Source organism: Hyperolius riggenbachi, chromosome 4, assembly GCF_040937935.1.
Source record: "Hyperolius riggenbachi isolate aHypRig1 chromosome 4, aHypRig1.pri, whole genome shotgun sequence".
Classification (NCBI taxonomy): Eukaryota; Metazoa; Chordata; class Amphibia; order Anura; family Hyperoliidae; genus Hyperolius; species Hyperolius riggenbachi.
In genome coordinates this window covers 333,318,639-333,462,817 of record NC_090649.1, presented here as the reverse complement: position 1 = coordinate 333,462,817, position 144,179 = coordinate 333,318,639, and the positions used below count along the sequence as shown (strand labels likewise).

The 144,179-nt window shown below is 43.3% G+C and overlaps 2 protein-coding genes and 1 long non-coding RNA gene across 4 annotated transcripts in view; all 3 read left to right on the top strand.

The window, feature by feature from the left end:
- The window catches only part of NUP133 (nucleoporin 133), a 175,379-nt gene extending 135,246 nt beyond the window's left edge, over positions 1-40,133 (top strand). Inside the window, exons 18-27 of the mRNA XM_068231837.1 lie at positions 1,180-1,276; positions 1,356-1,607; positions 1,967-2,100; positions 3,154-3,312; positions 4,000-4,135; positions 8,888-9,006; positions 14,071-14,151; positions 16,831-16,895; positions 28,054-28,142; positions 39,928-40,133. Coding sequence (XP_068087938.1) covers positions 1,180-1,276; positions 1,356-1,607; positions 1,967-2,100; positions 3,154-3,312; positions 4,000-4,135; positions 8,888-9,006; positions 14,071-14,151; positions 16,831-16,895; positions 28,054-28,142; positions 39,928-40,064 — 1,269 coding nt within the window. The 3' untranslated portion in view covers positions 40,065-40,133. The remainder of the gene's footprint in view (positions 1-1,179; positions 1,277-1,355; positions 1,608-1,966; positions 2,101-3,153; positions 3,313-3,999; positions 4,136-8,887; positions 9,007-14,070; positions 14,152-16,830; positions 16,896-28,053; positions 28,143-39,927) is intronic.
- A 20,079-nt stretch (positions 40,134-60,212) lies between these two features.
- Positions 60,213-100,991, top strand: LOC137570824 (uncharacterized). 2 transcript variants are annotated; one of them, XR_011031201.1, is made up of 4 exons: positions 60,213-60,494; positions 81,679-81,841; positions 92,769-92,922; positions 100,873-100,991. It is a non-coding gene; the product is annotated as an uncharacterized lncRNA (long non-coding RNA). The 2 variants fall into 2 exon arrangements; XR_011031200.1 differs by lacking the exon at positions 60,213-60,494 and adding an exon at positions 70,684-70,904.
- A 22,037-nt stretch (positions 100,992-123,028) lies between these two features.
- On the top strand, positions 123,029-133,870 carry ACTA1 (actin alpha 1, skeletal muscle). The gene is made up of 7 exons (XM_068231834.1): positions 123,029-123,137; positions 127,812-127,952; positions 129,171-129,495; positions 129,813-129,974; positions 132,831-133,022; positions 133,112-133,293; positions 133,491-133,870. The coding sequence occupies exons 2-7, from the start codon at positions 127,824-127,826 to the stop codon at positions 133,632-133,634; spliced, it is 1,134 nt and encodes a 377-aa protein (XP_068087935.1). The 5' UTR covers positions 123,029-123,137; positions 127,812-127,823; the 3' UTR covers positions 133,635-133,870.
- The last annotated feature ends 10,309 nt before the right edge of the window (positions 133,871-144,179 follow it).

Sequence of the window (144,179 nt, the reverse complement as noted above, 5' to 3'; positions counted from 1 at the left end):
TGGATCCTTCTGTTCTGCCTCTCTGGGTTGCGCTGGTCACTTTCGCTGGTGCTGTGGATCTTATCTCCCGCCTGTTCCTGTTTTCGTGTGTCTGTCTTGTCTGCTACGAGCGCTTGCTGAAGGCTCGGTGAGGAAACCGTTGAGCAAGCGCTCGCGTCCTCTGTTTCATGTTTGTCTGTCGATGGTTAGTTAGGCGTGCTTGTCTCTATTGTGCTTATCACGTGGAGACCGCGCATAACCGCGTGCACTGTTGCGAATGAGTGCAGTGTTCGCGGTTAGCTAGCGTTTGTTATTTTCCGCATCTCCTCATTGTATGATTTGCTGTGCCTTTGCTATCCTCGTATTCTGTTCTGATCTGCCTTGTGTCACTTCTGGCAATCGCCTTTCTTGCGGTTGCGTTTCTGTTTCGTATCTGCTGTTGTGTGTGTGCGTTCGCGGGGTGGCGACTAGATTGGCGCACACACATACAACCTGTCCCTTTGCTCGTTCTCATTCGCAATCGCTTCTCTTGCGTTCTGCGCTTCGTACAATTCCTGTCTGGCATTTGTGGAGGTACAGAGGATTGGTTCCTCTGCACTCCCCAGCGCCATCTACCGACAGGAATTTCCCTCTACGGGTGCGTAGCACCTTTTGCTGGGTGCCTGCAATTATACGCTTGTGGAGGATTTCCGCCGTATCAGCGCACGCGTTGTGCGCTGATCACGGAGAAAGTTCCACAAACGTTACATCCACATTATTCATCTGTCCAACGACTCCCTGCAAACGTCTCCTCTTGTCTTGTCTCTCTGCTCTTACAGGCTTTACTGCCTTAACTTAACATCATCTCTTCTTTTACAGAATAATTATTTTTTTAACTTTTTTTTTTTTTGTCAAAAAAATAAAAAAAAATTAACCCTAAACAATCAATGTTTTTTAACAAGAAAAGATTGCTAGCAATAACCAAATACTAACAGGATAATAATTATGACTGTTGTACTGTAGGATAAATAATTGTATACAGTATTTAGAAATTTGCCTACAGTGTGCAATGCTGTAATGGGTAAATGTAAGGAGATGTATTTTGAATTTTTTTTAATTACTTGCAGAAAATAGTGGAAGTAGTACATGTTAAAAATCACTAGTCCCTATAGGAATACAGTATATTAAGTATCTAAATAAATAGTTGACTTGTGATTTTAGGATATGCTGCACGCTGCATGCCAGTACAGACAAAATAAGGCCACGCTTTATAAAGGTGAACACATGAAAAAAGAGCCGGAGTATGTTCCTTGGACTGGTATGTGCAATATTGTCCTGATAAATTTCTCAATTCAGCTTTGTAGAAAAAAACTTTTAACCGGTTTCCTCTTTGACAGCTTCCAGTGGTCCTTTTGGCATCCGTACAGTCATTGTACGTCAGCACGGAATAATTCTGAAAAAACTCTACCCTCAGGCTGATTCCAGACTACGCTGTGAACTCATTGAACAGTTGGTGGCTTTATTAAATTATCTTTTCGATGATTATGTCACTCAGTTGAAATCTGTTGACGGACCATCCGATAAAGAAAGATTCCGCATTCTGGAGACAGAATATACACAGAAGAGATCAGAACTCCTTACTCCTTTTTGTAAGTGAAATTCTTCTTTCAAGCAACATGAAACCAGCTTCAATGGGGGGAAAAGGATTTATTATTGCACAGCTGATTAAACCTTTTTTTTTGTATTTGTGCCTTTAACAATTCTAGACTAAGCTTGTCAGGGAAGACACCAAGGTTGCCATTGAACCGGGATTTTAGTTTTAAAAAGGTTTTATTTTATAGATAAAGCATGCATATAGAAATGTCATAAATGCATATGCATGTAAAATTTCCATGTTTAATATGCAGAATTCTGAACAGATGGCAGTAACAAGGTTACTGTTGACGATAACAAACGCTAGCATGATGAATGATAGGAGGTGAATCTTTTGTTTTTCCATGTTTTTCAGTGACTCTGGGGCAGTATCAATGGGCCTGTATGCTTGCTGAAAAGTTTTGTGATTTTGACATTCTGGTGCAAATATGTGAAATTACTGATAATCAGACAAAGCTTCAGCGTTATTTGACTCAGTTTGCAGATCAGGTACGTATTATCTTGAATTCTCTCATCTATAATTTCAAAACATAGGGTTTTTTTGTTTGTTTTTTAAATTGAGTACAGAAACACTAGTTGTATTTTTTGTGGTATTATAAGGCAATTAATGTACATGTAGCAGTTGAAGAACTTAAGAAAGATGGCTGTTGGCCTGTTCTTTCTTCTTTTCAATCCACCTTACTCCAGAAAAAAAAATTGTTTGAATTTGCAGAAGTCCTCTGCAGAAGTGAATTGTTTATTGAAGACAAAGCAATACCTTCCTTGGACAGACAAATGATGAGCAATACTAGAAATCACTTTTGTGTGAATAGGAAGTGTTACAGATGAAAGGATAAGGAGACTCTGCACAAGCTCTAGAACATGTTCAGTGCATAGAGCAGACATCACTAGTAAGATGGTAGCTTGCCTGCAGGAGAATAAAAAATAACCATAGAAATCAGCTATGAGAGACATGTAGTCGTAGAAATCTACTCTGCTATATAATCATAGTAAGTTTGGTTGAAAAAAGTCATTCGTCCATCAAGTTCAGCCAGAAAAAAAAAAAAACATCCTGAACCTGCACATATCCCAGTTGATCCAGGGGAAGGTGAAAAACCTTACAAGGTCTGGACCACTTAGCCTTAATAGGGAAGAATTCTTTCCCAATTCCAGATGGCAGATAAATCACTGGCACAACTCTCCCGGGAATTACCTAGCAGTTATAGCCATGGATGCCCTTCAATGCAAGGAAAGCATTTTTAAAAAGAATAGGGGGGTTACTGGTCTATACAAATATAATGAAATGTGCACATGGTATTTTATTCAGAAAACATAGCATTTCAAGAGAAAGAAAACTATATTCATTATTGACCAGTCACTTAATCCTGGCAGATAGCTTTCCTTGGTCCATGGTTCTTTCTAGTGAAGTTAGCAAAAGGTTTTCTTTAGGTCTGAAATGCTGTAACCTAGCTTTAAAGTATTTGTTATACATCAAATGAATGTTTGTTTAAGCACCAATATATAATTTCCAATGGAATTATTAATTTTCTGTTTTCAATGCAGAACTTTTCAGATTTCTTGTTCCGCTGGTATTTGGAGAAAGGGAAACGTGGAAAGCTTTTGTCTCAACCAGTTTCCCAGCATGGGCATCTAGCTTCATTTTTGCAGGCCCACGAACATCTTAGTTGGTTACATGAAGTAAACAGCCAGGACTTTGAAAAGGTAAACAGATTTTAGAAAAGCATTGCCAGACTCAATTTATTGCATTATTTAAAACAATCAAATTTTGTGCCAAACTGATGGTCCTCTGGATTTTCCAGAAGCCTGTTACAGAGAATGGGGTTAAAATTCAGACCTGTGTGTGTTCTTAGCTTATCTGCCTCGTGATTTTTATTTTACATTAGACCAGGGGTGTCAAACTCAAATACAAAGTGGGCTGATATTGTACACTGGGACCTAGTCGCAGGCCAACCTCAATGTGTACTGGCCACCTTCCTCCCTTATAAAGTTCACTGTTGTCTAATGGCCCCCCTCCAACCCCTATACAGTTCCCTGGAGTCTAGAGAACCCCACTCTCCCCTATACAGTTCCCCGGTATCTAGTGCTTCTTCCCCCCCCCCCCCCCATATGGCTTCCCTGGTGTTCTAGGGCTTCACCTCCAATATAGCTTCCCTGGTGGTGTAGAGTGGGCCAAAAATAATGCAAAGTAGGTAACCCACTTGAGGGACAGATTTGGCCCATGGGCCGGAGTTTGACATGTATGACTTAGACAAACTATTTCTACCTCAGTTTAAAAAAACATGTTAATCAATAGTGTTCCTTTAATGGATCTCCAACAAATGACTTCTGCATAGGGATTTGTGCATGCTTGTGTTAATTCTATTCATGTGCTCTTTTTCTGTATTGCAGGCATACAGGACACTGCATACCCTGGCAAATATGGAGACCCGGTACTTTAGTAAGAAAAAGACACTACTGGCACTAAGTAAATTGGCTGCCTTAGCATCTGATTTCCAAGAAGATATATTGCAAGATAAAATTGAAGGTACCTTCTATTTTAAGAAAGCAATTTTATATTTAGCATATGTTACTGCAGGAAAACTCCTCAGACCTACTTTAGTGTTATTTGCAGTTAGTATGTGCTTGTATTATTTTAATGATTCTTTTAGATATCTGAACATTCAGTAGCATTATTAGTCTTTGCTATATTTAAAGGGGCACTATGGCTAAATTATGTTTATCCACTTCACCACTGAGGGGGTTTACCCCCTGACCACCAGAGCAATTTTCACCTTTCAGCGCTCCTTCCATTCATTCGTCTATAACTTTATCATTACTTATCACAATTAAACGATCTATATCTTGTTTTTTTCCACCACTAATTAGGCTTTCTTTAGGTGGGACATTATGCCAAGAATTATTTTATTCTAAATGTGTTTTAATGGGAAAATAGGAAAAATCTGGGAAAAAATGAATTATTTTTCAGTTTTCGGCCATTATAGTTTTTAATTAATGCATGCTACTGTAATTAAAACCCATGAAATGTATTTGCCCTTTTGTCCCGGTTATAAAACTGTTATAAAATTGTCCCTATCACAATGTTTGGCGCCAATATTTTATTTGGAAATAAAGGTGCATTTTTTTCAGTTTTGCGTCCATCCCTAATTACAAGCCCATAGTTTATAAAGTAACAGTGTTGTACCCTCCTAACATAAATATTTAAAAAGTTCAGTCCCTAAGGTAACTATTTATGTATTTTTTTTTTATTGTACATTTTTTTATTTATTTTTTAATTACAAAAAAAAAATTGGGAGTGTGGGAGGTAATGAGTTAATTTTTTGTGTAAAAGTAATTTATTTGTATGTGAAAAATGTGTAGGGTGTAGTTTACTATTTGGCCACAAGATGGCCACAGTAACTTTTTGTTTTAATGCGACCTCCAAGCGTCCTTCCGGAAGCTTGGAGGAAGTACTTGGAGGCTGGGTAAGATCACAATGATCGCGCTGCCCATCGGAGAGCAGCGGATGATTGCGGGGCTTAGATCAACGAACGGGAATGGATTTTCCCGTTCATTGATCTCCGGGCGAGCGGGCGGCGGCGTGTTTACTAGCGGCGGGCGGCATGTTTACGAGCGGGAGCGCGGACAGCGGCGGGAGTGCGCAAAGTATGGATTTCTCCGTCCCTGGGGGTTAAAGGATGGAAAAAGGGACGGAGAAATTCGTACGGGCGGGGGGAAAGTGGTTAAATTCTCATTTAATATAAAATATGTGCAATTATAGCAATGTGTAAGACTTGTATTATGGTTGAATAAAACTCTGTTTCAATATTGCTTTACCCTAAATCAGTGCTGGAGTCCCGTCGCCAGAGAAAGCTAAGCGATGCTGAACCAGCACATTCCATTCTGCAGGACGAGGCTGCCTTATCAGTCGTTTCATCTGAAGTTGTAATCTCCCCCTTTGATGTATGGGAGAGGTTTCACCCAACGTCTAACTGCACATTAGTGCTGTTACAGCTCCTCTGATCTGCCGTACGTCTCAGGACAATGACGTATGGCTCTAATGAAAAAAATGCTCCCCGCTGAGGCCCCCCTTCAGAGACACACGCCGTGATTTTAACTGCTTGCCGACCGAGTCACGCCGTTGGGCGAGGCCGCGGTGGCAGCTCCAGGACTGCCTAATGCCGATCGGCATAAGGTCCTTGGGGCTCGCAGTGCAGGAGATCGCGTGCAGGCTGCGCGCGCATCTCCTGTTGGTAGGCGGAGCTCCGTCTTCAGTCTCCAAGCGGCGATCGCCGCTCGGGAGACTGTTAGACGGCGAAACTGCCGTCCACTTACATTGTACAGCGCTGCGATCTGCAGCTGCGCTGTACTGGGGACGGCCGTGTGATACGGCTGTCCCCCTGGGGCACTAAAGACCGATCAGCTCTCATAGGCTGAAGCCTATGACAGCCGATCGCCGTGATTTACCGGCTGGGGGGGTGGGAGGGGGAAAAAAGAAAGAAATGGGCAGAATTAATTAAAAAAAAAATTAAACATAAATATTTGCAAAAAAATAAACACGAGGGGGGGAGGGGCGCAATAAGACCCCTCCAACAGAGAGCCCTGTTGGTGGGGAGAAAGGGGGGGGGGGGAGATCATTTGTGTGCTGTGTTTTGCGGCCCTGCAGCTTGGCTTTAAAGCTGCAGTGACCTATTTTGACAAAAGTAGCCTGGTCTTTAGGGGGGTTTAAGCCCATGGTCCTCAAGAGGTTAAGACAAAGCCTGCATACAGCGTGTTAAAATAACACAATTGGTTACAACATAGTACAGTGAAATCACCATAGAATTGTATGGGCAGCAAGTTATCATGCATAATTACGTAGTGAAAAGGGAAAGATCCGCTGCACCATATTGAGGAATATGAAAGCTGGGCATGCACATAGCTCACGTGTGGATCAGAGCCTTACAATCGCTCATTAGTCATAGCAATCATGCAGAATTGTTCTGCAACACAACTGAGAACTGTGAACTTGCTCTGAAGGTAAAGAATGATGATGTAAGAATGGTGTGCTCAAAGCAAATGTCAACCTAAAATAAACTTGAGATAATGAATTGTAAGTGTAGTATGAATAATAAATAGAACATTTGTAGCAAAGAATTGAGTTATAGAGCTTTATTTATAACATTGCATCAGACTGTAACAGTTGCAGTTTAGAATCCTTACTCTTTTAAGCTGTAAAACAAAGCAGAAACAATGAACCTTTGAACTTTCCTGCAGTAAAACCTTAAATTAAGCTGTCTCTCACTGTTCCTTGGCTGTTAAGGTGAACCCGAGGCAACATGTGACATGAAATAAACGTGTAGGTACAATACAAAAAGTATTAATAACCGGCTGTTTTACTTGTTTTATTTTGCTGCCTAAAAGCATTAATTTCTAGTCATAGAATTGACTGCTTATGTCTTGTCGGTAATATAGTAAACATCACTGATAAGAAAATTACAGCCATAAAAGTTTTCCTGGCAGAATACAACTTTTGAGGGCAGATGGAGATAAAATACATGAACTATTGACCGTTTTCTAACTGAGGGCACTTATTGGGCTGGAACTGAGCAGAGGCAACAAAACATTCAGTTTAAATTGGCCGACTAGTTAAGCTCTTTTGCATAGATAGCTCGTTTTTCAACTCCTCCTATACTGGAAAACAGAAAGGGACTTCACATAATTTCTTTGTAGAACTAGTATCATATGTGATTATTTTTTTTATCATGTCGCTTCAGATTCACTTTAAACTTTTTTTTTTTTTAACCACTGCATGTACTACTGTGAAATGTTTAAAATGGCTTACTATTTATCCAGAATTCGCACAAAAAGTAGATGAAGGTGGAGTATAGAGACGTTTGCTTGCGTGTACAGTGATGGTAGTGGCTGCAGCTCTCCTCCTTATCTGCCTTGATTCCATTTTGCTGCCTACCATTGTTTACTTCAGCCTTTTCTGCATCCCATGTGCCATGCTTCTGTCCATAAGCTACCAACACCTTTGGAGCCATTTGTTACACTGAAGTATAGTACAGATCTGTACCATGATACTACTCTCCAAACCATCTAAAAGAGATTTTTGGAGTCCTATTACTTTTAATTATAGTACAGCTTCCCCCAGAAGAGCGGTTTGGAATGATATGTCACACTTTTAAATATAGTACCGCTAAGTGCCTCCTTCCAACCTATCTATTGGAGCTGTTTGGATTAATCCACTATAGTTCAGCCATAAACCGCTGATAGCAACAACACACACTGACTCTCTTAATTGCTGAGACACTAATATACATTTTCTCTCCAAGGAGGGAGGGGGTGGTGGCTGGGTTGTGCCTAAAGAAGCTGAATATTACCTTCTCATTGGAAAAGAGAATCTGTGTTGAGACAGCTGTACATTCTTGGGGCTGCACTCAGCTCTGTGTTCAACTATAGTATAGCTCAGTGGCAGCTGGTATGTTTGTGTTTTTTTTTGTTTCTTTGTTTTTACGGATTGGATGTTGGAGTCTTTATGTGCCCCAAAACTACTAGCACTATGTTCTCTGTCTTAATAAGCTTACTATTACCTCCTGATTGGCCAGGAAATGGACATTTTTCTACATCTGCTCATAAATTCGTGAAAATCCCCACAAATTAAATATCCGCATCGGCACATTAAATGTGAAGTGATCACATAACCATGACAAACACTCGTTTAGAGTAGTTATACAGGAAAACATGCTGTTTTGCTAAAGCACAGACCAAAGCTGAATAGCTACAAAGCTATATAGCTGCAGCAGCGTCAAGCAGTTAGCTAAATTGGGAAGTAGAGAGAGGAGGAATTGGGGCTGCATCAAAGTTAGATTAGCCTAAAAACATTACCATGTACATCAGTGCGTAGATTTCTAGTTTGTGCAGTGTGATTGTCATGGATTTTATCATGTGCAGAGCCATGATCGTTTTGCATATGATATGCACCCAGGGCTGTGGAGGCGGAGCAATTTTGGGTACCTGGAGTCTGAGTCTGTGTTTTCATAAACTGAGGAGTCGGATGATTTTTGTACCAACTCACTTTGTTAGCCCTGTGTGCAACTTCATTGATAATCATTGGTTTGTCTTTATCATGTTATAGATTTGCTCAGTGTTGTCATTGATAGTGGGTACACGGTTTTTCTTCATGCTTGACAGACCGTTTTGTACTAATGGAGAACAGAGCAGCCATTTGTACAACCTGGGACCTAACAGGTAACAATTTAAACTTTACTGTTGTGTATCTCTTTTTTTAAGTTTTTTTTTTTTTTTTTTTTCCAAGAAATTGCAGACCAGGAACATTTTCTTCTTCATCAAGAAACCTTACCTAAACAGATTTTAGAGGATAGAAAACTGGATTTAAGCACCATGCCGGTGTTAACCCCATTGCAACTAATCAAGGTAGGTGTGTGTGAAAAGTGTATCTCAGCACTGGTAACTGAGGAAGGCCTGGAAGTTGGATACCCCATGATGACCAGTGAAATATATTCTTCCAGGACAGACTGGACTCTCTATTTGTATTATATACAGTGTTAACTGAATATTATGAGCTTTAAATGTCAACCCCCCAAAACAGAAGATTTGTATTTAAATATACCATAACCCCCTCCTTTTTTGCTTAACAAGATTCAGTTAGCAACAAATTGACTGGAAATGGGTTTTAACTTTATCTAGCCATGATGTGCCCACATTTTAAAATATTTAGTTTCCTGTTTCAATTATGATTGTAATATTCATTGATCAATATGTGGAGATTTGTCTCAGGGAGCTTCTCCATGCCAGTCACAGCCAGACCTCCCAGGCATCTAACCATTTCTCTGTGTTTGCACATGTAGGGACACTGCATTATTAACATGCAAAATAAAAAAAAACACTGCTGAGTAGCGGTACAAGTATTATTCAGTTGGTACAGTTTTTTTTTAATACAAATAGTTTCTTAGTTTTAATTGCAAAAAAAAACAATAGTTTGGAGATCGGCTTCTTTGCTAAGGCAGAAGCGGCCCAAGCATGGGGCATGACAAAGCCGACAGTGGTCATGATGCAATCAATATTCGACAAAATGAATGCTGGCCCAGATTTGTAACTTGAGGGAACATGTTGCCTTATTGTTATTTGGAAAATGTGCAATATTCTGATCTAAGATTTTAGAAGTGGTTGTTGTAGATACCAGAATATGCACTGTGTATCTTATTACTTTTTTCTGACTGTATTGTAGTTGGCTCCTAATTTGCTCTTTGTGAGAGGAGGACTTAAAAGAATACTATTAAACTCTAGCAATTTATCTCAACATTATAAATGATTGTATTAACAGGTGTAAGGGTAAATATTATTGCTGCAGGTAGTCCTTTTATTTTTAATTCCCCTATAGGCAGTGTCCCCTTATCAAACTGACAGCGACGGAGAAGTGGATTAATTCATTATGAGAGGGGATTCTGCTTTCCTATTGACACACAGTTAGAACTACGGGCTTCCCCACATAACAGCGGAGAGCACGTGACTCGCTGCAGTAAATTACTCTGAGGAGCGAGAGACTACTGCTCTCTCTCCTATTCTGCCCCGCAATCAAGTTTCTTCTACCCAATCTTGAAATCGCCTGCCTGCAGCCTTCCGTGGAAAGCTTTCCACAGAGACTGCCAGTGGCTGCGCCCATCCCCACTTTCGGCTCCTGCTTCGGGCTTTTCCGCCTCCCTCGTTTGCTGTTGCATAGCAACAGTAAACATTCAGTGTCACAGTGGCTCTTCTATCCCGAAGCAGGAGCCTATAGGGTAATTAAAAATAAAATGACTACCCACATCAATAATATTTACCCTGCCCGTCCTTACACCTGTTAATACAATCATTTATACTGTTGCGACAAATTGCCATAGTTTGATAGTATTCCTTTAATCTAAAGTTGTGTTAGAGTGGGGGTTGCCACTGATTTCTAGTTACAATCTTGTTTGGTTCACATACATTATTTGGCCATATCCACATGCATTACAAATTCTAACATTTTCTTCACCTTTCATTATAGCTAAAAGAGAAGGAAATTCCCTGCAATAGCAGCTGGCCACAGGTTTAAAAGTAGAATAGCTTGCATTTTTGGGTGTCATCTGCTGCTTATGTAGTGTTTAGGTGATTAGGGCCGCTCTAAGGCCAGGGATTGCTAAGTACAAAGCCTCACTTTTATAATTCAGGACCAGAGTATAAACAGGTGAAGTTTGTTTCCCACAGCATCGCAACTGGCTAATCACAGTGGTCATGTGATCAGAGACCACACTGATCTATAGTATTCATCTGTGAGTCTCGCAGTAGAAAGCTGCACTGTGGCCCTGGAGGAATATGCTCACTCCAGAGGGTTCAAGCACATACCGGTACATGTTCATCCCTAGTTGGAGTTCTTCCAACTTGGGCTTTGAGAACATTAATTTCCATTGCAGTGGTGGGAAGGAGAGAAGCACGGTGGCATTGTGGTTAGCACTCTTGCCTTGCAGCAATGCATCTCCAGTCCGAAACCCAGCCAGGGCAACATCTGCAAGGAGTTTGTATGCTCTCCGCGGGTCTACATGGGTTTCCTCCAGACACTTTGGAACTCCCTGCCACACTCAATCAGGACATCTCCATTCCTGGAAGTATTTAAAGGGAAGGTCCAAGGTATAAAAAAAATACCGTCAAAAGGACTGTACTGCACAGGCACAGTAGTTGTGCGCATGCGCAGTACCGCCTTTTCAAAGTCATCGAGTCCATGGAACGCAGCAGCAGCCGACCCGGAACCCGACCTGGAGAGTTCAGCTTTGCCAGTGCAGGAGACCGGGAGCCACCGGAGCTGCAGCGAGGGCACAGGACGGCTGCAAGGGGCTGGAGGAAGCCCCAGGTAAGTGGATCTTTATTATTAGTTTTTTTTGTACCTTGGATTTTTCCTTTAAGTCCAAACTGAAAAGCCACTTGTTAACCACTTCAGCCCGCAGGTGTTTTCACCTCTAGAACAGAAGCAATTTTCCCCTGTCAGTGCTCCTTCCATTCATTCGCCAATAATTTTATCACTACTTATCACACCTAAATGATCTATATCTTGTTTTTTCCGCCACCAATTGGGCTTTCTTTGGGTGGTACATTTTGCTAAGAATTATTTTTTCCTGAATGCATTTCACCAGGAATAATAAGAAAAAAATGAAAAAGATTCATTATTTCTCAGTTTTCGGCCATTATAGTTTTAAAATAAAATGTTCTACTGTAGATAAAATCCACACATTTTATTCACCAATTTCTCCCAGTTATTGCGACGTTTAAAATATTTCCCTAGTACAATATATGGCACAAATATTTTATTTGGAAATAAAGGTGCATTCTTTTCAGTTTTGCGTCCATCACTAATTACAAGCACATAAAGGCTCAAAATAATAGTAATATACCTTCACAATATACATATTAAAAAGCATAATCCCTAAGGTAACTATTTTTTTTTTTAATTAAAACTTTTTTTTAGTTGATGGGCAGGGTGGGGGGTCAATCAGTTTTTATTCAGTGTGTATTGTGTTTTTTTTTCTATTTCTACTTTAATTTTACTTTTTGGCCACTAGGTGGCACTAAGCACTCTCCTGGAAGATACTAGGAAGTGCGAGCACTGCCAGAGCTCAGTTTTTTTACAATTTGTGATGTATCATACTTCTCAACTTTTTGAGATGGGAAAAAGGGACACTTAAGCAATGCCCCTGCCACACCCTTGGCCACGCCCTCACCACGCCTCTAGTCACGCATACCATAAAGATTTCATAAGAAAAATGTTGTTTTATAATTCAAACCACCTTGGTCCTTTCTATCCTTGTTCATTTTCCTTCATAGTAACATTTTAACATTAGTGATATATCAATTTAAAGGATTGGAATAAAGTTTAGAGTCAATCAAACACATTTTTAGTATAGAAATATATATATTTACATAGAAAGAGGGACACATTTCTGAAAGAGGGACAAAGTTGGGAGCTATGCTGTGGGGGTGGATTGGAGGGTGCAGGCAGTGGGCAGCAGAAGAGGAAAAAAAGATCAAGGCACCAGCTGCAAAACGGTACTATTAATTCGGCGGGGAGCAGAACCCGACATCACTCTTCTTCCTCCCTCCCTCCCTCTCCATCATGGCCCCCCTCGTGAGTCCCCATGAAATGCAGAGATCGTGCGCAGCGGGCGTTTAGTTTACATACCATTCCGGCAGCCAACTTCCTATTTCGCGTCATGGGAAACAGGAAGTAGGAAGCCGGTCACCAAACAGTAATGTAAACTACACCCGCTGCGCATAATCTCTCCATTGGGGACTCACGAGGGGGGCCATGATAGAAAGGGAGGGAGGAGGGAGTGATGTCGGCTCTGCTCCCCCCGCATTTGGACACTTCCGCGGCTGGTGCCTCGATCTTTTTTTTTTCTTCCTCAAGTCTGCCCCTGGACACAACAGGGGGTTTCCCGGGACAGCAGGACCCCTCCCCCAACCCGTGACCGTCCCGATGAATCCGGGACAGTTGGGGGCCCCTGACGTATGTTTTCATTAATCAAGATGCCTCCTGATTGGAGGCATCTTAAAGAGACACTGAAGCGGAAAAAAAAATCATATAATTAATTGGTTGTGTAGTACAGCTAAGAAATAAAGCATTAGGAGCAGAGACATAAGTCTAATATTTGTTTCCAATACAGGAACAGTTAAAAAAAACTCCAGTTATCTATGCAAATAGCCATTGAGCTCTGCCACTTTGAAAGTGGCAGAGAGCTCTGACTTCTAATTAGGTAATCTCAGCTGTATTGTGTTTTTTCTTTTGCAGAGAACAGTTCAGGACAGGTCAAAAGTTCACTGCCTGTTCTGCAAGAACTTTTAGAATGCGGAGCAATGTGTAAACTGCACATATTAGATAATGATGCAATGTTATAAAAAAAAAAAAAAAAAAAAGCTGTATAACTGGAAATAAAAATGAGTATTTTTTTTGTGCTACCAATGTTCTAGTAATTACCCCTACTACACAACCAATTCATGATATCATAATTTTTTTCCGCTTCAGTGTCTCTTTAATTCATTCACAGGGGATAGTTTTCCTCGGGGGAACAGTCGTTCCTCTTTTGCAATCGATCCCCTGTAACAGCGGTGGGGAACGAGCCGCCTGCACGCGGATCTGCGTGCGCAAACGCCGCAACACTGCTGGACAGATATATTCGTCCAGATTGCCTTTGAATGGCGATTTTTGGAAAAATATAGCCATCCAGATTGGTTTAAGTGTTTAAGCATGGCATTTATGAACACCTATTTCTTCTGTAACACAGTCCAGCCTATGCGCTTTGAGTCCTATGGGAGAAAAGCGCTTTACAATTGTTAATGTTATTGTATTGTGTTGTCAGTCACCCCAGTTATCATTGTTTGTAATCTTATTTATTGTCCAGCGCTGCTTAATTTGTTAGTGCTATATAAATCCAATAAATAAGAATAATGTGTGTATTTTTTACATTCTAGCTTTACATATGTGAAGAGAACACGAGGGCAAATGAAAATGATTTCAAGAAAGCACTTGATTTGCTAGAATATGTTACTGAGGTATGACTATGCCATCAAAGCCCGCACTCCAAGTACAAATGATTAGCACATTTTTGTCTGTCTAGATGATGTCGAATCACTTTTAAAGTGGTCCTGAACTCTTGCACAGTACAAAAGGAAAACGTGTAGAAATGCACCCTGTATGTATTTAGAGAGTTTTAGCCTGACTATTTCCCCCTTATCTTGTGACTAAGTTGTTGTTTGATCCCTCAGCTGTGTCAGCTCAGCTGACTGCCACGGCAGAGAGCTAATTGGTAAATGATGTTCCAATATGTCTGCTCCGTGAAAGCAGGAAATAGATACAATGTAGTTTTATTGCAGGATTTGTATCAACTTTAACAAAGAAATGTGTTTCTTTAACTTCCCTGACAGTATGATTATTTCCAGGTTTTAGGGTCTAAAAGCTATGCAATTTGTTAGCATGCTTTCAGACCCTAAAATGCAGAAATAATCATACCACAGAGAGATCTGCGGCAGCCTCTGCACTTGCCTCCTTTTAGAGCAGAGAGAAAGTTCTGAGTTCAAGTCCTCTTTAACATAAGTAAAACCGGTCAGGAACCCAGACAATGACTGCTTCCTGTACCACAGACAGCCATTGCTATAGGGTACAATCTGCTGAGAGTTTAAACATGTGCCATCCCACTTAAAGCAGCCCCACCCACACGGCCTGAAATCAACACCCTGTATCCTGCTGCTGATCATTTTTGTAATTAAAGTTTTGAAAGGATTTTTAGTTTAGCATAATTTCACACACAGGGTAACTTTGTAAAATCCTGGTCTATGTAATTGGCAATGCACAAACTTTTTTTTCTAAATTACACCTCAGTACTTTTTGCAATATATTGAAAGTATATTTTCAAAAGTCTCGCTATAGGCAGGCTTCATCCAGTAGTTGTTGCTAGTAGTGATGGGTCGTTCGCGAACGAGCCGGCTCTAAGAGCCGCCTCTTTGCTGCGAACGACAAGAGCCGGTTCTCAGTTTTGAAAGAGCCGATGCCTCAGCCGCCCCACAGAGCTCTGCTTTGCTCTGCAATAAAGGGCGCTGAGGCATGTTGGGAGATGTAGTCCTCCTCTTGCAGCTTGTAGGAGTGTATGGGGCAGGGCAGTAGCAGGAGGGATTGCCCTGGTCAGAGAAGCAGTCGGGAGTTGTCATGGGGGCGGGGCTTTTATTCCGATTCTGAGTGGTGTTTAGTGACATTTAATGAAGAGCCGATTCAGAGCCGTAAGAGTCGGCTCTTTAATGGGAGCTGATTCAGAAGAGCCGATTCTCTGAAAAGAGCCAGAATTCCCATCACTAGTTGCTAGGAGTGAGGTCCTTATTCTATTCACTTTTTTTTCCTAAGTTTGCTCCTAGGTGATATTTTGAAGTGAACCTTAAGTTTAAAAAAAAAAAATGAGTTTTACTCACCTGGGGCTTCCCTCAGCCCCCTGCAGCTGATCGGTGCCCTCGCCGTGTCTCTCCGATCCTCCCGTCCCCCGCCGGCGGCTACTTCCGGTTTCGCCGTCAGGACCCGACAGGCTGGGAACACGAGTGATTCTTCGCGTTCCCAGCCACAATCTCTCCCCCTATGCTGCTATTGCGGCCTTCCTTGCCGCAATAGCAATATAGGGGGCGATATTGTGGCTGGGAACGCGAAGAATCACTCGCTTTCCCAGCCTGTCTGGTCCTGACAGCGAAACCGGAAGTAGCCGCCGGCGGGGGACGGGAGGATCGGAGAGACACGGCGAGGGCACCGATCAGCTGCAGGGGGCTGAGGGAAGCCCCAGGTGAGTAAAACTCATTTTTTTTTCTTACTTAAGTGCCTCTTTAACACCTTCTCAATAAAATGCATTTGAAGCTACCAGCAAGCAAGAAAATGCTCAGTATAATTTTGACAGTAATTTTCCTCTACTTTTTAGTACTTTTTTCAGTTGCAGAGTGCTGAAAAGTTAACCTTTTAGCAGCCTTGGCCTCAGTACAGATAACTTTGGGTAGAGCAGAAGCCCTCGGCTAAACTGGGACTGCCTAATGCAGAATGGGCGTGGGAGCAGTTTCATATTTACCTGTCCTAGATGCTGGATCGGCTCTCCTCTTCCTCCACCTCCACCCACAGCACTTCAGTGCTGACAATCCTGTTCTGTGTCCCAATCACATGATATGACGTGATCAGGACCAGAGGATGGTGTCAGTGTTGCAGTGCAACTCGGTGGTGAAAGAGGGATGATGGAATAGACTCCTTTTCCATGTTGCCATGAAGTCCGGTTTCTTTTGAATACTATTAATCTCAAAATAGATCTTTTTGGTGCTTCATTTGCAGTGCTAACTTAGTAAGTGTAAGGTCTTGAATACTGTACTCCATAGGATGGAGCGTGCACTGTTCACTCAGAGATTGTGTTGTGGCTTTACATACTGTTAGGCTCCCTGCGCACTACAAATCCGTTTTCCGATTTCGATTTTCAATTCCGATTTTCCCTGAATACATTCAACAGAAAAACGGATCAAAAAATGCAGCTTGCAGTAAAGAATAAAAATCGGAATCGGATGTAAAAACCAATTAAAAATCGGAATCGGAAACGCATGCAGTGTGCAAGAGGCCTTAGTGAAACTATTTTTTGCCACTGAAAACTTGTAGAAAATAAGTACTTTCAGGCAAATGATTTTCAAAGAAAACAATTGAATCTATCCTGTTGTATTTTAAAGGAAGAACAGGTGGATGTAGAAGAACTGAAGTTAGAAATACTTTGCAGATCTGTAAAGAGGGACACGTAAGTAAAACATTTTTCAATCAGCATTTGTTATGTAGTTTCCTTTTTGGGTCACATGGTTAACGTGGATGAATATTGGGCCACTGTGGGGTTATGTCAGTTGACTTCTATACAATAATTTTGATAACTTAACCACTTCACCACTGAGGGGTTTTACCCCCTGAGCACCAGAGCAATTTTCACCTTTCAGCGCTCCTTCCATTCATTCGTCTATAACTTTATCATTACTTATCGCAATGAAATGAACTATATCTTGTTTTTTCCGCCACCAATTAGGCTTTCTTTAGGTGGGACATTATGCCAAGAATTATTTTTTTCTAAATGTGTTTTAATGGGAAAATAGGAAAAATGTGGGGAAAAAAATAATTATTTTTCAGTTTTCGGCCATTATAGTTTTTAAATAATGCATGCTACTGTAATTAAAACCCATGACATTTATTTGCCCTTTTGTCCCGGTTATAAAACCATTTAAATTATGTCCCTATCACAATGTTTGGCGCCAATATTTTATTTGGAAATAAAGGTGCATTTTTTTCAGTTTTACGTCCATCCCTAATTACAAGCCCATAGTTTATAAAGTAACAGTGTTATACCCTCTTGACATAAATATTTAAAAAGTTCAGTCCCTAAGGTAACTATTTATGTATTTTTTTTAATTGTAAATTTTTGAATTTTTTTTTAATTACAAAAAAAAAAAAATGGGGAGTGTGGGAGGTAATGAGTTAATTTTTTGTGTAAAAGTCATTTATTTGTATGTGAAAATGTGTAGGGTGTAGTTTACTATTTGGCCACAAGATGGCCACAGTAACTTTTTGTTTTAATGCGACCTCCAAGCGTCCTTCCGGAAGCTTGGAGGAAGTATAAGGAGGCTGGACACGTGAGTTTTTTCTCACAATGATCGCGCTGCCCATAGGAGAGCAGCGGATCATTGTAGGGCTTAGATCAACGAACGGGAATGGATTTTCCCGTTCATTGATCTCCGGGCGAGCGGGCGGCGGCGTGTTTACTAGCGGCGGGCGGCGTGTTTACAAGCGGGAGCGCGGACAGCGTCGGGAACGCGGAAAGTACGGATTTCTCCGTCCCTGGGGGTTAAAGGATGGAAAAAGGGACGGAGAAATTCGTACGGGCGGGGTTAAAGTGGTTAAAGTAGACCTAAACCCAGGACTTCCTCTCTGCTCTAAAAGATGAGCAACGGCATAATAACCTTTACAGAAAAACATTTCCTTGTTACAGCTTATAGAGCCCCTTCAGAGATGCTGCAGTGTAGTTACTTCCTGGTTTGCTGGGAGCACATACAGGGTTAAACGCCTGTGTTTACATTTAGCTTGTCTGAACAGTTCAGTGACAGTCCTGGCACAGTTCAGGTATTTGGTAGGATGGAGACGCCCTCTGTGTATTGTACTTTAGTGTTTCTTTCGAAAATGATTTATAAATAGGAGAGAGGTAATTGCTTAACCTGCCTGGTGGTAACTCCGACCTGAGCTCGGGGTAGTAAGCCCGAGCTCAGGTCGGGGCAGGGAATTACATTTATTTATTTTTTTTCTCTTTTGGAGTTCCACGCGCGATCGGCACTGCGCAGCATCCCTCCAGCCTCTGATCCAGGCTGTCTGCACCAACATCTGCCTGGATTTTGGCTACTCTCTGCCTTTCGCCCGCACCAGCGTCTGCCTGGAGTTTGACTACTCTCTGCCTGCCTTTTTGTATAGTTTCACAATTTTTTAAGTTTATTCATAAATTTAAGTAATTCAACAAGTTTGTGTTCTAGTCTTTTATTTATATGCAGAATGCCTGCCAGGCTTTTATTCTGGCATATTTTGGTGAGCTATGACTTAAGAATTGGAGGCCTACAATTCTTGAAAACTATTTACCGCTTTTGACTCATAATTCCAAACAGAAATGCACCGCCAGGGAGGTTAATTAGATTACAGGCGCCTACACTCTATCCGCTATTTTGTATTAAGCTAAGGAATCAGGCCATGACCCGTGAAACGCAATGTCAGATTGTTTTTTTTTTTTAATAAACATTTTTCCAGTTTAACTGGTGTCTATATCATCTGGAGCATGAATGATATAGAGGCTGCCATATTTGTTTCCCTTTAAAGGGAACCTCAACTGAACGGGGGGTAAAGAGTTTCACTTACCTGGGGCTATTACCAGCCCCCTGCAGCAGTCCTGTGCCCTCTGAGCCGCTCTGGAATCCTCCGGTCCCCAGCTGTCACTTAGTTTCGTTTTTGACGACTCACCAGTCGGCCGGCCGCCATGAGTATTATTGGACGCATTTCCTACTGCAGTTAGCGCTGTTGCGGACCGCAACGCGTACAAAAATACGCGTTGCCGCATTCCGCACGCGTAGAGATTTTGTACGCGTTGCTGTCCGCAACAGCGCTAATTGCAGTAGGGAATGCGTCCAATAATACGCATGGTGGCCGGCTGACTGGTGAGTCGTCAAAAATGAAACTAAGTGACAGCGGGGGACCAGAGGATTCCAGAGCGGCTTCGAGGGCACAGGACTGCTGCAGGGGGCCGGTAATAGCCCCAGGTAAGTGAAACTCTTTACCCCCCGTTCAGTTATGGTTCCCTTTAAGCAATGCTAGTTGCCTGGCTGTCATGCTGATCCTTTGCCTCTAATACTATTAGACATATACTGAACAAGCAAGCAGCAGATTAGGTGTCTCTGACATTAATGTCAGATCTGACAAAATTAGCAGCATGCTTGTTTCTGGTGTTATTTAGAAACTATTGCAGCCAAAGAGATCAACAGGATTGCCAGGTGACTGGTATTTAAAAGGAAATAAATATGGCAATTGCCATATTCTTCTTATTACAGTTGTCCTTTAAGTCGGAACACTGTGCCATCTCTGTCCCCTGTACCCCCTCTGTGCCTCCAGTGTCCCCCTGTGTCGCCTCTGCCCCCTGTACCTGCTTATACAAGTTTAAAGACCATTTTTTGTATTTGAATTGTTTAAAATTGATTTTCTCAAAAACAAGTCCAATTTGAAAAAAAAAAATGTACTTGTTCCCACAGAATCACACAATTCAATGCCATTTGAATTACGGGTGGTTTGTAAGTCGGGCGTTCATTAGTCGAAAACTACCTGTATACATATATATACTTTCATCCTTCTTATAGCAAATTATACTGCAGCATTGGGTTTGCCGTCTCTCTTTACTTCTCGCTTGGGTATTTTTGGTCCCTACAGGAATCATTGAAAACAAACCCTACTAGCACAGTTCAGACAGAGATGACTGCTCAGATTATAGAAACTCATTACTAGCAGATAAGAGAGAATAAGGCTGCTATCTCCAAATACAAATGTGGTGGATTTCTCAGTGTTGCTTCTCTCCTGTTGAAGAGTTTAGGTCCTCTTTAATTATAGTGTGATATTTATTTTTGAGCAAAGTAAACAGAGTAGCTCTTAGCAATTCACATTTTTAAAGATGGCCTTTTTGAATCAGAAGTATTTGTATATTCTGCTATGAAGGAGCATTATATACATACTTTTACAGTGCTCACTCCAGATTCTTTTTCAGTTTTGTGAGGTAAAGCAGTAGCCAGGTGGTAAAAAAGGGAATTGAGTGCATATGGCAAAGTGAGCCTGCTGTAGTGCCATGCCTCCATGGGCTGTGATTGATTTCCAGTGCTACCCTCCCAACATTAGTGATAGGTTGATTCTAGTTACTGACAGATAATGATAGGTAGACTTTAGTGACAGGCAGATAGCAACAGATTGCCACACACACTATTTTGCCTTGCTCAGTGCCATGCATCTCCTGAATACTTGTTGGTGGTTTGCACTCTCTGGTCAATGAATACCTGGGTGATGCACTGTAACAAGGAAGATTAGTTAACGTGGGAAACAGTCTTCATGTGGTTTGAGCAGGGGGTGTGTGGAAAACCAGAGAGGCTGTACGGTTAATCTGTAAACCAGGTACATAAAGTATCTCACAAAACGGAGTACACCTGTCACATTTTTGTAAATATTTTATGACCTCTTTTCATGGGACAACACTGAAGATATAAAACAATGTAAGGGAGTCAGTGTACAGTTTGTATATTAGTGTAAATTTGCTGTGAAGAATGTCAAAATTTTTCCCAAGGTGTCAATATATTGTGTACCCACCATTATTTTCTAGCACTGCCTTAACTCTCTCGGGCATGGAGTTCACTAGAGCGTCACACTTTGCCACTGGAATCCTCTTTCACTCCTCCATGACAACTTCACAAAACTGGAAAATGTTAGAGAACTTGCGCTGCTACACCTTCATTCTGAGGATGTCCTGTAGATGCTCATTAGGGTTTAGGTCTAGAGACATGGAATACGGTCTTGAGGCCCCGTTTGCGAAGGGATCATGTCTGATTCAGGCATAAGTGTCAGTACACTGCCGGTCAGCTTGGTGCAGGCTCACCCTGCTGCCGCTGACATTCCCGGTGGTGTTAAATACTATTCCCTCTCCGAGTTTTAGGAACTCAGAGGGAAAAGTAATTTTGGGGTCTGACTATCACCGGAACCCTGAATTACCTGTGTGCGGACCAGGGCAGTGGAGTCGGAGTCGTGGAGTCGGGCAATTTTGGGTGCCTGGAGTCGGAGTCGGGAAAAAATGCTCCGACTCCTAATGAATTTGTAACTGTAATTAAAATAGAAAATATGATAAAATGTTCTATTTCTCAGATAATAGTCATTAAAAATAATGTATATATACAGTATATATACAGTAATAGCTGTGCTTAGTCCACAAAAATGAAATAAACCAATCAAAATTAGTTACTTGTGCTGCTTCAATAAAGCAGTCCCCGTATTTTTAAGGTCAGGTATACATATCTGATTGTGACTGTATATATGATGTGTACACAGGAATCTCTTATATATACTAAATAACATCTATGCTGTAAGAATAAAGCCTGATGTGTAGCTGTGTTACTAATAGAGATGGTCAACGAGATGGAAATAATTCTGCATTGATGCTGATTTATGCAAATGTATGCACTCCCTTTGCTGATGAAATCAAATAATTTAATCTGTTGTTAAAATTTGGTTTGGTGACTACAAATTAAAGGGTACCTGAGACGGATGAAAAGTAAAGTTTCATACATACCTGGGGCTTCCTCCAGCCCCCTTCAGGCTAATCAGTCCCTCGCTGTCCTTCACCACCCGGATCTTCTGCTATGAGTCCTGGTAATTCAGCCAGTCAGCGCTGTCCGGCCGCATGCCGCTCCCACAGCCAGGAACATTCTGCACCTGCGCAATAGTGCTGCACAGGTGTAGTATGCTCCTGGCGGCGGAGTGTGTGCATGCGCCCTACGCCTGACTGGCTCAAGTACCTGGACTCATAGCAGAAGATCCAGGTGGCGGAGGAGGACAACGAGGGACTGATTATCCTGAAGGCGGCTGGAGGAAGCCCCAGGTATGCATAAAACTTTAATTTCATCTGTCTCAGGTTTACTTTGTTACACAGTAGTACTATACTCTACATATGCACTCCCCACAGAGCTGCAGGGAATCCACTGAGAATGCTGTGCACATTGAACACAGAGGTGTTGTCTGTTTACAAACTCCTCATTCCCCTGCAGAGTACCTGCACATCATTCTTACATGTACCCACACTTACATTGCCTAGGGCCTGATAGATGTTCTTTGTTCCGGTTTGTACCTTTTACAAGTACTCTTACCAAGGACTAGTTTTAGTCTAAAGGGAATAAATATAGTAGTCTACATATCCTTCTCACTTCAGTTGTCTTGTAAAGTTCCTAAGCGTTGGCAGTTAAGAGACGAATTTCATGTTACATACTTTTAATCAACAAAATTGTAATATGCAAATTAGAGGAGTCGGAGTCGGTGGAATCCTAAACTGAGGAGTCGGAGTCGGTGGATTTTTGGACCGACTCCACAGCCCTGGTGCGGACTATAGCATTGCTGCTATAGCGGCGCCTAACTCAGGTGCTACGTGGCCAGTGCTGTGCGCCAAGAAGAGACATTTCGCTGATTCAGGATGTCACAATACTTGTTGGCAATCATGATAAACTCAATGAACTGTAGGTCCCCAGTGCCGCTCCTACCCCCATGCTTGACTGTAGGCAAGACACACTTGTCTTTGTACTTCTCACCTGGTTGCCGCCAAACATGCTGTAAGTAAGTTTAACTTGGTCTCACCAGACCACAGGACATGGTTACAGTAATCAATGTCCTTAGCCTGCTTGTCTCCATCAAATGGTTTACGGACTTTCATGTGCATCATCTTTAGAAAAGGCTTCCTTGTGGGACAACAGCCATGCACACTAATTTGGCACATTAAATAGCCACATTAGAGATGGTGAGGCCTGTGCTGAGTGGAACCTGTCGTGTCAAATCACTGTCTTGCCCACCGTGCTGCAGCTCAGTTTCAGGGTGTTGGCAATCTTCACATGGCCTAGACCATCTTTTTGTAGAGCAACATACAGTCAGGTCCATAAATATTGGGACATTGACACAATTCTTGTGGGACAACAGCCATGTCACGATTAAAATAAGCAGATAAAAGTTCCATAGTTAATTTCAAGTGTGCTATTTGTATTTGGAATCTTTTGCTGTCAACTTTCAAGATGATATCCAAAAGAGCTGTCACTATCAGTGAAGCAAGCCATCATTAGGCTGAAAAAAAATCAAAACAAACCCATCAGAGAGATGGCAAAAACATTAGGCGTGGCCAAAACAACTGTTTGGAGCATTCTTAAAAAAGGAATGCAGAAAAGTGAGCTGAGCAACACGGAAGACCATGTAAAACAACTGTGGTGGATGACCGAAGAATTCTTTCCCTGTTGAAGAAAACACCCTTCGCAACAGTTGGCTAGATCAAGAACACTCTCCAGGAGGTAGGTGTATGTGTGTCACAATCGACAATCAAGAGAAGACTTCACCAAAGTGAATACAGAGGGTTCACCACAAGATGTCAACCTTTGGTGGGCCTCAAAAACAGGAAGGCCAGATTAGAGTTTGCCAAACATCTACAAAAGCCTTCATAGTTCTAGAAGAACATCCTATGGACAGATGAGACCAAGATGAACTTGAACCAGAGTGATGGGAAGACAAGAGTATGGAGAAGGAAAGAACTGCTCATGATCATAAGCATACCACCTCATCATTGAAGCATGGTAGTGGTGGTGTCATTGCGTGGGCACGTATGACTGCCAATGGAACTTTTTCTCTTGTATTTATTGATGATGTGACTGCTGACAAAGCAGCAGGATGAATTCAGAAGAGCTTCGCAAGATTATCTGCTTATATTCAGCTGAATGCTTTAGAACTCATTGGAAGACGCTTCATAGTGCAGATGGACAATGACCCAAAGCACACTGCAAAAGAACCAAAGAGTTTTTGAAGGGAAAGAAGTGGAATGTTATGCAGTGGCCAAGTCAATCACCTTACCTGAATCCGATTGAGCATGCATTTCACTTGCTGAAGACAAAACTGAAGGGAAAATGCCCCAAGAACAAGCATGAACTGAAGACAGTTGCAGTAGAGGTCTGGCAGAACATTACCAGGGATGAAACCCAGTGTCTGGTGATGTCTATGTGTTCCAGACTTCAAGCTGTAATTGACTGCAAAGGATTTGCAACCAAGTATTAAAAAGTGAAAGTTTCATTTGTTTTTATTCTGTCCCATCACATATGGTCCCTTAACAAGTGGGAGGCACATATGCAAACTGTTGTAATTCCTACACTGTTCACATGATTTGGATGTAAATACCCTCAAATTAAAGCTGTCAGTCTGCAGTTAAAGCACATCATGTTCATTCAATTTCAAATCCATTGTGGTTGTGTACAGAGCCAAAAAATGTAGAATTGTTGATGCCCCAATATTTATGGACCAGATAGATAGATGTATTTTTTTTTTTTTTTTTAAGACTTGTACATTTTTCTGCCAAGAGGTTCCATGTTGAACTTCCCATTAGGGGGGTCTGAAAGCGTTTATACCTACAAATAGGAAAACCTCTAATTCAGAGCGCCAGAGCAACAAAAGATCAGTTAAGGAATGAGTAAGGGCACCTGTATAACCAAAAAGTTCAATCCTAGCCAATATTGACATTAAAAACAAATGGGGTGGTGGCAGCATGGTAGGGCAGTAATACAATAATCATACATATGCATGTAGCACAATATTCATTCTTACAAATGAATAATAAAGTATCTAAGAAATGTAAAGAACTGGGGTAAATCAGTTTTGAAGCTTTCACAAAGTAAATTGCATGAATTTCTAGAAGAAGTGGTTCACCCTTTATGAAGTGCCCCAGGGTGATCCAGCCCGAAACATTGTGCAGGTGTCGCTACGTGTACTCTACTTGAAGTAAATGGAATTTACGGTACTTAGTGAAAGCTTCACGATTGGTTGAGCGCGGGTTCTTTGCAATCCTTGGATTTCGTTGGGGAGTGGTGGACTCCTTTCTATCCAGTGGCTCCAGAAAAACATTATAAGGGCCTGCAGGGATACCTCCAATTTGAATATTAAAGGGTACCTTAACTGAGAGGGATATGGATGTTTAATTTTAAACAGTACCAGTTGCTTGGCTGTCCTGCTGATCTCTTTGGCTGCAGTAGTGGCTGAATCACACACATGAAACAAGCATGCAGCTAATCCAGTCAGACTTCAGTCAGAGCACCTGATCTGCATGCTTGTTGAGGGGCTGTGGCTGAAAGTATTAGAAACACAGGATTAGCAGGAGAGTCAGGCAATTGGTATTATTTTAAAATGAAAAATCCATATCCTCCTCAGTTTAGGTTCCCTTTAAAGTATGACATGATAAATTCACAGGTTATTTATGTCATGAACAGGAGTTCTGCTACACACAGGCAACTTTACTTTTTGTTATATTCTGAGCAAGATTCTTCACTGATTGAAATGTCAAGTTGCTGTCCTTATTTTGCCTTCATCTTCCACACAGCTTGATGGCATTTGTAGTCAACCATGAACTGTAAATAAAAGGTAGGCTGGTACAAACTTTCCATCAAGCTGTGTGGAATTCAGCAGTAAAGCCATATAAACTAAAATAATATGGAACCTGGGATTGTATGACACAGTTTGCTCTTGCATTATTCTTTTTTCATGATTTTTTCACTTTATGATTTGTTTGTTTTTTTAAGATGCCATAACAACTTTGTTGAAATACTGTATGATGTATTTAACGGTGTGAAAATGGCCTGTGAAAGAAAAGTTCTGCTTTTCCCTATCAGTGTAGGAATCCTGGCTTTATCAGGTGAACTCCTGTATGACTCATATTTAAAGGGACTCCGAGCAGTGCAGAAACTATGGAAAGATGCATATCATTTTAAAGCTCTCTTTCTCCTCTTTCCAATGATATATAAACCGCCGCCCTACGCCTTTTAGTTTTCGCTATTTTCGCGATTGAAATTGCTGCGGCCGCGATTTCAATCGCGAAAATAAAGAAAACTAAAAGGCGTAGAGTTACGATTTAGGTGTCGCCAGAAAGAGGAGAAAGAGAGCTTTACAATGATATCCATCTTTCCATAGTTACTTGTATTACACAGGACGACACTTTCCCCAGTGTCAGCAGCTCCATTCAGCAGAAAAAGTCGGCCTGTGTAATACAATGTAACTATGGAAAGATGGGTATCATCTTAAAGCTCTCTTTCTCCTCTTTCTGGCGACACCTAAATCGTTGCCCTACGCCTTTTAGTTTTCTTTATTTTCGCGATTGAATTCGCGGCCACGGCAATTTCAATCGCGAAAATAGCGAAAACTAAAAGGCGTAGGGCAGTGGTTTATATATCATTGGAAAGAGGAGAAAGAGAGCTTTAAAATGATATGCATCTTTCCATAGTTTCTGCACTGCTCGGAGTCCCTTTAAGACAAAAGTGTGGGGAAATGAAAGTAGCCAGTCTGTTACTAGAAACTGAAAGTATTCTGGTGATGGACAAGGCTAAATGCATACGTATGTAATTAAGGGAGGTACAAGTCTACTGTATAGTATAACCGTGGGGGCTGCTAAATCAAGAAAATGAAATGCGAGACAGAGAGAAAGGATCGGAGGGACTGTTGATGTACTGGTTTATTGTTGCTAGTGTAATTTTGACAACCAATACTTTTCTAACGTATCTCAAAATTTTTATTGAAATGCTGATTACCCAGTTCTATGTAATTGTTTTATATTCTATGTATATAACTACAGGGATATATTTTTCATTAAAAAAAAAATTCTGGTTTAAGTGTTCTTTTTCAATGAAGGATAATTGTTACAAATCTATATTGTGGTCTTGTAATCCATATAACTAACTCTGGGAGAATTAACACTTTGAGTTATAGGACAACTGTAACGAGAGGGATGTGGAGGCTGTCAATATGTATTCCCTTTTATACAATACCAGTTACCTGGCAGCACTGCTGATCTATTTGGCTGCAGTACTGTATGAATCACACGAGCAGCAAGTATTCAGATAATCTTGTCAGATCTAAAAATGTCGGAAACACCGGATATGCTGCATGCTTGTTAAGGGTCTATGGCTAAAAGTATTAAAAGCAGAGGCTCAGCGGCAGGGCTGTGTAGTCAGTACAGGAATCATCAGACTCAAACTCCTCAGTTTATGAACCCCCGACTCCAGGTACTCAAAATTTGCTTTGACTCCTCGACTCCGACTCCAAAGCCCTGATCAGCGGGATAGCCAGGCAACTGGTATTGTTTAAAAGGAAATAAATATGGCAGCCCTCATATCCCTCTCCTTACATATTTGTCCTTTAAGCTCCCTAAACAAGTTAGTTATCCTATATTGTATAGGAGCCATCATGCCTGCAGTGTGGGGTTTGGGGAAATCGTTGAGTTCCAGCAAAACCTACATGGGGTAGTAACTGAATGTTTCTGTCTGCACACTGTAGTTTATAACTAACTGTACATTGTTATGTTATATGCATATGTTGCGGAGAGGTGTCAGTGCCCAAGAATGGCTAGGGCTGGGGTCCCCATCAAAATTTTGCTATGGGAACCTATGATTTCTTGTTGCCCCTATGCATTGCTGGACTAACAATATTTGGTAAATTGGCTATCAAAACATAGGTTAATACTTTTTTGCTAGGTCAGCATTAATGTTCCTTTCTATTTCTAATGACCTGTTGAAGTATTTTGATTGCATCAACTAAGAACTGTAAGTAAAAAACCTTGTGTGCTTATGTTACAGGTGGTCTGATTTAGATGGGAAAGATGACCCAATAGAAGCATCAAAGGATACCGTTTTTATTAAAGTGCTCCAAAAATTAATAAATGAAGGTATTTTGAATGATACTAATCCTTAAATATACTTAAAGAGAATCTGTATTGTTAAAATCGCACAAAAGTAAACATACTAGTGTGTTAGGGGACATCTTCTATTACCCTCTGTCACAATTTCGCCGCTCCTCGCCGCATTAAAAGTGGTTAAAAACAGTTTTAAAAAGTTTGTTTATAAACAAACAAAATGGCCACCAAAACAGGAAGTAGGTTGATGTACAGTATGTCCACACATAGAAAATACATCCATACACAAGCAGGCTGTATACAGCCTTCCTTTTGAATCTCAAGAGATCATTTGTGTGTTTCTTTCCCCCTGCAGCTATCTTCCACTGAAGTGTCAGGCTGTTTCTTCCTGCAGAGTGCAGACAGCTCTCCCCATATGTAATTCCTCAGTATGTGAAAGCCCAGCCAGCTCAGAGGAGGATTTATCCAGCTTGTAAAAGATAAGAGAGAATAGAGAAGCTGCCCTTATCTAAATAATGCACAGGCAGTGTGCAGAGGTGGGCCTGGAGGGGGGAGATGCATCACAGAACCACAACACTGAAGAACTTGGCAGCCTTCCAGACACAGGCTGACAAGTCTGACAAGAGAGAGATAAGTTGATTTATTACAGAGATGGTTATAGTAGAACGTGCTGCAGTAAGCCAGAACACATTAGAATAGCTTTTGGAACTTGTAGGATGATAAAAAACAGGATGCAATTTTTGTTACGGAGTCTCTTTAAAGTATTCCACTACTGTGACTGTCTTCCATCCATTGGTCCTGTGAATATCTAGAGGTGGACAGATGTGCAGGTACAATATACACCTAACCTAATACATACAGGATCCTGATCCAATTCATGTTTTCTACTAGGGGTGGATTTTTATTCTTCTGTTTAAAATAACTTTTCAGCACTCTGCAATTGGAAAAATACCAAAAAGTAAGTGAAAAAGTACCGTCAAAGGTATTCTAATATTTCCTTTCTTGCTGGTGGCAAATTTTTACTTAGTTACTGTTATTCAACCAGCAAGTAATTTTTTGACGGGAAATGACATAGGTGTCTCCCAAAAAAATAAGACTATGTACAAGAGACATTATTATGAGGAAAAAAAATTCTCAGCTTTTATTTACATTTGAGCAAAAAGTGTCCAGTCCAAAATTATTCATACCCTTCACAAACTGTCACAGTCTGTGGGAAAATCCAAAGATCTATACCATTCCAAATAGTCCAAGCTGTTCTAAAGCATCCTAATTACCCTGATTAATTGGGAACAGCTGTTTTAATCAACTCAACAGGTGAAAAACAGCAGCTCTCTGCAGTCTGTTTGTGGACGGTCATGGCTAAATTAAAGGAGCACAAGGGAGTACCTGCGGCTGCGCATTGTGGCTGCTCACAAGTCAGGAAAGGGCCACAAGGCCATTTCTAAATGTTTTCAAGTTCCAGTGGCTACAATGCAAAGTATTATTAAAAAATACAAGATGTTAACGCCCCACCATCCAACTACACGCACCAGTATAAAAAACAATGGGTCTGACCTTCATATTCAATTTGATGACTATGAATGGTCCCAGTGCATGGAGACCCTATCTAGGGGAAGCCTGCAAACCACAAACATAGAAGTTGTTATAAATCACCTTTAGATCCGGCACCAGCAACTTCTTATAGTTGCGTCTCACAGACTGTGAGATAACTTGACTCTCAACACAGCAAGCAGGAAATAGACTTTTCCCAGGCTTCTTCAATATTTAAGGAGTTTAGTCACTACACAAATATACAGATACAGTTCATCAAATCCTAGCAAAGCAGATCCGCATGTTTAAGGTCTTGGCATTACAGCTCTTGACTAACCTTCCTCCTGAGGGTTAGTCAGTTACCTTCTTTCTAGACTACATTAGATAAGATTACATAAAGAATGAAAATACTTAAGAGGTCCCAGTCAGCATCTAGATAGCATGAAGTAGGAAGCAGAGCAGGAATCAGAGTGCGCTCTGTCCGCCCGTCCCGGGTCTTTAATACCGACTAGGAAAGAGTTAAATGTGACCTCATCTTCGCCATCCCCCAGACCGGACTATTGGCTTAGACCCCTCGTGGTGTCACAATACCCACCTACTCGATTAATATTTAATGATGCTTTTGCCTTACTTACAAGAATTTGGTATTTAGAAAACATGGCCTATGTTTACTGTTCTTGTGGTGTACATGTTGAGGTCAGTGTAGGCCTGTGGCCTTCTTTCAGGAACATGTTCTCAGTATCTGCGTGTATCATCTGCTTCACGCAGACACTGAGATGCTTCTGCCTGCATCACAAGAAACTCTATTTATTTTAAAGGCATACTCTGCGGACAAGCCTTTTACATAAAACTCAGGCCAAATAACTGAGGCCTACTTAAATTATAACAATCCCCCCTAAAATGGCTTGATCCGCAGATCCCAACTTCTGAACCCAGCAGTACCTGGTTTCTTTATGTTTCACTTTTCGATGTTCGTGCTCACACAACTTCTATGCTCTAGGCGGTTATCCCTGGGAGAGAGGGCAAGACCTCTTGGTCTTCCTGTAACCAGACTCTCTGGGGATGCCCTACTTCTAAGTCCCTCTATACCACATGCTCAGCATTTGCGTCACTTGCGTATCACTCACAAACTTGCATGACCACAGAAAAGTGAAACTCGTTTGTCTGTTACACAACGGAGCAGTGCCAGGTGCCTTCTAAAAGAGCGCCTTTATACAATCAGCTCCATCACAGGTACTGCTACACCTATACCCGTAACCCTATATATCCCTTAAAGAGACTCTGAAGCGAGAATAAATCTCGCTTCAGAGCTCATAGTTAGCTTATCCGACTGACATCTCCATCTTTGCTGCCAGCACTGCAGCTGTCTCGAGTCCATATTGCCAAACTCCTGAAATCGAAATACAAACAAATCAATTCTTATTAATGATTTGGGATTCGCCCTGCAGCTTGTACTCTGTACACTTTAGATTGAGCAATATATACCGTAATTGATCTCGTTGCTTTATGGGTCTCATGAACTCTGTTTACTCTTTTTGGTAGATTGGAGTTAAACCTCTCTCCCCTACCTAAGTACTATCCTAAGTACTTACCTGTGTAAAATATGCTCCCGCGGACTTCACCTTTGGAAGCTCTCACCTCAATGCAAGCTCTCTCCACCCCCCCCCCCCCCCTGTACATACGCGGCCGTCGTATGCACAAATTACGGATGCCACACACCTGTTGCTGCTTTGCAGGTGAGCCTGCAATGCTCTTACTCATTTTCGCATTCACTTATCTAGAACCTCATTGCGATACCAGCTCTGCTAGAAGTTCTGTGTGTTGTACCCTCTGACCAATGTTTGCCATGCTACTACCCCCATACTACAAAAAAAATGGCTGCCTCCCTGTAGGAAGGAGCACTTTGCACTTAAACTACACAGGGTGCAGGGCTAAGCATTCCAGCGTCAAATGCCTGTATGTAGATCCCTGAATGCCCACTTGGTAGGTAGTCGTATGGCAAACCTGTACTGATACACTGTCACTCTGTAAATGGCAATTCTTTCACCTTTATAATTGCCCCATGAACTGCTGCCAGTTCTTGTTCTTTGTGCTACACTTGATAGGAGCTGGAAAAAACATATTTGACCAATCAGTGGACGAGAAAAACGCACAAACAGTCCCAGCCCAGCATTGACCTCTTAGTCAAGCTCTGGCCCTGTCCACGACAAAAAACAGAAAAAATGTTACCGCTCTGCAGCCGCAGCGACGGATCCCTGGATTGGTCAACTCCCTTTTATCCAACTCCGGCACCCCCTGATGCACTGTCCCCCCTTTATTGGGAACTCATGCTGCACCACCCGTTAACCCACTACAGATACTTTTCTGATCTGCACTGCGCTTGCAAATCCCACCCTGGGAAATATCTGACTTCTACGTGTCTCCCTGCACCTAGCTGGGAAACACTTCCTATCCGTGACCATGCTAGTCTCGCAGCAACTGCTTGGTGCACGTATTCTGGCATTCCTTTCCCTGGACCCAGGCTCTGGGGAAATACTCTGGGATACGAGATACTCAGTAGAATGTCTCATTATCTCTACCCCCCTTCCTTTCAGCTGCTCTGCCCTGAGCCGCGAGCACAGCCTGACGTGACGTGGATCCCCCAGCCCCTCCTCCCCCCTGCCATGATGTGTGGGGGCCATGACTCGTGGGGGCGGGCCCTCCCCAATGCCGCCATTTTGAGTCCTGGACTGCCAGCTAAGATGGCTGCTATACAATCTCCCATAGCAACCTCTTAATCCTATATACATTAGGAGAAAAAACAAAATCAACAGAACAAACATTTCATGCCTAGTTACATATAGCATCAATACATATTGCAGAAAATCAGCATTCCGCTACATACACTCTCGGATGGAAAAACATAACCACAAAAGAAATACCAGAAATTCCACCGTAGCTCGTGGAGTCCCTTATCTTCCCCCCCCCCCCCTCTCAGGGAAACCTAAGCAGATGTTCCCGATACACACATCTCTGAACTACAGGCTCTACCCTGCAGAGCATCTCACCAACACCCCTACGGACAGAAGGAAAAAACATGCTGACCGAAAAAAACCGGCCGAGTACCGTAGCACCTCGCCCACTATCTCAGCTGTGGCTATAAACTGTTTCATACCTTCAAAGCGACCCAGAGACGTGGGCTGTGCATTCCTGTCTACCCAGCTCACCGAAAAAAAAAAAAAAACATACCTCACACAGCTAATCAATGCTATTCACCCTACAACTGCTAAAGACGCACAGCTTGAAACTTGAACTGCGTCTCTCCCTTGCTTTCCTCTCTGTCAGTCTCTACCCGCCTCTCTCTCCACCATCCACTGTAAACTGCAGCCCCCCTTTTGCGGGGGACACTACGCAAACCTCTGAACTGAAACCCAGCTGGCATCACTCCCAGACTATCAGTACACTGGTCAGACCGTAACATACTATTGCTAACAAACCAAAGGGAAGAGAGAGAGAAAAAAAAATCACGTGTATACAACCTACTAACAGAACGCTAAAAGAAAGAAGAAAAAAAAACAGTTAACATCTGTCCAGCTAAAAAAAAATCCTGCCTGTGAACAGACAAACACATTATATACTCACTATGTCAGCCATAACATGCAACACAGGAACATTAAAGCCAGTACTATGTACGCTTTACACCGAAGCTGCACCCCACCTTACCCCCAACCCCCTCCCACCTCTCACGGGAGGGAGAAGACGTATGCAGCCTCCAGCAGCTGCACAGAACACTGAACACATTAAAATACAATAAAGATAATGCAATATAACAACCTCTAAATCATACTTGCCTGATCCTGGACTTTGTACGCCTGCCAATTCGACCAGCCTGTGCAACTTTTCCCGCGATACTTCTGTTTGGACCCCTGGAGCTTCTGAGTGGGCCCCCACTCCCCCTCAGTGGATCGGTATCTCCCGCGGCAGTTGCGAGCCGTAGCCTCGGAGCGTTCCTATCTCCCGATCCTGTTTAGGCTTTTAACTGCTGCATGTGCACCTGCAGCTTAAGTTTAACGTCCAAGAGTTTCGCCGCTGGTTTCCTCGAATTGCAGCTCGTGTGCTGGCTCACGCACACCACTTATCAGCTTGATAAGCTTTCCAGTCCGTGTCTACTCCGCTTGTGTCGCTGTGGAATATCTTGAAAACTTCGGACCCTGGCCCGTCTGCCTGTTTTGCTAGACAGTGAAGGGTTTCAGCACCACTGTTATAAATCACCTTTAGATCCGGCACCAGCAACTTCTTATAGTTGCGTCTCACAGACTGTGAGATAACTTGACTCTCAACACAGCAAGCAGGAGATAGACTTTTCTCGGGCTTCTTCAATATTTAAGGAGTTTATTCACTACACAAATATACAGATACAGTTCATCAAATCCTAGCAAAGCAGATCCGCATGTTTAAGGTCTTGGCGTTACAGCTCTTGACTAACCTTCCTCCTGAGGGTTAGTCAGTTACCTTCTTTCTATACTACGTTACTCTAGACTTCCTATGTACGGCATACATTAGATCAGATTACATAAAGAATGAAAATACTTAAGAGGTCCCAGTCAGCATCTAGATAGCATGAAGTAGGAAGCAGAGCAGGAATCAGAGTGCGCTCTGTCCGCCCGTCCCGGGTCTTTAATACCGACTAGGAAAGAGTTAAATGTGACCTCATCTTCGCCATCCCCCAGACCGGACTATTGGCTTAGACCCCTCGTGGTGTCACGATACCCACCTACTCGATTAATATTTAATGATGCTTTTGCCTTACTTACAAGAATTTGGTATTTAGAAAACATGACCTATGTTTACTGTTCTTGTGGTGTACATGTTGAGGTCAGTGTAGGCCTGTGGCCTTCTTTCAGGAACATGTTCTCAGTATCTGCGTGTATCATCTGCTTCACGCAGACACTGAGATGCTTCTGCCTGCATCACAAGAAACTCTATTTATTTTAAAGGCATACTCTGCGGACAAGCCTTTTACATAAAACTCAGGCCAAATAACTGAGGCCTACTTAAATTATAACAGAAGTGTCTCTACGATTGCTACACCGTATGTACCTAGTACCCCATAGATTACACCAAATCGACCCCACAAAAAGCCCTCTTTGTTTTAGAGGCTTTAAGGTTACAGGTACTATGTACCATATATGGTTCTCATGCCCAAGGGTCTCCCGCCTCTGGGGAAGGATCTGTCTTTTACTTAACAAACTAATTCCTAAACCCATCACACTCGATCCAAGAATCTTCCTCTTAGGCTATAAACCAAAAGCATTGTTGCACGCCCAGCACAAACTTGTCCAATTCATAATCTCTGCAACTAAGTCACATATAGCTGCTAACTGGAATTCACCCCACCTTGCATACCTACAAGTATTTGAGGGAATAAATATTATAATGTCCTGTGAGCGTATTAATGCTATTATTAACGATAGACTGCCACAGTTCCAGAAGGTGTGGGAACCTTGGGCATCCTGCAAGTTATCTAAAGGGACTCAAACACAATTAAGTCTCAACCCCTCTGCCTGATTGGGCTCTCACAATATATCCACAAACTGATTAACCCACTTCCACTATTCCTCCTCTGTAAACACCCCTAATACCTGAAAGTCATAACAATCTCATTAATACACCTTCAAATGCAAAATACAATCACTTGTAACTTCTCGGTGGAACCGGCTGTGACCCTCTTTATATCCATGCCTGTGTTTTTACCTTATAATGTCTTACATACCCGATCTGTCATCTCACTGAGAGCGTAATTGTAATTTGAATTCCATGTATTTTAAAATGCCTTTCAAAGGCCCATGTTGGGCAAACACAAACTTTTCTGTACTATGCTACTATGTTCTTTTGTGTATGCAACTCTGGCACTTCAGTGCCCAATAAAAGTTTGTTGAAACTAAAAAATACAAGATGTTCCGCACTGTGGAAAATCTTAGAGAATGTGGACGGAAGCCAAAAGTGACACCTGTGCTGGCCAGGAGGATAGTGAGAGAGGTGAAAAGGAATCCAAGGATCACCACCAAGGCCATCCTGGTAAATCTTGGCTCTGCTGGTGGCAATGTCTCAAGGCAGACAATCCAACAAACACTGCACACTGCTGGGTTCCACGGATGCAGACCAAGGAGGGCGCCACTTCTCCAGATAAGGCACACAAAAGCTCGCTTGGCCTTTGCAAATGCTCATCTGGACAAAGAAGTCGACTTCTGTTCTGGTCAGATGAAACAAAAATTGAATTGTTTGGTCACAATGATGTTTCCTTCATTTGGTGTAAAAAAGGAAAAGACTTCAACCCAAAGAATACAATCCCTACTGTTAAACGTGGTGGGAACGTAATCCTTTGGGGGTATTTTTCAGCCAGTGGACCAAGGAACCTAATCGCAGTAAATGGCACCATCGAAAAAGAGCAATACATGAGGATTTTCAACCACAACATCAGGCAGTCTGCAGAGAAATTTGGCCTTGGGCACCAGTGGACATTTCAGCATGACCCAAACACACAAAGCAAAAGTGGTGTAGAAATGGTTAGCAGACAACAGCATTAATGTTTTGGAGTGTCCTAGCCTTAGTCCTGACTTGAATCCAATTGAGAATCTGTGGAGGGAGCTAAAGATCGAGGTGGCTAGAAGACCCTCCAACCTGAAAGATTTGGAGCTCATTAAAGATGAATGGGCAAAAATACCTGTGGAGACATGCAAAAAGCTGTTCTGCAATTATAGGAAGCATTTAATTGCTGTAATAGCCAATAAAGGCTTTTCTATCGATTATTGAGAAGGGTATGAATAATTTTGGACTGGACACTTTTCACTCAAATGTAAATAAAAGCTGAGAAATGTTTTTTTCCACAGTAATGCCTCTTGTACATAGTCTTATTATCTTTTGGGAGACATCTATGCCCTTTCCCATCAAAAAATTACTTGCTGGCTGAATAAAAGTAACTTTAAGTAAAATTTTGCCAGGGGTATGAATTATGGGCAGATGTAGGAGAAAACTTGTGTGAAAAAGTGAATTGGATCGGGCGTACAGTATATCACAAAAAAAAAATGAAGTAGTCGATTAACCCAGATGTCTAATAATATACAGTAATTACTCAATTGAGAAAAGGCAAACAAACATGAACTTAGGAATTCAAGGCAATTGTAGAATATCCCTTTAAAACCAATGCCACAACGCAATGATAAAGAACTCTACCAATACAACTACATTCACTAACTGCAGATATTGTTGTTAATCAAGGTAAATCATCTCTTTCTAATGTGGCATGGTTATTTTGGTTCCCGAATTGGACAGGAAATCCATGCAGCTGTTCAGCAAAATTGAACCCTATTGTTCTATAACCACAAGGTCATGCATAGCAAAATGACTTGGTAGTTATTATTATTGACTTAAAGAGAATCTGAGAACGTGGCAAACATAAAACAAAGCTTTTGCAAAGTACGCTTTGTTTTATGTATGCCACATCCATCTCTATAAATCTCACCCCCTTTTCATACACATACATTTGGAATACACAGGTTTGTGAAGAGCTGCAGCTTCAGCTTGTCTCATGCTGAGAAGCTGCTGACAGAAGCTGCTGCTGTGAGACATCTCAGCCTCTGGAGCCAGCCTTGCAGGGCGGCATGAATTAGAAGGGGGCGGAGACTGACGTCCGTCTGCACTGAGAGAGGCAGTGCACCTGAGAACAGCTCTACTTCTTCCTGTTCTCTTCCTGGTAGCATATTCTGTGACCAGGAAAGTCGTCGAGAGATTAAGATGATTATCTGGAGAGGGGGCACTCGTTTTACAGCTGGAATACTGTAGGAGACCAGTTATTTATAGCCTTAACAGGATTTTTAGATAAAATAAGAAAAAAAGTCACTTCAGATTCTCTTTAAACAAGTACAGGTAACCCTTGAGGTGCTAGTATGGTTGTGGTGAGCCAGCATGAAAGTCCATAGGGAAATTCTGCATGATTGGGTGGACAGCACCCTTTCAAAGGTTGTAGTAATAAGACGCCCACACTATTCGGCCAATTAGAAAGCTTCAGGTTGTAGACACAGCTGTGGAGGACTGTTCCTTATGGTTTTCACACTGGTTCACCTCAACCCATACTAACTCCCTAATTGATAACATTGTTTGTTTAAGACAAACTATCAGATTGACTTAATTAGTGAGCAAAAACAAGGAAACTTTTCTTATAGGTGGTTGTATGTATCCTAAAACAGTGTACCGTATATACTCGCAAGCAAGCCGACCCGCATGTAAGCCGACCCCCCCACTTTTACCCCAAAAAAAGGGAAAAAATGATTGACCCTCATGTAAGCCGGGGGTAGGAAACGCTGGCCGCGTGATCCCCCCAGTATGTCCCAGTATAGCTAGTATAGTGCCCAGTATAGGTAGGTAGTGCTCAGTATAGCTAGTAAAATGCCCCAGTATAGCTAGTATAGTGCTCAGTATAGCTAGTATAGTGCTCAGTATAGCTAGTATAGTGCTCAGTATAGCTAGTATAGTGCTCAGTATAGCTAGTATAGTGCTCAGTATAGCTAGTATAGTGCTCAGTATAGCTAGTATAGTGCTCAGTATAGCTAGTATAGTGCTCAGTATAGCCAGTATAGTGCTCAGTATAGCTAGTATAGTGCTCAGTATAGCTAGTATAGTGCTCAGTATAGCCAGTATAGTGCTCAGTATAGCTAGTATAGTGCTCAGTATAGCTAGTATAGTGCTCAGTATAGCCAGTATAGTGCCCAGTATAGCCAGTATAGTGCTCAGTATAGCCAGTATAGTGCTCAGTATAGCCAGTATAGTGCACAGTATAGCTAGTATAGTGCTCAGTATAGCTAGTAAAGTGCCCCAGTTTAGCTAGTATAGTGCCCCAGTTTAGCTAGTATAGTGCCCCATTATAGCTAGTATAGTGCCCCATTATAGCTAGTATAGTGCCCCATTATAGCTAGTATAGTGCCCCATTATAGCTAGCATAGTGCCCCATTATAGCTAGCATAGTGCCCCATATAGCTAGCATAGTGCCCCATATAGCTAGCATAGTGCCCCATATAGCTAGCATAGTGCCCCATATAGCTAGCATAGTGCCCCAGTATGGGTGGGTGGGTAGGTGCTGTCCCTCCCCGCTCCCCCGCGGCTGCCGCTGCTATTACCTTAGGCGGCGCCGCTTCCTCTATCCCCGTCCTCCTCCGGTAACTCATTCACAGCAGCGCGCCTCTCGCTGCTGTGATGACGAGGAAACCATAGAGAGCGGCTTCCTGTAGCGGCGATGCCGTTACTATGGGAACCGCTCTCTATGGTTTCCTGCGTCATCACAGCAGCGGGGGGCGCGCTGCTGTGAATGAGTTACTTACCGGAGGAGGACGGGGATAGAGGAAGCGGCGCCGCTTAAGGTAATAGCAGCGGCAGCCGCGGGGGGAGCGGGGAGGGACAGCACCTATCCACCCATGACTCGCAAGCAAGCCGACCCCCCCAACTTTTGGCCCACTTTTGGGGGGTCAAAAATTCGGCTTGCTTGCGAGTATATACGGTAATCAAATTGATGCCCTTATCCCGCCATTCTCTTTCGGCCCTTCAGTTGATAGTTGATAATACATTACAACCTCAGGAGATCAATTTGGTTGATCTGTTGATTCTAAAGGTGGCCACACACAATACAATAAAATGATCCGATTTTACGGCAATTTTTCAGAAAAGTCGAAAGCTTTTTTTTTTATTTTTTATTTGAGCAAGAAATCTGAATGGATTTCTTGTTTTTGTTCAATAAAAGTTCATCGGGAGTGGTGGATTTGTTACAATCAGTCAGAAAAATTGCAATTGGAAAAATATTTAAAAAATGATATGGTGTGTGGCCACCTTTAATTTGATCAGGGAAGGCGGTCATTTTTATCACTAGTGTGAGGAGCAAAGATAGTTGTAGCAGCAATCCAATTAGTTTCAACTTGATTCCTGCTGAACTTTGGTCAAATTCAAGTGGTGCAAGGTGGTAAAATAATTACTCCCGGATTATTTTCCAGTCAGGTAGTAACTGTTAGTACCGGGTCAGGCCGCCATTGCATAAAGGATAACTGGCTTTAACAAATTAAGTGACGTACTCCGCTCATCTCATATAATTCAGTGTCAGGCAGTATTTGGCTGAGTATCCTGATTGCACCCTTTATATATTTGTAAAATATAATTTTAACACTAATCATTTAAGTTTATAATCTGAAAACGTTTTTGCCGCTAACATTACTAAGAAACTTTAAGTAGTGGTACATAATTTATTTTTTTCCTTGAAATTTTACAGGTAAAGACCTTAAAGGTTACTTACCAGATGTAAACACACTTCTTCAGCTGGATGATCTTGGAAGCTTAAAGTCAAATCGATATTTTGAGTTTATTCTGAAGGCAAACTATGAATATTATTTGGAGGAACATGCCTAGCTGCTACATAAGCTAACATTTTGTACACTGCATTTTATATTGTTAAATAAAACCATACCTTGTCTGTTAGGTGTCACTTGTCTTGATTTTTTTTTTTTCGGTTCGCATCTTCAACCCTTTGTACATCAGAACATGTTCAAGCACTAGATATCTGGTAGCTTGACTCACAATAACATTTTGTTTTGCAGTCAACCATTCCAATCTCTTGGAATTTACTTTAGTTTCAAATAGTTTTATTGGGTTAACAAAAACCAATTACACAACATAGCGTTTGTTCTTATGCCCTTTTCAGGGCTGTGCTAGATATAAACATAATGGTATAAAACAGGTAAACAGGTATTATACATGCACTCTATTTTGATGGAAAGTGTTGTACAGGAGAGCAAAGGAGACAGCAATGAGAAAATTGTGAACATGAGGTTATTACATAGATTCATAGCGTAAATACACAGGATCGCAATCCCAATAAGGTTGAAGCATTCAACCATGGCTGCCACGTTTTAATAAATACTTCGAATGTATCATTTATGATAGCTAGTATCCTTTCGGAGATCATAATATCAAGTATAATATTATCAGTTAGATTGATGGACAGTGTTGGCTGCATCCACTGTTTGGCTATATGGGATCTGGCAGCTTTTGCTACATGTTGTGCTAATCTATGATAGGGATGTTTCCATTTTGGGGGTTTATCGCCAAAGAGGAGCATACAAGGGTCCGGGGCCAGGGAAGTCCCCAACGCGGTGTTTATTAACGAAGTAACTTCCCCCCAGTATTTCTGCACCTTCGGGCAAAACCACCATATGTGCTTAATATCTCCTTCCCCACCGCAGTTTCTAAAGCATTGCTTTGATTTGGTTGGGTCCATGCCATGTAATTGGAATGGCGTGATGTATGCTCGGTGGAGGACCTTATAGTTGGTTTCAATGTGGGAGAAGTAATTACTACCCTTAGAGAGGGTGGTGCAACACCTGGACCATCTTTCCGGGGTAAGTTCAACTCCCAACTCCGTTTCCCATGCTAACATTGGTTTGAGTTTTTGGAGTGTAAGGGGCTGTGAGAGAGTGGAATACAATAATGATATAAGGCCTCCTTCCAGTGGTCTAAGGTCACACCAGGCTTCGTAAGGTGAGCGTTGTGGGATAGGAAAGTTGGTTGGGCCCATGGATTTAAGAAAGTGATAAATCTGCATTGCTGCCAGGTGTTCCGAGGGGGGAAATTCCAATTTGGCTTTAAATTGGTCCCAAGATGGAAGTTTGTCATTTATAAATAAATGTTTGATGTGGGTGATCCCCTTATCTTTCCACCATCTGAACGCCCGGAGGTCCAGTCCTGGTTTAAACATAGGATTATTATATAGCGGGAGGAGAGATGGGATTTTCGACTGCAATTGCTTTCTAAATCTAAGAGGTCGCCATATGGAAAGTGAGTGGGCCGATAGTGGTGATTGATATTTTATTGTAGGAGGTAAGGGGGACATAGACCACTGTAAGGCCGGGAGAGAATATGGACATAATAGATCGGATTCAATTTGTGTCCAGAGAGGTGGGTTAACTTTAGAGTGTATTTGTGCTAGTTGCGCTATTTGTGCTGCTCTGTAATATGTTAGAAGATTGGGTACCCCCATTCCTCCCCTGCTTCGATTTAGGAGCATAGTTGTTCGATTTATGCGACTCTTTTTGTTGTTGCTGATAAACTTGAAAATTGCATTTTGGAGATCTTTAAGGTTGCTCTGAGTTACTATAATAGGTAGAGTTCGGAATAAGTATAAAAGTCGGGGGAGGAGATTCATACGAACCGCCTGTACTCTGCCTGACCAAGAGATCATAGGGAGATTCCATTTCTGCAGATCGCTTAACAACCGTGATATCATGGGTTTATAATTTATGCCATATAGGTCTGCTGGGTCCGGGGAGATTTTTACTCCTAAGTAAGTGATATATTTATGTTGTAATGTAAGGTTTAAAGAAGATGTCAGATGTTCGGCTTGGGATTGAGGGACATTGGTAAAGAGAACATCTGTTTTACTGACGTTGAGGCATAAGCCCGAAGTTTTACCAAATGCTTTTACCAGCGTTAGTAGGTTCGGAATTGAGGCATGTGGAGAGGTGAGTGTTAGCAATAAATCATCTGCAAAAAGGTTAGCTTTGTATGTTTTCCCTGCTACGGATACGCCCTGTATGTCAGGTGATCTTCTAATTTCCTCTGCCAATGGCTCAATTACCAGAGCAAACAACGCCGGGGAAAGTGGACACCCTTGTCTTGTCCCTCTTCCAATCGGTATGTTAATGGGAGAAATAGTGGGTAGTTTTAACTGTGCCGTGGGAGATGAATATAGGCCACTGATCGCCTGCAGGAAGTTGCCTCCAATCCCAGCCCTACGTAAAGCGCTTACCATAAAGTCCCAATCAATAGTGTCAAAGGCCTTCTCCATGTCCAAAGCCACAAGTGCTAATGGTGTTTTGTTCCTCCTTGCCACATGGAGAAGGCCCACAACTTTCCGGACATTGTCTGGTGCTTGTCTCATAGGTATGAAACCCACCTGGTCCCTGTGGACCAGGGGGGATAGGAATTTATTTAGCCTTGTGACAAGAATAGAGGTGAAAAGTTTATAGTCTATATTAAGTAGTGAGATGGGGCGATAATTTTTAACATCTAAGGGGTCTCTATTAGGTTTTGGGATCACGGCAATCATAGATTGCAGGAATTCAGTAGGGGGGGTTTTTCCTTGTAAGATTGTATTATAAAATTTTAGTAGATAAGGAATGAGTTGTGTCTTAAATTTTTTGTAATAGATGGCTGAGAAGCCATCAGGTCCTGGGGACTTACCATTTTTGAGGCGTTTGATAGCTTCTTTTAATTCTTCACTAGTGATAGGTAAGTTTAGGGCAGTGGCTTTTTCAGGGTTAAGAGATGGTAGTGGGATTTGCTTCAGGTAAGTATATGGATGGAGAGTAGAAGGCGCGGATGGCTTAGGTGCGTATAGGTTAGTATAATAGTTAGCAAATTCCTGATGGATCATTAAGGGGTCTGAGGTGACACTTCCTGCCTTGGTGCGAATTTGTAGCACTTTATTCACATAGTGGGCTTCTCTTAGCTTCTTAGCCAGCCATGTGTTTGGTTTGTTGTACTGTGCATATAGTTTGGATCTCGTCCAACGCATAGCTTTTTCAGTTCGCGAGGACAATATGACTCCTAGTTGGGCTAGAGTGGCCTCAATTTGTCTGTGTAGATAAGGCGTGGGGTTCTGGGCATGCGCTATTTTTAGCTTACTTAGTTTAAATTCTAAGTTAGATTGTTGCTCTGTCTTGCTCCTTTTGTGTTGTGAAGCTATGCGAATTATCTGGCCTCTGATTGTTGCCTTATGTGCAAACCATAGGGTAGATGATTTAATGGAAGGGGAGTCGTTTATTCTAAAGTAGTTTATTAAATGTTCTTCTAAGTCAAGCACAGTTTCATTACTAGTGAGTAAGCTTTCGTTCAGTCTCCAGGGGGGCCTTGTCAGGGGTGTGGTGAGGGAGGAGCATGAGGTTAGAATAATGTCATGATCTGACCAGGAACTTATGTGGATTCTAGAGTAAATTAGGTTAGGTATAAGAGAGGTGGATAAATAAATAGCGTCAATTCGAGAATATGATTTATGGGCATGTGAGTAAAATGAGTAGGATCTCATTTGTGGGTTGTGCTCCCTCCAGGTATCTATTAGATGGTGTGTAGACATGCAGTTTTGGAGGGCTTTTGACTGCTGGATTTGTCTAGTTGTGGGGGTGGGGGATGATCTGTCCAGTTTAGGGTTGGGGGCAATGTTAAAGTCTCCAGCCCAAATGACTTGTGCCCTTGGGTAGTCTTCCAGATCTTTGAGGATCTTTTTGACAGTGGGGATGGGGGATTCGGGGGGGCAGTAAGAATTAATTAGGCATATTTCCTTGTTTTGGATAAACCCATAAAGTATCACATAGGTCCCTGAGTCATCTATAATGGTCTTATCTATGCGCAGTGGGAGAGAATTATGCAGCAGAGTAATAACACCTCTATGTTTACTGGTAGCAGAAGAAGCAAAATAACGCTGGAAGTTTTTATGGAAATAGCGTGGGGCCGATGTGGTAGAGAAGTGTGTCTCTTGAAGACAAATAATATCAGGGGCGCATTTTTGATAATCGATGAAGGCTTTCCTTCGTTTTGCAGGGGAATTAAGTCCCTTTACATTATGGGACAGGATATTAACGGAAGCCATTTAGGTAAGAGTATTTCGTTTTCCAGTTTTACGCTTTATCATTAATATAGCCACTGTGCTTCTTATGCTTTCAGCAACATCACATTTAGTAATAATTTTAAAAAGCCTCTGCAAACCTGTGTAGAAATTACGATTAGAATAATGCATGTAGTTATACCAAACATTTAAAACAAAACTGGTAGGTGAGATCAAAAGGATCTCATTAGTAGGCAAATAGCCTTTGGTAATGGAGAGCATAGGCAGAGATATTATAACTCTGAGTATGCAATCCATTTGTTGTGAGGCAGCACTTACAAAGCTACAGGCTGCCACTCTAGACTTGAAGGACAGTAAATTGAAATCACCAAACAGGTAAAATAACAGTAGTGGCGCAACAGCACCACATAGTGGGCAAATATAAACTATAAACCAATTGTTAGAACAGAAGGATAGAAAAAGTTCACACCGCGTGTAAGTTTCTGCATCAGCAGGACTATATGTAGTTCAACTGTTTAGTCTTGATGGTAGGTGTGCAATAAGATTGCTTCATGGGTATATAAGGGAGATACTTTACCCATAGAGATTCAAAAGATGATGAGTCATCTCGGGGAAGTACAGTGTGTGGATTTTGCCTGGGCATTACAGTGTTTGAAACAGACAATTTCTAGTTAGTATGCTATAGTCCCTTGCTAGGTTAAGATTTTTACAGCGTAGATATCTTTTCTCCGGCCATATTGACCTGTAAAAGGTTCTCACACTGCCAATGTAACTACCAGGAAGATATTTGCAGTGATGCAAGAGTCCTGCTTTAGATATATAACGAAGCAAATGGGGAGCAAAGTTCGAAAGCAAAGAAGTTATTATTAGTGAAGGTATACTTGTAGCTTAGTCACTGTAGAGTGGTGCAGCTTGTTATTCCTAGTATCAGTGTACTCACGGTGGCTGACGCCAAAGTTAGCGGTTCTCGGCCATGTTGGGAAATTAATCCTCTGAAGTGCGAGACTGCGAGGGACGAAGCCTTGATGGCCGTGCTGACCACACCCGGGATGGACGCGTGGCTCTTTGCAGTGGAGGGGCTGGTGTGATCTTCTCAAGCGGTATTCCCAATATCTCCAGGTGTCTGCGGCCTTCCTCTAGCGTGCGAGCAACGTAGATTCTCTCCCCTTTAGTAAAAGTGAGCGAAAAGGGAAAACCCCAGCGGTATTTGATTGAGGCTTTCTGGAGCGCCAGAGTGACCGGTCTAAGGGCCCTGCGACGCTGTATGGTTGTCGGGGCCAGGTCAGCATAAAGCTGGACCGAGTTGGGGACGTCCGGCAGCGTGGTGAGATTGCGGGCAGCCTCCAAAACAATATCACGTACCTCTTCAAATTGGAACTTCAGGATGACATCGCGGGGGAGATCGGTGTTGCGTGGCTTAGCCAGTGCTCTATGGATTCTTACCATCCGAAAGGAAGCTGGATCCATCTGTGGGAGGAGGGCACTGAAGAGATTCAGAGCTGTGGGCTTGAGGTCTTCATTAGATACGTTTTCAGGTAGGCCCCGGATTCTTATGTTGGCCCTTCTACTTCTGTTTTCCATGTCCTCTAGTTTTAGTTCGAGCACATCAATTTTGGTGGCTTGGTCATCAATAGCCATCTTGTCTTCTTCGAGAGCATCAGCCATTGAGTCTGCTTGTTTCTCAAGGTCCGCTATGCGGCCTCCAAGTTCTCTGATTTGAACAGTGATATCTCGAACTGCTTCTCTTAGTTCCGCTCTGAAGACCCTTGTAATATCAGCAAGAAGAGTGTCTGGTGAGGGACTTTGAGAGGCGATTAAGGAGTCTGTCTGGTTTGGAGAAGCCTGTGGTAGGTTTGCAGTTTTAGGAGAGGCCTGTTGCGGTAACGCTGGTGGGTCGTCGGCCATCTTGGAAGGTATGGCGCACGGGGCTGTTGTTTTTATCTTGGGTGTAGCTGCCGCTTTCTGAGCTTTTTCTCGGTTGTTTTTAGCTCTTCTCTTCGGCGGCATAACAGGGATGTCCACTGTCAAATTTAGCGCATAGATGTGCGGTTTGGTGGGTGCTGTTTAGAGAAGAGTGGCAGCCTGAGTGCGGAGCAGCGGGGTTTACATCACGTCCCTTCCGCGCCGCGCATGCGCCTCCTTGGAATTTACTTTGAGATCATATACTGTACATTCAAATCGGTTTATCCACTCGAGATTTCCTTCAGTTCCTCTCCCTGGAACCACCATAGAATTTTGTGCTTTTAATATAAAAATGTGTATTCCTGAGGACAGAGAACAAGGGACTGCAGCAGAGATTGATTGAAATTCCTTACAGATGGAGACTGCAATGCAAATCAAATAGATGTTCTAATCTTTTAAAACACAACACACTATACAAAAAAGTTAATTTCATAGATGCAAGGTGCTGTTTACAAATCATTTTTTCAAAAATGGGCTGCTGTGTAAAATGTAAATATAAACAGAATGCAATGATTTGCAAGCCACTAAACCTTATATTTAAATTAAACAAAGTACAAGGATAACATACCATTTGTTACAACTGAAAAATGTTATTGATTTATTAGAAGTATGTGTGCATTATTATTATTATTATTATTTATTTATAAATTGCCAACATATTCCGTGGCGCTGTACAATGTAAGGAAACAAACAAGGGATACATATTAACGACAATGATATACATCAAATATGAACACTGATACAAAATACAGAACTGCTGATTGCAATAGCAAATTTAACATGATGACTAAAATGTATAAATGTCTAACAGAGTGCAAGCAATTAAATTAATAACATTCCATGACACAAACGGGTGAAGAGCCCTGCCCTTGCGAGCTTACAATGTAAAGGAATGGGGTGGAAACAAGAGGTGGGGGAAGTATACAGTATATGTACAGGCAGTGCGTAATTGGGTTATTTAGTGGTTGCATGGCCTAAGCTAGAAAATATACTTGTCGGAAAAGGTGGGTTTTGAGGGAGCGTTTAAAGATTTCAAAGGTGGGAGAGTGGCGGATGTGCTGCGGAAGGGCATTCCAGAGGAGAACTTTAATGTCAACAAGTCATTAAAAAAAGTTTGGACAGGGTGTACAAACTACTGGACTATACTTAATCTAATTAGGTGTGATATGTTCAATCTTTTTTTTTTTTTTTAAACAGGAAACGTAACCTATAAGAACATACAAGGGGGTATCGCACAGCAATAACATTAGGTGTGTCATTGATCAACAATAAACTGAGATTATTAGAATAGTATATGACCTGTAAATTATACAATCAAATAAAATGTATTGTAAAAAGACTATAACTTTATTTCATTACAGTAAAACCACATCTAATCGAGCAATGGGTTAAAAAGTATTAGAAATTATGTGCTGTCATCACATTACTGCATAGGATGCAGCCAACCACATAGTGAAAATGTAGCATTGTGTCTGATATTGTCACAGTGCAGAAATGCTGCAGAGTAGGAGCAGGTAACTCCTCAATAGAGGTGGTCAAGGAGATGCTTATAAATGTAATGCAGAGTTTATGTAGCTTGGAATAGAGGCAGTCAAAATCATCAGGAAGTTTGATTGACCAATTCCAAACTCTGCATATAATGGGCCCAATCCAATTCACTTTTTCTCCTAAGATTTCTCCTAGTTGATATTTTCACATATTAATAAAATGGGCTTGATTCACTAAGACAAATAGCATGCCTTATCAAAGTTGGCACGCCTTATTAAAGTTAACAGGCCTTATCAGAGTAGCATAGTGAACATATGTCTGCTAATTGGCAATGACGAGAGCTTTGCTACTACTCTGATAAGGCGTGTTAACTTTGATAAGGTGTGCTAACTTTGATAAGGTGTGCCATCTGTCTTAGTGAATCAAGCCCAATATCTTTTAAAGTAAACCTGTCAGATTTAAAAGTGCCCCTATGGGGTATTCACCTCAGGAAGGGGAAGCCTCTGGATCCTAAAGAGGCCTCCCCCATTCCAGCACTGGGACCTCAGAAAAGTGGCCTCCATGCACATGTGCACAAGCTCCGTCCCACTTGGGGTCTAGCAGAAATTGCAGAGCCTGATGTTATTGCTCAGACATCTCTTGGCTGCATAGTAGCAAGGACACATTCCAGCTCAACTTGTCTCCAAAGAACACCAAGCGGGACGGTGCTAACAAGCTTATTTTCGGGGGTCCCAGCGCTGGAACGAGACTGTGAACAACGACTGGGAAAGCCTCTTTAGGATCCAGAAGCTTCCCCCTCACGAGGTATGTACCCCATAGGGACACTTAAATTATCTCCTAGGAGAAAAAATGAATTAGATTCTGTCCATTGAGTGTTAAATATGCATCAATATTAGCATCTATTTAACTATTTCTACTCAACAGCCTTTGAAATGTGGCATCACAAAGCCAGTGCAAAATATTTTCAAATTAACAATATTTTATGCTTCTCTACATACACCAATGCATTACATAAGCAAAAACGAAAACACCCTGCTGTATGTTTCTCAATGCATCTGCTTTCTTGCAGGGTCACAGATTACAGATTGACTACTTCATTTCACAAGTCACTGATTACTTGGGACTGCACGTGAAAATGGTATACGCAGGAAATGTCTCTAATAATATCAGGCCAAGGTGATAGTGGTGATGTGAATCCAATCTAGGCAGTATGTCTCATCCAAAAAGTAAATGAACCATTGGCAACAGCGTGGATGAATTAAACACCTGTGATGTTACAGGAATCCCCGACATTATTCTGTATCTACTCGGAAGGATCCAGCAGACATTGCTGTAGGGAAACCTTGTAACGTTGCAGGTGTTTTACACATTGGCCCACGTGGTTGCCAACATTTAAATTCCTTTTTTGCTGAGACTTACTGCCTAGATTCGATATCCACAACACCTCTGTCACTTTTGCCTGATATTGATACACATTTTCCCTGGATATACCATTTTATTTTCATGTGTAGCTTATCACTGCCTTGTGGTAAGAAATGACCATTCTGTAGCCAGTGACTGAGTAAACAGATGTGCTATAAGACGCAGATCAGGCACTAGCAGCTTTTATTTATGTTTTTGCATTTGCGTACTTTCACAACCACAAAATATTGCTAATTTATCTAATGCTTGAATTGGCTGTGTGTATATGTAGATATTGGTTTATTCACAGGCTGCAGCATTTCTGTACTATGATAATATCAGACACCTCCGCTACATATTCACTAAGTGGTTGTCCGCTTTCTATGCCGTAATATTTTTTATTTAGCATCCTATGTAATAAATCCTAAGTGTCCCTGCGTCATCCTGTCCTTGTCTGTGTCCATGCATGTGCAGCACGAAAAGCCGTTGGGACAGGTCCAGGGAGCCGCGCGATCGGCCGGGTATGCGCGCATGCGCACTGACATGCAGCGGAGTGACAGACACCTAGAGCCCGTTTTTAAACGGGCTTAGGTCAACTAGTTAATATATATTTTTAATACTTTTTAACCCATTGCTTCCATTAGTTTTTGCCTTTTATGATTGTTGATTCTTGTGTTATAATTTGGTCATATACTAATCTCTTGTTGTAGATAGCATATCCACACATCTACGGTCTACCTATTCTATTGGTGGCTAATTCTTTCCTCGTTCATATAAAAACCAGTATCCCTGAAAGACTGAGCCTTTAAAGGGGTATATTTGGAGAGGACTTATCGACTTTAACAAAATAGTGCAACTGTTTAAGAATACGTTTTCTCAAATGAAAAATGGCAACCCAAGCCCACTTCCTAAGGCCAGTAATTGTCAAGCCTCGGCGGGGGGCAGAGTTAAAGGCTCTGCACCCAATGGTCCCATAACTCTTGGCGGTGGAAAGAACACCCACACACACATTCTTTTGGTAGCAGTGTCGGACTGGGCTGTTTTAAGGCTGAGGAAATCCACTTTTTGAATAAGCAGTAATCATGTGGTGTTAAATTTGGTAGAGGTTTCTATGGGGAGCTATGACACATGGTTTCTGCTGCTTGGCTAGCAGGTAGATGTAACAACAAAAAATAAGTAACTTGGGTAGTTTGTAAGTAGGGGACTGCCTGTAGTAGCAGCAGCAGCACGAATGAGTATAGGTATTCTAAACAGTTGGTGGTAGAGTTAGTGGTAATTATTAAAGAAAACATTAGTGTTAAAAAAAATACAACCCCAATATTAATATTTCATTTATGTCTGACTCCAAGTACTTGAGAGCTGCAGTCAGTAGGCCACCCTGGAGCATTAAAGCGTTTTGCCCAATGACTACTTACCAAAGAGTTGGTGGATCCAATTGGGAGTCAAACTACGGCCTCATTTTTCAAGGGTGGTATCTTTAACAGTGCACTATCCAGCCAATGCTCCTGGTGCAACTCTTACTCAAAGTATAGAAACATTTTTGTTTGGTTAGTATAGACTAAGCATTTTTAAGATATGACATCATATGTGTGAGACTTGGAAACCCAAATGTCAGCCATGACCATTTGTGCATTGTGATTGGCTGCAATATGAGCATAGGCTTGAAGATAATGATTGGGTGAGAGTTTTTTGAGTGTGGCATATCCAAAATAAAGGCATGTGGCTTAGGTAATCATTGAAATCTGTGTGGAAGTTAGGGCGTGTTTGGGGGAAGCATCAAACTCCGTTTTGTCTTTTTTGTCTTAGAATTTTTTTTTCTTCTGTGTCATTGTAAAGGTAGCCATGTACAGCTCAATTATGAATCAATGTGCCTAGTTCAATTAATAGAATGAAGTAGGAGGCGCCCGTAGTATGTTTGTGTTGTATTTTTTGGTTATAGGGAAGTGAAAATAGCGAATAAAAAAATTATAATAAAAAATTATAATAAGTAAGATAACGGACGGTCCTACCTTAAAAAAGTAGTCACTCCGCTATATAGTATAGAAAGTAAAAAGCTTTATTGGGCCCTTTTGATTGACAACGCGTTTCGCGGAATAACCGCTTCCTCAGGTCGAGTACCGTGCCTTTAGAAAAAAACATATATGTACACACAGGACACTTAGAACAAACTCACTGTTGCATTCTCATATTAGAACATGATAAATAAGAACAAGCATAAAAAAGACCATAATAAAACATTATAAATATAAGAAAGAGCATACATATGTGGGTAGCCTATCGGCCTGCGGATAATAAGATAATCATCATTATTACAAAAATAAAAGACTAGATCACTATCCTAATATAAAGCAAAATGGCTAGTGTTATCATAAATAAAATTGTCAGCCCTATAAAATATCTATAATAAGACATGAATATAAATCGTAGCCAAATAAAAACAGACATAGCTGACATTGTTTAGAAAAGTATTGGGACTAGCTGAGAAGGACAGGGGAAAAAAATAATAGGGGAAAGAATAAATATAATATGGCTGGAAAGCCCGATTGTTAGGAAGGGTGCTATTATAGCAGGGGATGGGATGGATCTGGGTTGTATATTAAGAGTATATATGTAGCCTGGCGGGCATAGGAGGCTGCTGAGAGCAGAGGGGAGGGAAGTTGAGCAAGGGGAACTGGGAATGAAATACATACATGTAAGTATATATATTGGAAGTAAAGAGGCAGCCATTGGTGATGGCAGGCTGCTGGAGTAGGGGGAAGGGAGGTATACGCAATGGGGCTGAAATAGCCAGAAGTATAGATATAAAAAATATATATATATGTGTATATACATATGGTGCCCTAAGCTCCATAACCATATTAGTATTTGGCAGGTTGGACCGGAAGCTTACCTTGCAAAAGAAGGACGGATTTCCTAGGCGCCTGTGAGACCGGCGCTCGCGGCAGGAGTAGCTTAAGTAAACGCCTGAATTCTCCTGGCGGTGGGAGGGCACTGGGGTGGCTCCTTATGGTGCGCGTGACGTCATTGCGCCGGCCGTGGCGCGTGACGTCACTTGGGGGTCGGGTCGCATTCTGGTGAATGCCAATCAAGGCACTGAGGCGGTGCTGTATGGTGCGCATGGCGTCAATGCGTCAGACAGGGTGCGTGGCATCGTGGGGAGGGTCAAGTGCTGGGGAAGCCCTGGAGAGGAGGAAAGGGGGCGTCTCCATAGATGGCTGGCTGGTGACGTGGTCTGGCCTGCTAGTGGACAGCAGGGGGCCATGGGAGTAATTGCTAGATGTGCAAGGAAACTATCTCGCTCTAGAGAACTATCTCGCTCTATGTACGGCCTCCATTTTGTTGAAGCCTCTTAGTAGCTCCTGACATAGTAAATTTAGATGAAACACAGATAAAATACAGTAATAATGCAATTCCAATTAAAGGCATAGATACAAGAAGAATAAATTATATGGCCAAAACACTCACTTTCAGTGGGGTGGAATAATTTTGAACACAACTGTATATATATATATCAGAATTGATAGATATCACAAGAATAAAGCCGGAATGCAGCAAGTTGGCAAACAGAAAAGAAACCGGAAAATATTATGTATATATACAAAAATTGATAAAATTAGAACTAGAACAAACGTGGAAAAAACAGTTAGAATATACATGTATGTATGAATAGACATTTGAAGGAGGAAGGAATACAAGGCACCGTAGATGTCAACCAATTATTGCTGACCAGCCAATAAACCAGAGGTCAACTCACCAAGACCATCTGGGGACACAAATAGGCCAAAAGGGAGCATCCAGATACATGCAGGAATATGACCACGTGCAGACATGTGAACCACCTACACACCCAAGTGGTAAGGTGCACTACAAGCTCAATACAAACTGTGTCCCACCAGTGTACCATAAATAGCATCACAGCGGTCATACTCAGATAACCGTAGGGGCTCAAAGAATAAAATAACACCAAGAAGGAGTGAGCAGACCTGAACATCAATCAAGAATATATGAAGAATGACAGACACAGTAAGATGTAGAAAGTTAAGATACGCAAAAATAGAGCAACACCCTACTCACGAAGGGGGAGCCCAAACATGAAAATAAGGAAGAGCACCTACTTACTGAGTGCATCATCCACAAAGAAATGCAGAGTGAGAATAGTTAATGTAGAAAACCAAGGAATGAAAACTCCTCACTCAAACCTACCGGTGTCAAAGTTCCCAGATCATAAATCTAGCGCGTTTCCTGTCTCAGAAGCATCTGAGTTATATCTCCACCCCTGGAAGAAAGAGGCACACTTTAGACATCCACAAACCTTCCAGCCACGGGTACTCCCCCCAAGGACATGCAAGGCATGTTCTGCCACAGGAGTCAATTGCATCAGCATAATCACGTTCTGGCAGGCGTATGGTAGATAGATGTTTTTGAATTCTGCTTTTAAGGATATTTTTAGTTTGTCCCACATAACTCTTATTGCATGGACACCATAAAAGATAAACCACTCCTTCCGATTGACAGTTGATGTATACCTTCAATTTATGTATACGATGCGTCTTTTCACTGAGAATTTCTTTGGTTGGTATCATCAATTCACAGATGTTGCATTTCCCGCAAAGGGAAACTGCCACAGACCACAGGTTTCCGTCTATTTTTTCGTTGAAAATGACTTCTACAAGGTCGGTCCTTTAGATTAATATCTGCCTGAGGCAGATAAACGAGGCAATGTGGTATTGTGGCCCACAGATAGCTATATTTAGGAGGCAAAGAGACAATTAAGTGACAACAAATACTATAGGACCCTTGTCTCCAACCCATGTGATGTGTTTTAAGTTAGATCATTTACTGGATGAAGCGAAGACAGCTGGGGTAATCTCTCAAAGGGAATTTGCTTTTTTGACTATGGGCAAACCAGTAACCCCCATTTTTTATCTGTTGCCAAAAGTCCACAAAAATAAGGCACAACCACCAGGGAGACCAATTGTCTTGAGAATTGGGAGCTTGATTGAAAAAAAGCTATTCATTTATTGACTAGAGATGGTTCAAACCTCCGATTTTTGGTTCGCGAACCTCGAACGCGACTCTCCGCAAAAAGTTTGGTTCGCGCAAACTTTTCGAACCGCAATAGACTTCAATGGGGAGGCGAACTTTGAAAACTAGAAACATTTATGTTGGCCACAAAAGTGATGGAAAAAATGTTTCAAGGGTTCTAACATCTGAGTTTTTGCATGGCGGAGTGGGATACACGCCAAAAGTCCCAGGGAAAAATCTGGATTTGACACACAGCAGCGTTTTAAGGGCAGAAATCACATTGCATGCTAAATTGCAGGCCTAAAGTGCTTTAAAACATCTTGCATGTGTATACATCAATCAGGTAGTGTAATTAGTGTACTGCTTCACACTGACAGACCAAACTCACTGTGTAACGCACCGCACACAGCTGTTTGTGTAGTGACAGCCATGCTGGACTGGTGCACACCATGACGAGAGTGCAGGTGATGGCGGCTTTCCAGCCCATATGGTCGCCGGGCCGAGGTAGCTCAATGACAGAACAGTGACTGTCCAGCTGATCAAATTTGGTCTGTCCACAATGAAGCAACAACCATATTATCTTGGGTGTGCCCCCCCCCCCCCCCACCCCGAGACACTCATAGCCATCGGTCATTGCTTCATTGTGATACACAAACCCCTTCACCGCGGCAAGGTAACGATCACGAAGGGGAATTGACACCTGTACATGCCTTTTGTTTTGTTGCTGCAGTGCAGCCAGAAAAATTAGGCAGGCATGTACACGCACCAGAAAAATTATTCTAGCGGCTGCTGCTAGCAGCGGCCTTAAAAATTCAGGAATCCGCCTGGAGTCCTGGACCCTGTTGGTGGTGCAGAGATGCTGTGTGTGGGGACTGACTTAGTCTTCGGGCGGGCAGTAGCCCTCCGGGATCCATGCCTTATTCATTTTGATAAAGGTGAGGCGCTGAACACTTTTGTGACCTAGGCGACTTCTCTTCTCAGTGACAATGCCTCCAGCTGTTCTGAAGGTCCTTTCTGACAGGACGCTTGAGGCAGGGCAAGACTGAAGTTGGATGGCAAATTGTGACAGCTCTGGTCACAGGTCAAGCCTGCGCACCCAGTAGTCCAGGGGTTAATCGCTGCTCACAGTGTCTACATCCACACTTAAGGCCAGGTAGTCGGCTACCTGCCGGCCCAGGCGTTGGTGAAGGGTGGATCCGAAAGGGCTAAGGCGAGACATTGGACTAAAGAATGTCCGCATGTCCGACATCACCATGAGATCGCTAGAGCGTCCTGTCCTTGCCTGCGTGGACATGGGAGAAGGATTACTGTCAGTGGTACCTTTTTATTCCTTTGTGCTGTGACATCACCCTTAAATGCACTGTAAAGCATAGTTGCCAGCTTGTTCTGCAAGTGCTGCATCCTTTCTGCCTTCTGGTGATTTGGAAACATCTCCGCCACTTTGTACCTATACCGAGGGTCTAGTAGCGTGGCCACCCAGTACAGCTCATTCCCCTTGAGTTTTTTTTTATACGGGGGTCCCTCAACAGGCTGGACAGCATGAAAGCCGCCGTCTGCACAAATTTGGATGCAGACGTACTATCCATCTACTCTTGCTTTTCCTCAGTGATGTCAGGTAAGTTCTCCTCCTCCCCCAGCCACGAACAATACCACGGGAAAGTTGAGCAGCACAAGCCCCCTGCGACACCTGCTGCGGTTGTTCTTCTGCCTCCTCCTCCAAAAAAACACCTTCCTCATCATCTGACTCCTCTTCCCCACGCGACTCTCCTCCTCCTCCTCCCCCTCTGTGCTGCCGCAGGTGTTGAGGAATCATCTGCTTCTGCTGAGAATTGATCCCACAACTCTTCCTCCTGTTCCTGTTCACGCTCCTCCACAGCTTGATCCACCACTCTACGCACGGCACGCTCCAGGAAGAAAGCATATGGGATCAAGTTGCTGATGGCGCCTTCACTGCGACTCACCAGGCTTGTCACCTCCTCAAACGGCTGCATGAGCCTGCAGGCATTTCGCATGGGTGTCCAGTACTTCGGCCAGAACATCCCCATCTCCCCAGAGCATGTCCTTTGACTGTAGTTGTAGAGATACTGTTTGGTGGCTTTCTCCTGTTGTAGCAGGCGGTTGAACATCAGGAGCGTTGAATTCCAGCGAGTCGGGCTATCTCAAATCAAACGTCTCACCGGCAATTTGTTTCTCCGCTGAATATCGGCAAAGCATGCCATGGCCATGTAAGACCGCCTGAAATGCACACACACCTTCTTGGACTGCTTCAGGACGTCCTGTAAGCCTGGGTACTTAGACACAAATCTCTGAATTATGAGATTCAGCACGTGCCATGCAGGGTACATGTGTCAACTTTCCCAAATGATATTGCTGCCATCGTCACACACCACGTTGCCGATCTCCAGTTGGTGCGGGGTCAGCCACTGATCCACCTGTTTGTTCAGAGCAGCCAGGAGAGCTGCTCCAGTGTGACTCTCCGCTTTGAGGCAAGACAGGTCTAAGATGGCGTGACACCTTCGTACCTGGCATGCAGCATAGGCCCTGGGGAGCTGGGGCTTTGTAGCTGGAGAGATCATCACAGCACCAGTAGAGTTGAACTGACACTCAGCCAAGGAGAAGGAGGGCGACAGCGAAGAGGATGTAGCAGGAGGAGAGTAGGTGGCAGCAGGTCTGCCTGCAAGCCGTGGAGGTGTCACAACTAGGTCCGCTGCACAGCCACGTACTCCCTGTTTGCCAGCAGTCACCAGGTTGACCCAATGGGCTGTGTAAGTAATGTATCTGCCCTGACCGTGCTTAGCAGACCAGGCATCCGTGGTCAGATGGACCCTTGATCCAACGCTGTGTGCCAGACATGACACCACTTGCCTTTCAACTTCATGGTACAGTTTAGGTATCGCCTTTTTTGAGAAATAATTGCGGCCTGGTATCTTCCACTGCGTTGTCCCAATTTCCCAAATTTTCGGAAGGCCTCAGAGTCCACCAACTGATATGGTAACAGCTGGCGAACTAACAGTTCCGCCAAGCCAGCTGTCAGACGCCGGGCAAGTGGGTGACTGGCAGACATTGGCTTCTTCTGCTCAAAGATTTCCCTCACGGACACCTGGCTGCTGTTGTGTGCAGAGGAGCAGGAACCGCTCAAGGTGAGAGGCGGAGTGGAGGAGGGTTGCTGTCATTGCCTTCATCTTGTTGTAACAATAATGGCTGTGAATCGGTGAATTCCCCACCAAATAACTCCTGCGAAGTGTCAAATGCAGCATATGTAGTGCTTGTAGTAGGCTGCGGAAGATGAGGTGTTCTGTGTTAAATAGTCAACCACGTCCTGACAATCTTGAGTTGATGGGACGCGCCTTCTTCTGAGCACTGTACTTTGGTCTAGGGCCGCACGAAATAACGTCAGCTTGACTGCGAACAGACCTGCCCGGGTGGCCTGTCTCTGGGTCTGCCTCTGCCTGTTTTGTCCATATCAGGGGGGGGGGGGGAAGTGAAAGGTATACACTGACTTGACTAATACAATGTGCAGTCACACAGGTGCAGTGAAAGGTATGCAGTGACTGGTATTACAATACAATGTGCAGCTGTCACACAGGTGCAGTTAACAGGTATGCACGGACTGGTATATTACACAGCGTGCGGTCACACAGGTGCTGTGAACAATTATGCAATGACTAGTATTACAAATGTGCAGCTGTCACACACACATGTACCGTGAACAGGTGCAGCGACTGACTGGTATATAACCCTGCGTGCACTCACGAAGGTAGGTAGGTGCACTGAACAGGTGGGTATGCAGTGATTGGTATTACAAATGTGCAGCTGTCACACACACAGGTACCGTGAACAGGTGCAGAGACTGGTGGTATATAACACTGCGTGCGCTCACGTAGGTAGGTGGGTGCACTGAACAAATGGGTATGCAGTGATTGGTATTACAAATGTGCAGCTGTCACACACCGGTACCATGAACAGGTGCAGCGACTGGTGGTATAGAACACTGCGCGCGCTCACGTAGGTAGGTAGGTGCACTGAACAGGTGGGTATGCAGTGATTGGTATTACAAATGTGCAGCTGTCACACACACAGGTATCAGAATCAGAATCTTTATTTTCGCCAAGCACGACTGGGTCGTGCCCGGAATTAGGTTAGGCACGTACAGGGGTAATGATACATGAAATAGTTACAGGACAGGACATGCAGTAGGAACAGAACATTATATAGCATTTATACAGAGGGAGACAATGTGGCATAAGTATCACACACAAACCTAGCAAAATAACCAAAAAATACACTTAAGCTGGAGCATCGTCTATGTGCAGAGTGCCTCAGTGCGGGCATAATTGGGGTGGGGATGGGCATTTCCATGGAGAGCGTTCAGAAGGTTGACAGCCGAGGGAAAGAAACTGTTCTTATGTCTTGAGGTCCTGGTGAAGATGGATCGGAACCAGGGCCTTCACCTCGAGGGGAGCTGACTAAAGAAGCGATAGCCTGGGTGTGAGGGGTCGTTGGTGATCTTTAAAGCTCTGGAGTTCAGCCTAGAGTGGTAGAGGAGGTCTAGAGTGGGAAGGGATCTCCCGATGATCTTCTCCGCTGATCTAATGACCCTCTGCAGTTTGAGCCTGTCGCTGGCGGAGGAGCTGGCGTACCACACCAGGATGGACGAGCATAGGACAGATTCGATTGTGGCGGAGTAGAAGTTTGTCAAAAGCTTTTGGGCCATACCGAACTTTTTCAGTTGGCGGAGAAAGAAAAGCCTCTGTTGGGCTTTCCTCTGTGTTAAGGCAGTGTTGGCTTTCCACCTCAGGTCATTGGAGATAATTGTGCCCAGAAGGCGGACACTGGGGACTCTTACCATGAACAAGTGCAGCGACTGACTGGTATATAACACTGCGTGCGCTCACGTAGGTAGGTAGGTGCACTGAACAGGCGGGTATGCAGTGATTGGTATTACAAATGTGCAGCTGTCACACACAGGTAGTCACTGAATGTGCTGGGCCTGGCAGTGGCTCAGTAGAAATTAACAAGGGGCCAAGGTCCAGCAGCTGCGACTGACTGACTGGGCTGTATATGCAACACAAGTGTCTGTGGGACACACACAAAAAAAAAATGGATCACAAGAACAACATTAGCTCTCAAAAGAGCTGTTGAGGATGAGGAGTGCTTTTTAGTAATAAGTATTAGCAAGAAGGAGCAACCTAACACAAGAGCCTAACTAAGCGTTCCCTGTGTTAGCAGGTTCTTTCCCTTCTCTAATTACTGCAGCCACACGAGTGAGTGAAAAGGCTGACGCTGCCTGCCTTTTATAAGGGGACGGGGCTCCAGGAGGGAGTGTAGCCTGATTGGCTACCCTGTGTCTGCTGACTGTGATGTAGAGGGTCAAAGTTGACCCTAATGATGTAGTATAGGCGGCGGGTCGAACTCGCATATAGTTTGAGGTTCACCGCAAATGCGAACCACCAAAGTTTGCGGTCGAACCGTTCGGGCCATCTCTATTATTGACTTATTTCTCCAGGAGCATGTGTGCATGCTTCATTCTTATGTAAGGGACTCCCTGGATTTAATAACCAAATTAATCCACATTTATATTCCACCAGGTACACTGATGATCTCGTTGGATGTCGAATCCCTTTATACTATTATAGGATATTACCATGCAGTGGAGGCAGTTTGGTACTTCCTAGCCTCAACCACGATTGCCAGATCCGAGTTCAACAATTTTCTCTTAACATTCTTGGACCATGTGCTGAAACACAACTACTTCACTTTCAATGGTAGGTTTTTCCTACAAGTTCATGGTATCTCGATGGGGGCCAAGTGTGCCCCATCAGTGGCTAATTTATTTTTAGGCTTGTGGGAGCGTAAGGTTGTTTTGGGGGGCCCAGTTTTTAAAGATTCCATTCCCATATCCTGGGATGGTTTCATTTTTATTGATGACATCTTACTTTTATGGGATGGTCCTGAATTCATTGAAGAATTGGGCAAGAACAAACTCAATATTGTACTTACCTCACAAGTGTCATTTGAATCGTTTGACTTCCTTGATCTGCATCTTTCTTTTTCAGATGCTGGACACATTGAGACGACATTGTATCGAAAAGAAACGGCAGTGAACAGCCTACTGCATTATTACTCTTTTCCCACTAAAAGTCTGAGGAATAATATACCGGTGGCTCAATTCCTGAGGAGAAATTGTTCCAATGAGGTTGATTTTCAAACACAATCTGGTTTACTTAAGGAAAGATTCAAAAATCGCGGCTACCCAAAACGTGTGATTGAACAGGTTTACCAGCAAGCGACGCACACAAACAGAGAGAAATTGCTGTATTCCACACAAAAGAAACAGTGATCTGGTAAGGTTTTGCACACCCTACAACAGTTGCTAGAGTTTGTTAAAAAATATAATTACTAAACATTGGCCCCAGGGCCGGATTTGTACTTTTTACCGCCCAAGGCCAACTATACCGTCTGTATGGTTGTTATCTCTGTGTGCCCCAATGAGAATTCTACTTACTTTTCATCACTGGATGTCACAGACAATAACTATTTCAGTAATACGCGTATAGATTCTGTAAGAACTTTTATGTTGTTTTCTATCGCGTTAATGATGAACCCATTGTGTCACCATGAGAGTTAGGCAGATGTGTACCTGCAGGACAGAGCTTACAGGTATTGCAGTGACGACACAAGTACAGGACAGAGAGTTCAAAGGTTAAAGCTGTCCTTGTAGATAGGGATGGCTGCATAGAACAGCTTTACTGCCCCTTTTGAGCTGCCCCTAAGTTTCTGGTGCCCTAGGCCATGGCCTATGTGGCCTTGCCAGAAATCCGGCCCTGATTGGCCCATCTTACAAACCTGATTCCATTGTTAACAGGTATCTTCCTGTCAGACCATCGATTACAGCCAAAAAAGCAACCAAGCCTCTGTATTATTGTTGATGGTGCTTGTCCATTCCTTTGTGGTTTCCCATTTTTGTAAAGTAGGGAAGCATTAGAAACTACAACCAGTACTGATTGTTGTCCTTTATTTTCTGTCTGGGAATTACCAGTTTTCATATTAAACCCATAAAGTTCACTGGTGTTCCAGGGACAAGAATTACATGCCAGTGTCAGTGGGGACATAGACGGCAGTAAAAACCTTAAATCATTTTCAATCAATTTTAAAACTATTCAAAATTTAAAAAGGAACATTTTGGAATCTGGCTGGATCTGGAAGCCTGCTGTTGGTCGCCATGGTTTCAAGATATAAACAATTAGTATTCTATAATTTCCAACTGGAATTGTAAAGTGCCTATAGAGTCATACACTACGATTTTACACAGAAGAATATAAGCCCCTGTTTTTAAATATATGCTGCATCTCTTATTAAAGATTCCATGGACCTTTGTAGCAGTATTCTTAAAAATAGATCTGAATGGTCTCTGTAGTGTACTAAGCCCTTGAAGCTGGAAGGCCTCCAAGCTCCTGGTCAGAAGCGGTCATAAATCTCATCCGCAAGGCAGATGGGGACTCCAGGTTCTGTAAATCATACCAGCTAATTTCCCATTAATGTTGATGATGAGCTGTTTGCAAAAGTCCTGGGCAATCATCTCAAAGTGCAAGACAGTGATTCACTGGGGTTAAACAGGTTTTATGCCAGGTAAAGAAACTACCTGAATACACGATGCCTGTTTCAGAACCAGATGGCCCACAATGACAAAGCCGGTCTCCATGTATGCCAAGAAGGTGTTTGACTCTGTCAAATGTAATTGTGGAACTGTGGAAGTTTTTCAGACGGTTCAGGGTGAGCCCCAAGTTCATTGTATTGAGACCTGAAGGCTAGGATCATAACCAACATGACAGTTCCTTCACCAAGGCTGCCACTGCCCCTGTTACTATTTGTAATGACTATTGAACCACTTGACCCCCCCCCCCCCCCCCCAAAAAAAAAAAAACCCACAAGCAAAAAGGGCTATTTCTGGACAATAAAATTTTGAGGCATAGAACCTGAGCTCAATTTTAGAATGGTATACTACAACTAGATTAGGGCAATAGCACAAAGGCCAGACAAACCCTTATCAATGATCAAAAGTTTCCCATCCAGGGACCGAATCAATGCAGAAGACTGGGAATCGGCACTACCAACTTTCTACACTACTCTAATCTCAGCCAGGTCTAAACTGATCCTTTTTTTTAATTATTATTATTATACTTAGGGTATACTTTTACGGCAGCCCAACAATACAGGGTCAGTTCTTCCCCATCTTTAGACAAATGCGGGGCTACTTATTAGAATTTCCTGCATATGTTCTGGGCTGTGAGCTTTCTAGTCTGGTGTAGGTAAGGTCATTCATAAAGTCACCGAAGTCCCAAATTTCCTAAATTTTACCATGGTGTTTGTAGACAATATAGAACTGATACAATAAAGACAGAAAAAGAGCCCTTTCTGAAAAGCACCAAACTGGTCATATATAGTAAATGTCACAAAAGTCTTTATTTTGCAAAAAATCCACAATTCAAAATAAAAGCAATTAAAATATCACCATGAGAGGTGATAGGCAATGTCTCTCAAAATACCATAAATAATGGAATAAATAACAAATACATATATCAAAATAGGCAAAAAAGGAGGGGGGATCTCCCAAAAATGTAAGCCTCAAGAGGTATATTGTATAGTAGTATGGTAACATTAATGTGCCACAAACATCCACAAAGCATGTAAATAGTTCCCAAAAATTGTGAGTAATTAGTAGAAGTAGATATATATAGACATATATATAGTGCCAAGGTCAGACAGGTGATAAACCAATAATCCAGATCACATATAAAAAAGTGCATGCAAGAGTGCATAGAATGCACAGTGAAGGAATGAAACCTCTTAGAAATAGCCAGGAATAGGGATGCAGGGGAAGCCGTATAATGAAGGTGAAATAACATTGAGAATTGGGAACAAAAGTCCCCTAGTGCTGGAAAGGAACAACGCGTACGTGAGAGGCGGTGGGAGAGGTCCTAGATGCTGGGGAGAAACAAAGGCAGCCTTAGTGCACCATGCGGGCTCGACCCGCTTCAGAAGAGGCATTAAACTGCGGCAGTGAGCAGTTACCAGGCAGCAGTGAGCAGTTGTGAGAGTTTGAGAGGCATTTCACTGCCTATCAACTGTCCATGGAAAAGAGGCATTTAGGACACATCCGAGCTTGTTGTAAATAAAAAAAAATTCACTTACCCTGCCAGCCATCCTGTGCTCACGCCGCAGCTACGCTTACCGCTGGTGGCCCTGAGTCCCCTCTGGCACAGGATGTCCACTGCGCCTGCACAAGTGGCTCTGAGTTGCACTGACATTATCCGGACTGTACTGTGCCTGCGCATTTTCAGCCAAACTATGTTACTATCACCTCAAGTCAGTGGGGTTTTATTATGGCCTCATCCTGGAACTTGAAAGTTATTTGTCAATGTTGTTGGTTATGTACCATACTATATGTAATAAAAGGAAGTAAGGGTACTTAAAGTAATTTACATGAATGTGCCAGAGAAAAATAAACGTGCGAAATAGTTATAAAAATAGACCCTAAAGACTAGCACTGTAAATAATGCATGAAAAAAATCCTGACTGATAAGACTTATATGTTAAAATATAAACACATTGGAAAACACTCCTGATATACACTGGGGCCCCACATAATCCCGCTCTCCTTCCTTGAAAGGCACTTGGACAGCCAACATCACTCCTCTTTGAAGCTGGCTCCAAGGATCTTTTCTCTCATGCGCCCAGCTGTCTAGCTCCTCTTCCTCTGCAGAAAGCAGGAATGGCTAATCCTGCAGCAGTTTTTTCCACTATGTATTTAGTACACTTGAGAAGCTTCTCGGGTCCATTTCACTGCTGCTGGTATAGTTTTTTTTTTATTTCCTTACACCAAAATCTTTATTTTATACAAGTCTTAAATAGCTGTTTAATACTGCCTAGAATTACAGCCCTTTATGAAGGGACCAGTTTGTAACAGTTCATTATGGCTTTTCACTTTTTCAGTGTTGCACAACAAATAAAAACTTATGTAACTGTAAATCAAAGTGACATGACAAACAGTAATGTGATTCAGGTTTTTAAAAATAGTTGAAATCTGCTCTTTTTGTGGGAAATATTCCCACAACACTAGTCCTCATTTGCAAAATACACATGTATGCCTCGCCAGAGCAACCAGGTGCTCGGACTCTAATTTTTGGAAACTGGCATTGCTGTGCTGCCCTTTAAACTTCAACATTTTGTTATGCTTTGCTGTAATGTTTTGAGCAAATTTTACACTGTGCGTGTGCTTCTGCAATTGGTTCCGGATCAAAGGTCATGACTAAGATTAGTCAAGGGCTGAAAACAGACAGCACAGCACAGCCTGAGGAAGGAAGAAATTACTAACAAAAGCAGGTAATGCATTTTCCTTTGTTTTTCTAGTCTCCGGGTGTCCTTTAAGCAAACTAAAATATAGAAACCTTCAAAATCTACCAGAATCTGTTAAACCACTTGCAAAGTGCAGAAAACTTTCAAAAGTCTGTACACCGAAAAGAACACTTTCAATATATAAAGTATCTGCAAAACAGATTTTACTGCAAGAAAACAATTGTTTGTTTAGGTTTTCCAGTTTGCAATACAGTAAAATCTTGTTATAATAAACTCTGATATAGTAAACCTCTGGAAAAACTAAACTCAATCATTGGTTCCAGCAAATGTGTCTGTATAAATATACAATGTATGACCAATTCTGATATAGTAAACTACTTTTCCTGGTCCCTTTTGAGTTTACTATAAAGGGATTTGTCTGTGTTTACTAGAAAAAAAGGTTTTATCAATTGAATTAAGTTCATCACATAACAAAAAAAATGTTAGCTGACCTAGGATGTCACATCTATTTATACTTAACTAGCACTGCAACTTTTTTTTTTCTTTTTTGTTATCTTCATTTTGCTTGATGATATTTAAACAGTATATATCAGTACACACTTTTCTACAATAGTCAGGAAACTACCCTTTTGCATAAGAAGAGTCTTGGCACAGATGCACATTTTTGTGAGTTTTCATTGATACCCCATCAATCAAATGTAGACTTTTTTCACTTTGTGCTGGCTCAATGCCTGACAAAACAACTTGATCCAACAGCTGAGAAGGTCACAAGTTAAGAAACTTGACTTGAATCCAGGTCCTAGTTTAAAAAGTCCAAATATTCCTTGCGTAATCTTCTTCCCACTAGTCTCTTGGCAAACTGCTCCTCATGTTGAACATGTTTGGAAGAATAAATGTATCTTAACTTATTATGGAAATAGAGACTGCAAATTTAAATCCTACCAGCGCTGAATTATACTTAGGCTTTGACTAGACTGCAGCTGTTATGCTGGACTAATTCCTCAGTACAGTACTAGAAATCTACCTACACTAGACCTGTGAAGTTTTTAAAACTGTGTTTTATGTGGGCGAAATATATAATTGCTAAATACATAATCCCTAAAAAAACAATTTTTTTTTCAATGTCTAATGGAACTTTGAAAATTGAAGTAAAGATGGAAATACACTTTTCAGTCAGATGTCATTATTCCTTCGGTGAATGGTGCTTTCCAGATATGTCATTGCTCTGCTTTTGTAATTAGTTCACTGCCAGGACAGAGCATTGAGCTAGAGATCACATTACCAATAAAGAATACCCAGATAGCTCATGGTGACCCAGAACCAAGAGCGTATAAAGAGCTTAAAGAAACTGAGGAGCTCTCTTACAAAAAAAAAAACTATCCATAGTATAGCTTTGCCTCTTTAAAACAGAAGGCATAAATAATCTCTTTACACACCTAAAACCCAGGCTTACATTTAGGACCGTTAGTTTATAGCGAGCTTATGGCTTATACATTTTACAGAGTCATTCCAATTCACCATGCATACAGCCATTTACACTGTATGCATGTTGGATTGATGTGGCTCTGTAAAATGTATAAGCGGTGGGCTTGCTATACATCAGCGGTTCTGGATGTGAGCCTGGCTTTTGGGACATAAACAGATTATTTGCATATTCAGCAGTGATGCATGATGGAAGATGGGTCCTTTTTTTTAATTTATTCTTTTTGTAAATATGTTATGTATGCAAATATAACACATCAATACTTTTGTAATTTTCATACAGGCAAACAGGTCTTTCTAATTTTAATCTGAATTATTGCAAATGCCTTCTGTTTTAAAAAGGGCAATTTATATTTAGCAGTATAAATAAGTACAAACAAGATGATTGTAGCTGTGTAAGAGCATTCATAGAAGCAAAAAAGTATAGTCACTGTGTAATGTTACCTTGTACTCAGCACCATATTTAAAATGCAGCTATGTAGATTACATTTTTTAAATGCATATCATGCCCCAGTGCATGCAGCGACCTCTAGACAGCAAAGTGCAAAATGTGATTGTGTTGCCTAAACGCCTCTGTCCTACCAGATATAATCAGATAATCAGGATACAGAAAAGCAAGATTAGCTCTTTAAAGTGGATCCGAGGTAAACTTTTACTCATTGCATAATTGTGTTCCTTACATATAGTTTATAGGGCATTCCTCAAGCCAAATACTTGTTTTTTTGTTAAAATACTCTAATTCCCTATAAACTAAACAAGCCTCGCCCACAGCTTTTCCAGAGTGCTTTGGCACTTTGAGCCTTTGTAGCAAGAGCTTATGGGAGCTCAGTCTGGGCTTGAGGAGGAGGTGTTACTAGCCAGTGGTTTAACCACTTAACGACCGCCCACTGCACAGGAGCAGTCAAAGTGGATGCCGCAAGGACCAGCTCATGCCCAGAGGCGGCGGTCCTTGTAGGGGCATGGGCGGAGCGATCGAGTCATCCGTGACGCGATCCTCGTCTGGGGATCGGTAGCCGGCCATTTAGTCTCTGCTCGCCGGCCACTTAGCAGCGCCGGCGAGCGGAGGAATATACAAATCCGGCCAATCAGATGCGTATAAGGCACTTTGTTAGGTAAACAAAGTGCCTTATACATGCTTCCTCCTCGCCTCGTGGTCTCATTGTTCCAGAGACCACCAGCGAGGAGGAAGCACTTGTAAGTTATATTGCACACAGCTTTTTTTTGCCCACAGCCCCCCTGATCTCCCACCCCAGCCTTCATACCCCCCCTGATCACCCCAGCAGACCCCTGCCCAGCACCCTTGCACCCCTCTAAAACCCCCACCTATCACTAACTAGCGACACTATCCCCTGCATTAGGTCCCTAACTGCCTCCTAATCACCCCTGATCCCCCCCCCTATACCTTTAGATCACACCCCATCCCAGACTACCCCCCTGTATACAACTACCTGATCCCCCTCTGATCACCTGTCTATCACCTGTCCATCACCCCTCAGCACCCCCACCCATCAGAGCAGACCCTAACTGCCCCGTGGGGGCATCCGATCACCTGCCCAGACCCTCGATTGCCCTCATACCCCCCTCCTGATTACATCCCCTGCGCATTGTTTACATCTGTCCTCCCCAGCAATTACTAACTGATCTGCGATCAGTAACCCCCTGTGTCTGCCTCTCATCAGATCAGGGCTCAGTCTGCCCCATGCGGGCTCCTGATCAACCCCCCACCCCCTCAAATCGCCCTCAGACACCCCCCCCCAATCACCGTCCGAGTGCATTGTATTTGACTGTGCTGTGATTGTATTCGATTGTGCTGCGATTGTATTTGATTGTCCCGTGATCTGCTTAGATTGTCCCGTGATTGTTTGATTGCCTCTGAGACCCCACTTCCCAACAACCCCCACCCCCCATCACCTTCCGAGTGCATCAGATTTGCTTGTGCTGTGATTGGATTCGATTGTGCTGTAATTGTATTTGATTGTCCCGTGATCGGCTTCGATTGTCCCGTGATTGTTTGATTGCCTCTGAGACCTCACTTCCCGCCACACCCAAACCCCCCCCCCCCCCCACCCCCCCACCACCTCCAACCTCCACCTTTCCGAGTGCATCAGATTTGCTTGTGCTGTGATTGGATTCGATTGTGCTGTAATTGTATTTGATTGTCCCGTGATCGGCTTCGATTGTCCCGTGATTGTTTGATTGCCTCTGAGACCCCACTTCCCGCCACACCCACCCCCCACCACCACACCCTCCCCCCCCCCCACCCTACCCCACCCTCCCCCCCCCCACCACCTCCAACCACCACCTTCCGAGTGCATCAGATTTGCTTGTGCTGTGATTAGATTCGATAGTGCTGTAATTGTATTTGATTGTCCCGTGATTGTTTGATTGCCTCTGAGACCCCACTTCCCACCAACCCCAATACCTCTCAAATACTCCCTTTTGCTAGGTAGGTGCTCTTTTTTTCTGGGTAGTCTCGGAGGAAAACCCCATAAATTTAGCAATCCACAATGGCAAGAAGGGGGATTTCCGATGAGGAGGTATACAGGTACATGGACCAGTCGGATGAGAGCTTTTGGGAAGACTCATCCGACGAATCATCCGGGTCCGAATTTGAACCTGTGGAAAGCAGTGGTTCTCTGACCGAAAGTGATGACGAGGCTTTGGTCCCGGCTAGAGCCAGGCGTACCAGACCCCATGTCGCTAGACCGCAGGTGCCGCAGGATCCGCCTCAAGGGCAGCAGGGTGGTGCTAGCGCTGATGAGTTTTCTTGGTGAGGCAGGTACCAGCAGCGCAGTATCTCCTGGACTTAGTACCAGTACTTCCGTAGACCCTGGTGAAGTGGTGAGCGCCAGCATGGAAGTTGAAACTGGTACGGTGGCACGTGCAGTAGTACCCCCGACGCACCCACCAAGAAGAAGACGGGCCCGTAGTACCCATAGACTCCCAGAGGTGCTGGCACATCCAGATTGGCAATCCCCTGATTCCGCCGCACCCGTAGTGCCCCCTTTCACTGCCCAGTCTGGAGTCCAGGTGGCGACAGCTTATCTAGGAACGGCCCTAGACTTTTTGCAGCTGTTCATCACCCAGGTTCTCTTGGACTTAATTGTGGTTGAGACCAACGGTAAAGCCACACAATTCATCACCGCGCCCCCAGAGCAGCTATGCCCAGCCTTTCCGGTGGAAACCAGTCCAAGTTTCCGACATTAAAATGTTTTTGGCCCTTGTCCTTCACTTGGGACTAATGAAACAGAATGTATTGCGGTCGTATTGGTCTACGAACCCAGTACATCATGTTCCCTTGTACCCTGCTGCCATGTCCAGGACACGATTTGAGTCCATCCTGCGCTTCCTGCACTTCAACGACGACGAAACCTGTCATGAAAAGGGCCACCCTGCTTATGACCGGCTCCACAAAATTCGGCCCCTCATAGACCACCTGTCATCAACATTTGCAGATGCTTATATCCCTGAACAGAACATCTGCGTAGACGAGTCCCTCTTACGCTTTACCGGGCGCCTTTGCATCAAACAGTACATCCCAAGCAAGCGCGCCCGGTATGGGGTGAAACTGTATAAGCTCTGTGAAAGGGCCACAAGCTATACATGTCGTTTTAGGGTCTATTAGGGAAAAGACTCAAAATTGGAGCCGGTCGGATGCCCCGACTACCTGGGGAGCAGGTAGAAAGGTTGTGTGAGACCTGTGGAAAGGTTGTGTGGGACTTGGTGTCACCCTTGTTCCAGAAGGGGTACCATCTTTATGTGGACAACTATTACACAAGTGTGGCCCTCTATCAGCACTTAAAGTTAGAAGGAATCCGATGCTGTGGCACTGCGTGGCCTAGTCGCCAGGGCTTCCCCCAACGGCTCGTTACCACCAGACTTGAACGGGGGCAGAGGGCCGCCTTGCGTACTGAAGACCTGCTTGCGGAGAAATGGAGGGACAAGAGGGACGTCCACCATTCACACAGACACGACAGTCCAAATTCAACGGGCAACTGAGGTCATTGAAAAGCCCCTTGTCGTCCACGAATATAATGTCAACATGGGAGGGGTGGACTTCAATGACCAGAGGTTAGCGCCCTTTTTAGTTTCCCGGAAAACAAGTTGCTGGTATAAGAAAGTGTCTTTTTATCTGATTCAACTGGCAGTTTACAACAGCTTTGTTCTCTACAGTAAGGCTGGGAGAACTGGATCTTTCCTTTAATTTCAGGAACAGATCATTCTGGACATCCTGTATCCAGGAGGTGCCAGGCCCCCCCCAGATGCAACTAGCCTACTGCATGGAAGGCATTATGCCTATCAGCTTCCGAGTACCCCAGGTCAACGCATCCGAAGAAAACGTTGTCGTGTCTGCAGCAGTACTAGAAGAAGGACTGACACCAGTTTTTATTGTCCCAAATGTCCTGACCAGCTTGGCCTATGCGTAGGGTAGTGTTTTGAGAGGTACCACGAGCAGGTACACTATTAGAACCTAGGGAACTCCAGACACAGGAGTAGGCACACACTCAGTGGTCTTTCGCACATTGTCCCAGGGAGAGGAGAGGTAAGCTTGAAAACCAAACAAACAGGTAAGCATAAAAGTCGGAAGAAGGATCGGTTTCCATGCTTGATATTGCTGATTTGTCCTGGGTTGGCGATATAAGACGGCATGTTTGAATTTCCCTTGAGTGTGGACACCCCCGGTTTATATGTGATTTACTTTGGGCCTATGATGATACTTTAATGCCACACAGAGTCATCTCTATTGGCAGGCATATTGCTGTATACTACAGGCATAATGCTGTATACTAAAGTTCTGAGGCCCAGTCACATAAGTTGGTGGCTCACTCTGAGTGCAGGGTGGCACGGGGTGTCTCTCTCCTGAGGTTATCACTGCCATTGATGTGGAGGAAGATCTGCCATTGATGTGGAGCAAGGTATGTTTGCCGTTCATTTTTCCTTTCAGCCCAGAGTGCATTACCCGTATACCCAATATAAGGAGTATAGCAGAAACTCCTAATACTGGCCATACATGTAATGATTGCAGAGACCTTAAAATGCCAGGACAGACTCCACAAATGACCCCATTTTGGAAAGAGGACACCCTAAAGTATTCTGTGAGGTGCACAGTGAGTTCATAGAAGATTTTAGTTTTTGTCACAAGCAGAATTGTTTTTTTTGTTTTTCTTTTTACAAAGTGTCATTTTCCGTTAACTTGTGACAAAAAATAAAATTTTCAATGACCTCACCATTCCCCTCATGGAATACCTTGTTGTGTATTCTTTCCAAAATGGGGTCATTTGTGGGGTTTGTTAACTGTCCTGGCAAGTGGGCGGGGTGCTACATTTTGAGCACCCCTGTAAAGCCTAAAGGTACTCATTTGACTCTGGGCCCCTTAGCGCAGTTAGGGTGCAAAAAAAGTGCCACACATGTGGTATCGCTGTACTCAGGAGAAGTGGTATAATGTATTTTGAGGTGTATTTTTACATATACCCATGCTGAGTGGGAGAAATACCTCTGTAAATGACAATCTTTTTATTTTTTTTTACACACAATTGTCCATTTACAGAGATATTTCTCCCACCCAGCATGGGTATGTGTAAAAATACAACCCAAAACATATTGTACTACTTCTCCTGAGTACGCCGATACCACATGTGTGGCACTTTTTTTGCACCCTAACTGCGCTAAGGGGCCCAGAGTCCAATGAGTACTTTTAGGATTTCAAGGGTCATTTTGCGGCATTTGGTTTCCAGACTACTCTTCACGGTTTAGGGCCCCTAAAATGCCAGGGCAGTATAGGAACCCCACAAATGACCCCATTTTAGAAAGAAGACATACCAAGGTACTCTGTTAGGAGTATGGTGAGTTCATAGAAGATTTTATTTTTCGTCACAAGTTAGCGGAAATTGATTTGTATTGGTTTTTTTTTCACAAAGTGTCACTTTCCGCTATCTTGTGACAAAAAATAAAATCTTCTATGAACTCACCATACTCCTAACAGAATACCTTGGGGTGTCTTCTTTCTAAAATGGGGTCATTTGTGGGGTTCCTATACTGCCCTGGCATTTTAGGGGCCCTAAACCGTGAGGAGTAGTCTGGAAACCAAATGCCGCAAAATGACCTGTGAAATCCTAAAGGTACTCATTGGACTCTGGCACTTTTTTGCACCCTAACTGCGCTAAGGGGTCCAAAGTCCAGTGAGTACCTTTAGGATTTCAAGGGTCATTTTGCGGCATTTGGTTTCCAGACTACTCCTCACGGTTTAGGGCCCCTAAAATGCCAGGGCAGTATAGAAACCCCACAAATGACCCCATTTTAGAAAGAAGAAATACCAAGGTACTATGTTAGGAGTATGGCGAGTTCATAGAAGATTTTATTTTTTTTGTCACAAGTTAGCGGAAATTGATTTGTATTGGGGGTTTTTTCACAAAGTGTCACTTTCCTCTAACTTGTGACAAAAAATAAAATCTTCTATGAACTCACCGTACTCCTAACAGAGTACCTTGGTATGTCTTCTTTCTAAAATGGGGTCATTTGTGGGGTTCCTATACTGCCCTGGCATTTTAGGGGCCCTAAACCGTGAGGTTTAAAAAATACACCCCAAAACACATTGTACTACTTCTCCTGAGTACAGCGATACCACTTGTGGCACTTTTTTGCACCCTAACTGCGCTAAGGGGCCCAAAGTCCAATGAGTACCTTTAGGATTTACAGGGGTGCTATCACCACCTGTCACTGTTACCCATCAGATTAGACCCTAATCTGCCCCTAGGGCACCCAATCACCCGCCCAGAAGATTTTATTTTTTGTCACAAGTTAGCGGAAAATGACACTTTGTGAAAAAAAAAAATTAAAATCAATTTGCGCTAACTTGTGCCAAAAAAAAAAAAATCTTCTATGAACTCACCCTACTCCTAACGGAATACCTTGGGGTGTCTTCTTTCTAAAATGGGGTCATTTGTGGGGTTCCTATACCGTGAGGAGTAGTCTTGAAACCAAATGACGCAAAATGACCTGTGAAATCCTAAAGGTACTCATTGGACTTTTGGCCCCTTAGCGCACTTAGGGTGCAAAAAAGTGCCACACGTGGTATCGCCAGACTCAGGAGAAGTAGTATAATGTGTTTTGGGGTGTATTTTTACACATACCCATGCTGAGTGGGAGAAAGATCTCTGTAAATGGACAATTGTGTGTAAAAAAAATTAAAAAATTGTCATTTACAGAGATATTTCTCCCACCCAGCATGGGTATGTGTAAAAATACACCCCAAAACACATTGTACTACTTCTCCCGAGTACGACGATACCACGTGTGGCACGTTTTTGCAGCCTAACTGCGCTAAGGGGCCAAAGTCCAATGAGCACCTTTAGGCTTTACAGGGGTGCTTACAATTTAGCACCCCCCAAAATGCCAGGACAGTAAACACAACCCACAAATGACCCCATTTTGGAAAGTAGACACTTCAAGGTATTCAGAGAGGGGCATGGTGAGTCCGTGGCAGCATTAATTTTTTTTTTGTCGCAAGTTAGAAGAAATGGAAACTTTTTTTTTTTTGTCACAAAGTGTCATTTTCCGCTAACTTGTGACAAAAAATAATATCTTCTATGAACTCACTATGCCTCTCAGTGAATACTTTGGGATGTCTTCTTTCCAAAATGGGGTCATTTGGGGGGTATTTATACTATCCTGGAATTTTAGCCCCTCATAAAATATGACTGGGGGTCAGAAAAGTCATAGATGCTTGAAAATGGGAAAACACTTTTTGCACCATAGTTTGTAAACGCTATAACTTTTACCCAAACCAATAAATATAGGCTGAATGGGTTTTTTTATTTATCAAAAACATGTTTGTCCACATTTTTCGTGCTGCATGTATACAGAAATTTTACTTTATTTGAAAAATATCAGCACAAAAAGTTAAAAAAAATCATTTTTTTGCCAAAATTCATGTCTTTTTGATGAATATAATAAAAAGTAAAAATCGCAGCAGCAATCAAATAGCACCAAAAGAAAGCTTTATTAGTGACAAGAAAAGGAGCCAAAATTCATTTAGGTGGTATGTTGTATGAGCGAGCAATAAACCGTGAAAGCTGCAGTGGTCTGAATGGAAAAAAAGTGCCTGGTACTTAAGGGGGGTAAAGCCCACGGTCCTCAAGTGGTTAAGATGCAGAGGGGAGGATGAAGGAGGTGAGGGGAGTGAAGTTTTCACAGGCTGAGGGCTGGAGATGCTATCAGTTTGCATGTGTGTAATGTGACAAGCAGAATGTGGCTGCTCTCATTGTATCACAGGAATGTATAATCATAATCCTCTTTAGATAAGGTATATAGACAGGGTACTTGTTATAGTTTTTCATCTCGGATCCTCTTTAAATTACTTTTCCTCAAACAATGGAGATGACATCAACTCAATGTTGTTCTAGGAGGCACATAATCCCTCTCAGAGGAGAATTCACAAATGAGTGACTAAACAAAAAAAAATGTAAATAAATCAGAAGTCAGAATAAGCATGCAGTTGGACTAAATTTGGCAACTTGAGATAGTAGTCAGAAATGAATTGTTAGAATGAGACTTATTAACGGTAAGTCAACCAGTGCAGGGAGCCAAGGAGTTTCCTAAACAAAAGGCTAGAAGGACAATTGTCTACAGACCTAAACCCTATTGAGCATCTGTGGAGCATACTCAAAAAGAAGGTGGAGGATGGCAAGGTCTCTGACATCCACCAACTTCATTATGGAGGAGTAGAAGAGGATTCCAGTGGCAATTTTTGAAGCTCTAGTAAGCTCCATGCCTAAGTGAGTTAAAGCAGTGCTGGGAAATAATGGTGGGCACACAAAATATTTACACTTTGAGCAGTTTTTACATTCTTCACTTAGGGGTTTATGCACTTCTGTTGTCAGCAGTTTACACCGTAATGGCTGTGTGTTGAGTTATTTTGATGGGACAGCAAGTTTACACCATTATACAATCTATACACTGCTTACTTTACAAGTGTCATATCTTCAGTGTTGTCCCGTGAAAGTGTGAGGTGTACTCCATTTTGTGATATACTTTATCACTGGATGAATGTGAGCGTTTATTTTTTGGTTTATTATTATAAGTTACAGGTTAATATGCACATTTGAACAAAATTTTGTGTTACTAATACATCCCACTATTGACCAAAGTGTGGATCTAATGGTTTCATAGATCACTCTTTTTCACTTCCTCAAAGTCTACAATTATAAGACCACATTCCTCCCCACTATCACCTGCAAAAATGGCAGATAATTATGTAAACTCATTAATAGGGACAGCGCCGGCCCATTCCACATGCAGCCCCCTCTTCCATGTATTTCATCCATGCACCATAGCCCCTTTCTTTCATTAAAGAGAACCCGAGGTGTATTTTTTAAATCTTAATAGGACACAGAGGCATGTTCTGTGCACAATGACATGCCTCTGTGTCCTTCTATTGCCTCCTCCAGTCCCCCTGGGCTATGCTGTCCCCCCTTAAAAATAGAGCCAGGCTAGCAACAATCTGCTTGTCGCTAGCCTTGTGTTTACCTGTATATTGTCAATCAGCATCACTCCCCAGCCTCCTGTATTGCAGGGCTCCCCCGCCTGTGTCCCCTCGCTCTCCCCGCCTGTGTCCCTTCGCTCCCCGCCTCTGTAAGCTTCCTCCAATCAGAAGCTAAGCCGCAACCCTGCAATAGAGGAGGCTGGGGAGTGATGCTGATTGACAGTATGCAGGTAAACACAAGGCTAGCGACAAGCAGATTGTTGCTAGCCTGGCGCTATTTTTTAGGGGGGACAGCAGAGCCCAGGGGGGTTACTGGAGGTGGCACTAGAAGGACACAGTGGCATGTCATTGTGCACTGAACATGCCTCTGTGTCCTATTAAGATTTAAAATATTCAACTCTGGTTCTCTTTAACCTTTCCCTTGGGCATCAGTTTCCCTTTTTCATTTGTTGCTCCCTATTTACAGCCTCCTCTTTCATATGTAGCAACCACCCCTCTTTTTTTTTTGTTTTCACATGCCTGCTTGGGCTGCAGCCAGCCAAGGACTGGGCCTTTGTGGCCTATCCAGAAATTCGGCCCTGCTAATAACCCCATACTGTATATTTTTGGTTCAGTAGCCTAGACATGTGCCTAGAATCGGAAAAGCATGCCACTCAGGTGCATTCATGTCAAATGTTGGATGGCAAACTGCCAAAGGGGCTAATACATTCCCATTTGATTAGTAGATTACCCCCCTTGTCCAATGTTTGCAATCAGGCCCAGATTTAAATCAAAGCAGCCTATAGGCACAGATGTTCTGAAACCCTAGACTATGCTCTCAATGAACCTAAAAATTCCCGCCGCACTGCACTGTCACTTCTCCCTTACTTCCCTTGCCTGTCATAGCTACAGGTTTCCCTTAATACTGAGGGTACATCTGGCTACCTAATGCTAAGCAGCTAGTGGTGACCCTGACTGAAGGGAGATCACATCAGTGGCATGCCAAGAGCTGGGTGATTAACCCCTCATTTACAATCTGCTCGGGACTCTACATAGGGAAGGAGGGAGGGAGGCACTAGAGGAGCGAAGTGAGAGCCCCTTTTCCATCATCAAGTGCCTTTAGGCACACGCCTACAGTGCCTTATGGTAAATCTAGCCCTGTTTAAAGCGGGATTAAACTCTTGTTTTTCAAATAATAAAGATTAATTCTACAATCATTCCTCCCCCCCTCCCCTCAATAAATAATTATTAAACAGTCAGAAGAATGCACCTGTTTAAACCTGCCATCCCTTATGTTCTAAGGTGCGTGGGTACCTACCTCCACTCATTGGAGCATTCTTTTTAACCTCCCTAGTGTTCAATTTCTGCAGGATTTCTGTGGTTCAATTAATTTTCGTGAAATTTTTGCTTGCAACTTACTAAAATCCGTCAAGCAAGGGTCTAGTATTCAATTTTAGTATAATAAAAGTTTCAAAACAAAATAATGTCAAAAAATTAAATTAAAATTTCTAAAAATAAACTTTTTAATCACAAATAGAAAAATCCTCCTCAAATATGGATGAAGAAATAAATATGCAGATGCAGAAATAAATACTGTCCAGTGTTTACCTAAAACCTCTCTCTTGTGTGGTACCAAAACTAAGGGTTAGTTCACACGCACACTTGCACGTCATTTACCACCATTTATGCAAAAGCAGCATTTTGATCTTTATTTTTTCCATTGTCTGGAAGCAGCATGGGCTGGTCGTTCTGTGGTCCATTAGCGCCACACTCCTGTGTCCCCCTGCGGGGTGAAAAATGACAATCACTGGGAATCGCCGCTGAAAGTCGACAAATGCTTTTCTGCTTGCTTGCAGAAAAGCATGTGGACGTGACTCTGGACAGGTGATTGAGACATCCACATGAACCAGCCCTAAAGGTCCATACACACGCTGGTCTGAACTCTGAGTGGTGCACCATAACGACTGCCATGGCGAGGGAGGTCATTATGGTCAGACCAGCGTGACTATATCAGGATTGCGTTGCAGGAACAATTGCATGAAGATGGAACGATTGCATGAAGATCCGGCATGTTCGATTTTTAGCAATGTCCTGAGCACAACACAATAGCATTGTTCTTGCTGCTCCTACCACCAGAAACGTCTCCATTACACACGCTCATCATTTCTCCGCTCCCCCTGCATAGCAAAAGATGCATCGTGTGCAAAGGCTGATGACACTTCTGTACAGTGTTGTTAGTGCACTGTCGCCTATGGTTGATGACCCTCTGTTGCGATGCACAGGGGGGGCGAAGGGACAACAAACGCATTTGACTTATTGGCTTCCAGCGGGTGAGGAGGTGCAAAGAACAATACCGTTGTAAGGTCTGCAGTGTTTGTACAGCGGCGTAATGCCAAAACCCAAGCTGCAGCTCAGATTTCTGGGTCTCTGCGAGCCGCTGACGACAGTGCAACGCAGGGTGGTTCTCAGAGGCCATTGGATAAGCGGAGGACGCGTTCCCAGTACGCGCTCTGCAGATGTAAACAGTAGCTCACGTGTGCCCTGCGTGATTGGTTTGTTTTCAGTTCCGTTTATGTTGCTTGTAAATTTGGTTTTAAAGGAGCAGCGCACCACCATTGAACTGTCATCCCTACTAATATATCGGCGCAGTTTATTTTTGTATTGTTTGGTTAGCTCTTGTATTTAAACTCAGTGAGTGCCCCCAGTCATCACCCGTGATAGCATTAGCTTTGGCTTGTTGCTGGGTATGCGCTCACTACTTTGGATTCCTGTTGCCGACTATTACCTTGTATCCTGACCACATTTAACCTCTGCTTGATTTCCTGTTGCTGACTATTGCCTTGTATCCTGATCACGTTTATCTCTGATGGATTACCTGTTGCCAACCTTGCTCTTGTACCTGGACTACGCTTGCTTGCTGCCTGGTTTGACTTTCTGCTTGGACATGGATTTGCATGAACAATGCCTGGACCAAACTTGGATTGCTTGACTACGCTATCTCTGGAAAGTAATACCTGGACTGCCTTGCTACTCACCTGGAACGCCTGACTCTGCTGTCATCTGATTTCCTTGTCTAGATAGCTTCATCCTGCAAGCCTCAGGTGACTATTATATATCTTCTGTTTGGTGGATTGCTACCTATCAGACTGTATGCTACATCTACCTGCAGGGTTACTGTAGTATTTTGTTAGGTAGGAGTTTGCGCAGGTGTTACGGGCTGGGCTCTGGGTCAGTCATATGGGCATACGCTCTGAATTGTAGTCATTGACCAGACAGGCCTGACAGCCGTTGGATCATGCTTAGGCATCTTTAGGGATTGTCATTGGGCCACTGTATACTGTTGCACAGCTCTTAGCCATGGTGGTCGTTATAGTTCGTCATGGCCGAGTTCAGACCAGTGTGGCTATAAGTGTCATTCTCTGTACAAAATACAGTATGGTATTAGATTCCAGAAGTTTTTTGTTATGCTTCTGTAATGCTGTAATAAGGTCCTAAAACAGGAGGGGACCAAGTCTGCATTAAGCCATTATAAGGAGAGCAATAAAAGTTGTAAAAAGAAATTAGGCTGGCAAAGATTGAAGCTGAAAATCAAATCGCTAGGGATATCAAATCTAACCCAAAGAAGTTTTACAAGTACATCAACTCTAAAAAAATAAAGAAAGAAAGAAAGGTTTACTGTATTGGACTCCTAAAGGATGAGGGTGGGAACTGAATGGTGGATGACCAAGGTTTAGGCAGCGTTATTATATGCTTTCTTTGCTTCTGTCTTCACAAGAGAAACATCACTGTTGCAAATTACAGATGCAGAAGAGTCTCAATCTTCCAATTGTAATATTAAATACTTAACGCAGGAAGAAATGAAGGCAAAACTAAATAAATTAAAAATAGACAAGGCACCTGGCCCGGATGGCATGCATCCTCGGGTCCTAAGGGAATTAAGTTCAGTTATCGATAAACCGCTTTATCGTATCTTTTGTGACTCTTTCAACTGGCAGAGTTCCAGTAGATTGGCGTACAGCCCACGTTTTCCCATTATTTAAGAAGTGCAAAAAATCAAATCCAGGAAATTACAGACCTGTAAACTTAACATCAGTTGTATGAAAACTATTTGAGGGGTTACTAAGATATACTATACAAGACTTCATAGTAGAAAATAATCTTATTTCTCAGCATCAGCATGGGTTTACTAAAGACAGGTCCTGTTTGACTAACATGCTCAGCTTTTATGAGGTAGTGAACGCTAATATGGATATTGGGAATGCTGTAGATGTGATATACTTGGACTTTGCAACGGCCTTTCGACACTGTTCCCCACAAAAGTCTGGTGCAAAAGTTGAGGACTGGGGAAGAGTCTGTACATGGATAAGGAACTGGCTAATGGACAGAAAACAAAGAGTTGTGGTCAATGGATCGTACTCAAAATGGGTGGCTGTTAGCAGTGGGGTCCCACAGGGGTCTGTACTGGGTCCAGTACTCTTCAATGTATTTATTAATTACCTAGAAGATGCAGTAGAAAGCAATGTTGCTATTTTTGCAGATGGTACAAAATTGTGCAGAATCATCAACTCTCATGAAGATAGTGACATATTGCAACAGGATCTGGATAGGATGGCTATATGGGCACATAAATGGCAGATGGAATTCAATGTTGAAAAATGTAAAGTCATGCATTTTGGTCGTACCAATGGGCTAGCACCATACAAAATAAATGGGATACAGATGGGGACATCGATCTTGGAGAAGGACTTAGGAGTATTCATCGACAACAAGTTAAATAATCGTATTCAATGCCAAGCCGCTGCAGCTAAAGCTAATAAAATTTTGGGATGCATTAAAAGGGAAATAAAAACTCGAGATACTAGCATAATATTGCCCCTGTTTAACTCTCTAGTAAGGCCACATCTAGAATAATGAAATTCAGTTCTGGGCACCACATTACAGGAAAGATATTGCAGTTTTAGAGCAGGTGCAGAGACGAGAAACATAATTGATACTAGGGCTGGAAGGTCTCACTTACAAAGAAAGATTAAATAAACTGTTTATTTAGTCTAGAGAAAAGACGCCTCAGAGGGGATCTAATTAACATGTATAAATACATCAGAGGGCAATATAAAAGCTTGGCGGATGAGCTTTTTGTCCCTAGGCTTTCACAAAGGACTAGAAGACATGATCTGCACATGGAGGAAAAACATTTTAACCATTTATTTAGGAAAGGGTTCTTTACAGTAAGAATGATTAAGATGTGGTATGCATAGCCACAGGAAGTAGTTATGGCAAATTCTATATCTGCATTTAAAGGGGGCTTAGATGCTTTCCTTGCGTTGAAAGACATTTATGGCTATAATTACTAGGTATTGCCCAGTAGTGTTGATTCAGAGATTTTATCTGATTGCCATTTTTCCCTTTTGGGGCTAATTGGACCATGCCTTGTAAAGGTTTTTCGCCTTCCTCTGAATCAACAGGGATATGTGAGGGAGCGGGCTGGTGTTGTACTTTGTTTTCTGGTTGAACTCGATGGACGTATGTCCCAAATAACTATGTAACTAATATGTGCCTACTGCCATTAGGTGGTTCACATAAACCATTATAACTCTTTTCAGGCCAGTTTTCAGCATGGACGAAGCTAACTCATCTATACCATTTGTAGCAAGTTTTTTTTAACGAGTCAGCCTCCTCCTTACCACCAGGGAGGCTACAAATTGCATCCACTCTTGATTTACATTGGGAAGTGGTTGCTTGGCCCATGAAGTGTTGTGAATTGCTTACAAAATCCTTACTTACAGACTTCAACTGGTCTGGTTTTTATGGAGGTAAGTCCACCATTTATCCTGCTTTTTTAATAGTTTATATCCCTTGGTGCCTGTGTGTCAAAAGTACGTGGCAGTGTACTCAGATTAGTTTGTAACTTATCAAGACTGGTGTGCTCATGTTAGGTTTTTTTTTTTTTTCCATTTAAAGGGTAACGCCACTTTATTCCAAAAATCTGTACAAAAACCATACAGAAACCAATTTGTAACTGAATACCATAAAATCTATATGGTATATTTTTTCTTTAGTCTGCAGCTGCTATAACCTTTTAATTAAACGTGCTGGAAACTATTGCAACAGTATACAGCTAACAATAGCCAGTATTCTGTGTTGCATTGATTCAATAGTCAGTGCAAAGCAGGAAGTAAAATTTACTGCATCACCTTTCACCCTTTAACTTCTGTGACATATTTGTATTACAGGGTTAAGAGTTCGGTCAGATCCTAATGATGTGAGAAGACATATGTGACAGGTGGATGTAATCAATCCCATCTCAACAACAGTTGACAGCGATGCAAGGCAGCTCTTGCAGGAAGCAGCATGAGGAGAGCTCCAGCAGTGACCAAGGAAACCGAATAACTGCAGGTGTGTCACTGTAATGCAACTTGTTAAAATACTGTGTAGAGATGATTTTTTAAGGACTCCTCTTATTTTCATAACCTCCTGAGCGTTATGCCGCTCAGGAGGTTTTGTTAGTTTTTGCCCCCATAATTAATTTGCTCACATCGCTGTAAACCTGTAGCTAGCACTAGGCTAGCTAGTAAACGTGTCCGGCACCCCCCGATCCAGCCAGTTTATACTTTACCCAGCCTGGATCCAGCGATCGGCGCAGCCTTCCCGCACAGCTCCGGTCTTTACTATGGGGAGGATCGCACATGACGCCATGACGTCGCCGATGTCATGACATCATGCGCAAACCCGGGGATGATCGGGTTTCCGCATGACATCGATGACGTCATGTGCGATCCTCCCCATAGTGAAGACTGGAGCTGTGCGGGGAGGCTGCGCGATCGCTGGATCTAGGCCGGGTAATGTATAAATGGGGGGATCCGGGGATGCCGAACACCTTTGCTAGCTAGCCTAAGGCTGGCTAAAGGTTTTACAGCAATGTGAGCAAATTATTTAATTGTGGGGGACTCCTGAGGACAGAGAGCGGTATGCCCGACACAGTGTCGGGCATACCGCTTTTAAGGTAAGTAAGTGTAGGAATGCTTTACAGCATTTTCATGAGGAACACCTGATGCAATTTCATATACCTAACATTCTAAATTGAGCCCATGATCTCTAACATGGATACTATAATATACCAAGGGAGACCCCTAGTGGATGGAAAGACACTCTCATTAATATTGGCCTGGTTGTTGCCACAGCAAAGCTTCTTAAAGGGAAACCGAAGTGAGAGGGATATGAAGGCTGCCATATGTATTTCTTTTTAAACTATACCAGTTACCTGGCTGTCCCCCTGATCCTTTGTTTTTAATACTTTTAGCCATAGACTGTGAACAAGCATACAGCAGATCAGGTACTCTGATTCAGCTGACTCAGGTTTTACTGGATTAGCCATATGCTTGTTCCAGGTTTTTGACATGGAAACAATTTATGCCAGCAGATCAATAGGCCTGCCATGCAACTGGCATGGTTTAGAAGGAAATAAATATGGCAGCCTCCATATCCCTCTCACCTCGGGTTCCCTTTAAAGCTGCTACAGTGTCCTCAGCGTAGACGACTAGTCATGATAATCAGGTGAAATTCTAGCATTAGTACAGGTTGTCCAAGGTGTTGTTTAGCGATCTGCTAGCCACATGACAGAATGGCCAACTACAAATGAGTCAGGGGTCTAGTCCTGGGAAAAGAGGTGAGTGGACTCACCCGAAAACCCCCTGCGCCGCGCATAGCGCGGTGTGCCAAAAATGGGTGTGGTCAAGCATATTGTGGGCGTGGATATGGGTGGGGCCAAATATACATGACCTTAACAGTGATGTAAAAGGTCTGCCGGAGAAGTTTGAGCTCTGCCATAGTGTATCCCCCAAAATTAGATGTAATCTGACAGCATTTCACCAAAAAGACACGTAATCTGGCAGAAGTTTCTCCAAAATACAGATAATATGGCAGTGATTCCCCCAAAATAGATGATCTGGCAGCAACAGTTCCCCCAACATACACACAATCTGGAAGCAGTTCCCCAAAATACGCAAAACCTGGCAGCGGATCACCCAAAATACACGTAACACCCAAAATACATGTAATCTGGCAGCTGTGGTCCCCCAAACATACACAATCTGACAGCAGTTCCCCAAAATACATGTAATCTAGCAGCCGTTCCCTTAACATACACATAATCTGGCAGCTGTTCCCCAAAATACACTTAATCTGTTAACAGCGGTTCCTCAAAAATACAGATAATCTGACCGCAGTTCCCCCAAAATAGGTACCTCCAGCATATAGGTAGCCAGGTCTATAGGTGTCCCCAGCATAAGTAGCTATGAGTATAGTTGTCCCTAAAATAGGTAGCCAGGTGTATAGATGTGGTCAGTATATGTAGCTAGGTGTATTGGTGTCCCCAGTATATGTAGCCAGGTCTATAGGTGCCCCCAGTATAGCCAGGTCTATAGGTGCCCCCAGAATAAGTAGCCAGATGTCCCCACAAGGAGGGGAGGCAGCGCAGAGAAGAGGGATTGGTGGGCACAGCGGGGAACGTCTCCTCCCCCCCTCAGGGCTCCCCATTCCTCCCTCTGCCCCTCCAGAACTAAAGTTTGCAGGTGGCTGGCAGCAGCAGGACTTACCTCCTTCCTCCTTCGCTGGGTAAGTAGCGATGTCCAGTTCATTTGAGCCGGTTCTTTCCTGTGAGTTGAGTGATCCGGCTCATCACACTGAACCGAATCAGTTCAGTGGATGAGACAGGAACTGCAGCTGCACACTGTGTTCAGCTGCAGTTCCTGTCTCATCCACTGAACTGATTCGGTTCAGTGTGATGAGCTGGATCACTCAACTCAAAGGAAAGAACCGGCTCAAATGAACCGGACATTACTACTTACCCAGCGCTTGGAACGAGATGGAGGTAAGTCCCGACTCCTGCACGCTGCCAGCCGCCCCAAAATTTTAGTTCTGGGGGGGGGGGAGAGTGAGGAAGGGGGAGCCCCAAGGTGAGGAAGGGGACGTTTTCCCCCATTCCCCGCTGTGCCCACCGATCCCTCTTCTTTGCGCTCTCTCCCTCCACACATGCTAGGGTGGACGTCGTCCACCCTCTGAAATAAGCAGGTGGACGTCGTCCCCCCGCGTACACGCCCCACTCGACCCCTGAAATGAGTGATACGGTTTCAGGCCCCCCCAACTTGGGCACGAAACTGGAGCATAGCTGTTTCCCTGATGGCTACTCTGCATTCCTAAATAATTGAAAGAAAGATATTACTATCAATTGCATGGGGATGTAAACTACACCATAAGATTAGCATGCATTGTTGACTTTTACTTGAAAATGCTAGTTGCCTGGATGCAATGCTCATCATGTGGCTATAATCCTTACTAAATATAGGAGAATATCATCAGAAGAGCAGCAGAAAACAAAACTGGCAGGCTGGACAATCATATCTGAGCTAATTAACCCAATCCATGATAGTGAGAGTTATTGTTGTATACGGGCTGCAAAAATATAGCAGTTGTGAGGGGAGGAGCAGTAACTCAAATCAAGGGCCATGGGATGTTTTTCCCACGCTACTAAAATGGTCAAAAATACCTCTAGTGATTACCAATGTCTAACATTGCAATAAACTTTCTAAACATTTCAGTTTAATTTGTTTGTTTGTTTTTGGTTTTTTAAACAGCCGTCTTATCTTTTTGTAGTAGTCTCTGCCTTTGTTTCATTCAAATTTCTATTAGCATTTTGTTTAATGTTGTAAAACATATCTTGTGGTTCATTTGTCTGCTATAAAGGTTTTTATGTAAAGGTTTTTAGAGATGGCCAGTAAAATGTAAATTAGAGAGTGACTCACCAATTCTGATGGACCACTACTGACAATAGTCACTAGCGTATGTTGGGAATTACCAGGCTCCCCTCGCCTCTCTGGCACATTCTACCTTGGCAGACTCAGCAGTGTCACTTTTAATCTTTTTCAAGCAATTGTTGAACAAAATTAAAGACCTTCATTGCGCAAAACGTTTAAAAGATAGTAAAATTGGTTCAAAGTTGATCTTACAGTGTAGCTTTATAATGTGCATAAAGTTTTGCCTCCAGGGTCTCCCTTGCTGGGTCTCCCAGGCTTACTGATCACCATGATGCCATCCTGCTGGCATCCCTTGTCCTCCCATTCTAAGCTAGCTTGCTGTAGTGTGTAAGGTCCCACTTATGACTCCTCTCAATCGATTTCGCCAACTCCACACGTGACTCATCAGGGGATCGGAGTCACAGCAGCTAGGATGGTTCTTTAGCCACTGTGACTCAGATCCCCTGATGAGTCATGTGTAAAGGTGACAAAATGGATTGGGAGGAGTCACAGGCGGCAACTTACACACGATAAGCTGCACAATATGGCCGCATTCAAAACAAGTACAAGTCGTTCAGACGACTTGTACACACATGGCCAACTGCAAGATATCAGCCTAACAGTCATGTGAATTAAACCACCAGTTGGATCGGGGCAAACCGCCTGTTATCAGTCGTTCGTCTAGTCCTTTACCACACGCGCACCCACCCAACTATCGTCCAACAGACCAAATTTGGATGATACTTGGGCATAATTGTTGCATGTGTGTACGAGCATTTAGACTAAGGGGTGATGACATCTAGTTCCCTTTTGTCTACTAATTTTAGAAGTTGGTCTGGCTGTGGCAAGTGAGAGGTGTACAGCTTGTGCTTGCTAGTTACCATCCCATGACCCTATAGCCTATTGAACAGACTGTGTTGCTATTATCATTTCTCTGATTTGTGCATAGATTTTGTTCGATTTTTTAGTATTATTCATATGGTTGGAGCGCAATTTTAGCAGCTGTTCAAGTTGCAGGCGAAAAAAAACCAAGTCAATGCACAATAATGCAACCTCAAGCTGCATAAATTTGACTAAAACATTTGCATGATTCTGCAACAATAATCTCATTGACCATCCCTAAAACAGAATACCCAGAGATCTCCTGGTGACCAAGAAAAGCCCTCTTACTAAAAAGCTACTCTAAAGAGATCATTTGCATATTTGGGAGTGATGCATGATCAATAAACTACAGTTGCTCACTTAAAGTTAACCTCTTCTTTTAACATTTAAAAGTTTAGCAGGTTTTATTAGCCTACTTCCTTCTATTTACAGGTCTGCCTGACCACAGAAGTTTCAGGCAGATAAGGACTTATGTAATTATTTTATTGCACACATTAGTGGAGAGAAAATTAAAAGCTTTTGATCAGCAGGGGTGGGTGGGTACATTGAACACTGTGCTTCAGGGCCCTTTTCCACCAGCGCGTTTGCGCTGGCTGAATCGCAAAAATGCAAACCGCTAGCGATTTTACAATCGCTACGGTTTGCTTTTTAACATAGGAATCGCGGTAGGTCATTTCCACTACCGCGATTCGTTTTTGCCGGGAACGCGAACGCGCGGCGGAGCGATATTTGCCGCGATTTTGCTATGCAGTGCATAGCATAGCAAAATCGCGGCCGCGAACGTCGGGGAATCGCTGGTAATTGCGATTCAGCAAGCGCTAGCGTTCAGCGTAAACGCTAGCGATTGCTAGTGGAAAAGGGCCCTCAAAGTGCTTACAAAAACCTTCTCTTGGATAAATAATGGGCAGCTAGAAGGGGAGGGGGGAACATGGCAGCTCCTATAGCTATTAGAAACCAGGAAACAAAAATGGTGCTTGGTTCCTTTAAAGCTGAATTATCACAAATATCTTCTGTTATAAAAAGGCAAACTATACTATAATATTTCAACATTGCTGGAGTAAAATACTTTAACTAGAGAAAACCTTATATAGCCATTTTGTCACCCCAGGCAAGAAATCCTATTTAAAAAAAAAAAAAACACAGTCACTGAAGAACACAGCCAATATGATATAGACCATGGTGTTGATTCATTAATGTATATTGCTGGCAGTGCAATTTAAATGTATTGCTTGTACGCTACACGCACTGCCGGCAGCATATCATGTGATCTTAAGGTGTGCGCACACATTATAAATTACGTGCAAGTGCAGCACCACGATACTTGACTAGCGCAGTCGCTACTACATTGATTGACATAGTAGTTGTCGCACTAGACAAGTATCGTGGTGCTGTACTAGCGTGTGTAATTTACAACAAGTGCGCTCACCATAAGAGAACTGTGCTCCAAGCCACTGTCTGGAATGTCTGTGGGTTTAAATGCCTATGGCCCTGACTCTCTGCACTGCTGCTGGCTCCCTTTTGTTATGTGGAGGCACATCTGGCTAACTATACTGGGAAGGGGGCTATCTAATATGGGGGATACATCTAGCTAGCTAAATTGGGGAAGGGGGCTACCGAATACTGTGGGAATATCTGGCTATCTTAAACTGGAGAGTTGGCTACCTAATACTGGGGATACACCTGGACATCTATATTGCAGAGGGAGGCTACCTAATACTGGAGAAACATCTGGCTAGCGCTACTGAGGAGGTGGCTACCTAATACTGGAAGCACATCTGGCTAGCTATACTGAGGGGGCTACTGGAGGCACATCTGGCTGGCTATGTTGGGGAAAGGGACTACATAATACTAGGGGCACCCCTGGCCACCTATACTGGGGCAGGCACAATTCATGGGGGGGACTTTGGAATCTGTGCCTCTGGTGCTGGCGAACCTTATCCCAGCCCTAAAGACATCCACCTAACATCTGTATGTATTGGTTTTTTTTTGAGAAGCTACCATTATGTTGTGGGTGAAAGCAAAAAAGGAGATAAGGAAAAGGGTGATTGCAGAAAGGAGGATGGGAAAATACTTTACATTAAGTGGTCTGGGACATGATGGTCACTCTGTAACAAATCTTAACATAGAAAACTATATAAAATAGCAACAACATGGTACATTCGTGATCCTATCCCTAAAGAATGAAACCTTAGGGTGAGAGAGCCATTTGTGGCTGGTTTATGGACTACCTCAGACAACCCTACAGTATATTTGGACTGCGATCTGCATGCTGTCCAGTAGAAGGATTGGTGAGATCTTCTATCAATACTAACATGCTGCTTAACCTTTACTTCATGCTGGATGTCACAGTTATTCAAGTATTAGTTCTGTGAATGATTGCCAGAGGCTAATGTTAAGTTGTATTAACACGGCTGAATGCTATATTAGGCAAATTCTCACACATTGTCACTCTTGTTTCAGAGAAAGTCTCCTGTGCATAGCACTTAGTATAAAATACTAGCTGAGGACCTGGTGTTGCTCCGGTATGTATTTGGTTGTTTGATCAGGCCACTTTTTCTAACCTTGACACACAGTCATTCAATGACCAAGTTTGTGAGCTTTGGGGTCCTTAGCATCAATAATGTGAGAATGAAAGCTTTTTTAATTTTCCCATTGAAATCAAAAAAACAAATCTGATTGGCAGTTTGTGGCTATGCCCCCTCTTCTGAATTTGAACCCCAGTCACCCATTGACCAACTGTACCAGGTTTGAGGCTTCTGCCATTACCAATGTAAGAATGACAGCAATTTAAATATTTTCCTTGAAAAACAATAGGTGAATTTTGATTGGCTGTTGTATGCTCCACCCACTTTTCTGAATATTAATCCCAGTCACCTGGTGACCAACTGTGCAAAGTTTGAGAACCATGCAATTAACAGTGTAAGAATGGCTGCAGCTTAAATATTTCCATTTAACCAACCAAATTATTTAGAGGCTTACAGGTGCTCCAGGCCAATTTATTTTAACACTTTGTTTATTTCTTCTTTTGTTAGATGTCCTAGCTTCTAATTAGTACTGCTGTAATGTGTATTTATGGCCACTAGTCTCTGGGGGCAGTGTGAGACAATGAGGACTTCTGCTTTCAGTTGCTATGTTTTCTGCTTGGAGAAAAATATCAAAGCAAGCCAATAATTTACAGCACAAGGAGTTTTGCCCGCTAAAAACAAAAGCAAGCAGTGCATTATCTTAAAGTGAGATAACTCATTTGTGGCTGTTAACTGGTAAACAGATGTGGTGGTTGTTGGCTCTGCCCAATTTTCTAAACTTGGCACACAGTCACTCAATTACCATGTTTGTGAGCATTGGAGTCCTTGGCATCAACAGTGTGAAAATGGAAGCAGTTAATCAGTCAAACAAATCTGACTGGCTGTTTGTGGTTCCGTCCTTTTTTCTAAATTTGAGATCCAGTCACCCAATGACCAACTGTAGCAGGTTTGAGTCCTTTGCCATTAACAGTGTGAGAATGTCAGCAATTTAAACATTCTCCTTTAAAATCAATAGGTAAATTTTGATTGGCTATTGTAGGCTCCACCCACTTTCCTGAATATTAATCCCAGTCAACCGGTGACCAACTATGCCAAGTTTGAGAACCCTTCGATTAACAGTCTAGTTACATAGTTAGTTTGGTTGAAAAAACACATCCGTCCATCAAGTCCAGCCAGGAAAAAAAATCTTAATAATAACTTTAAAAAAAAAAAACACACCAAGCTGAACCTAAGAGTGTCTAAGAATGGCTGCAGTTTACATTTCCCTATTCCTCATTCCTCTTCTTCTCCAAGTTTGCATGTTTCCCTATCCCTTCCCATTCCTCTCTAGTGTCTCTGCTTATTTGTAGTACACCAATGAAAATGCTGTGAATCAGAACAACTGTCTGAAGCAAATTATTTAAGGACAGTTAAAGGGAAAGAGGCGCCCTTGTATGTATAAAATGGATTAAAACCAGTTTAAAACCGAATCGAAAAGGTGAGGTGGCTTACCTCATTAACGAAATTCTTGTATGAACAAAGAATTTCATTTAGCACAGGCAACGCGTTTCGCTGGTATCAGCCCGCTTCCTCAGGCCAATCACAGAGCCTCCATTTGCGATTGGTTTTTCTTCTAATTGGCACTGTGATTGGCCTGAGGAAGCAGGCTGAGGACCACGAAACGCGTTGCCTGCGCTAAATAAAATTCTTTGTTCACAAGAATTTCATTATTGAGGTAAGCCACCTCTCCTTTTTCTATTTTAAACTGATTTTAATCCATTTTATACATACCAGGGCGCCTCTTTCCCTTTAACTGTGCTTAACTTACTGTAACGATTGTATAACGTATTGGTGTAGCAACACAGACATCTGATTATTGTGTGATCTGCAGAATCCCCAATAATGCAGACTCTATACCTGATTTTGTGGTGAACTGCAGTATCACCAATAATGCTAGTATAGAAAGCAGAGATGTAGTGACAATAGTGTTTGGTGCAACAGTAGAGGGTAGATCTCACCAGAGGGGCTGGAGAGAACTACCAGAGGAAATGGCAGATAGTTTGACTAAACCTCACCAGTGGAGCTGGTGGGTACTATCTGCAACCAATCTGTGCTAGGCCCCAGCAGAGGAGCTGGAGGGTACTAGCCAAGATAGAAGCTGGGTAGCTAGGAGCCCACACCAGAGAGGCTGGTGAGCGCTATCAGCAACAGTAACTAAATAGTAGCTAGACCCCTCCAGAGGAGCTGGTGGGTACTACCAACAATAGTAACTAGATAGTTTAGCTAGACCTCACCAGAGGAGCTGGTGGGTACTATCAACAATAGTAACTAGATAGTTTAGCTAGACTTCACCAGAGGTGCTGGTGGGTACTATCAGAGCACCTCTCCAGTGACAAGGGCTCACTGGAGAGTAGAAGGGTCAGACAGGCAAGGTTCAGCAACAGACAGGCTGGTACAGTACAAAATCAGAAGGCAAGAGAATAGTAATGATTCAGGCAGAGGTTCGGCAACTTAGATCAGATGGGCAGAAGTACAGAAACGTAGAGCAGAATCAGAGTCAGAGATAAGCCAGAGTCATACACAGAATATCAATAATACAATAAGGCAATAATCCTAGTCTTGTGTGGTTTCCTCCCAGATCAAAACACACCGGAACTAGTCTAAGGTCTGAGCGCTAACACTGACGTATTCGCAACAGCAGACAGTTTGCAAGTGAGCGGAGAACGCTTATGAAGCAGCGAGGAGAGCCCACAGCCACGCCCCTGCCAATCAGCCAATCCGGGCGCCGTGAGTCTCTCCTGACGTCAGCCAACCGGCAGGTCAGCTGACGCGCCTTCTTCCAGCATAAAGGTCCTGTCTCCACGCGCACCCACGTGAGACAGCGACCCTATGAACAACTGACAGTCCAGTCCCTGGCGTGCTAGACGCCAGCGGAACGGATGAGGCCTCAGTACCGAGAACAAAGGCAGCTGCAGAGGTATCCCGAGTACCCACAGCCGCCATCATAGGGGATGTTACACTTACCCCCCAATGTCCCCTGTTGTAGGGGTTGAGACAGAACACTTGTGGTCCTTACCACAGAGGTTTACTTTCACTTTTCATAAGGAGAGCGACTACATCCAGGTCTGGCCAGACGACCCGAGTGGAGTCAGGTTCATTGTCTCCACCTGCTTCCTGCGGTTGGTTGCTCCCTTGCAACCCATCTTTGTGAGTAGTATTTCGAATTTCCTTTCATCACACTTTTCCTATCTAACATACTACACTATTTGGGCTCCCGTTTTTGTCTCCTGTTCTTTTTTGCCTAGGGTGCTGAGACACCCCTCCAACTCTGTAAATTATTTAAGGATGTGTCAGATTATGAACCTTGGCTGTTTACACTAATTTTTGGACACCTTTTTATGAAAAGGTCACCTTTAGACCTTTTTGATAAAACCCCCTCAACAACATATTAAAAAATATCCAATAATAAAATCTTAATTGCAATACAGCCCTGCACAGTAAATTATTAGTAATCATAATGTTTATAAGTTTCATCTGTTGCTTACAACCATAAACCTGACTAGTGATGTCTGATTTGCATGTATAGACAGTTGAGGGATAATTCGGTACAGCATAGTAAACTGGAAGTTCACTTTGTGTGGAACTAAAGGAAGTTTTGGCAGAGAATAAAGCATTACAAAATCTGTCAACACCACCTTATGAGTACGGATAACACAGCTGGCGACAAGGCGAAAAGTTAACACCATCTACCTCAGTGGTAAGATTATACAAGCAGCACACTCAGTCTTCTGAACATCCAGCATGGCTCAGAGCAAATAAATGTATGAGATAATTAATTGTACGTGTTTTGCTAAAGGTGAAAAAGAACATACTGAGATTTTTATTTTTAGTTAAAAGGCTTCATTTTTAAAAATGCATTCTAAACAGCAGCCATGACAAATCTAATTTGTTGAGCCGCAAAACAATCAGAAGTAATGACTAATGACCCTTTGAACTTTTGTATTGCTACAACCTTATCAACAGCCTTTTCTCAGCCAGATAAAACTTACTTACTTACTTGCAAGAAACCTGACACAATGCCTCAAGCTGTTTGACAAGCTCATTTGCATTGATAACAGCTCTATTTTTCTAACACTTGCTGTACAGGAAAACAGAAAGGTGTCACAGGAGCCCTGGTGGCTGGAACGTGAAATGACTTCCAAACCGTTCCAGCGCACAGATCGTGCAAAACTGTGGTCGCCGTCAATGCGCAGAAACAGTTGGGAATTGGCCGCAGACAAACTAGAAGGGAGCCTGTGAGGTACGGTAATTACAACTTACACACTATTTCAGGGTATATCTGCCACCACCACTTGTATGGGCCAGTGGACCCTACAGACTTACTGACTGATCCTGCAAATAAAACGGTTAAAACACGCTGTATTCTGTCTAGATATCAACAATGGTAGCGTCTCTCCAGAGACCTGAGTTCAGTTTCTGTGTATGGCTGTATAGCAGGTGTAGCGGAACAGTAAACGACTTTGATAAAGTCTTTATTTACGGGCAATATAAATAATTAATATATACAGAAAATTATTGAAATCAACAATTATTGAAGCATTAATAGGCAGTATGAAATAAAAAGGGAGAAAATACTTAGGGTTTGTGGAAATATGTCCGTTCTGGGAAAAACTTGTAGAGTTCCTTTTGTTTTCAGTTTCAGCAAAGTTCAAAGTCCAAACAAAATGGCTACCACTTGTTCCTCAAAGTGGTAGCAGCTTTCATGAAGGTGAAAAAATGGAGGAATGAGGTCCGCCTGCCGCCTATGTGCTTTTGATGAAGCTGGTTTGGGGGCGTGGCAATGCCGACCCCCTCTGAATTACCCACCAATGACAGTTCATTCCCTCTGAGAGATTTTTGGTTTAAACTTATAAAATGCCGTAACTCACAAATGATACAAGTCATATTTAGGTGGATAACAGATTCATACTTGTCGGAAAATACAGATTAATATGACATCAGACATGGCTAGTGCAGCGGACCCAGTTCTTGAGAAGGGTCATACCTCAATAACCGGATGGGCTATCGCGATGAATTTCATATCACTACGATGGCCAGATTTTACCGAATAAGACTATATGAATTTCATAGCTATGCGATGTACAGTTGCCATATAATCGACAAGAAACCATACATAATATGCATTCAGATGGCCCTTGGTTGGTGTCGGATAGTCTGGGTGAAAGCAGGTTTTGAATAGCCCCCTGCTGTGAGGGCAGCCTTTCTCTGAATAGAGTCCCCATCTGGTGACTCTGAGGTAATTAAAAATAAACATTCTCCTTGGGCATAAGTATTGTCCCAGCTAATCAACACCTCCCTCCAGCCTTCTACAGGAATTCTTTCAGCTAAGACCAAAACCTCCCAGCTGCTCCTAGAGCAGAGGGAGATTACGTATCACGTCTCGGTTTAAAGATTGTGACGCAAACCGACCGTGATTGCGTCTTGTTTCTCACGGCTGTTCCGTGACAAAAGGTACTTCAGACATTTTCTTAGTAGGGCTAGTACTATGTGTACCTATGTTTATCTCATCATGTCACTTCAGATGTGCTTTAAGGCTGGTTGCACACCTATTAATTGTAGTGCAAGTACTGCAGAAATCAGCCTTCATCTGACCCAGTGCCATGGTGTGGCGACAGGGTCATATATGCATAGCGTTGCTGCTGGTTAGTGACGTACTCCCTAGAGGGCAGGAAGTACATCACTGACATTCCCGTTGATCCACACATGCGTACCGATTTGAACCATGATCCTGACGTGCACACATTCTGCTTTGCCGATTTACTTGAATTACTATTTAATCCGTGTGGTAGGCAAGAATCATGCAGTAACGCGCTGCAGCCTTTGCATTGGTATTGCAGCAATTTGAATACTCTCTTTTCATCGCATCGGGTGAAGTTCACAAATTTTCATAGACTTACATGGCTCTTATGGTGGGGATGCGACTGGGAAGAGTAACGTGGTACGATGCAGTGTGCAAGTGTGCAAAGGGCTTGTGACTTTACTAAATGTACTTCTGTTGGTCCCAGATGGATAAAAGGATGATGAAGGTGGTGAATAAGGATAAGCAAAAAGACCTCTGGCTGTCTCGAACCAAGGGGTTGATTCACTAATGGTAGCGCTGCGAGTTGTCAGCTGTTATGAGCGCTGTAAAAGTAAGCATGCTTTAATTACTGTCATTGCTTGCTACGAGCCCTATTGGCATCACAGCGTGCGTAATGGGGGACCGGGCAGTCAACATACTCTATGCTGCTGAATTGCAGCATAGTGAACGCTATCAACATAACGTGGCTCCGATCCTCCTGGCATCATTACTAGCGCGGGTCAAGTCACATTAAAGGACTGATCCCCGCACTCTGGCCCGATAGGCTGTCTGCCAATTGACATCATATGGTTATTGTGTATTGACCAACAGGAAACCTCAGGGCAAGTTGCATGATTTTTACACCCTCGCTCTGGGTGCAATTTAGCCTAGAAACTGCCCTGGCTGGGATCAACGTACAGCCACAATACTGCTGCATAAGGATCCCTGGCACATATATCCCTTTAACCGCTGGTCACCCATGCAGGCTGCTACAGCCAGAATTTGGAGCCCGGACTGCATGGAGCTCCGCACCTTGAGCTATACCTGTCTGCATGTTCTAAGATATGGGGCTCTGGAAAAGAGGGTCAGCAAAGCCTCCCCATCTCCCCTAAAGCTCTTGTCCAATCCATGGACAAGGGGCTTATCCCCATCTCTGGTGCCCATGAGGAAGGTGGGTACAACTTCCCCTATGCCTGTAAGTGTAGACCCCAGGGGATCATAGTGGCAGCTGGGGGTCCCTTTAACAAGGAGACCCCGAGATGCCTGCCTCCCGCAGGTGAAATTGGTATAAGCTTACTAATGTACCCCTTAACCCTTTGTGTAAATGGGTAAGTTAAAATAAAAATGAAACAACGAGTGAAGTATTTTATTATTCCTAATTAACCATAAATACCTTTAATTAATGATTTATTTGCGGCTGCAGAGCGATCCTGAGCAAAAGCGCTGCAACTAAACTTGTTCCTGATGTCCATACACAATAACTGAGTACTGACCAGCAGGAAACCCCGGCAGGAAATCCACCGCTGATTCTGGGGCTATATGTAAATTTTAGAAACTGATGGGTAGAGTTTGGTAAGTGAAAATGGGCCAATTTGCCTCGACAAATTCAAGTTCTAAAAATTTGCCTGCTCATCCCTAGTAGTAAAATTACCCCCTGTCAGCTGCTCCTGTGTACCAGCTGAATGCTTGCTATAGCTCGGTACAGGTGGTGGAGAGGCGTCCTCCGCTTTGAGTCACGTGCGAGCATGGCCATACTCAGATGCAACATGATTGTAGCCAAAGGGCACTCAGTGGCTGGCAGACAGGAGACTGACCCAGTTTAGTCTCCCATCTGATAGAGGTCATATGCTGACAGAAATGAAAGCTCTTAGCAGGAGAACCTTATGATGTATATAATTGCTTAGCAGCATCCACTGTAACATACAGTTATAGAAAAGTGCAATTTAGCAAGTATTTCAACCTCAAAAAGAATGCGCATTATGGAATGTACTGAATGTACCTGCTGAAAATTGAGATGTGCTCCACACAAGAATATACCTGATCTGTATGCAAAAAAAATAATAATAATTTAAAAAAAGATATGTAGACATTAATTCAGGGATAATATAAAGTTTAAGAAAATATGCATTGAGATAATTGGAAGTGCCTCTATTTTATTTACTAGTTCATGGAACTACTCTAGAAACATCTGTCAATCAAGTGTCCCGAATGGAAAGCTGCCAGAATGCAGGAAACTCTAGAAGTGCACAACACTGAGGAAGCCAGTACTACAACACAGTTCACAGGCTACAAAAACCAAATAGTGTGTGCAGAAACTGGTCTGGACCCGCACACAGAGGTTTGCCAAGCAAAAGGGAAAATATGTGCATCATGTGGGATGATCACTCATTTTGCCACATAATGCAGGACAAAGTCAATCAGGAATAGTCCATCAGACATTGGGAAGAAATTGTGAATTATATGTTACACCATTGAATACCAAATGAGCAGCATGCATCTCCCCAACCAGTCTGATCGCAGAGAAGTACAGTATGTCAAGTTTTACAGTAATAATTCTGCACAAGTAGCAGTTAGCTTCTATAAAAGAAAAGTGTAAAGGTGGCCACTAATGATCCAATCTTTTTCATCCAATCTTACCATTTCTATGTAATATAAGGGTCTTCCTAAATTATCCATTCAATATATTCACTCAATTTACCCTTATACGACATAGATTTGGTAAAATTGGATGAAAAATCTTGGATCATTAGTGGCCACCTTAAGATCCAATGTTGTGTGCGGAAGTTGCTCAGTCTATTTGCCAAAATAGTGTGCAAGTGAGTAGAGAGGCAGGCTGGAAATGCTTTTGAAAACAAAGTAATCCCAGAGAATCCCCCGTAATGAGATGTACTATTCTATAACCTGTCGGTAATGCCAGGCTATCAATACTAGGCACTACTTACTTTTTTTTTTTGCTGGAGCAATCCTTTCAAGTGGCAACTTGTGTCAAAACTAGCATGCAGCTTGTTTGGAAAAAACACATTTTTTGTTCTGGTCTACTGCAGCCTAAGGCATTCAACAAAACAACATTTGGCAAACAATGAAGTGGCAGTCATCCTGATCACCACTTTATAAATATGATAGTCACTTATTGCCAATAAGCCCCCCCCCCCCTTCCCCCGGCTCCTGCGACCCCTCTGCAGCAGAGTACTGAACGGTGAATAGGAAAATGTGCTCCCAGTAATGAATGATGATCTGGCATTAATGAGATACTGATCGTCATTCACAGCTCTTCATTACTTACTGTACTAATTAAAAAAAAATCCCCAATTGTAACCCCTTATTTCCCTCTCCCATCTATATAACCATAGTTACATTGTTTAAGAAAACCTTAGGCCAGGTTCACAGTGGTCAGTTGCATAAACTCACGTGTTATAATGACTGTGCAATGGACCTAACTGTGGAAACAGAGAGTTGAAATCTCTGAGACAGCTTTCTGTATCCCTCTCCTAAACTATGATGGTGAACAATCTTTGTCTTCAGGTCATTTGAGAGTTGTTTTGAGACCCCCAAGTTGCTATTCTTCAGAGAAAATTAAAAGAGGAGGGAAACTTACAATTGACCCACTTAAATACTCTTTCTCATAATTGGATTCCTGTGTATGTAGGTCAGGGGTCACTGAGCTTACCAAGCCAATTTGCGTTTCAATAATTAATTCTAAAGGTTTTGGAATTAATAAAATGACAACAGTGCCCAAATTTATGCACCTGCCTAATTTCATTTAAACAATTATTGCACACTTTCTGTAAGTCCAATAAACTTCATTTCACTTCTCAAATATCACTGTGTGTGTCTCCTATATGATATATATAACTGACATTTTTTATCATAACAACCACTGATTTATACAGGAAAATGATGATGATTAATAAGGTTGTCCAACCATTCGCATCCCACTGTATATCCTAAAATAGGAAAAAATGTAAAAATAAGGAATCTAAAAAATAGGGATCGAAGGTGATTTTGTATAAGGATTCAGTAAATAATTATCCGTGTGTACAGCTGGCAGGTTTTATATAATGTATTTCTCTGGCGACTATCCGTTCCAGCACTAGTGGCTACCAGTTCCGGGTGATGGCGGGTCACATCCGACGTCACCACCCTCAAGCGTCCTCCGTAACAAGGTTGCCGCTGTGTTGCCGTTGTTTAACTACAATAGTGCTTGTTGTTCCAGTAACTTCAGCGCAAGAAGGTGTGCTGGACTGACGCGTTTCAGCAGACACAGCCACCTTTATCAAAGCCAATAAATTGTGAGGCGCTATCGTGGTGGATTTTATAGCAATTCAATCCCTCCTTATACCTCTATATGTTCTCCTGGGTCCTAAAGTGAGTAGATTCAATCTAGTTGCGCCACATATCCAGATTGCAAAGATTTGTATAGATATTTCTATATATATTGGGCATGTATGGTATCATAAACAATAATGAAAAATAATATTGTAAAAAAAGAGAAAATTGCAGGGAGTGTCAAAGTATACAGGATCTTCTCAAAAAATTTGCATATTGTGATAAAGTTCATTATTTTCTGTAATGTAATGATAAACATTAGACTTTCATATATTTTAGATTCAAATACACACAACTGAAGTAGTTCAAGCCTTTTATTGTTTTAATATTGATGATTTTGGCATACAGCTCATGAAAACCCACATTTCCTATCTCAAAAAATTAGCATATTTCATCCGACCAATAAAAGAAATGTGTTTTTAAAACAAAAAAAAGTCAACCTTCAAATAATTATGTTCAGTTATGCACTCAAAACTTGGTCCGGAATACTTTTGCAGAAATGACTGCTTCAATGCGGCGTGGCATGGAGGCAATCAGCCTGTGGCACTGCTCAGGTGTTATGGAGGCCCAGGATGCTTCGATAGCGGCCTTAAGCTCATCCAGAGTGTTGGGTCTTGTGTCTCTCAACTTTCTCTTCACAATATCCCACAGATTCTCTATGGGGTTCAGGTCAGGAGAGTTGGCAGGCCAATTGAGCACAGTAATACCATGGTCAGTAAACCATTTACCAGTGGTTTTGGCACTGTGAGCAGGTGCCAGGTCGTGCTGAAAAATGAAATCTTCATCTACATAAAGCTTTTCAGCAGATGGAAGCATGAACCCACTTTTGAAACAGAAACAGTGGCAGAAGCGCCTGACCTGGGCTACAGAGAAGCAGCACTGGACTGTTGCTCAGTGGTCCAAAGTACTTTTTTCGGTTGAAAGCAACTTTTACATGTCATTCGGAAATCAAGGTGCCAGAGTCTGAAGGAAGACTGAGGAGAGGAAAATGCCAAAATGCCTGAAGTTAAGTGTCAAGTACCCACAGTCAGTGATGGTCTGGGGTGCCATGTCAGCTGCTGGTGTTGGTCCACTGTGTTTTATCAAGGGCAGGGTCAATGCAGCTAGCTATCAGGAGATTTTGGAGCACTTCATGCTTCCATCTGCTGAAAAGCTTTATGGAGATGAAGATTTCATTTTTCAGCACGACCTGGCACCTGCTCACAGTGCCAAAACCACTGGTAAATGGTTTACTGACCATGGTATTACTGTGCTCAATTGGCCTGCCAACTCACCTGACCTGAACCCCATAGAGAATCTGTGGGATATTGTGAAGAGAAAGTTGAGAGACGCAAGACCCAACACTCTGGATGAGCTTAAGGCCGCTATCGAAGCATCCTGGGCCTCCATAACACCTGAGCAGTGCCACAGGCTGATTGCCTCCATGCCACGCCACATTGAAACAGTCATTTCTGCAAAAGGATTCCCGACCAAGTATTTAGTGCATAACTGAACATAATTATTTGAAGGTTGACTTTTTTTTGTTTTAAAAACCCTTTTCTTTTATAGTTCGGATGAAATATGCTAATTTTTTGAGATAGGAAATTTGGGGTTTCATGAGCTGTATGCCAAAATCATCAATATTAAAACAATAAAAGGCTTGAACTACTTCAGTTGTGTGTATTTGAATCTAAAATATATGAAAGTCTAATTTTTATCAGTACATTACAGAAAATAATGAACTTTATCACAATATGCTAATTTTTTGAGAAGATCCTGTATAATAAAAAATGTAAAATATAAAAATTAAGTAATAAGAAAAAAATAGGAAAAAATATATAATAAAATGTACAGTGGTTATTTATATGGATGCACACACTGAATGTTCCAACACACTAGATGGTCACCATGCACATATATTCATTTATAGAAAACCAAATAATTCAAACTCTGCATTAAGGCCCTCAGGGGCCATGATCTCTAAAGTAAATATCCAGAAGCCCTCCTTACTGGACATCCGGACTATATAGTCTCCTCTGTTGGGGGCTCTATCAACCTTTTCTAGTCCAATAAACTTGGTCTCAAAGACATTGCAATTATGTTTGTCTCTATAGTGTTTTCATAGGGGGTGTCCACTCCATCCTTTCTTATTGTTTTATAAAATGTTCACCTATCCTTTCCTTCAATATTCTATTTGTGCTACCTGTATATTTCTTCCCACATGAGCAGATGATAAAGTAGATCACACCCCTCGTATCACAAGTAATGAGGTCTTCAATCTTCGTAGAGGTATTTCCTGAAGTGATCTCCTTAATTTTATTACAGCCTTTTGTGTCCCTACAATTCGTACAGCTGCCACATCGCACAAAGCCTTCCCCAAGTGTTTTGGTACTCCACCTGTTGCTACTGCTGTTGTTAGCTTCAGGTCTACTGTGCCGGATTTCCTAAAGGTAAAGGTCGGTGTTTCTGGAATGATTGTGTTTAATATTTTGTCTTTCTTAAGGACATGCCAGTGTCTCTTTATTATATCACGTATCTGTTTATTCTGTACATGATATAGTGGTTTGCAAAAGTATTCGGCCCCCTTGAAGTTTTCCACATTTTGTCATATTACTGCCACAAACATGAATCAATTTTATTGGAATTTCCACGTGAAAGACCAATACAAAATGGTGTACACATGAGAAGTGGAACAAAAATCATACATGATTCCAAACATTTTTTACAAATACATAACTGCAAAGTGGGTTGTGCGTAATTATTCAGCCCCCTTTGGTCTGAGTGCAGTCAGTTGCCCATAGACATTGCCTGATGAGTGCTAATGACTAAATAGAGTGCACCTGTGTGTAATCTAATGTCAGTACAAATACAGCTGCTCTGTAACGGCCTCAGAGGTTGTCTAAGAGAATCTTGGGAGCAACAACACCATGAACAGTGCAGTTTCTAGGCTAAAATGCACCCAGGGCGAGGGTGTAAAAATTGTGCCCCCCCCCCCCCCAAGCAAGGTATGGGTGCCCGCAGCATAGGTTAGCCAGGTCTAGTTGCACTTAGTATAGGTCCCCCCAGTATAGGTAGCCAAGAATAGGTACCCCAGTATAGGTAGCCAGGCATAGGTGAGCCAGTATAGTTGCCCCCGCTATAGGTTAGCCAGGTAGGTGCCTCCAGTATAGGTAGCCAGTATAGTTGCCCCCAGTATAGGTTAGATAGGCAGGCGCCCCCGGTATAAGTTAGATAGGTAGGTGCCCCAGTATAGGTTAGCTAGGTGGGTGTCTCTAATATAGGTAGCCAGAATAGTTTCCCCCAGCATAGGTTAGATAGGTAGGTGCTCCCAGTATAGGTTATTTAGGTAGGTGCCTGCAATATAGGTAGCCAGTATAGTTGCCACCTGCAGTGTTCTCCCCAGAAATCTTTGCCAGCCGGGTGGCATGAAAAAGTAGCCGGGTGGGGAAGTAAGGGCTCATTGAGTGGAGGAGAGGGTCACGCGGGGTGGGTGGGTGATTGGTTTGCTGGGGAGTTGGGACAAGTGTGTGTTTGTAGAGCAGGGGTCTCAAACTCAATTTACCTGGGGGGCCGCAGGAGGCAAAGTCAGGATGAGGCTGGGCCGCATAAGGAATTTCACAATCGCGGCGCATCGCCGCCTCTGCCCGCCCCTCTCACTCTACCTTCACAGAGAGGGGCGGGGAGAGGCGGCGATCCGTGTGGCGATTGACGTCAGGAGGGGCAGAGCTAAAAGCTCTGCCCCTTCCAGGAAATGCCGGCGGATTGCCCCCCGGGCGATTTGGGGGCTCTGCAGCCCTCGTTTAGCGGCGGGGATGCGGCGGATTACTTGGGAGCACTGAAGCGAACTATAAGGAAGCTTTTGCCGACGAGGGCCACAAAATATTGTATCAAGGGACGCAAATGGAGTTTGAGACCCCTGTTGTAGAGGATCACAAAAAGTGTCAGGTGGGGTATTTTGATCACCCTGGGTAATACTAGGTGAGGGAGAAGGTTGCGCCGAGTGCTACTGGATGTGGGTGGAGATAATACCACTGACAGCTATCAGGTGGGGAGGGAGATCTCACCCTTGGTGCAGGTGTTGTGGGTGAGGGGTTCATACTAGATGCCTCACACTGTGTTGCTAGTGGATTGAGTGTACATGACTGGCTGCTGCAAATGGACAGGGAACCATCTTTCTTTGGGTTGTATGGAGGAGGGGTCTCGCACTGTGTGATATATCAGCTCCTCCCTGGCTTGCATAGGCAGAACAGACCCATAGGAGTCCAGGAAAGATTTATTTATGATTATGAAGGATTGCAGTCAGGACACAGGACTTTCACGACACAAGCACACATATATAACAAGAGAGCTATGTGCTCCCACAGCCACTGGCTCTCACACAGTTAAGTCTGCAGTTTACATTGTGGCTGACTCCACACAGCATTCCATCTCTCACCATGACCTGCCCGGGATCCTCCTGCTATAAATCACAGCCCACCACACTTCTCCATCCTGCTGTCAGCTCCCCTATGACTCCAGCACGTGTTTCTCCCCTGTGCTATAAATCACAGACCACCGCACTGCTCCGTCCCGCTTTATACGCTGAACTTCGTGCACATAAATTAACACGTTCAGCCGGTCAATGATTGCGCTCTGCCTGCCTCTAGTCTCTGCCCAGCACATCCCCACACAGCTTATACACACTACACAGTCATGAGCCTAGTCTGGACTCTGCACTGCAGTGACAGTCGGCAGCTAGCGCTATGGTCACACCTCTTACCATGCGCTGAGCCAATCAGTGCAGGAGCTCGCCCGGGAAGCATGAGATCTCATGTGCAGAGGGGAAGAAGCACATCCTGACAGCCGGGCACTTGTCAGTGAAGAGTGCGGCTCGCAGTGACAGAGATTTCATCAGCCGGGCGGTAACTTATCTTACCTGGGCGCTCCGCCCGGCTGATTAATCCTGGGGAGAACACTGCACCTGTATAGGCTAGCTAGGTAGGATCCCCCAATACAGGTTAGATAAGTGCCCCCAGTATAGGTTAGATAGGTAGGTGCCCCTCAGTATAGGTTAGATAGGTAGGTGCCCCCCATTATAGGTTAGATTAGGTAGCTGCCCCCTAGTATAGGCTAGATTAGACAGGTGCCCCCCCAGTATAGGTTAGATTAGGTAGCTGCCCCCCCCCCCCCCAAAGTATAGGTTAGATAGGTAGGTGCCCCCCAGTATAGGTTAGATTAGGTAGCTGCCCCCCCCCCCCAGTATAGGTTAGGTAGGCACCCCCAGTATAGGTTAGGTAGGTGCCCCCCAGTATAGGTTAGATAGGTAGCTGCCCTCCAGTATAGGTTAGATTAGGTAGCTGCCCCCCAGTGTAGGTTAGATAGGTAGCTGCCTCCCAGTGTAGGTTAGATAGGCAACTGCCCCCCAGGGTAGGTTAGATTAGGTAGCTGCCCCCCCCGCGTAGATTAGATTAGGTAGCTGCCCCCCAGTATAGGTTAGATAGTTAGCTGCCCCCCCCCAGTATAGGTTAGATAGGTAGCTGCCCCCCAGTGTAGGTTAGATAGGTAGCTGCCCCCCAGTGTAGGTTAGATCAGGTAGCTTCCCCCCAGTATAGGTTAGATAGGCAGCTGCCCCCCGTGTAGGTTAGATAGGTAGCTGCCCCCCAGTGTAGGTTAGATAGGTAGCTGCCCCCCAGTGTAGATTTAGATAGGAAGCTGCCCCCCAGTGTAGGTTAGATTAGGTAGGTGCCCCCCAGTATAGGTTAGATTAGGTAGCTGCCCCCCAGTGTAGGTTAGATTAGGTAGCTGCCCCCCAGTGTAGGTTAGATTAGGTAGCTGCCCCCAGTATAGGCTAGATAGGTAGGTGCCCCCCAGCGTAGGTTAGATTAGGTAGGTGCCCCCCAGCGTAGGTTAGATTAGGTAGCTGCCCCCCAGCGTAGGTTAGATTAGGTAGGTGCCCCCAGGATAGGTTAGATAGGTAGCTGTCCCCTATAATGGAAGGGGGAGCCGGAGCCACGGGGAGGGCAGCCCGACCTCTCCCTCCCTCTCCTCTCCCGGGCGCCCTCCGTGCTCCCCCCTTTAGATGCATAGTCAGTGAGCAGGCAGGAAGCGCTGTTTACAACTCACCTGCCTGGCTCCAATCGCTGCTCTCTCGCCGCCGGTCTTTTCCTCTCTGTATACATGCTGATACACACGCTGCTTCCGGCTAAACAGGAAGCAGCGTGTGTATCAGCATCTATGCAGAGAGAGGAGACCGGCGGCGAGAGAGCGGCGCTTGGAGCCAGGCAGGTGAGTTGTAAACAGCGCTTCCTGCTTGCTCACTGACTATGCATCTGAGGGGGGAGCACAGAGGACGGCCTGGGAGAGGGAGGGAGAGGTCGGGCTGCCCTCCCCGCGGCTCTGGCCCCCCCTCCATTATAGCGCCCCCCTCCCAACAGCGCCCCGGGCGGCGGCACGGCCCTAGAAACGGGCCTGACCATGAAGTCCAAAGAACACACCAGACAGGTCAGGGATAAAGTTATTGAGAAATGTAAAGCAGGCTTAGGCTACAAAAAGATTTCCAAAGCCTTGAACATCCCACGGAGCACTGTTCAAGCGATCATTCAGAAATGGAAGGAGTATGGCACAACTGTAAACCTACCAAGACAAGGCCGTCCACCTAAACTCACAGGCCAAACAAGGAGAGCGCTGATCAGAAATGCAGTCAAGAGGCCCATGGTGACTCCGGACGAGCTGCAGAGATCTACAGCTCAGGTGGGGGAATCTGTCCATAGGACAACTATTAGTCATGCACTGCACAACGTTGGCCTTTATGGAAGAGTGGCAAGTTTGCCACAAGCCATGTGGGGGACACAGCAAACGTGGAAGAAGGTGCTCTGGTCAGATGAGACCAAAATGGAACTTTTGGGCCAAAATGCAAAACGCTATGTGTGGCGGAAAACTAACACTGCACTTCACTCTGAACACACCATCCCCACTGTTAAATATGGTGGTGGCAGCATCATGCTCTGGGGGTGCTTCTCTTCAGCAGGGACAGGGAAGCTGGTCAGAGTTGATGGGAAGATGGATGGAGCCAAATACAGGGCAATCTTGGAAGAAAACCTCTTGGAGTCTGCAAAAGACTTGGGACTGGGGTGGAGGTTCACCTTCCAGCAGGACAACAACCCTAAACATAAAGCCAGGGCAACAATGGAATGGTTTAAAACAAAACATATCCATGTGTTAGGATGGCCCAGTCAAAGTCCAGATCTAAATCCAATCGAGACTCTGTGGCAAGATCTGAAAACTGCTGTTCACAAACGCTGTCCATCTAATCTGACTGAGCTGGAGCTGTTTTGCAAAGAAGAATGGGCAAGCATTTCAGTCTCTAGATGTGCAAAGCTGGTTGAGACATACCCTTAAAGACTGGCAGCTGTAATTGCAGCAAAAGGTGGTTCTACAAAGTATTGACTCAGGGGGCTGAATAATTACGCACACCCCACTTTGCAATTTTTTTTTTTTTTTAAATGTGTGGAATCCTGTATGATTTTCTTTCCACTTCTCACATGTACACCACTTTGTATTGGTCTTTCACGTGGAATTCCAATAAAATTGATTCAGGTTTGTGGCAGTAATGTGACAAAATGTGGAAAACTTCAAGGGGGCCGAATACTTTTGCAAACCTCTGTATTTTAAATTTAGTCACATTTCATATTCCTCCATCGGCTCTTCCTCAGTAGTTCCTCTCTGTCCGTTCTTCCCATTTCCTCCCTTGCACTTTTTACTATATCATCCGGGTAACCTTTTTCTAGGAATTTCTCAGTTAGCTTCATTGCTTCCTGCTCATATTGAGTTGTTTCTGTACAATTCTTCCTGGTTCTAGTCATTTGACCTTTGGGGATATTATTTATCCATGGGGGAAAGTGGCAGCTCGTAGCCAGTATGTAGCCGTTTACATCAGTAGGTTTGGTGCAAGTCCTAGTTTTCAATCTTTTATCCTCCATATAAATGTCCAAGTCCAAGACGTATACATTCTTGGTGCTTTTTCCCATGGTGAATATTAGTCCAAAATTATTCTCATTAATCTTGCATAAGAATTCTTCAAGTGTGTTTAGGTCACCCCTCCAGATGAATAGGACGTCATCTATAAGTCTACGCTAGAGGACCAGACTCTCGCCGGGACCCCCCACCCCAAAGATGTGGGTGGACTCCCAATGGGCCATAAAGAGATTAGCATATCCCGCCGTGAACCTGGTCCCCATTGCCGTCCCACTCACATGGAGGAAATGATCCCCATTGTATATGAAGTTATTATGGGTAAAGATGAACCAGATGGAGTCCAGTAGGAATTTCCTTTGGCCTTCCATCAGGGAGTTATCTTGTTCCAAAAAGCATTGTACTGCTTCCAAACCCTTCATGTGATCGATTATTGTGTAGAATAATGTAACATCTAGGGTTCCAAGAATCCAGTCCTCCTCCCAAGTCAGTTATCTCAAGATATTAATTATGTGTCTGGTATCTTCCATAAAAGCTGGTGTATTATGTACATAAGTTTGTAAAAATGGGTCCACATATTTGGAAAGGGTGGAAGTACTGGATCCTATCCCTGATATAATGGGTCTCCCTGGTGGGGTCTCTAAGGTCTTATGGATCCTGGGAAGGTGGTAGAATATTGGAGTCCTTGGGTGAGTGACGTTAATAAATTCATATTCCTTTTTTTCAAGTATCCCTTTTTCATAGGCTTCTTTAGATAAAGTTTTAATGGGAAATAGTGATCACAACATTATAACGTTTGATCTGGTGCCGTGGGGAAGCGGGACTACTAAAACTACCAGGAGGCCGCAATAGCAGCATAGGGGGCGATATACAGGCTGGGAACGCGAACAATCACGCGCGTTCCCATGCCTTTCGGCCGGTGACGGCCAAACCGGAAGTGTTCGCCGGCGGGTCCTGGACCATCGGAGCAGGGCTGCGAGGGCACCGATCGGCTGCAGGGGGCTGAGGGAAGCCCCACGTGAGTTCATCTCATTTTTTTTGCCTGGCTTTAGGTTCACTTTAAAGTGAACCTTAAGTCCCCAAAAAAAAATGAGATGAACTCACCTGGGGCTTCCCTCAGCCCCCTGCAGCTGATCGGTGCCCTCGCAGCTCCGCTCCGATACCTCTGGACCCGCCGGTGACGACTTCCGGTTTGGCCGTCACTGGCCGACAGGCATGGGAACGCGAGTGATTGTTCGCGTTCCCAGCCTGTATATCGCCCCCTATGCTGCTATTGCGACCTCCTGGCCGCAATAGCAGCATAGGGGGCGATATACAGGCTGGGAACGCGAACAATCACTCGCATTCCCATGCCTGTCGGCCGGTGACGGCCAAACCGGAAGTGCTCGCCGGCGGGTCCAGAGGCATCGGAGCGGAGCTGCGAGGGCACCGATCGGCTGCAGGGGGCTGAGGGAAGCCCCAGGTGAGTTCATCTCATTTTTTTTTGGGACTTAAGGTTATCTTTAAGCAATTATAAGGAGTGCAATAAAAGTTGTAAAAAAGAAATTAGGCTGGCAAAGATTGAAGCTGAAAATCATATCGCTAGGGATATCAATTCTAACCGAAAGAAGTTTTACAAGTACATCAACTCTAAAAAAAGAAAGGTTGACTGTATTGGACTCCTAAAGGATGAGGGTGGGAACTCAGTGGTGGATGACCAAGGTAAGGCAGAGTTATTAAATGCTTTCTTTGCTTCTGTCTTCACAATGGAAACATCACTGTTGCAAATTACAGATGCAGAAGAGTCTCAATCTTCCAATTGTAATATTAAATACTTAACGCAGGAAGAAGAGAAGGCAAGACTAAATAAATTAAAAATGGACAAGGCACCTGGCCATGCATCCTCGGGTTTTAAGGGAATTAAGTTCAGTTATAGATAAACCCCTTTATCTTATCTTTTGTGACTCTCTTTCAACTGGCAGAGTCCCAGTGGATTGGCGTACAGCCCACGTTTTCCCATTATTTAAGAAGGGCAAAAAATCAGATCCCGGAAATTATAGATCTGTAAGCTTAACATCAGTTGTATGCAAACTATTTCAGGGGTTACTAAGAGATACTATACAAGACTTCATAGTAGAAAATAATCTTATTTATCAGCATGGGTTTACTAAAGACAGGTCCTGTTTGACTAGCATGCTCAGCTTTTATGAGGTAGTGAACGCTAATGTGGATATTGGGAATGCTGTAGTTGTGATATACTTGGACTTTGCAAAGGCCTTCGACACTGTTCCCCACAAAAGTCTGGTGCAAAAGTTGAGGATGCAAGGACTGGGGAAAGAGTCTGTGTGCATGGATAGGGAACTGGGTAATGGACAGAAAACAAAGAGTTGTAGTCAATGGATCATACTCAAAATGGGTGACTGTTAGCAGTGGGGTCCCACAGGGGTCTGTACTGGATCCAGTGCTCTTCAATTTATTTATTAATGGCCTAGTAGATGCAGTAGAAAGCAATGTTGCTATTTTTGCAGATGATACAAAATTGTGCAGAATCATCAACTCTTAGGAAGATAGTGACATATTGCAACAGGATCTGGATAGGATGGCTATATGGGCACATAAAGGGCGGATGAAATTCATTCTTGAAACATGTTAAGTCATGCATTTTGGTCGTTCCAATGGTCTAGCACCATACAAAATAAATGGGATACAGTTGGGGACATCAAACTTGGAGAAGGACTTAGGAGCACTCATCGACAACAAGTTAAATAATCGTATTCAATTCCAATCCGCTGCAGCTAAAGCTAATAAAATTTTGGGATGCATTAAAAGGGAAATAAAAACTCAAGATACTAGCATAATATTGCCCCTGTTTAACTCTCTAGTAAGGCCACATCTGGAATATGGAAATCAGTTCTGGGCACCGCATTACAGGAAAGATATTGCAGTTTTAGAGCAGGTGCAGAGACGAGCAACAAAATTGATACGTGGGACAGAAGGTCTCACTTACCAAGAAAGGTTAGATAAACTGGGTTCATTTAGTCTAGAGAAAAGACGCCTTAGAGGGGATCTAATTAACATGTATAAATACATCGGAGGGCAATATAAAAGCTTGGCGGATGAGCTTTTTGTCTCTAGGCCTTCTCAAAGGACTAGATGACATGATCTGCGCATGGAGGAAAAACGTTTTAGCCATTTATTTAGGAAAGGGTTCTTTACAGTAAGAGAGATTAAGAAGTGGAATGCCTTTGCCACAGGAAGTAGTTATGGCAAATTCTATACCTGCATTTAAAGGGGGCTTAGATGCTTTATTTGCGTTGAAAGACATCCATGGCTACAATTACTAGGTAATGCCCAGTGATGTTGATCCAGGGATTTTATCTGATTGCCATCTGGCGTTGGGAAGGAATTTTTTCCCTTTTGAGGCTAATTGGACCATGCCTTGTAAGGGTTTTTCGCTTTCCTCTGGATCAACAGGGATATGTGAGGGAGCAGGCTGGTGTTGTACTTTGTTCTCTGGTTGATCTTGATGGACGTATGTCTTTTTTCAACCCAAATAACTATGTAACTATGTAATTCCTCCTCAAATTTGGTTCCGGGGTCTCGCCTTAGTTTGATGTAGGTATTTTGGTCATTCAGTAAACTAAGGGCATAGTCTGTTGTGTTTTGGACCACTATACCTCCTCCCTTGTCTGCTGGGCGGATTGTGATTTGTTCCTTCTTTTGTAGCCCCTTTAGGGCTTTTATTTCCTGTGGTGTTAAGATTTTATAGTTGTTATATTTCGTTGGCAGTTTGTTTCCTTCTATCCTTTTAAACTAGATCCTCAAACATTCTCATCTCCTTACTCTTCTCCTGTATGGGGTAGAATCATGATCTATTCCTTAGGGATGTGTGTCGGTAGATACCTTCTTTAGTTGGGTTCTTGATTGGATTCATTGTAAAGTATTTTTTAAGGCATCATTTTCTGATGTATTTCTTGATGTCTACATACACGACTCAAATTTACTAAGATTTTTCGTTGGAGCATATTTCAGGCCTTTGGAGAATAGTCTTCTTTCTGCTTCATTTAAAGTGTAGTCACTTAAATTAAAGATGCCTAACTCTCTGTCTGTTTTCTCTAATAGTTGTTGTGCCATCTGTGTTTTCTTGGGGCCCCCCTTCCCCCTACCCCATCTCTTTCCCCTCCTCTTCCTAAAAAATATTTGTCAATGGTATTTGTGTTCTCACTCCTACCCCCCTGGCCTCTCCGTCTTGATCTGGTGTTGCTTGATATACAGTATGTTCACTGTTTATTCGTCTTTCTCCCCCACTGTGACCCTCACTGATAAGAAATTCCAACTATAAAATGCTTTCCTAGCAGAAAATGGCTTCTGAGAGCAGAAAAGAGATAAAAAGAGTCAATAGTTCATAGCTTTTAGCTCTGGCATACTTCAATTAATGTGTCATTAAGCAAAAACAATAAAACTGTTAAAACATAAAAAGTAGATTTAAACATAAAATAAAACTGTTTAATATCTTAAAAAGTCATTTTTAGGAGAAGGAAGATAGATAAAATTGTTTATTTCATTTGTTTATTTTCGCCTCGGGTGTCCTTTAATATGATTTGTATGTGTAGTACGACTAAGAAATAGAACATTATTAGCACAGATATGTGTCTCATATTGTTTCCAGTACAGGAAGAGTTAAGAAACTTCAGTTGTTATCTATGCAAAAGAGCTTCTGTGAGCTCTGCGACTTTATAAAGTTTTGGACAGCTCTGTCTCTTGAAGCACTTGTCTCAACTGTCTCTCATTGTTTCTTCTATGTTTATGGTTTTTCTGCAGAGCAAAGTTCAAAGGGTCAGTAACCTGCTCTGTAAAATAATTTAAAATTCTGAATGTACTGTGGAAACTGCAATTATTAGAGAATGATGCAATGCTATAAAAAAAGCTATATACCTGAAAATAAAAATATGACATTATTTTCTTTGCTACTAATGTTTTATTAATTATCCGTATTACAAAACCAATTCATTATAAGGTTTTTTCACTTCAGTGTCACTTTAAACTGTGTAATAACTGGGACAAATGGGCAAATAAAATGTGCCCGCTTTATCCATTGTACCACATTTTATTTTAAAACTATAATGGCTGAAACCTGTGGAATAATGTTTTTTTTTCCATTTTTGTCTCTTATTATTCTCTTTAAAGAGAACCCCAGGTGGGATTTAATTATGTTACTGGGGCACAGAGGCTGGTTGTGCACACTACGACCAGCTTCCGTTGCCCCATGGTGTTCCTTCATGTCCCCCCTGCGCGCCGCTATACCCCCCGCAGTGCTGGCGACACGCAGGGCGTCGCCAGCACAATGTTTAACTATGCGCTGTCAGTCAGCGCCGCTCCCCCGCCTCCTCCGCATCGGCGCTACCCGCCCACGTTACTTCCCTCCTATCAGCGGGAGGGAAGGGACACGGGCGGGTAGCGCCGATGCGGAAGAGGCGGGGGAGCTGCGCTGACAGACAGCGCTTAGGTAAACATTGTGCTGGCGACATGCAGCGTGTTGCCAGCACTGGGGGGGTATAGCGGCGTGCGGGGGGGACATGGAGGCACACCATGGGGCAACCGAGGCTGGTCTTAGTGTGCACAACCAGCCTCTGTGCCCCAGTAACATAATTAAATCCCACCTCGGGTTCTCTTTAAAATGCAGCTAAAATAAAATATTTCTAAGCAAAAAGAAAGCCAAATTTCTGGCATCAACACCCCCCAACGCAAATTTTCTGTGAGAAGTTCGGAAACTAATGTATTTAGGATTTTATCTTTAGTTGTGATTAATGTTCTACAACAGCGGTTTCTTATTTATTTATTTTTTGACAATCAATGCACTTTCAGTGACTGTGAGGATATACACTAATTCTAGCCCTGAACACGTGTTTATTAATCTATTTCTGGCTTGCCATTCCTGCTTTCTTTAATAGTTTAATTTGCACAGCAGGAGAGATGGCAGCGCTTTCAAACAAAAGCTTTACCTGAGTGATTTAACTGCATGGATGCGCACCTAGCATTCAAAATTGGCAAAGGGGGGTGTTAGCTTCAGTAAATAATATGTGCACAGATTATTCCCTACTGGACTTCCCCACGGGGGGTACGTCACCGCCGTGGGGAAGTCCAGTAGGGAATAATCTGATCTGTGCACATATTATTTACTGAAGCTAACACCCCCCTTTGCCTGTTTTGAATGCTAGGTGTGTAATGTAGTCCATATACTGGAGCTCTGCGCATCCATGCAGTTAAATCACTCAGGTAAAGCTTCTGTTTGAAAGCGCTGCCATCTCTCCCGCTGTGCAAATTGAACGTAAGTATACTAGTGGCTAGCTGCATTCATTGCTTCAAATTTACTTTCAAAATTTTTTTAGATTAAAATTAGTACATAATTTGCATCTGCTCTGCATTCAAGGCATGTATTTAGCTCAGTGGGGCTTTGCATTGCCTCTGTAGGCTTACATTGCAGGTGCAGCCTTGAGCGCTGTCATTTATCTGTCTGTCTGCTTTAACCACTTCCCGACCGCCGTATGTACAATTGGCGGCCGGGAAGTGCACCCCGCAAGGACCGCCGTATTGACAATTGGCGGCGGTCCTTGTAGGGGCATGGGCGGAGCGATCGCGTCATCAGTGACGCGATCCTCCGCCTCCGCCTGGCGCCGCTCACCCGCCGCAACATCCCGCCGGCCATACGGAAGCGCCGGCGGGATGTTAACCCGACGATCGCCGCATACAAAGTGTATAATACACTTTGTAATGTTTACAAAGTGTATTATACAAGCTGCCTCCTGCCCTGGTGGTCCCAATGTCCGAGGGACCACCAGGGCAGGCTGCAGCCACCCTAGTCTGCACCAAGCACACTGATTTCCCCCCCCCTGCCCCAGATCGCCCACAGCACCCATCAGACCCCCCCCTGCCCACCCCCCAGACCCCTGTTTGCACCCTATCACCCCCCTAATCACCCATCAATCACTCCCTGTCACTATCTGTCAACGCTATTTTTTTTTTGTATCCCCCCCCTGCCCCCCGCTCCCTCCTGATCACCCCCCACCCCTCAGATTCTCCCCAGACCCCCCCCCCAGACCCCCCCCCCCCATGTACTGTATGCATCTATCCCCCCTGATCACCTGTCAATCACCTGTCCATCACCTGTCAATCACCCGTCAATCACCCCCTGTCACTGCCACCCATCAATCAGCCCCTAACCTGCCCCTTGCGGGCAATCTGATCACCCCCCCACACCAATAGATCGCCCGCAGATCCGACATCAGATCACCTCCAAAATCCATTGTTTACATCTATTCTCTCCTCTAAACACCCACTAATTACCCATCAATCACCCATCAATCACCCCCTATCACCACCTGTCACTTTTACCTATCAGATCAGACCCTAATCTGCCCCTTGCGGGCACCCAATCACCCGCCCACACGCTCAGATTGCCCTCTGACCCCCCCTTATCAATTCACCAGTGCATTAATTACATCTGTTCTTCCCTGTAATAACCCACTGATCACCTGTCAATCACCTGCCAATCACCTATCACCCATCAATCACCACCTGTCACCCCCTGTCACTGCCACCCATCAATCAGCCCCTAACCTGCCCCTTGCGGGCAATCTGATCACCCACCCACACCATTAGATCGCCCGCAAACCCGCCGTCAGATTACCTCCCAAATGTATTGTTTACATCTGTTATCTTCTCTAAACACCCACTAATTACCCATCAATCACCCCCTATCACCAACCGTCACTGTTACCTATCAGATCAGACCCTAATCTGCCCCTTGCGGGCACCCAATCACCCGCCCACACGCTCAGATTGCCCTCAGACCCCCCCCCCCCTTATAAATTCGCCAGTGCATTAATTACATCTGGCCTTCCCTGTAATAACCCACTGATCACCTGTCAATCACCTGCCAATCACCTATCACCCATCAATCACCCCCTGTCACTGCCACCCAACAATCAGCCCCTAACCTGCCCCTTGCGGGCAAACTGATCACCCACCCACACCAATAGATCGCCCGCAGATCCGACATCAGATCACCACCCAAGCGCAGTGTTTCCATCTATTCTCTCCTCTAAACACCCACTAATTACCCATCAATCACCCATCAATCACCCCCTATCACCACCTGTCACTGTTACCCATCAGATCAGACCCTAATCTGCCCCTTGCGGGCACCCAATCGCCCGCCTACACGCTCAGATTGCCCTCAGACCCCCCCTTATCAATTCGCCAGTGCAATATTTACATCTGTTCTCCCCTGTAATAACCCACTGATTACCTGTCAATCACCTATCAATCACCCATCAATCACCCCCTGTCACTGCCACCCATCAATCACCCCCTGTCACTGCCGCCCATCAATCACCCGCTGTCACTGCCACCCATCAATAAGCCCCTAACCTGCCCCTTGCGGGCAATCTAATCACCCACCCACACCAATAGATCGCCCGCAGATCCGACGTCCGATCACCTCCCAAGTGCAGTGTTTACATCTGTTCTCTACCCTAAACACCCACTAATTACCTATCAATCACCCCCTGTCACTGCTACCTATCAGATTAGACCCCTATCTGCCCCTAGGGCACTCAATCACCCGCCCACACCCTCAGAATGCCCTCAGACCCCAGCCCTGATCACCTCGCCAGTGCATTGCTTGCATCTATTCCCCCCTCTAATCACACCTTGAGACACCCATCAATCACCTCCTGTCACCCCCTAGCACACCTACCCATCAGATCAGGCCCCAATTTGCCCCGTGTGGGCTCCTGATCACTCGGCCAAACCCTCAGATCCCCCTCAGACCCCCTTCCGATCACCTCCCCAGTGCATTGATTGCATCTATTTTCCCCTCTAACCACCCCCTGAGACACCCATCAATCACCTCCTGTCACCCCCCTAGCACTCCTATCCATCAGATCAGGCCCAATACAACCTGTCATCTAAAAGGCCACCCTGCTTATGACCGGTTCCACAAAATTCGCCCCCTCATAGACCACCTGTCATCAAAATTTGCAGATGCTTATACCCCTGAACAGTCATTTTGAGACATTTGGTTTCCAGACTACTCACGGTTTTGGGCCTGTAAAATGTCAGGGCGGTATAGGAACCCCACAAGTGACCCCATTTTAGAAAAAAAGACACCCCAAGGTATTCTGTTAGGTGTATGACGAGTTCATAGAAGATTTTATTTTTTGTCAAAAGTTGATTTTTATTGGTTTTTTTTCACAAAGTGTCATTTTTCACTAACTTGTGACAAAAAATAAAATCTTCTATGAACTCGCCATACACCTAACGGAATACCTTGGGGTGTCTTCTTTCTAAAATGGGGTCACTTGTGGGGTTCCTATACTGCCCTTGCATTTTAGGGGCCCTAAACCGCGAGGAGTAGTCTAGAAAACAAATGCCTCAAAATGACCTGTGAATAGGACGTTGGGCCCCTTAGCGCACCTAGGCTGCAAAAAAGTGTCACACATGTGGTACCGCCGTACTCAGGAAAAGTAGTATAATGTGTTTTGGGGTGTATTTTTACACATACCCATGCTGGGTGGGAGAAATTTCTATGTAAATGGACAATTGTGTGTAAAAAAAATCAAACAATTGTCATTTACAGAGATATTTCTCCCACTTAGCATGGGTATGTGTAAAAATACACCCCAAAACGCATTATACTACTTCTCCTGAGTACGGCGGTACCACATGTGTGGCACTTTTTTTTACACCCTAAGTACGCTAAGGGGCCCAAAGTCCAATGAGTACCTTTAGGATTTCGCAGGTCATTTTGCGACATTTGGTTTCAAGACTACTCCTCACGGTTTAGGGCCCCTAAAATGCCAGGGCAGTATAGGAACCCCACAAATGACCCCATTCTAGAAAGAAGACACCCAAAGGTATTCCGTACGGAGTATGGTGAGTTCATAGAAGATTTTATTTTTTGTCACAAGTTAGCGGAAAATGACACTTTGTGAAAAAAACAATTAAAATCAATTTCCGCTAACTTGTGACAAAAAAATAAAAACTTCTATGAACTCACCATTCTCCTAACGGAATACCTTGGGGTGTCTTCTTTCTAAAATGGGGTCATTTGTGGGGTTCCTATACTGCCCTGGCATTTTAGGGGCCCTAAACCGTGAGGAGTAGTCTTGAAACAAAAATGACCTGTGAAATCCTAAAGGTACTCATTGGACTTTGGGCCCCTTAGTGCAGTTAGGGTGCAAAAAAGTGCCACACATGTGGTATTGCCGTACTCAGGAGAAGTAGTATAATGTGTTTTGTGGTGTATTTTTACACATACTCATGCTGAGTGGGAGAAAGATCTCTGTAAATGGACAATTGTGTGTAAAAAAAATTAACAAATTGTCATTTACAGAGATATTTCTCCCACCCAGCATGGGTATGTGTAAAAATACACCCCAAAACACATTATACTACTTCTCCTGAGTACGGCAATACCACATGTGTGGCACTTTTTTGCAGCCTAACTGTGCTAAGGGGTCCAAAGTCCAATGAGCCTCTTTAGGCTTTACAGGGGTGCTTACAATTTAGCACCCCCCAAAATGTCAGAACAGTAAACACACCCCACAAATGACCCCATTTTGGAAAGTAGACCCTTCAAGGTATTCAGAGAGGGGCATGGTGAGTCCGTGGCAGATTTCATTTTTTTTTGTCGCAAGTTAGAAGAAATGGAAACTTTTTTTCTTTCTTTTTTTTCTCACAAAGTGTCATTTTCCGCTTACTTGTGACAAAAAATAATATCTTCTATGAACTCACTATGCCTCTCAGTGAATACTTTGGGATGTCTTCTTTCCAAAATGGGGTAATTTGGGGGGTATTTATACTATCCTGGAATTCTAGCCCCTCATGAAACATGAGAGGGGGTCAGAAAAGTCATAGATGCTTGAAAATGGGAAAATTCACTTTTTGCACCATAGTTTGTAAACGCTATAACTTTTACCCAAACCAATAAATATACACTGAATGGGTTTTTTTTTATCAAAAACATGTTTGTCCACATTTTTCGTGCTGCATGTATACAGAAATTTTACTTTATTTGAAAAATGTCAGCACAGAAAGTTAAAAAAATCATTTTTTTGCCAAAATTCATGTCTTTTTTGATGAATATAATAAAAAGTAAAAATCGCAGGAGCAATCAAATAGCACTAAAAGAAAGCTTTATTAGTGACAAGAAAAGGAGCCAAAATTCATTTAGGTGGTAGGTTGTATGAGCGAGCAATAAACCGTGAAAGCTGCAGTGGTCTGAATGGAAAAAAAGTGGCCGGTCCTTAAGGGGTAGAAAGCCCTAGGTCCTCAAGTGGTTAATAGTTTGTTAAAAAAGACAGCACTTAAGAGGTGAACTGATATTAAAATAATAATTAATTTCCCCCCAGCGGCAGTTCACCACTGCCTCGCATGAACTTCCGAGGTTGGAATGTAAACCACTGTGCCATGAAGTAAGGTATAGATATGTAATAAAATGGATGTAACCTTGTATAAAATGTAGTGAAGATTAATATGGCAAAAATGCTGCAAAATCAGCTCCTAGAAGTCTGTTCATTTTTATGGGATGGTTGAACAATTGGTGCGGTGTGATTTGCACGCTGCATAAGAGCCACCCCGGGTGGGGGCGGTGCAAGGCACAACACTTCCTTGGATGCCTATACTGGGGGCACCTATACCTGGCTTACCTTTACTAGGGGGAAAGAATGCCTGGCTTACCTTTACTGGGGGCACCGATACCTGGCTTCCTATACTGAGGGCACCTATACTAGGCTACCTATACTGGGGGTATCTATACCTGGCTATCTTTACTGGGGATACCTATATCTGGCTACCTATATTTGGGGCAACTATACCAGGCTATCTTTACTGGCGGCTATAACGTGCAGTGCAAATTGTCAGGTGCTGTACGATCAAAGGGGGGGGGGCACGTCCTCACAAGTTAGTTTTAGGCAGCAATAAGTCTACAACCAGCCCTGTGTGCAGCTGTCTGTAAATTGGACAGTGAACTGTGACGGTGAGAGGTAGGAGTGTGGAGGAACTGGGCATGAGGACTGGTAGTCGGAGGCACTGTGTTAAGGAGGTGACACTGTTGGGAAGATACAGAACAGTATTGTGCAAGGAAGTGGGCGTGGAGGAGTGCTGTTGTGCGGAGTATTAAAGCGTTGTTAGCTGTCTGTGGGATGGCAGCAACACAATCGGTGAGGGGCTTGAGTATACTGTTGGAGGTGCGAACAAACACATGTGCATAGTAGGGGCCATGATTGTTATATTGGTATTGAATACCGATATTTTACAATACTTCTTTACACTTCAATAGTATAATATCTGTACATTTACCAATATTGTACTATCGCCTTTCCTTGGACGCTCAAATTTCCACTCGCCCTTTTATTACGTACGCCTTTTATCTTCTATTGAGGTGGTGCTGGACAAAGAGAGTGAAGATACATGATAGCAGCATTGGGACTTGGAAGAAGAGAAGACTATACAGAGGATAACAACACTATTGGCTTGATTCATCAAGCTGCTCTGCACTTAACCCGCCCTGAGCCCCGGGTCCAGTGGCTTTCTAGGACATGATCCTGGCGCTTTGATTGGTCCAATAGGCTACCTGTTACTTGACAGGCAGCCTATTGGGCCAATCAACTTGCGGGGATCATGTCTTATAAAGCCACTGGCCCCAACAGGCCTCAGGGCATGTTCAGTGGAGCGGCCATTAGTTACAAGGAGCGTGCATAAATTACCAGTGCACACTATGCTGCGCTACCGCAGCATAGTGTGTGCTGAGCTCACACTCCTCTCATTAAGCTGTGCTGCTTAAGCAATTAAATGAGGTGAGGATTGGTTACCTAGAGATGGATGTCTAGGCTTTTATAATAAACAAGGAGTTTTATTGCACAGCAAAGAGCGCATACCTGCTAGGTAAGAAAATTCTTACCTCATTAAACTGTTTTTAATTATATTATACTCCATAGGGCCCCTCTTACCCCATTACTTGCATATGTCCAACCCTTTAGAGGGATGAGTGTGCAGTCGCAATACTTAAAGTAAACCTGAGATGAAGGGGGTGGGGATTATACATATGGTACCTGTGGACTTAAATAGAAGTCGTATGGGGAACCGGCGCCTTTTAGCAAAAAGGCATTCATGTCCTACAAGACTTCTATTTTACTTTGTCTCTTTTTTACTTACTAACTTAGAAAGCATCTGCAAAGAAGAATGGGCCCTACTGAGTTATCTGCAAACCTGATGGCTAACCAAAAGAAATGTATGACCTCTGTGATTGCCAACAAGGGTTTTGCCACCAAGAGCTAAGTCATCTTTTGATAGGGGATCAAATACTTATTTCACTTATTTCAATGCAAATCAAACTCTGACTTTGGGGCACTAGATTTTTGAGGGTTCTCTTGTTGTTATTCTGTCTATCACAGCTACAATAGGCCCACCATTACAATTATAGACTGATAATTTCTTGGCCAGAGGAAAAATTAGCAAAATTTGCTGGGGATCAATTACGTATTTCCCTCACTATATGTTATGGAGAACAGTGGAAACGAGGGGAAAACCTCTTTCAAATAGACTGTAGTTTTTGAGAAAATATACTTAATGTAAAGTAGGAAAAACTGTTTTTAAATGTGGTTTAATGACAGATAATGTATCTACCCATCAGTTGTGAAAATGTACATATATCCACAGAAATAGCAGGGAATTTCCTGCCAGGGTTTCTGGTAATCAGTAGGCATTGCATTGTAACCAGCAGGAAATCCCGTAGAAAGTTGCACCTGTCAGGATCTATGCCTTTGTTATCCTGCTGGTGGCAGCACTGGTGAACTTTGGTGCAGACTTCTTCAGTCCACCAACAGATGGCTCTTGTCTTGCTGGGAGTTGTGCAACTCCCTGGCTTGCCAGCAGATGGAACTGTGAGGAGATTCTGGAGCTTCACCTGATCGATGTGCTGCATATTTAAGGGTGGACTTCTTAGCAGCACATTGCTAGATCATTCTGGTACTCTTGTAGTGTTGTGACTCTAGCCATTATTCCTGTGCTCCCTGATCCTTGCTCCTGTACTCTGAACTCCTGGTTTTGACCCTTGCTATTCTGACTATTCCTTGCCTACTGATATATTCTGATATTGCCTGGCTTGATTATTGCATGCCTGACTGATCTCTTGTATGCCGATGTTGGTTTATCCACTCCTGTATATATCATGAGATCTGTGTTCATGTGTGTGTCGTATTCACTAAGACAAATAACATGCCTTATCAGAGTAGCATAGCAAGCGCTACGAACCCGCAGTGTCTGGGCAGGACGAGTGGAGCTCTTGTCATTGCTAATTAGCAGGCAGAAGTTCGTAGTGCTCGTTTTGCTACTCTGATAAGGCGTGTTAACTTTGGTAAGGAGTGTTATCTCTGATAAGGCGTGTTAACTCGGATAAGGCATGATATTCTAAGTGAATCAAGCCCATTGTGTGATCTGTGTTGTTGTATATTTGTTGTATTTATTTGTATAGTTAGTTAGTCAGTTAGAGGGGTTCTGGTATTTGTGGTTCATCGTGTCACTGATTGTATGATTGTCTGTGTATTGTGGTTGTACATTTGAATTGCTGCACCTTTGTAAATAAACGCCTTATTCACCTTCAAATCCAACCTGTGCAGACCTTCAGTATTTCTTATATGTGATTTCTTGCTCCTGCCTTGTCTTGATAAGAATCTGCATGTGCAGATCCTTACAGCACTGCTTTTGCCAGGGATCGCTGTACAGCCACAAAACTGCTGTATAATGATCACTGTAAAATATACCTGCTATTTGCACTAATAAAAATAAATGTAAAAAAATTATGTGGGGTCCTCCTCCCAAGCCTCTTTAATGGCTTGTCAACCATGCAGGCTGGTATAACTAGAATGGGGAGCCTGGACCGCATGGGGCTCTTCCCCCTGAGCTATACCAGCCCGCATAATCCATGATATGGGAGCTTCTGAATGAGAGGGGTGGCAAATCCTCAACCTCTCCCCCAGAGCCCTTTCCATAACATGGTCAAGGTTCTTTTCCGCACCTCTAATGCCTAGGAGGAGGTGGGGGTCTAGGCCCTATGGGTTTTATTGTGGCATTTGGGGGTCCACTTCAACAAGGGTATTCCAACATAAACCCCCCCCCCCCCACCCCTAGGAAAATGAGTATGGGGTAGCCAAATTATTGTAAATTCCTTCTGTTTTAAGAAGGCAAACCAAACTAAGCATTGCTTTTTAGTAGGAGGGTTCTTCGGTCTGTTTTAATCCCCTATACTCGTGCTTTTGGGTCACCTCAAGCAGCTTGGTTACTGTGTTGTATATCCCTAGGTTATACTATGTTGTATATCCCTAGGTTATGCTATTGGTATTCCACTGGAAGCAATTGATTCCTACCATACACAGCAAGCTCAATTTTGATAGATTTCAGCAGAAATCTATTGAGAATTGCTCAGACTGAAAGCATTGTACAACTTGATGCAGTGCATTGCTATGGGTTATCGATCCCCCATTGCTCTGGACCCGCCCCCATCGCACAAAGATTTCTCAACATATTTGATCAGACTTTGCTCAATTAACGCCCACAAAACTGGACAAAAATCAATCAAATGGTTATTTTGGATCAATGCATTCCTGCTAGATTCGATCAAATTGATTAAATCTGCCAAAAATCGATCACAAAATATCATGCGTGTATGACCAGCTTAACCCAGGGAGGAATAGCCTAATTAGTTCAGCAATGACAGGAGCAAATTGTAAAATTCTCAAACAGAACTCACAGGCTTTTAAGCAGAGCAGATTGTTCAAATAGTGGGGCTATCATGGAAGAAAAGTTATCTACAGATGTACCTGCCTGGCACCATGGCACGCTTTAATCCTTTCTTGCTAGCAGGCTGCTTCTGTGAGGACAGGTCACAGACTGGGCATTCCAGCACCCAGGCTGTGTCTGGCAGGGAAAAAAGGGAGGAGGGAGTCTTGCAATCACTCTACCAGCTGAGCGAAAGTAATGGAGAGGGTAGGAAACGGGAGGGAGAGAAACACAGCATGTGTGTCATTCCTTTTCTCTGTAGTAGAGCATTGCTGCAGGGAGCTTGTTTTCACACACTCTATAAGTTACTCACGGACCACAGGGACAGGGAAAATAAATCACTTTATTTACGGACTGTCCGTAAATTTACTGACGCCTGGCAACACTGTGCCCCTTCCCATCTTTGTCCAGTAATCTGTCTAGTAGTGTGCTAGTACAGGAGATTATCAGGGCATGCTTTGCATACCATGTGTCCACCCCCTTTCCCTGCCCTCCAGGCTGCAAGGCTGGCAAAAGGTGCTGCTGGCACTACACTGTTTCCAAGAGAATCCTTTTACGGTTCCAGCCACTTTTCACCTTGTGCCCGGCCAGACTAGCCTTGTATGGGCACCCTGCAGCCAGTTACAGAGCCCGAGGGGGGCAAGGTCGGTGCCCAAGTGCCTAATATGGGTAGACAGAAACTGAGCCTTCACCCAGAGGAAGGGTGTGCGGAAAGGAGTAACGGGTTATATATAAATATACCCTTTATACAGGACTGTAGCCTGATTGAGCTGGAGAGTTTATCGGCCCTCTGCACTGCCTGAGAGAGACCGGAGCCCAAGGTAAGGAGGTGGGAAGAGGAGGAATGGGGGAGAGCGGAGGTGGGAAGAGGAGGACTGGGGGAGAGCGGAGGTGGGATGTACACCTTAGAGATGCAGCTAGGGGTTGGAGCCAGAGGCAAGGCATAACCAGCTGCTCCCATTATACACACATCGAAAAACACATTTTCAAAGAAAGAAAAAAAATAAAGCACAAACAAATTCAAGTGAAGATGAATTTTATTTCACAACGCATAATTAAAAGGAGTTGGGCAAATTATACACTCACATACATTAACAAATTCACACTTTAGTGAGCTAGTATGCTTGAGGAGACACACCTCTTCCTGTTCTTTAGTTGGGGCTAGTTTGCTTGAGGTGACCCATTAGTCTACTTGTCCTGCAGACTTGTAGAGACATCCCCAGTGTCATTGCATATAACATGGATCAAGAGGAGATGACAGCACTGTGTAAAGCATCTCACCGTGTCCTGGGAGCATAGTAATAAAAAAAAATGCCCTTGTTCTGCAGCTCAGGTGGGCTCTCGTAGTACTCCTGTACAAGACTGAACAATAGAATAATGAATAGCGGCATGCATGGAATACTACCAGTACAATCCTTAGTGGTGCGGATGGTACATAGTACTAGTAGTGAAATATAAGTAAACAATTACATGAGCGTATTGCTAAATGTAGTTTGTCTTTTCAAGTAAGATGTCATTTTCCCAATTATATAGTCAATAATTAAATGTGTGTATGCCATGGCAGGTTCCCTGCTGCTGACTTGGAATTTATAGAGTCCTTTAGCCTGCTGCGATACAATTCAAATGTCAACTTTACAGGCGGCTTCTGCCATACCCATGGAACCTGCCTGAAATATCTAAAATTTTTGCATTCCCGTGATTTTGACTGATGAAGCCGAAATCACTTTTTACAGATCTGAAGTGTGATGAGGAGCAATAGTCTATCTGTGTTGATGGGGCATCATCTGCCTCAGTGGCTGCATAGCTTTCTACTGCAGAAGAAGTGTAAAGCTAGCAGAGCAACAGTGCAATTGTTTTTCAGTCTGATTTTCTGAAGACATCTGACTGAGATAAAATGATGTTATGTGGTGCATTGATAATTATTTTATTCAAAAGACAAAGCTGGCCTGTGATAAGTTGGCCGTACTATAGATCAGAACAGAAGTAGACCAGGTAAAAGATCGCTATCTACCTGATATCACTTATTTAAACAGGCTACCATCTTGAACCAGTTTAATAATAATTGAATGCAACATCCAACCTGTTCAAAACATCTAATAATGTTTACCTACTTGGGGAAAGTTCACACTGAACTTCCCAAAAAATTTCTAAATTGGCTTCTTTCGCCAACGTGTTACACACACAGTACTTTGCCAGCATTCATTTGTAATGTGCATTTTGTCTGGTAGCACACTGCTTGTCTTTCATTATTACGATGGAACCTGATGCACCACAGAAGCAATGCACCAATGTGAATATACCAATTTTGGGACCTTTGCTGCGCATTGTCATGCAACTATAACTTATGTTATAACGCATGCAACATGCATAGTGTGAATGCACCCTAGTAGATAGAGCTGATCTATGATGGGTAGCCCTGGTGTGTCATACGCTAGGCACACATTTTGTAATTAGTGGTAGATAAGGTAAGCAATCTTTATCTTCCTGATATCGAACATTTACCTAGTCTACCATCTTGCACCAGTAGGTAATGGGCAGTATTTCAGCAGAAATCTGGTCAAATACCATTTGCACCACTGCAGCTGCTAGCTTAGTACTGCCTGATGCAGTTGTAGCCTCACTTACCACTCCCACCTGCACCCCCTCTCCCCCTTTCTTCCTCCAGCTAGCATTAACCAGGTAAAGAATGTCAAATCAATATTGGATTGATATTCTTCATGAAATATCTATTGAGATACCTGGTTTGTAATATATTTCCATTCAATGTGATACTCATATCACCTTAATCATCACATTTATTAAAAATCGTGTAATCTAATGGATGCCTGCCTATAGAACTAGTCTGTGGTAGATTGAGCTGGTCTGCAATATAAGCAGAAGTAAGCAGACAGGTAACTGGGAGGGTGTGCCTATGAATCATTCGCTGGGAGATTTGGGTGCAGGGTAACACCGATAAATGGCTTACCCTGTTCCTTCCTACACAAGTCCCAGCAGTGTTAATTACTATTCCCCCTCCAGGTGATGGATAGTGGGGGTAAGATGGAATTCGACTTCCAGCTATTGCTGGCAGACAAATTACACTGTTTTGTAATAATTTGTGCTCCATCTTTTGGCGGCGCCCAAATCACTCACTGAGGGCTGTTATAGCCGTAATACCTATTACAGGCTATGGTGGCACCGGCTGCGCCCAAATCTCTTTCGCTGTTTTCACAGCGTTCACTGGGAGGTACCACTGAATACCCATATTTGCAAATGAATGCAAGTAGCCTTCAATATGAATTCCTGTACATGTAAATGCAATAGTCCCAATGCCCTGGCACAATCTGAGATGCTTCACATTCCATTGCACGCTGGTCACACATTACAAAAAGACCTGTCAGTATCTTAAGGTCAGAGTATTTATTTTAGAATAGTTACTAATTATTTAGAAATCTAAGTGTTTGTGAAACCACTTAAAGCGGAATGAAACCCAGCATTTCTTCTTTGCTCTAATAGATTATTTACAGCATATTATATGCAACCAGCATTTTTTTTTACTAGAACAGCATTCAAAGGATTACACACAGGAAGTTCCCTGCCAGCAAAGCTGGACACATCCAAAGTGCAGATAATGTTATCTTGTATTTACCGTAATTGTATCAAGTGAGGAATGTAAATAAACACTTCTCTAGCACTGCAGGCTATGCTGAACAAAGTCAGACAATCAGAAAGCATTTCTGCTTGTTAGAACATGAATAAAGCAGTTATAAATAAAATACAAAGTCAGCTCTCAGAGAAAAAAAAGTGTACTTTGGGAACTTATAATAATAATAATAGTAATAATACATATGCACAAAAGCAAATATGATAACAGTATGGCATATAAAAAGTAGGAAAACATGTTTTAATTGAATATTACGTCAGGGTTTTATACCGCTTTAACAAACCTTGGTGCCTGCATAGGAATAGTTTGGTGAGACACAGGCAGTAGGCATGTTCAGAGCTGGGACAAGGTCCTCCAGCACCCAAGGCTGAGACACCAAGGTGCGCCCCCCCCCCATCCCTCCCACCCCAGTCGTCACACACTGATTGCTACTAGACTAAGAGGCGCCCCAGAGCCCCCAACACCATAATCACTAGTTATCTGGCTTGCAGTCACTGCTATGTATCCCCTATTCTTATTTATTTCTGCTTAATACACAATTAGGAATGACAGCTGAATGAATTGTGTGCCCCCTCCTACACTGCGCCCTGAGGCTGGAGCCTCTCCAGCCTATGCCTCGGCCCGGCCCTGAGCATGTTGATGCTTCCCTCTCCCTTAAGGCTCAGTTTCCACTTTCAGCGGATCAGAACAGTCTATTCGCATCACAGCGGAGCAGACCAGTTCAGTTACATAGCGATGGATTAATGCATGAAGCTGTGGTAATATTGCTGTGCGCAGACAGCGCACAGCATTATTACTACTACTACCGGCAGCAGGTTACCACGAGTTATGTTATTAGTGTGACCCACGGTACTCAAGTATATATATTACTGCAGCTTCATGCGTTAACCCCATAGTTTGGTTGAAAGAAGACATCCGTCCATCAAGTCCAATCAGAATAATATATCCACTCCACACCATTTCCTTGTCCCGTTCGTGTCCAGAGTGAATGTGTATAGGAATCACATTTGCTATCCAGTAAAAATGCAGCAGGTAGCAACTTTGTGTTCCATTAACTGCAACACAGCAAATGGATCTGTTTTGTAATGCAAGTGGAAGCAAACCCTATTTTTTGCATTGGATTAGTTTGCTGTGTTTTTGGAGTGTGTACTTTTTCTGTACATGTGGGAACCGATTACCCTGGGAATACCAGCAGTTGCAGTAACGTACAGACAGACACTGCCGAGGCAGAGAAGGTGTTATGTACTGACTGGTTGTGCAGACAGGGAAAGGGTGTCTGTGTGGGCAGAAGTAATTGGGTAGACTGTGAACAGGTCACTATTTAGCAACAATAACTCTATCGAAGCTGACAGTTAGCAAGCTTTTAATTATTCAATTACCGGCTGCTGCTCCATTTCTAAAATATCTGGAGGGGACACACAGAGTCCAAGCCAAGAAAATGTAACACAAAACACAAGGTGGAATTCAAGCCAAAGTTATTGCTTTCCGTTTTAGATAGCATGCGAATGGGTTAGGGCCCCTGTCAGGTATCTACATATATGAATTTTTCCTTCAGTTTACATTTCTTTCATTTTGGAGCTCAGACATCAATAGCGGAATAGTGAATTGTTCCATTGTTAAGTTTTTATTAATGTTTATAGCCCAACTGAATTGATTTACTTAAGTAACCTCTAGGGGGGACTAAAGATGGTGGATGAGATGCAAATAATTATGACTTGCCTGCAAATGTCATGCAAATAGTATGCATCTTGGAATTAGGGGTTGAGTTTTTAATGTAGCAGTCTTTATTTGTGTAATAGAGAAATTCCACTGAAATTGTTTGTAATTCTGTTATTTTCATTTACACTTTAAGAAAGCTGCCATCATGTGTGACGATGAAGAGACCACCGCACTTGTGTGTGACAATGGCTCCGGGCTTGTGAAAGCTGGATTTGCTGGAGATGATGCCCCAAGAGCAGTGTTCCCATCTATTGTTGGCCGTCCCCGTCACCAGGTATATAAACATTTCTAAAGGCAAAAAAAAATTAAAAAAATAAATTATAGACAAAACATTTTTAGGATTTTTTTGACTTCCCTTTATTTCACAGTTTAGCTCTATTAAACACACGAGATCAAATTTCCATACATTTTTCAGAAATAACACAAAAATGGTGTTATTTGACTTTACCAAATGATTTGTGACAGTTTTCAACTGTCTCTCATGTGTGAATGAAGGACTAACTGAAGAGTTCAATAAAGCTTATGTTATCTGATAGACCATTAAAACCATAAACCAGTTGGGGCCCATTTCCACTTCTTAATGATGCGAATGCGGCTACCTAGCCGCATCGCATCACTTTCGCCGCCGGGCGCATCGCTTCTGCATCTCCCGATGCGGAAGTCAATTGAGGAGATGGGACGCGGCTGCGGGTGGAAGCGGGCGTGCGAGAATCTGCAGCATGCTGCAGATTCTCGGATCGCTTTGCACCGCTCCGCACAACACGCACGCAGTGGAAACTCTTCCATTGCCATACATGTGTTTCAGGACACCCGCGGTGTGATGCGGCTATGTAGCCGCATTGCACCGCTCCTAGTGGAAATGGGCCCTAAGGCTGAAACTAGTGATAATTTAAAGAGGAACTCCAGTGAAAATAATGTAATAAAAAAAAGTGCTTCATTTTTACAATAATTATGTATAAATGATTTAGTCAGTGTTTGCCAATTGTAAAATCTTTTAAATCCCTGATTTACATTCTGACATTTATTACATGGTGACATTTTTACTGTTGGCAGGTGATGTAGCTGCTGCTTGCTTTTTTGGCAGTTGGAAACAGCTGTAAACAGCTATTTCCCACAATGCAACAAGGTTCACAGACAGGAAACTGCCAGGAGTACCACGGTCCTCAGAGTTTTTTGTGGGAGGGGTTTCACCACAATATCAGTCATACAGCGCCCCCTGATGGTCTGTTTGTGAAAAGGAATAGATTTCTCATGTAAAAGGGGGTATTAGCTAGCTACTGATTGGGATAAAGTTCAATTCTTGGTCGGAGTTTCTCTTTAAACTCAGGTTAATGAATCCTTACTGAACTTAGTGCATCAATCCTTTAGAGCACAATGTAACTTTCCACTGTGAATGCAGCTTAGTGTTTATTAGTAATTTAGGAGTACTACTGTACTTAGACCTTTTTGCCATACAGTAGATCATAATTTTTAGTGTGATTTCTTTTCTTAGGGTGTCATGGTTGGTATGGGTCAGAAGGATTCCTACGTAGGTGATGAAGCCCAGAGCAAGAGAGGTATCCTAACTCTGAAATATCCAATTGAACATGGTATCATCACCAACTGGGATGATATGGAGAAGATCTGGCATCACACTTTCTACAATGAGCTGCGTGTAGCCCCAGAGGAACATCCCACCCTGCTTACTGAGGCTCCACTGAACCCCAAGGCCAATCGTGAAAAAATGACTCAAATCATGTTTGAAACCTTCAATGTTCCAGCAATGTATGTTGCAATCCAGGCAGTGCTGTCTCTCTATGCCTCTGGCCGTACCACTGGTAAGTGACAAAGCAACATAGTTAGTGATTTAGCCAAGAATCATTCATAATATTTTTCTTTATATAGCCTGAGACTTATATCCTTAATGTTTACAGGTTATTTTGTCCAAAATTGATAGCTGTGGTTTAAATATACATAGAATAACTGCAAGCTTTGATAAATCCAAATTGACTTTAAAGTCAGTTGCCTAGCTATTTTAAAATCTAACAAGCATTATTTTGTATTATAAAAATAAATAAATCAGTAACACTAAAATGTGTAAAAATTAAAGTTTATGTAAAACATGTGACTAAATTGTGAATATTTTTGACTCTAGGTATTGTACTAGACTCTGGTGATGGTGTAACCCACAATGTCCCCATTTATGAAGGGTATGCTTTACCACATGCAATCATGCGTCTTGACTTGGCTGGTCGTGACCTAACTGACTATCTCATGAAGATCCTCACAGAACGTGGCTACTCCTTTGTTACAACTGGTATGTGCTAACAGAAAGATCACAATGTAATAACAATCTGCTTTTGTTTTGGCTGACTGCTGTCATACTACTCAAACCCATATTCCATAGGTTTATATTTTCACACAAAAGTATTAAAAGAAAAACGTCACCCCAAACATTTAATTTTAAACAAAGGGGTATATGCTCACAACCTCTGCTTGGTTTTTACATCTGATACTGTATTACCTGACTGGGAAAATCTCTTGAACACACACGGCTAAAAACAAAATGTCAAGAAGAGGTAGAATTTTGCATAACCTTGATGTGTCACTAATTAAAGAGATAGGGATGTGATTGAAATCCTGCAGTGCACTGCAAACAAAGACATGACCTTGCGGTGTTCACTCACACTCTCATGCCCAACACAAACCCAAACATCCCAACATCTCCCCCCAAATTGTCATAACCTAACCACAAATTAACAAGGAAAACATTAGCAAAACCAGCATTAATATAACAAACCATAACACTGTAAAATATTTTCAACCAGTTCTTCAAATATTTGTCGCATTGCTAGAGGTAACTGAAGAGCCTCCACCTTAAATCAATCAACTGTGGATGAAAACCAAAGACTGGGGCCCCCTTGGCTTACATACCCAAACCAGCACCGTATTACCATGGACACTGGAACTCCAAATGCAATCCTAGGTCTGCCTGGTGTCTTCCAGTGATCCACCTCCAATTTCCATAGTCCCTCATTCCCTTTAAATACCACCTCCTGTAGGAAGGGGACTGCCACCAATGTGACAACCTGAAAAGCAAAATAAGACATAAAAAAACACCCACTCGTAATAAAATAGGAACTGCCTCAGCCCTTCCTTCCACATACACACACACAACCACAAGCTTATGAACTGTTTGTTTCGCACCCTGCCCAAGGCGCCAGGGCTTGTGGCAGCTAAATAATAAAGCAGGGACACAGAACAAAAATATCCCTGACTTGTAAAAGGGTGGGTGGGATGTTCACTCTCACTGGTAAAAGAGGAGAATGATGCCACCGTCAGGACTGCCTCTTTAATTTAGTACCCATACGCCTCCCCCCCCCCCCCCCCAATCGGCAATGAGCAATTTTCAAATGGCCCTATCCTAGACACCTACAAATTGAACCCCACCCCCTGTCAGCAAGTTTGCTAGGAACTCACAGGGGTCATAATGTCAACAAGGAGTTAGAGAAGCACCTATGTATTCGAGAAATGGCATGTCCAAATTTTGGGTCTCCACACCACCCAGCACCAAAATGTCACAAGGTGAATGCAGGACAGGCACTGCTGATAGTCCAAAGTAGCTCTTTATTGATCACATCAGTAAAAAAAAACAATCAGTTATACAGCGACTGCCATTTTGAGCACTGTAGCTCTTTTTTCAAGCTTGTCAGAGCAGTTCAACATCTTGACAAAGAGCTACAGAAAAGCTACAGAGCTCGAAAAGGCAGTCTGTCTCTATATCACTGCTTGTTTGTTTCACTGACTGTTGTGAACAATAAAGATCTACTTTGGATTATCATCGGTGCCTGTCCTGGATACAACTTGTGGCATTAAAGGCGCAGCACATCTCATGACAAAAAGAGAGCTGTCAGTTGTGAATCACAGCACTAACCTCACAGAGCCACATTATTCTGCTGACCAGTGCAGCCTCCTCTAACCCACGCAGTGCAAATCCATGACTGTGCTAAAGAGATGCGTGACTAAAGCCACCTCATCCCTAAACTTACTCTTCAGCGTTATTTTGTTGTTCAAATCCTTGTGCTTTCTCAACCTTACCACATGAGTCAGGGCATCACTCTTCTACCTGCAATTAATATACTTCACAAATTCAAGGTCCTTCCCTTTATAACCAGCAGGAGGATCCTTTTCCTAACAGCTGGTTTGTTAATGAACTGCTAATTTTCATTGCTTACTTCATTCATGTGAAAGTGATGAAGTATGAAAGCTTAAGATTAGAAGGTAGTAGTTCTGGTAATAAGCACAGCAGTTATGCACAGAAGGATAACATCACTGAACTGGCTTATAAGAGTCAGCAGGGGTATTAAGCCTTCAGAATCTGTGTGTCAATTAGTAAAGGAATTAATTGACAAACATGCTTGTGACAGTGGCTTTATACTGATCATTGGTGGCTGCATGGTTGGCAGGAAGTCTCACTGATGTGCAGTTGTTACTAAAAATATGTAATTAATATTGAGAGGCAGAATACACACACACACACACACGCCCAGGTATATATTTGGCTGGTGTTGGCTGTGGCCACTTTTTCTAACCTTAACACACAATTACTCAATGACCAAGTTTGTGAGCTTTGAGGTCTTTGGCATCAATAATTTGCATTGAAATAAAACAGATATGATTGGTAGTTTTTGGCTCCACCCCCTTTTGTGAATTTGAACCCCAGTCACGCAATGATCAACTGTACCAGGTTTGAGGCGTGTGCCATTAACTGTATAAGAATGGCAGCAATTAAATATTTCCCTACGAAAATCAATAGGTGAATTTTGATTCGCTTTTGTAGGCTTCACCCTCTTTCCTGAATATTAATCCCAGTCACCCAGTGACCAGCTGTGCAAAGTTTGAGTACCCTACCATTAACAGTGTAAAAATGGCTGCAGTTTACATTTTCTTAGTGAAATTTGTATTTGTCTCCGACCATTTTTTGGTTATGGGGATAAAAAGTATCCTATATGTTATTCCAGGTAATGTACTAGGTGTGCCAAATTTCATTCAAATCCGTTCAGGCATTGTTCCGTGATTGAGTAACAAACATCCAAACTTTTGCATTTATAATAATATTAGTGATATGTGTGTAAAATGTGTTTTCACCACTGTTTTCTTCAAACATTTACAGCTGAACGTGAAATTGTGCGTGACATCAAGGAAAAGTTGTGCTATGTGGCTCTGGACTTTGAAAATGAAATGGCCACTGCTGCATCCTCCTCCTCCCTGGAGAAGAGCTATGAGTTGCCTGATGGGCAGGTTATAACCATTGGTAATGAACGTTTCCGATGCCCGGAGACTCTCTTCCAGCCATCTTTTATTGGTAAATAGAAATGCATGGTTTCTGGTATCTGCATTGAGTCTAAAATGTTTGCTGGTGTATTAGCTCTGCTTATTCACTGAATACACTAGGTATGGAGTCTGCTGGTATTCATGAGACAACCTACAACAGCATCATGAAGTGTGACATCGATATCAGAAAGGACTTATATGCCAACAATGTCATGTCTGGTGGTACCACCATGTACCCAGGTATTGCTGACCGTATGCAGAAAGAGATCACAGCTCTGGCTCCTAGCACAATGAAAATCAAGGTAAATGAGAATAAGCATACAGATATATATAATAAATAAAAAATACCTGCATCCTAAAAATATACTCCATGTTAATTGATAATTTCCCATTTCATGATAGGTACATAATTATTATACCAATTTAAAACAAAGGCTATTTTTTTGTTAGTTGCACTTTCACAATGTTCAGATTTACTTTGAATCTTTTTCTTTTACAGATCATTGCTCCTCCTGAGCGTAAGTACTCTGTTTGGATTGGTGGCTCCATCTTGGCCTCCTTATCAACCTTCCAGCAGATGTGGATCACAAAACAGGAATATGATGAAGCAGGTCCATCCATTGTCCACCGCAAATGCTTCTAAACGATCAGTTCCTCTTGTTTTCTGTCTCAGGTTGACAAATGGTTTTTCGCTCTGGGCTGCACAAAATTCCCCATGAAACATGTAAAGAAAAGTTGGTGCCTCCTTACCACTCAAAGACAAATGTAAAGTGTACATAAACTGTAATTTATTTCAAGGTGTTTTGTAACTTCAAAATAATTGACCGAATGGGAAACAAAAGAAAGTCAACAAACAATAAAGTTGTGCCCCAACTTTAATTTCTTGTGTACTTTTTATCAAATATGTTGAATTCCTAAATATTGTAATTGACTCCTGAGTACCTGAGGCATTTGCCTGTGTATCAAAGGAGAACTTCCTGAGGTGCCAATCAATTAGGCATTTATACTTTTTTGTTTTTTTTTTGTACAAAATGTATCCATCAAAAGTTATTTACACGCTTTCTAGCAGACTCACCTATTTGAACAAGGCATGAGATAAACTGAGGAACAAATTATGCAAGGAAAATAGTGTCATCCTTAAAGAGACTCTGAAGCGAGAATAAATCTCGCTTCAGAGCTCACAGTTAGCAGGGGCATGTGTGCCCCTGCTAAACCGCCGCTATTGCGCCGCTAAACAGGGGTCCCTTCACCCCCAAACCAACCCCCGCAAGACTTGGTCGCAGACTTGGTCGTTCCTGGAGGTAGGGCTAACGGCTGCAGCCCTGCCTCCAGTCGCGTCTATCAGCGGCGCATCGCCGCCTCTCCCCCGCCCCTCTCAGTGAAGGAAGACTGAGAGGGGCGGGGAGAGGCGGAGATACGCACTGACAGACGCGCGTGGGGCAGGGCTGCGGCGCTTAGCCCTGCCCCAATCAGGAAGCGCTCCCCGGCTGCACCGAGGGGATTTGGGGGTGAAGGGACCCCCGTTTAGCGGCGCGATAGCGGCGGTTTAGCAGGGGCACACATGCCCCTGCTAACTATGAGGTCTGAAGCGAGATTTATTCTCGCTTCAGACTCTCTTTAAGCCAAATACAATGCCTGACAGCAGTGGTGTAGCTAAGGAACTGTGGGCCCCGATGCAAGTTTTACATTGGGGCCCCCAAGCACACTATAGATAACAATTGAAAAGGTGCACCAAAACCTGCCAATAGCGACTACAGTGTCAGAGGTGCAAGCAGGGGATGGGTAACAGTTTGTTAATGATTACTACTATTCAAAGCATCTATAGAAGTGATTAATATGAGCACAGGACCAATAGAGAGCTAATACTGCAGTTGAGAGAGGGCCCCTCTGGCCCAAGAGCCCCGATGCGGTCGCAACCTCTGCACCCCCTATTGCTACGCCCCTGCCTGACAGAAGCTGCTTGCAAGGAGGAAACGTTATTTTCAGCCAAATTTTAAAGCACATTGTAATCAGGGGGGCTTTTATTCAGCACATCCTGGAGTTCTCCTATAAAAACATATTGTATATCAATGATTTCGGTATTCGGTGTTAAGACCTTGTAGTGCTTTTTAATGTGTCTAGACTGATAGTATGCATGATTAGCTGTAATTACAGTGCTTTAGTTGGAAAGGAACTGGATCACAATTAAAACAAGTTGGATTTTCTTTATAGGTTTAGGGAAAATTTATATTTTTCTGTGGTTTCAAATGCAGCCTAATGCAGTCAGTACCTTCCAAGCTTCCAAGTGAGGATGATTCACATACTGAATTTCAAATTGCAGTTGGTGACAATGACTGTGCACTGCTATTATGGGCTTTGATTTTCTCAGTAAATATAGTACCGCCCTGAATGTATGCAGGATATCTCAATAACCCCAAGACCGGAGAGCAACCTTAATTTTGGTATATGGAGAGGTCAGTGTCACAAATTCACTTATAACAGATGACAGGCTGCACAGAATAGATGTTTCTAATACCTTTAATATGGCCATGTTATCAACATTTAAGCATGAGCTTAAAGGACAACTGAAGTGAGAAAAAAATGGAGGCTGCCTTATCAATTTCTGCTGATCTAGTTTGCTGCAGTAGTGTCTGACTAACACTAGAAACAAGCATGCAGCTAATCTTGTCAGATCTGACAATAATGTCATAAACACCTAATGCTGCATGCTTTTTCAGAGTGTATGGCTAAAAGTATTAGAGGCAGGGAATCAGCAAGATAACCCAGCAACTGGTATTGCTTAAAAGGAAATAAATATGTCAACCTCCATACCCTCTGGCTTCAGTTGTACTTTTAAGAATATGGAAGTGGAAGTGGCATCTAATGATGCAGATGAAGTGGGTCATTTATGATTTGCAGCCACAAAAATTGGTAGATGTAATGAAGGATACTCATATGAGTTAAATAGTGTGTATATTTTTATTTTTAGTATGATCAGATCATGCAGTCTTATTATCTATTTGATAAATATGAAATATTACCAATAAACTTTTCATATTTATGCTTTAAAAACCACGGAAAGCAAATATCTGAGCATCACCAATACTTTTCAGCAAGCTTATAAACTATGCATTTACTTTTTGATTTTCCCTGATCCAGTTCAGCACCCATCTAATCCCCGCAAAAGGTAGGTGTGCAGATTATTAAACACTATTAGGCCTTGTTCACATTATAAATTGCCAGAGCAATCACTGAGTGATTTTGTTAGCACTTTTGTAAGTGGTTTTCCCTGCGTTTTCAGAGCGATTTCCGCTTTGAAAAGCACTTTTCTAAATGCTTTTGAGCAGCGACGTCAACGTTGACGTCAACCAGGAAGTGAACTCTTTGACCTGGAAAATTAATAAATACAATGTGTTTATTCATGAAAGCGATCAGCAAATCACTTTTCAGAGCGCTTTTTCAATTGCTTAGTGATTTTGCTATACTTTGTACTGAATCGCAAAAGCTCTAGAAATTGTGCAGGAGCCGCGCTTGGAATTGGAAAGAAAGCTCATCGCTTATGTGAGAACAATCACATAAGCAAACATTGCTGAATTACACCAGAAACAAGCATGCAGCTAATCTTGTCAGTTTTGACAATATTGTCAGAAACCCCTGACCTGCTGCATGCTTGTTCAGGGTCTATGGTTGAAAGAATTAGAGGCAGAGGACCAACACGGGAGCCAGGCAGCTGGTATTACTTAAAAGGAGATAAATATGGCAGCCTCAATATTATTCTCACCTCGTGTTCCCTTTAAAAGTGCAACGCAAAGACAGAGGGCCCAAGTTTTGGTGACCCTTTCCCCAGAAAATTCACATAATTGTGCAGGTTTTTTTAAGAAAATACACGTAATGTGAGCAGATTTGAACAAAAAACACGTTCAATGACCCCAATATGCACAACCGTTATCAGCTATGACCCCAAAATGCACAATCGTTATTAGATATGACCCCAATATGCACAATCGTTATCAGATATGACCCCAATATGCACAATCGTTATCAGATATGACCCCAATATGCACAATCGTTATCAGATATGACCCCAATATGCACAATCATTATCAGATATGACCCCAATATGCACAATCGTTATCAGATATGACCCCAATATGCACAATCGTTATCAGATATCACCCCAATATGCACAATCGTTATCAGATATGATCCCAATATGCACAATCGTTATTAGATATGACCCCAATATGCACAATCGTTATAAGATATGACCCCAATATGCACAATCGTTATCAGATATGACCCCAATATGCACAATCGTTATCAGATATGACCCCAATATGCACAATCGTTATCAGATATGACCCCAATATGCACAATCGTTATCAGATATGACCCCAATATGCACAATCGTTATCAGATATGACCCCAATATGCACAATCGTTATCGGATATGACCCCAATATGCACAATCGTTATCGGATATGACCCCAATATGCACAATCGTTATCAGATATGACCCCAATATGCACAATCGTTATCAGATATCACCCCAATATGCACAATCGTTATCGGATATGACCCCAATATGCACAATCGTTATCGGATATGACCCCAATATGCACAATCGTTATCAGATATGACCCCAATATGCACAATCATTATCAGATATCACCCCAAAATGCACAATCGTTATCAGATATCACCCCAACATGCACAATCGTTATCAGATATGACCCCAATATGCACAATCGTTATCAGATATGACCCCAATATGCACAATCCTTATCAGATATGACCCCAATATGCACAATCGTTATCAGATATGACCCCAATATGCACAATCCTTATCAGATATGACCCCAATATGTATAATCCTCAGCAGATCTGACCCCAATATGCACAATGCTCAGCAGATCTGACCCCAATATGCACAATGCTCAGCAGTTCTGACTACAATCAGCAGCACCACCTGAAAAAGAAAAGAAAACCCCATTTACTCATCTAATCAGAAGACCTCCTGTTCCGACCTCCTCCTCTCCCAACGTCCTTGTGGCGCGCAGCTCAGCTCCCACGATCCTCTTCCTTCCTGCAGCAGCCTGCATTACCCGGCGAACAGGGCTACGGGAAAATGGCCGCCCGAAGCCCTGCACTGCAGACTCCAAGTCTGCAGAGCAGGGCTTCGGGTGGCCATCTTACCGTAGCCCTGCCTGCTGCTCTGGGCTGACGCTGTGAACTGACTCGGCGTCTCTTAGACGCCTGAAGTCAGTTCACGCCAGGGGGTGCTTTGGGGGTGCTTGGACAAATTTAGGGGGTGCTTGAGCACCCCTAAGCACCCCCCTGGCGCCGCCACTGGTACTATATAAATTCACAATAATAATATGTTAGAACATTAGAACATGACTATGGTAGGATTAGACTGTGAGCCCCTCTGAGGACAGTCAGTGACATGACTATGTACTCTGTAAAGTGCTGCAGAAGATGTCAGTACTATATAAATACACAATAATAATATGGTAGGAGATTAGATTATGACTATGGCAGAGATTAGAAAGTGAGCTCATCAGAGGGCAGTCAGTGACATGACTATGTACTTTGTAAAGTGGTGCGAGTGATGGATGTGACAAAACCCCTGGCGCTGTTCCCCCAAGTGTATATTGTAAATGGGCCCCCATGCGTGCATTTATACATTACCTGTCCTGTGTCATTTACCAGACGGTGCCCATCCACCTTCAGCTTCTTCCTGTTCCATTTGTGGCTCACATGCCACCAGCATATAGTGTGTGACGCATGTGTGATGTCACACGTGCTAAATGCCAGCGGCTTGTGAAGCACAAATGGAGGAGCGGATGACAGATGGGCACCGCACAGTGGGCAACACAGGACAGGTTATGTATAAATACACACTGGGGGGCACATTTATACACTAGGGGGTTGCGGTGGATGCCGCAGAAGCTGAGGACTCGTCTGATTCCCAAGAGATGTCATGCTAAAATCGATGGGGAATCGGTCTGAGGTGTATGGGCACAACAGATCTCTCTCTAATCAGATTGTATTAGAGAGAGATTTGTCTCTTGGTGAAATCTGCCCATCATCGCTAGATGTATGGCTGCCTTTACTCTAGCATGGCAGCATTAGAACACTTCAGTGTCATTTCTGTAAGTCCAGGTCCTTATCAGTACTAGGAGTGGAGGGGGTAGGGGAAGTACAGAAGCCTTTACAGCCTGTCTCCCTGACTTCCAGAGCACAGGTTCAGGATGGAGGAGGGGGCGCAGGGCTGCTCTCTCTCACATACACACACACCACACATGCCTTTCGCCTTCCCCGTTAGAATTCCATTCTCCAACAGCCAGCCATGCGTGACTGGGCGGCTTCCTGGGGGAGCAGCTGGATGACATCACTGACATAAGTCAGTGAAGAAGAGTTAAAAAAACAAACAAACTTGCAGACCAGCTGAGCGCCTTTACTAGTGTGCTAGGAACTGTTTACCAATCTTACTAATCTAAACTATGTATGACTCCTTATCAGGTGCAGACTTTAGAACAACTGTGCAAAAAGCTTTTTATCTTCCCTCCCTTAGCTGTGTCTCTCAGGACAGTGGAAAAAAACAACATTTTTTTCTGAAATGCCTTTGAAAGCGCTCCATCCTGACCTGATGACCTGCCGCTCAGAGACCGGGGCCTCTTCTGCCTATGTGTCGTCCCGGCCCTGGTCAGAACTGTGTGTCAGCCTCAGGTGTCAGAGCTGTGTATCAACCTCAGGCGTCAGAGCCATGTATTAGCCTCAGGTGTCAGAGCCGTGTATCAGCCTCTGGTGTCAGAGCCATGTATCAGCCTCAGGTGTCAGAGCTGTGTGTCAACCTCAGGCGTCAGAGCCATGTATTAGCCTCAGGTGTCAGAGCCGTGTATCAGCCTCAGGTGTCAGAGCTGTGTATCAACCGAAGGCGTCAGAGCTGTGTATCAACCGAAGGCGTCAGAGCTGTGTATCAACCTCAGGTATCCAATGATAAAAAGAGTGGCACTCACTCCAAAAGAATCAGCGTGCCCAAGCCTCAGCAGACCACCGCACTCCTTGGTTCAGATAGTGGCAATATACACTATGGAGGCTGGCACTGCAGTAAATATAAGCTCTTTTATTGAAAAAACAATAAAATCATAAGGCTATGCGACAACAGCCTGCTGTTTCTTGTCTCCAGCCCTTTATCAAGCCGAAAAGCCCACACAAATGCAACATAAGACATATCCTTAAATACTATCCCTGTGTCCAGTTCACCAATAAAATCAAAGTTCAAGCAGCTAATCCGCTTACCAGTTTTCTCCAGCGGACCCAGAGGAAGACTAGTGCACTAACATGCAAATTCAACTTGGAGGTGAGGAATGCAGCCAAACAACGCTGCATACAATACCGCATGGCTAGCCATGAGGTTCACTCCTGACCTCGTCTACTATTGGTTAATCATCCAACCAGGAAGTGCAGCGTCAAATGATCAAAATACAAAATATCAAAATAAGCAATACGTAGCGACACAAAGCCGCCCACAGACCATGCGGCCAATCAGACGCAATAAACGCCTGCACAGGAGGCGTTTCCATAGAGACGTGTCAACAACAACTGTATAACGTCCAAATCAACACATACAGAATAAAAGGGTTTACCTCTATCAACCTCAGGTGTCAGAGCCATGTATTAGCCCCAGGTGTCAGAGCCGTGTATCAGCCTCAGGTGTCAGAGCCGTGTATCAGCTTCAGGTGTCAGAGCTGTGTTTCAGCCTCAGGTGTCAGAGCCGTGTATGAGCCTCAAGTGTCATAGCTGTGTATGAGCCTCAAGTGTCATAGCTGTGTATGAGCCTTAAGTGTCAGAGCTGTGTATCAGCCTCAGCTGTCAGAGCCGTGTATGAGCCTCAGGTGACAGAGCCGTGTATCATCCTCAGGTGTCAGAGCTGTGTGTCAGCCTCAGGTGCCAGAGCCGTGTGTCAGCCTTCGATGTCAGAGCTGTGTGTCAGCCTCAGGTGTCAGCCGTGCTGTGTTTCAGCCTCAGGTGTCAGAGCCGTGTGTCAGCCTCAGGTGTCAGAGCCATGTATCAGCCTCAGGTGTCAGAGCCGTGTATCAGCCTTAGGTGTCAGAGCCATTTATCAGCCTCAGGTGTCAGAGCCGTGTATCAGCCTCAGGTGTCAGAGCTGTGTGTCAGCGACATGTATCAGCCTTAGGTGGCAGAGCAGTGTATCAGTCTCAGGTGTCAGGGCTGTGTGTCAGCCTCAGGTGTCAGCCGTGTATCAGCCTCAGGTGTCAGAGCCGTGTATGAGCCTCAAGCGTCGGAGCTGTGTGTCAGGCTCAGGTGTCAGCCATGTATCAGCCTTAGGTGTCAGAGCCGTGTATGAGCCTTTAGGTGTCAGAGCCATGTATCAGCCTCAGGTGTCAGAGCCGTGTATTACCCTTGGTGGGCCTTGATGCAAGTTGTACATGGGGCCCCCCAAGCACTTTATACATAACAATTGATATGGCACTCCAAAACCTGCCAATGGCAACTACAGTGTCAGAGGTGCAAGAAGGGGATGGGGAACAGGTTGTTAATGATTACTACTATTAAAAGTATCTATAGAAGTGATTATTATGAGCACAGGACCAATAGAGAGCTAATACTGTGGTTGCGGTCGCAACCTCTGCACCCCCTATTGCTATGTCCCTGGGGGTTGGCAAGAGGGAGGGGGCTTACTGTGGGGGTGGGGGGTGAGGCTACTGAGAATGCTGGGGAATGGCAAGGAAATGGGGCTTATTGGGGGTCTGCGGGTAGACAGTGAGGATGCTAGAGAGTGGGTAAGAGGAGAAGGGGACTTACTGGTGGTTGGTGGTGTGGTGGGGTAGAAGGGGTAATGAGGCTACTGAGGATTCAGGGGGGGAGGGTAAGGAGAGACAGGGGCTTACTTAGGGTCTGTAGGGAGGGAGTGAAGCTACTGAGAATGCAACAGTGAAAGGGGATGGCTAAGAGCAGTGTTAGGGAGTCTTGCCCAAGGTCTCCTCACTAAATAGGAGTTGGCTTACTAAACAGGAAGAGCCGAGATTTGAACCCTGGTCTCCTGTGTCAGAGGCAGAGCCGTTAATCAGTTCACTATACATGCACATGCTTATGGGGGCAGGGCCTTGCATCAGTCTGGGGGCCGAGCCAAACACCAGTGTGGGAGTGGAGTTTTATGGAGGTCCTGGTGCCCCCTTAACCCTCCTGGTGGTTTGCTAAAAATCCGCCAGGGGGCAGCAAATCCGTTTTTTTTTTTTAACTTTTCTTTTTCATGTAGTGAGACAAGGTCTACATGATAGCTGCTCAGCGGCATCCCCCCAGCCCATGTATTGGTTTCAAACTAATCAACAATGTCTGTATTTGTATTGCTGGATGTCCTGATTGTACAGAGTTTTGAACCTCTCATGTATCTGTTTCCCATTATTTGTTTTGTACTATGCACATCACTACAAAAGATGTTGGCGTTAAATAAATACAAATTAATAATCTTATATTGGATGACATTTACCCGTTTACCCTTTTGCTTTTCTAATTTATTCCTCACTAACGTCTTACTGTTTCTAAAGACAGTTTATTTGTTAATATACTGCTGAGTAACCTATTTCTGACAATACTCCTAATGTGTCATTAACAAGTTAATTAACATGTGACCTTGCTTTCCCTTTTAAAGCACAATATTCATAAAGGCTAAAATGGCAAATGATCTGCTCTCAGAGGTGACAGAAGGGGGGGGGGGGGGGGTTAAGGGGGTTTCTAAGGTAAGGGAAGGGTAGGGAGGGGCGACAGGAAATAGAGCTAAGAATAATGCTGTAATTAAAGAATGTACATACGTTTATTATGTGAGATGTCTATACGTGATACATAATCTTGTAACGGACATTTATGTTACAGCTGTAATGTACCATTTCCTGTCAGAACATATGCTGGGTTCAAAATAAAAATGTTGTTTAAAAAAAAAAAAATAAAGCACAATATTACTACAAACAACCCATGGAAACATTTCATTCTTCTGAAACTCATAACAGTAAGTACTCCATTAAGTTGCAATCAAATCCAGCACTAAGGCCTCTTTCACACCAAGACGTTGCGTTTTAGGGGTCGTTAAGGTCGCATAACGTGCCCCTAACACAACGCATGGTGGTGTGGAAGTTGGACTTCAGATTGAGCCGCGTTATGCGGCTCTTGGTGCGGCGTTTACCTTTTATCCTGGGAAGTCCGGATCTTTTCAATGATTCGGATGATTCGAATCGGATCATTGAAAAGATCCGGATCTTTGAACCGAATCTTTGAATCATTTTACTAGGGAAGCAGGGGTGCAGCAGAGTGAGAGGTTCAGGAGAATGAGGGCACATTGAGGGTGCTAATGGGGAAGGGAGAGATGCAGCAGGAAGATTGTGCTTGTGCACAGAAGCTGCAGTTCCTGTTTCTTCCAGACATCCACTGTGAACCGAATTGTTCATTGTGATCATCTGGATGATTCAACTCACAAAAAAGATCCGGATCAAAGATCCGAATCGTTCATGATCTGAACAACACTACAGTGCAGTGAATATTAATTAGCCATGTGGCTAGGAACAATAGCGGACTCTCCCCTTACTGAGCATGTGCAAACAGTCTAACGCAGCTAAAACCACCTATAACGCACAGCATGCTGCACATTCTTTGAATGTCCAGCGTTACACTGTAACGCAACGTGGGCACTGTGAACAGCCCATTGATTTTTCATTACTGTGAGTTGGGCTGCGCTACAGGCTGCTCTAACGTGCGCCTGTAACGTCCCACTGTGAAAGCAGCCTAAAGATCTAACATTACATGTTAACCACTTGCCGACCGCGCACTCAAAACGCGCGTCGGCAAAGTGGCAGCTGCAGGACTAGCGACGCAGATCTGCGTCGCCGGCTGCAGGCTAATTAATCAGGAAGCAGCTGCTCGCTCGAGCGGCTGCTTCCTGTCAATTCACGGCGGAGGGCTCCGTGAATAGCCTGTGGGCCGCCGATCGCGGCTCGCAGGCTAAATGTAAACACAAGCGGAAATAATCCGCTTTGTTTACATTTGTACAACGCTGCTAACAGTAGCAGCGTTGTACTAGATCAGCGATCCCCGGCCAATCAGCGGCCGGGGATCGCTGTCACATGACAGGCAGGAGCCTGTTAGAGGCTGCACAGGACAGATCCGTTCCTGTGCAGCCTCCGATCTTCGG

Bases quoted from the DNA above. Each gene is read 5' to 3' on its own strand.
- ACTA1 (XM_068231834.1), top strand. From the start codon at position 127,824: ATGTGTGACGATGAAGAGACCACCGCACTTGTGTGTGACAATGGCTCC. The intron at 129,975-132,830 runs GTATGTGCTAAC...AAACATTTACAG, and splicing joins CTACTCCTTTGTTACAACTG to CTGAACGTGAAATTGTGCGT. The intron at 133,023-133,111 runs GTAAATAGAAAT...TGAATACACTAG, and splicing joins CTTCCAGCCATCTTTTATTG to GTATGGAGTCTGCTGGTATT.